The sequence below is a fragment of the Schistocerca americana genome, chromosome 5 (assembly GCF_021461395.2).
Source record: "Schistocerca americana isolate TAMUIC-IGC-003095 chromosome 5, iqSchAmer2.1, whole genome shotgun sequence".
Classification (NCBI taxonomy): domain Eukaryota; kingdom Metazoa; phylum Arthropoda; class Insecta; order Orthoptera; family Acrididae; genus Schistocerca; species Schistocerca americana.
Window position 1 is genome coordinate 352,939,352 of NC_060123.1, and position 144,179 is coordinate 353,083,530.

The 144,179-nt window shown below is 42.1% G+C and overlaps 1 protein-coding gene across 1 annotated transcript; it reads left to right on the forward strand.

Moving 5' to 3' along the window:
- Positions 1–2,852: 2,852 nt before the first annotated feature.
- LOC124616373 (cytochrome P450 4V2-like) lies at positions 2,853–116,321 on the forward strand. The gene is made up of 7 exons (XM_047144683.1): positions 2,853–3,133; positions 34,144–34,317; positions 87,657–87,918; positions 91,202–91,392; positions 102,538–102,688; positions 111,292–111,521; positions 114,913–116,321. Exons 1-7 carry the CDS (start codon positions 2,853–2,855, stop codon positions 115,151–115,153), a joined length of 1,530 nt encoding a protein of 509 aa, XP_047000639.1. The 3' UTR covers positions 115,154–116,321.
- The last annotated feature ends 27,858 nt before the right edge of the window (positions 116,322–144,179 follow it).

The window sequence follows — 144,179 nt, forward strand, 5'->3', positions numbered from 1 at the left end:
TTCAGGAGTATTAGTTTTCATACAGGTTTTTTATGTGACAAAAGTACACTCCTGGAAATTGAAATAAGAACACCGTGAATTCATTGTCCCAGGAAGGGGAAACTTTATTGACACATTCCTGGGGTCAGATACATCACATGATCACACTGACAGAACCACAGGCACATAGACACAGGCAACAGAGCATGCACAATGTCGGGACTAGTACAGTGTATATCCACCTTTCGCAGCAATGCAGGCTGCTATTCTCCCATGGAGACGATCGTAGAGATGCTGGATGTAGTCCTGTGGAACGGCTTGCCATGCCATTTCCACCTGGCGCCTCAGTTGGACCAGCGTTCGTGCTGGACGTGCAGACCGCGTGAGACGACGCTTCATCCAGTCCCAAACATGCTCAATGGGGGACAGATCCGGAGATCTTGCTGGCCAGGGTAGTTGACTTACACCTTCTAGAGCACGTTGGGTGGCACGGGATACATGCGGACGTGCGTTGTCCTGTTGGAACAGCAAGTTCCCTTGCCGGTCTAGGAATGGTAGAACGATGGGTTCGATGACGGTTTGGATGTACCGTGCACTATTCAGTGTCCCCTCGACGATCACCAGTGGTGTACGGCCAGTGTAGGAGATCGCTCCCCACACCATGATGCCGGGTGTTGGCCCTGTGTGCCTCGGTCGTATGCAGTCCTGATTGTGGCGCTCACCTGCACGGCGCCAAACACGCGTACGACCATCAGTGGCACCAAGGCAGAAGCGACTCTCATCGCTGAAGACGACACGTCTCCATTCGTCCCTCCATTCACGCCTGCCGCGACACCACTGGAGGCGGGCTGCACGATGTTGGGGCGTGAGCGGAAGACTGCCTAACGGTGTGCGGGACCGTAGCCCAGCTTCATGGAGACGATTGCGAATGGTCCTCGCCGATACCCCAGGAGCAACAGTGTCCCTAATTTGCTGGGAAGTGGCGGTGCGGTCCCCTACGGCACTGCGTAGGATCCTACGGTCTTGGCGTGCATCCGTGCGTCGCTGCGGTCCGGTCCCAGGTCGACGGGCACGTGCACCTTCCGCCGACCACTGGCGACAACATCGATGTACTGTGGAGACCTCACGCCCCACGTGTTGAGCAATTCGGCGGTATGTCCACCCGGCCTCCCGCATGCCCACTATACGCCCTCGCTCAAAGTCCGTCAACTGCACGTACGGTTCACGTCCACGCTGTCGCGGCATGCTACCAGTGTTAAAGACTGCGATGGAGCTCCGTATGCCACGGCAAACTGGCTGACACTGACGGCGGCGGTGCACAAATGCTGCGCAGCTAGCGCCATTCGACGGCCAACACCGCGGTTCCTGGTGTGTCCGCTGTGCCGTGCGTGTGATCATTGCTTGTACAGCCCTCTCGCAGTGTCCGGAGCAAGTATGGTGGGTCTGACACACCGGTGTCAATTTGTTCTTTTTCCCATTTCCAGGAGTGTATGTATTCCTTAGCTTTCAGTTAATTTTTCATTGTTGTGTCAGACAATGCACTGGGTCTGGTTTCTTTTTGTGATTTAATTCTCTGCAATTAATTCTTACGTTTTGTTAGTGTACTCTAGTTCGTCATTGAAAAACTCTATACTCCCTTTGTCTGCCTTGGTTCTGACTGTTTTTTCTCTGTACATTTTGCCTCTAAGGGATTCCAGAGTGTTACATTGTGTAGTAATCTCTCTTGTTATATTGTGTTCGTGTCTTGTATCTAAGAATTTTTTAATTTCTTTGCCTGCAGATTCCTTTGCTAGATCTATGTAAGTTTTGACTGTGTCCTTTCTCTTAAATATAGTATGTTTGCAGCTAGATCTACGTAAGTTGTGACTGTGTCCTTCCTCTAAGAGACCGAATGTTTTCAGCTTCTGTCGTCAAGTTTTCTACGTAACGTTCATTTACTTTTGTGTTTATATTATATTTTAAACATCTGTTAACAGTTGTGCTTCTTCATCACAAGTTCCATGTCTGTAAGATTTGTGAGATGATGGTAGAATGGATAGGTGTGTTTCTGCTTGTTTGTAGCATTCCAGTGTGTTCGTTCACCTGTGTTATTATTTCCTTTCTTGTCTTTATTTTAACTGTTCAATGACATTAGAAGTGTATTCATCGTGCTTGTCCAGCATATAAGAGAACAGGGTAACGTTTGTTGTTTATACATTTTTATTGTTTCAGCTAAGCGTATATGTGTTTCACACAGTGTACGTTTCATTTCTCATGTTCTTGTGTATAATGATTTACGTTCACTAGTGAGATGGCATCTTTGAGCTAGTGGCTTACCTTCTTGTGCCGGATGCAAGTTTTTCTTGATAGTAACGTTGACGTCCTTAGCTATCAGATTCGTAGATTTACGAAATGCATGTAACCTCATGCGATGAATTGTCTTTGAGGCTGAAGTGGATTGTTTATACTTTCGTACAACACATAAAACAGACTTTTATTACAATCGCAAAAGACGGAGTATAATCTTTGTTAGTTGTATAGCTGCTAATGTGGCACGGATGAGCTCTAAAAAGAAGAAAAAGAAAAAAAAAGCAGAAGCTCGAGTATTAATGTTGTGCGATAAACTTTACCGGATTGGTGGAGAATCCATTGCAGGTATCGTGTCGTTTACTAGAGAAACTGTGCTACTGACCAGTTCGATTAATAAACTTGACTGTGAATCGACAGGCGAAGCACGTTGCTACACGGTACATGTGCGCTTGTATGGAGTGCTTTATGCGAGACAGTGTGGTAACCAGTGTCACACAGCGCTGCCAAGTCCCCACTGCGCACGGAAAGTAGGGCCTGGCGGCCGGCAACTCGCTGTTCTGAATTGATCGCCAGTCTGCGCCGGGATGGAGCCGTGGCTGTTTCGACTGGTGAGCGGGAGCGGGCCCATGGCGTCGGCGAGCCTGGTGGCGGGCGCCGCGGCGGCCGCCGTCGCTCTGATGTTGGCGCTGAGGGCGCTGCTGTCGGTGGGCCGACAGGCGTCAGCGTGGCTGCGCATGCGCCGTTTGGCGGCACAGATTCCCGGCCCGCGGGACACACACCCGCTTATGGGCGACGGCCGCCTCCTCCGCGGCGAGCCACTGGTCGACCTAACGCGCATCTACCTAAAGCATGGAGCACCGTGCAGGTACACAACTAATGAAAACCTACCATTTCCTTAAAAATGTTTGGTCCTCGTTGTTTGTTACAGCGTAATCTGCGTGCTTCAAGTAGCTCATTACACATGGCTGCTTGAAAGCTTGTTTCTTTATCCAGACTTTACGTGTGCTGCTTAGTGACGACTGAGCCCCATCTTCACTGGTCATCACTAAATGCCTCCTCCGCTTGTCGAATGTAGCTGTCGTGGCGTATACTGCTTGTCGTAGTATATTGTCAACCAGTTGCTGGTGCCTGGTATACTCAGTATATGAAAGGGCAATATATGCCACCATCTAAATGAGGACATGGTGGCAGACAAGAATTAGTGCCAATCAGGGGATAATTTTGATTCTGTGAGTAAGTTTAAATATTTCTTTCTAAAAAGACTTGATAGCCATTAAATATGTCATTTAAATTTGTTGGTTCAAATAGCTCTGAGCACTATGGGACTCAACTGCTGAGGTCATTAGTCCCCTAGAACTTGGAACTAGTTAAACCTAACTAACCTAAGGACATCACAAACATCCATGCCCGAGGCAGGATTCGAACCTGCGACCGTAGCGTTAATTTTGTTGACCATCGATAATTTTACCAATGATCTCACATAATCTTACGTTTTGTTTTTTTAGGGTACGTCAGCATTTGCAATTATCGTAAGATCTTTAATCGTGCAAATCCTAACGAACAAGTATTTGGCGCATACATAATGTACTCGAACCCTTGAATTACTCGGGCCAGTAACCCCACCGTTACAGATAGACATCCGTTTGAATATCTTAGTTGGTACCGTTATCACAGCGCTCTGCAGTTAGTAACTACTTGAGGTTCTTTTGTGAGACTCTTCATAGCATAAGAGAAGTTTAAAGTACACTACGAGTTATTTCATAGCAGAAGATTATTAAAATCGCCCCTTTAGCGCCTAGACTCTTGTTCGAACCACAGTATTGTGTTCGGAATCTGGAAGTATTTCGTGACACATTAAAGCACTTTCCTTTTCTCGTCTTTCACACAACGAGTCATAGCGACAGACCACCGAGCCTGACATCCCCACACAGTGGGTGGGGCCACCAATAATGAAAGTCGCTATTGAACGCGCCACTGAGGATGGATTTAAGATTTTGAAAGAAAAATGAAATGTTGAAATGTGTGTGAAATCTTATGGGACTTAACTGCTAAGGTCATCAGTCCCTAAGCTTCACCTAAATTATCCTAAGGACAAACACACACACCCATGCTCGAGGGAGGATTCGAACCTCCGAAGGGACCAGCCGCACAGTCCATGACTGCAGCGCCTTAGACCTCTGGGATAATCCTGCGCGGCATTTAATATTTTAACTCCGGTGGTCCCAGATTCAGTTTATCAGGAAACAATCGCCTACCCCGTTCCTCTTCCCCTCTTCTAGGCAGTCACATACTGATTGACATATTGTCAGCTAGTTGTTGGTGCCTGGTGTACTAATAGTATATCAAAGACTCATTCTGATGTGTTGGCAGAAGAGCCAACACCGTGTTGCTAGAGGAGGCCGAAATGCACGCGTTTAAGCTCACGCAAACTGGCGTGAGGTCTGGAACAGGACAAGTATTTGAGAACTTAGAAAAACGGATACATTTGGTGTAATACTTAACTTTAATCCATAATTGGAGAGCATCGCTCTTGATGATACAGGATTTACAATCTCAATATAAACTGGTAATGGCGCCTTGCTAGGTCGTAGCAAATGACGTAGCTGAAGGCTATGCTAACTATCGTCTCGGCAAATGAGAGCGTATTTGTCAGTGTAGCATCGCTAGCAAAGTCGGCTGTACAACTGGGGCGAGTGCTAGGAAGTCTCTTTAGACCTGCCGTGTGGTGGCGCTCGGTCTGCAATCACTGACACTGGCGACACGCGGGTCCGACGTATACTACTAGACCGCGGCCGATTTAAAGGCTACCACCTAGCAAGTGTCGTGTCTGGCGGTGACACCACACATTCGTTCTAAGTTGACCGCAACACTGGGCATTATATGACACTATCTACCCGACGACATGGTCACAAATAAGAATACGTGCTAATCAGGGGATAATTCTTTGTACCGTCAGGATTCCATCTGACTCCTTTTTGATGGAGAGCTCCCATACATGAGTCCACCAACAATTCATGACAGAAGTCTGCAGCTTTTAAAAAAGATGTACACATACTATTATAATCATTTAAAATGAAAATGGGAGTAATGGATAATTTAACTGTATATGAGAGTTATATTGAAGAAACCTCCGTCGATGATAGACGAGATGGAACTATAAACTTAGTTCAGAAAACCTGCTATCAAATACTTGAACTGCTGAGCTACTGCACCAAACACAGCTAGGAAAACATCTCTCCCAAATGAAGGCTGAGGCGCGCCTGGGTCAAGAATTCGAGACCCCACTGAAAGCTCTGGGGAATCATCCAAACTCATGATCGCTTAAACGCAGCTCACTCTTCCCAGGAATTGATCGTAGATGTGTCCAGAATGCACACATCTCCCTCGATGGTGTCCCAGACGTGATCAGTAAGAACAACGGGTGGATGATCGCTATGTTCACACAATCTCTACCATGTCTATGGGGTATTCCTCTTAACCTTCTGACAAAAATCTGTTTCCCAGAGCTGATTCATTTTCTTTCCGATGGTCCTGATCGCTTATGGTGTAGTTCAGCATAAGAAAACGGACAACGTTTGATAGCACTTGGTTCCAATATAACTTGCTGTAGAGATATGGTGGCAGGCGTGTCTGAATACATCTGGGTGAGAGATCCACCTTTCATCCCATGTAACGTCCGCTGCAGGAGAATGCCTCCCCCAGCTACCTGATACGTGCACCATAGGTAAGTGGGATGCAATGTCTGCGTGTGTTTCAAGGAATTACTAGTACTCTGCATCAACATGTAGCGCGGCTCACTTGGTCGGGCGCCATGTCTAGTGACGTCTGTGCCTTGGACTTGTGGCGAGCAGAGGTATGTGGGTGATTGTTTCGAACCTCAATACAAGAAAATAGTGCTGGATCGTAATAAACCTAACTAATTTTTATCTGCACGGAATGTGCCTGTAACTGCTGATCTGTGTCCCATCCATCCGTGTTACAGTTGACGATGGTCACCCTTTACCACATGATCACATTTCCCGTGGCGATTTTCTCGAAGCGAGGTAAACATGCTGCAACACTAACACAATGGTAAGTGACAAACTCGGTGCCCTATTCGTCCGGAATCTTGATCTTTCAACTATCGTGCAGTAACCACGGAATTTATTCGTTCTCAAATGTCACATAAACTACTGCATGTGTAACAATTCCTATCCATGGGACGCATCGAACTGTTCCATTCACTGTGAAAACAGCAGCGCTTTCACTCCACCACAGCGATCTCTAAGTCAGTTGTATTTTAGTATATTGCTGGTGTTATACTTGAAGACTCCGTTTCGCAAACTGTATCACCATAGCTCTTCCGTACAAGTTTTTTTTCTGCACTGTCATATGAGGAAACATTGCACCAATTTTCGAATGGAGTTCGGGCTCCATGTTACAACGTTCAGCAACAGCACGCTGTAAAATATTTTAAAGGACATAGTTCTTATTATAGGAAACAGTGATCTATAATTAATATAAATAAACTGAAAGCAGTCTTGATTGCATAAATGTTTTAATGTAGTGACCGGTTTCGATCGTATTATGAGATCATCTTCAGACCATAGATGTCTGCCGAGGGTGGTAAAGCATGACAACCCTCTTGCTTGTGGCTGGTGGTAAAAGAAAATTTATACATTGCAACATTATTGCCTTCCTGCTAATGTACCTTAATAGGGATGCCAGAAAAACCTAAATAATCGCATCGGGACACAACTCTTCAACAAACTTACGCGTTCTAACTGCCTGCTTACCTAATTGTCCAGTGGACAAGAAAATTATTGAAACTTTGATACATATCTCCACAGATATTCTAGCTAATATTGCAACCAGGAGCGGAGCTGTGGTGGTTTCCCTGATTTTGATAAATCTAGCGCAGAAGAATAGGACACATGACTTCTAATATAGTGCGGTGTGGGGAAAATGGGTTTTCTGTCTGAGACAAAAGGAGTTCACCACAGAAGAAAGATTAGCGTTTAACAGCCCTCCTTCCGCGAGGTAATTAGAGACGAAACCAAGCTCATACAGAGGGATGGGAGGGGGGAGGGGGAGGGGAATGAGGGATGGAGAAGGAAACCGCCGTGTCCCATTCACAGTAAACTTCATGAAATTTTTCTCAAGAGATTTAGGGAAACTACAGAAATCTTAGATCTACTTGGGGAACGGAAATTTGAATCGCTATCCTCTCGAGTGCAAATCCAGTATCTTAATTATTGCGTCACAGAACTCGGCCGAGTGTGTGCAAGGTGTAAGGAGTAATCTTGAGAGATATAGACAGTAAGATTTTCGATGCCACGCTGATTTCCGCTGTCGTAGTGGAAATGTTGTAGTCAGTCATCACGAAAATTGAGGACATTGATATATGGGGATTGTGGTACACCTCACAGTTGCGGCAGGAAATTACGTACTATACAACAGAAATAGCTGCAATGCCTTCTGTGCTTGGTACACTTATTCCGTTCACACCTCCTCAGTTTTTCTCACGAAACTGAGTGGAACCTGATCCAGAGCATCCGATCACAGGAATGTTGTGGATGTTCATCGGAATGTGAGCTCATTAGCGACTATAATCCTGAGGCTGCCACTCAGGCTGCAGTAAACCGATATGAGCCTAGGCTACCAAATGACAATGTATGATTACACAGAAGTTAACAGTGGGGAATAAAAGCAATTTTTAATCCTCACATGAAGCTTTTCCAGGTGGCAATTATTGCTGAAGTCGAAGAAGAAAAATATAACTTAGTGCAGCCTATAAACGTCAACACATTGGCAGTGAAATGCAATTTAGCGCTGGAGTTACAGCTCGCAGGCGGCTGCTACGTCATATCTTTGGCTGCCAAGTCTACAGTTTCCCACAGACTCCCTGTGTTGGTTTTTCAGAGCTCTTGACGAATGTTACTACCTGTAAGTTGTTTCTCTCAACTTTCGTAGGGCAGTTGTCTTTCAGCACGGTACCATACACATCGATTTGGTATCCAGGACAATTGTCCGTGTGTACTGCAGATAACATGGAGTAATTCCTAAGGAGACAGTGAAGCACCAGTGCTATGGACATAATACTAACTTGAAGAGAGTACGTTAGGTGATGGGGAGTATGGGGCAGACGGGGTTATGGGGAAACATTACATTAAGTAGCAAAGACTTGTTCCTGTATTTCTAGGTAGGAGGTCAGGTTTTCTCCTGTTCCTCTAGCGTTCGGCTAACTAACTGTTTCTGGATCCCGTAGTAGCTATTTCACTAATGTTTCCCATTTTCAGTATTTCTTTTAATAGTTTTTCATTTTACTTTACCTGCCCACTTAACTTTTAAGTGTTCCAGTTTCCTCGGCTCCATATTTACGGCGTATGGTCTGTGTTTCATTTCAGTTACGCGTTATATTCCAGACAAACACCTGGGGGAACTTGTTCCTCAGCTATGCGTGAATATGCATTAACCGTGCATTATAGAAGAAAGGTAACTTCAACCATGACCAATCAGTTTTTAATACCTTCCCTAATACACACATTCTGTGTAGGTTTGCTTTCTAGATACATGCATTCCTTCGTTTATTGCACTTCTGCGTCGTCCACTATTTTTATATTAAGCTAGTCGTTGTTCTTCTTTCCCTTACTCTTCGTCATCATCGTCTTTTGTTTGTTCAGCCTCAAGCCGTATCCCGTGTTAGGTACACTATATGACCAAAAGTCCTATGTAAAGAGGAAATGACTAGTAGTTGCTACGAAAGACCGGCACGCTCTTATTTGTGGTGGCAGGGAGTGCTTTGTCGTCAGAAAAGAAGCAGTAACAGTAGAACCAGTTGATCAGCAGAGCTGAATGACATCGAATGTGGAGTTGTCCCTGTCACCTAAGCAACTGAGTTACCAGAAACACTTCAAACATCCTGCAGTTACCCAGGTCGATTCCTCATTATATGATTGTGAAGCAGAAACCCGGAGAAACCTCCACAGTTAAACCAAATCCTGGAAGACCTCATGTACTGACGGCCGGAGACCGTCGCCTGTTGCAAAGAGCGGTTTTAAAAAATCGTCTGAAATCAGTGGAAGGAATCGCTCTTCAGTTCTAAAGTCCTATCAGCAATCCATCTAGCGCAATGATTATGCAGTAGTTTCGGCCACTACCAGTCTGGAAACCCGTATTCTTTTGTCAAGATGCAGACCGAGTACCTGTGTGGCATCGCTACATACAATAAAACATTACTCAAGATTATTCCATTTATTACAAGTCTCTGCAGTGTCTTTTGCGACGGATGGTGTCTACGTAATCCGGAAAGGAATCTGCTGAATCCGACAGCGGACTATCAACTGCGAGAGCGCTGCAACAGATCGGAGTGGAAGTGTAGCAGACGGTGGTGGGAGAGCTTGCCGCTCACTCTCGGGGTAGGCATACCGCGTCGGTAGCCCTGGTTGGAGATGGCGGTGACCGCGAAGATGTGTTTCATTTAGGTCGGAATGGTGTGTACTCAGTTCCTCCCAGATCAGTGACCCTCAGGAGTACGGCGACGTTGGATGCCGTTTTATGCTGAATGGTGTATCTGGCTACCCAGTACAACAGGCTGTCAGACTCGTGCGTCGTTGGCGTTTTACAGCAGCTTCTACCGTCATCCAGAGCCGTATTGGTAGGCCCCCGGACTACCCATCAACGATGGACCAGTGTGTGATTTCAGTAATGGGTGATGGTCGTCATTAGCCGCAGCTCTCTCGACTTTTCTTACTAGTTTCTCGTTTGACAGTGTGCAGGGATTTAAAATGAATGGGATGCATTGGGCATCAGGTTCTCGTATGCCATATCTATCTCTAATCAGTGCTAAGCTACGCTTGAGATGGTTTAAAGAGCAAGGCCACTGGACACTGGATAGCTGAAAACGAGTAATTTGGAGTGTTGACTCACACTGTACCCTGTGGCAATCCGATGAAAGGATTTCAGTTTAGCGAATGACAGTAGAACGCTACCAGCCAGCACATGTAAACTCCAGAGGTGAAGTATGGCTGACTTGAAGTTACAACAGTAAGATTGTTTTTGTAGTTGCTCTTAAGAAAACTTTAAATGTGAAAGTGTAAGATCACATTTTGCATCACAGTATATGCATATTGAGAAAGAGTTCGAAGTCGACGGCTGTATCAGCATGACATTGCACCCGTCATACAGCAGCATAGGTCAGGGTGTCGCTTGTGGGCAGTAACATTTTGAAATATACTGGCCTGCTCAGGGTTCTAGCCAGAACCCTATGAAACACCTTGGGAAGTGAACTAGAAAGTCGACTTCGCACCAGACTCGAAAGTCCACCATCGCTACCTACTCTGATAACAGCCCTTGAGGAATAATGGTGTACCAACCATGCACGGGGGTTCATACGCTTCATTGAAAATGTCCCCAACAGAGTTCAAGCTGTCAGAAAGGCGAAAGACGTTTACAACCAATATTAATGTCCCGTAATACGTGCGCGGATGCGTTTGATCAGATAGTTTATGTTGCCTATTCCTTCCAAATTGTTCCAAGTCTACGTTTCATCCGGCCACGAGGGCTATGTCACCTGTGTACTTTACCACTGGTATCTTTTTCCTTGGAATCATTATTACTCCTCCAGGACTTCCTTTCACATCCTTTATTGCATCTATGACTAACACAATCCAGATAAATTGTGAAAAGCTAGTACCCTGCTTTACATTGTTCTTAAAATGAACTTGCATTTCTTGGCATTCAACTTTTATTACCTTCTTGCGGTTTCTTAGATCTACATTTACATTTATACTTAACAGGCCACTTCATGGTTTTTGGGGGAGTGTGCTTTCGATATCACTATCGTTTCATCCCATTTCAGTTCCATCCGAGAATGGAGAGTGAGCTCCGTATGAGCTCTAAGTTCTCTGATTTTCTCTTCTTTGACCACGCCGCGCTCCTACTAATACTATGTGGAAAGGGTTCTAGACCGACAAAGAACGCTGAAGGTCAGGACTATCATCGTTTTGTTAGCCACTACTTTCGTTGATCTTACAATGTCTCAGCCTCGAATCAGCTCACCCTACAACTGTTTATATGTGGAGATTTCATTTTCCGTCGTTTGGGAGAGTTACATACTCCTAGGTAAAATAACGTCGCTACTGTTTCAGTGACTTTTAAAATAAAGTAACTAAAGAGTGCTCGACCACTTCGCCTTGCAGTCACTTAATCAACTTCGTCCGTCTGCAGACATCACTTACTTTCGCTAGTGCACTGGAGTTGTACCCTTCCCACTGAAAACAGTATCGTCCGCTAATAGCGTTACAGATATTTCGACGTTATTGACTAGCATACGATGCTGAGATCTATACATATATTTTCAGAAATTTCTTTCTCAAATGAAAACCTGTATTTGGTACTAAACAACTTCTTTAGGACAGGAACGTCTTCTTTGCCTGTACTAGTCTGCATTTTATGTCCTGCTTGCTTCGACCGTCTTGGATTATTTTGCTTCCAAGGTAGTACAATTCCTTAACTTCGTCTACATCGTCATCACCACTTTTTATGTTAAGCCTCTCGCTATTATCACTTCGACGGACTATCATTGCTTTCATCTTTCGTCAGTTTATTCTCAGTCCGTAATCTATATTCTACTGCCTCAGTTTATAGAATCGTGTAAGTCTATGTGATAAATTATTGACTAAAATTTTATATTGTATTTTAGATTAAATTGTGGGAAAATTTGTTTCATAAACCCAGACGTCTTTGCATTTACTTAGTTCGGAGCTTTTGTATAAATTATCATCACAACGTTACCTTTATAAACTTCTTCACCTTTAGGATAGACTAACCATATTTTTCGACGTAACTAATCGAAATAAATAGAAAGTGTGCTACTGTGTACCTCAAATTTAGCACAGGTAATGAGCGCCAATATTTTCTCCGAGTTAGAACTATCCTTTCATTAGCTACGGAATGAAAGTTCACCTTTTGGTTCGACTACTGGAAAACTGACTCTTCTCCTCAAATGTCCGATACTTCCAGTATGGGAGAGTGAGAAAACCTGTTCTTAACGTTATGTGCCTGCCCTTGAGTGTGTTCTGGCGGTGTGACGAAGAAAGAGAAAGCCGGTGCCAGCGGAACGCCGCTTTGATGTCGTATACAAGATTGTAAATGGAGAACCAGTTCCCCTCTACTCCGCCCGTCAGCAGTCAATCTTGAAATTACGCAATCAGTTAGTTTCGCTAGATTATTGGGCAGTTAGAGACATTTCGATACAAACTTCATATGTCGGTAGCAACGCACGTAAGAAGCAGGGAAACTAGTAGAACAGATATTCGTGATATTAATCTGCTACAAATTAGTTATTTAAAGTATACAGCATGTGGCACATTTAATGCTCTTCGGACGTGACTGACTCGAACTACACTGATTTACAAGAAAAATGAAGTATCCGGAAGGGGAGAGGGGGATGGAATGGAACTTCACGGATTGAGATGATATGTGATGTTATTTCCCAGATTACAAAATCGGGTGAAATTTACCAATGTGCCCACTTATCACTCTGACATCGCACATCCTCTGATCCGAATTCATGCGCTGGTCCGATTGAAAAGGGTGTCATAAAACCACTGTATCCTCTTCTGAGGTAAGATACTGCAATTGTTCTTTGGTATCCTAGATACTCTTACTGTGTTAGAGTTGACGTCCGAGCTGGTACAAGTGTTTTATTGGGGTCAGGTCTTTGGATCTTGCTGGCCACGGGAGAACCCTAACATTATGCAGACAGTTGATAGAGACATGCGCTATACGTCTACGAGCATTGGCCTTCTGAGAGATAGCCTCCACGATACAGCCGCATGCGAAGTTACACATCAGGACGTACCGCTGGTCGTCAGAGTCCCCTCAGTCAGTACCATCCGTGACCTGGAACCTCTCCACACGTCACCACCTTAATCGCCGACGATAATCATCTGGTGTAGTAAGGCATCGCAACACTCTGCTGAAGACTAGGCGATGTCATTCAAGAGCAGTCAATGCTTCTCAGATACTGGACCACTCCAGACGCAGCCGTCTATGTCGTGGTGTTAATGGTAGCCTATTCATATAGCCCAGTCACCACTGGAATCCGAACAGTAGTGGATGATGACACAGAATGTTGCAGGGAAATCCATTACTTGTTTTTGGATGGCAGGAGCAGACATGAAGAGGTTGTAATTTGTCTGGAGTACAGTGCTGCGATCCACCCTTCGATGGTCAGAGATAGTGGACCAGAGACTTGACGACGAGTATTCCTGCCTTACTCCGCCCGGTTAGCCGTGCGGTCTGATGCTCTACTTTCCGGACGGGAAGGCATGCCGGTCCCCGGCACGAATCCGCCCGACGTATTTGTGTCGAAGTCCGGTTTGCCGACCAGTCCGTGGATGGTTTTTAAGGCGGTTTTCCGTCTGCCTCAGCGAATGCGGGCTGGGTCACCTTATTCTGCCTCAGTTACATTATGTTGGCGATTGCTGCACGAGCACTTTATCCACCTACGCCTACACCATAATTACTCTACCACGCAAACATTGGGGCTACACTCGTCTGATGTGAGACGTTCCCAGGGAGGTGCACTGGGGGCCGAACCGCACTATAACCCTGGGTTCGGTGTGGGGCTGCAGTGTGGTGAGTGGACTGCTGTAGCCTGTTGTTGGGTTGTTAAACACTGAGGACTACGGCGGGGACGAAGCCTCTCCGTCGTTTATAGGTCCCCAGCTCCATTCCGTACATTACAGTCCCTGCCCTCGCGTTGCCAGGCAATCTAACGTCAGGCCAGTGTCACTTCCGAACGCCACAGATTCGACGAGCCACTTTACGGTGCTGATAAGGCTGTCTCACAGGTGTGCCTGGTATTTCCATGTCCTTCACAATTATCACTCAAAATATGACGCTGTACGTGCCCCTTATTTGTCGTGGAGGGCCTGGAAACAAAAGAGGAAGTATGTAAACTAATGCATTCTGGTGACCGTTGTACGTGTCACAGAGATTCAGAACTCTAATCGTTAACATATCCGTTGATAGCATATACGTAAACGAAGTTACACTGAATCCGACTGTGTCTTCTGGGCACTTTCATTTCAAGAACTGTCATACTACTGTATATTAAAAATACTGACAAAATACGATTCATAACTGGAATTAAAGTATACAGCACAAAGACATTTTTGTGTTTCGTAAAAGCGGTGAAAAATTTCAGAAACTTTTCAGAATAACTGTCTAGTCATCACAGAAAATGTGTTGTGACAAGCCAAAGAAATATGAAGATATTAAGGAGCAGCGGAAATGAGATTAGCGACAAAACCTTACATCAGATTTCGGGACTACGAAGTTGACGATCTGGAGGAATTCTTATATCTTCTAAGGACATTAACACATGACGGCCGGACCAATGAGAACAAAAAAGGAACCGACTAGCATTGGCAATAGCGTCCGTCTAGATACAACCTCATTGTACTGAACAGAGCTCTTAATCTGAGAAATAAGTCTTACAAAAGTATCTGGACAGCAATAGTTGGATATTAATTCGTGGTTTGTCGGCCCATCCTCTTTAGGGTGACTTGAATTCTGCTGGGGACACTTTCAATGTAATGTCTGAATGTCTGCGGAGGAATGGTAGCACGTTTTCCCTCTAGAGCCGAAACCAGAGAAGAGAGTGATGTTGGACGTTGAGCTGTGGAATGAAGTCGACGCCTAACTCATCCCAAAGGTGCTCTATAGAGCTCATTTTAGGCCTCACGGCAGGCAGGCAGTTACCAAATGTTGATCTCCCAATACTATTGCCTCACAGATAATGCTGAATGAAAGGATGCATTGTCATGCTGATAAAGACAAGCAACGTCCTCGCATCGTTTCTCTACTTCATGCAGTACACTACGTTGTAAATCGTATTCATAACCTTATGCATTTAGCGTTATCGTAAGCAAAATGAGATGACCAAACCCTAACCTGGGCAAACACCCCTTACCGTAACACCACGTCCTTCGTATGTCAATGTTGGCACTACCATGATGGCAGTTATTGTTCTGCATTCATTTGTCAAACCCAGGCCCTTCCATAGAATTTACACAGGGTGAAGGGAGATTCACTATCCCAAATTACTCGTTTCCAGTCATCCACTGCCCAGTGCCGTTATTCTTTCCATCATTTAATATCTCCCTTAGCTTTGACTATAGATATGAGTGCGGTATGTGAAACCGCTTGACGATTGTACTCCGTCATTTTATGTCCCTACGCGCTGTCAGTGTCATAGCTGGACTACAGGTACCACTTTCGAACATACGAGTTCTTCGTTATGCTGATATCATGAGATTTTTTTACAGCCCTGCTACACAGTGCTTAGTATTCCCTGTCTGTTATTACGTGATGTCTGCGTGGTCTTGATTTAGTTGTGTTTGTTCCTTTGCATTTCCACTTCGCAATGACACCACCGACAGTCGACAGGACCACTTTAGAACAGTTGAAATGTCGCTGGTGAAATGACTAGTCCAGGTCTGAAGTCAGTGTGCTCTCCTGGTAGAGCCATTCTCCTATTACTGTTTTCCTGCTGAAAACGCCTCCATATATACTAGTGCGTCTGCCTATCGTGACATATGATCAACACCGCATTACATGGGGGTGTACGGATGCTTTTGATCGGATACTTTATATCCAGAGTGCAGCACTACATAAAAACAAATCCTGAACGGCAGAGAATGATAAAAGAAGAGAACAAAGCGTTGGCCATGTGGAGCTACTGAATAGTACTGAGAATTAAGAAGATTTATAAGTTAACAAATTTATCAGCCCTATGGTGAATATACAGCAAAGACTAAAGAAAGAAAGGAAGAATGATATGGCCTGTTTAAATGAATGTGGGAGTAACTTCCATGGAACGAGACAGAGATTTAAGGCAAAATTTTGTAGAGATATAATGTTACTGGATTATGTCGAACAAGTAATTAAGGCCGTTGGATGTTACATCTAGTCTGAGATTGATAGAAGTGGCTGCTTTCCTGTAAGCAGCTGACGTCGAGTGCAGGACTATCGTCCCAAAACCAATGGTGTTCCTCTGGTCTGGAGTGCAGTAGTTGGCTCAAGAAAGAGACATGAGACTAACACGATTCGGTAACAATTGTAGGAAGCCGGTTACTAGGTGAAGCGTGCATCGTCCTTCTTACCCTCCGTGGCTCAGTATTCATTTGCCGGGTATGAGCTTGGTGACCTCCGGTTCCTGAGTCTCGGAGTGATAAGTGCTGCCAGTCCTCTTCTACCGTAAATTCTGGACGTGCTTTAGCAACCATCATGTGGGTCCCATGGAATGGGGATCTCGGTTTAACCGCCCAGATCCTGAGAATCGTAAGTACACTCCTTGAAATGGAAAAAAGAACACATTGACACCGGTGTGTCAGACCCACCATACTTGCTCCGGACACTGCGAGAGGGCTGTACAAGCAATGATCACACGCACGGCACAGCGGACACACCAGGAACCGCTGTGTTGGCCGTCGAATGGCGCTAGCTGCGCAGCATTTGTGCACCGCCGCCGTCAGTGTCAGCCAGTTTGCCGTGGCATACGGAGCTCCATCGCAGTCTTTAACACTGGTAGCATGCCGCGACAGCGTGGACGTGAACCGTATGTGCAGTTGACGGACTTTGAGCGAGGGCGTATAGTGGGCATGCGGGAGGCCGGGTGGACGTACCGCCGAATTGCTCAACACGTGGGGCGTGAGGTCTCCACAGTACATCGATGTTGTCGCCAGTGGTCGGCGGAAGGTGCACGTGCCCGTCGACCTGGGACCGGACCGCAGCGACGCACGGATGCACGCCAAGACCGTAGGATCCTACGCAGTGCCGTAGGGGAACGCACCGCCACTTCCCAGCAAATTAGGGACACTGTTGCTCCTGGGGTATCGGCGAGGACCATTCGCAACCGTCTCCATGAAGCTGGGCTACGGTCCCGCACACCGTTAGGCAGTCTTCCGCTCACGCCCCAACATCGTGCAGCCCGCCTCCAGTGGTGTCGCGACAGGCGTGAATGGAGGGACGAATGGAGACGTGTCGTCTTCAGCGATGAGAGTCGCTTCTGCCTTGGTGCCAATGATGGTCGTATGCGTGTTTGGCGCCGTGCAGGTGAGCGCCACAATCAGGACTGCATACGACCGAGGCACACAGGGCCAACACCCGGCATCATGGTGTGGGGAGCGATCTCCAACTCTGGCCGTACACCACTGGTGATCGTCGAGGGGACACTGAATAGTGCACGGTACATCCAAACCGTCATCGAACCCATCGTTCTACCATTCCTAGACCGGCAAGGGAACTTGCTGTTCCAACAGGACAATGCACGTCCGCATGTATCCCGTGCCACCCAACGTGCTCTAGAAGGTGTAAGTCAACTACCCTGGCCAGCAAGATCTCCGGATCTGTCCCCCATTGAGCATGTTTTGGACTGGATGAAGCGTCGTCTCACGCAGTCTGCACGTCCAGCACGAACGCTGGTCCAACTGAGGCGCCAGGTGGAAATGGCATGGCAAGCCGTTCCACAGGACTACATCCAGCATCTCTACGATCGTCTCCATGGGAGAATAGCAGCCTGCATTGCTGCGAAAGGTGGATATACACTGTACTAGTGCCGACATTGTGCATGCTCTGTTGCCTGTGTCTATGTGCCTTTGGTTCTGTCAGTGTGATCATGTGATGTATCTAACCCCAGGAATGTGTCAATAAAGTGTCCCCTTCCTGGGACAATGAATTCACACGGTGTTCTTATTTCAATTCCTTCCTATTGCAGAACTACTGTTAGCGGGGGGGGGGGGGGGGGGGGGGGGGGGAAGCCGCAACTCATTTGTATAAGACTGGCTGAGGCATATGTGGCTCTGTCTAAATTGCCCCTTATTTTGCCAGCTGCTCTTAATACCAAGATGGACCCCTTGAAATTTCCTCTCCCAGCGAAATGGATGGACCGCTGGTAGGTACTAACATCCAGTCGCTCAAGAGGACTCATTTGACGGGTCCTCCCGGTTGTGGGTTTGTTCTGGTTAGTTCAACAAATAGAGACAGGACGCATGTGAAAGCCAGACTGTGTTATTTGTGAAAGAATGGAGGGAATCTCTGTGAAAGTTTCGGCCATTTACATTCAGAAGGGTTTAGTGAGCTTAGCAGATGCGTTAAAATCTGTCAAGCAGCTGTGTGATGGGACGCATTTGGTCGAAACGTCTCGCTCCCAACAAGGGAGAAACCTGCAAAAAGCTAAAGCCATTGAAACTGAACTACACAATACAGCAAATGTATTCTGATTTGCAGCGATCTGGTGGACATTCCCAAAGACGAGGTGAAAGATGAGTAGGGTCAAGGAGGTATACTCGACATGCAAAATAGCAGGAATGGGGTGAATGCGGATCTGCTAAAATTCGACTACTCTATCCTTACTCTCAAGAGCTGAAATTTCCCAGAGCACGTGGAGGTGGGTTTGGTTGGTTGGCTGATTCGAGGGAGGGGACCAAACAGCGATGTCATCGATCGCATCGGATTGGGGAGGATGGGGAAGGAAGTTTGCAATAGCCTTTCAAAGGAAACATTCTGGCATTTGCCTGAATCGATTTAGGGAAATCACAGGAAACCTAAATCAGTATGGCCGACATGCGTTTGAACCGTTGTTCAGTATGCAACCACTGCGCCTCCGCTCTCTGTAAGGAAGGTTTTCTTCGTTAAAGTATGCGGTAGTATGTCCCCAAACCAATATGCTCCTTTAAATGCCAGCGCTGGGAACACCACTTTAAGAGGTAAGGGAGGAGCCACTTGTGGCTTATATGTTTATGGTACCTAAGAAGGCGTCGATTATTCAACTCCCATGAAGTGCGTTCAATGCTACTGGGACCACCCTCTCCCGAGTAGAGGCTGCAGCATATATCTTGAAGGGCAGAAGATGCCAGAGTTTAAAACTATGGAGCGCATCTCGTATGTTAAGGCTAAGAAAATGTATAAGACCATGGTGCCCCGATGATCGCTACATTTGTATCATCTCTTAAAAAGCCTGTTTATGAAATCGAAGCTACTACACAAACGGATGTTGCTAGTGTCAGCACAGTATGTGTGTTTGTGAATGCACTTCTGCTGCTGCAGTTATTTTGAACACCGTAACTCTCTCCAGAAGATAATAAAAGGCCGTGATTGCTCTCAAGATTCAGCCTGGTCCACTGTCTAGCACTGCCACTGCTCTGCCGGCCTAAAATTCAAAAGCAATGCGCCACTCGCTGACAGAGACGGGAAGCAATCAGTCCAATGATGTCGACCTCATTTTACTCGACGCCATTCAAAGATCGAATTCTGAACTGACGGACCTTAATATTGGTGGTGGGGGAGGGGGGGGGGGCACTCATCTCAAAAATGAGTCTCCTCCCATTGTGGCCTCTCATTCCTGTCGCAAAGAGAGGGTGAGAAAGTGACCGCCGGCCGGTGTGGCCGTGCGGTTCTAAGCGCGTCAGTTTGGAACCACGTGACCGCTACTGTCGCCGGTTCGAATCCTGCCTCGGGCATGGATATGAGTGATGTCCTTAGGTTAGTTAGTTTTAAGTAGTTCTAAGTTCTAGGGGACTCATGACCTCAGTAGTTAAGTCCCATAGTGCTCAGAGCCATTTGAACCATTTGAGAAAGTGACCGCCATGATAAGATTTTCATACTACAGAGGAGAATTAATGGGTTCAGGACACATGTAGAGGAACTGAAACTCCTAGCAAAGGAATGCCTTCGCTGCTTGTGTTGACAGGAACTGCATTTTAAAGCGTCTTATGCCCCTGTACTATGAAACTGTACCCTCCATCCCAAGGATGAGCTGATTAGGAGTATCGCTGATGGAGGTTGTGCTGTTTGTTAATAACATGCGCCACTCTTCTGCTCTCCCCTTGGCTACTGAGCTGCAAGTAGTTTCAGTTTAATTTCACGTGTATTAGATGTTCATTGTTTGATGTGATAGATTCTGAGGCTCTCTCAGATATTAAAGAACAACATCCCAGGCCATTTATCCAACTGGGTAACTTCAGTGCACGTCATGTATTGTGGTACTCGACATCTACTTGCCCTCGTTGTCGGGTTTTACAGATCCTCATGACGTCTCATGAGCTGTGTACTGTCAACACTCTCACTCATTTCTATATTGCTACTGGGCTACCCTCAGCTATCAAACTCTCTTTCTGCTTTGAAGCCTGCGCGGATTCTGCACACTGGGAAATTACGGTGATCTTCATTCCAGTAGCCAGGAAGTCACTGATGATCATTCCAGTGACCGCATCTCACTCTGGATTCACCTCCTTGACAGAGACCTCCATAAAACGGCGCAGCCACGATGGATGGTCAGTAAAGCCAACTGGATGTTATTCAGAAACCTGGGTGTGTTTGAACGTCCTGACAGCATCCTGGAGTGGATTGAACGTGAGTGACCCACCATGTCACTGAAGTCTCCAATCATCTTCAGAAGCAACCTATCCACTGGTGGACTGATGATTGCCGTTGAGCACTACGGGTCAAGCGTGCGGCTCTGCAATGGTTTAAATGCCGCACTTCAGTGGAAAACATAGCAGCCTTTCAAATCGTAAGAGCTAAGTTTCAACGTGTAATCAAGGAATGGAGGAAAAGGTCGTGGCAATCGTTCCTGGACTCGATCAACCTTTCCATTTGTTCTTCTACAGAAGAATCGGAAGCCATCACGATCTTTCCAGTTAATAGGGTCGTTACCAATCGCAACAGTCCTGTAGTGACTGCGTCATCAAAGAGCGACATCGCTCAGACGATGCCGAAGTATTCTTTAATGACAACTGCTAAAACCAGCTGGGACCCGGCGTTCCTCCCCTACCATGCGGCTTCAGAGAGGAGCAAGGTGGACTCCAGGTCCAACATTTCTGAGTCTCATAACTGCCCCTTAGCCACATGAGATCTGAATTCCACACAATCTGAGGCTCTTGTAACTACACCCAGTCACGGCCAGATCCAGTGCAGCATGCTTAGCGGATTCAGGACAGCTGCGTCAAAGAAAATCCTCCTCGAATGTTTCAATTTGATATAGAATAAGGCTACTTTTTTACCTCGTGGATATCGGCCATTTTGGTACCTCTCCTCAAACCAGGTAAGGCACCTCAATACTTTACCTACTCGTCCACCATATTAAAGTAATCCCACCACTTTCTTTGTTTTCAGCTCTCATCGTCTTCAGCATCTTCCATGTCATGCTTGCTCTTTCGTCAGTAAAGTTTTCTTCTATATCCGCTTTAACTTTATCACGTGCATAATTTGTTGATTTAGTCCTTTGTTTCGTATGTATTACGTTGTTTTTTCAAGCCGAGTTCTCAGCCATCTGCTATACGCTTCCTTTATCATCTTCATCGATTTGTCTACTTACTCACTCCCCCGTCAATTCCTCATATAATATCCCAAACTTGTTATCTCTCCCAGAGATTAAAATTTTATCTCAAGTATCATTGGCTTAACTAATAAATACCTGTTCTCTACAGTGTCATCCTCGATATATGATGCCATGACAGCCAGTCTAAGCTGATGGGGTAAGTATATTGAATATTAGTGAAAACTTAACATATTATATTGGACCTCCGAAGACCCTTCATCTACTACTTCTTTCCGTTCAAAGGAAAAGTAAATTCTTGAAATTAGTAGTTAATGGTCTGATACACATTCGAGACCCCATTAAATCTCTCACGCCATTTACAACAAACTTGTCTTCTGCCCTATTATCACATAGTCAATTATTAATCTTAGCTTACTTTGAGCAGAGGATCAAGTATATGAAAAGACGAGGGCTAATACAAATCGTTGGGTAATGTAGGATATTTAACTTAATCGATAAAAGGAGAAAATATATAAAGGCAAACTGAGACTGTCGGTAAGTGCCAAGTGGCTAATCAAGAATGCCTAGAGGACAAATGTAACGATGTAGAAGCTTATATCACTTGGGGTAAGGTAGATACTGCCTTCAGCAAACGTAAAGAGATCTTTGGAGAAAAAAGAACCACCTGTATGAATATCAACAGCTGAGATGGAAAACCAGTCCTATGCAAAGAAGGGAGAGCAGAAAGGTTCAAGGAGTATATAGAGGGTCTATACAATGGAGGAGAGTGCATTATGCAGGGAAGATAATCTGCAGTGGCATTCTGTTGCCTTCCGCAGTTCTGGAGGCCGCCCCTAACATGAGGGTACCGACACCATTTGCAGCCGCACGCTCCGGGTCAGACGCTGCATGAGAAATATAGCTTGGAAAATGAAAGACCCCCAGCCCTCGAAACCTAATAGCTTCAGCGTCGGAAAAGAACAAGAGTTGGCCGAGGGTGGCCAGGTAGGAAAGATAAAAGTGAGGAGCCTGGCATAAGTAAGTGGAACCAATGCCAGGACCCAGCTCGGGACACCATGGTCGCCAGCCACGTATCATTAGGTGTGACTCCCTGAGGACAATGTGACAATGTGGTTTGGGACAAGCTGGTGACTATAATGAGGGAAAAGAGAGAGGACTGGCAATACCAGAAGACTTGTAAACTCATTATATCTTAATCAAAAAGTCTCAGTTAAAGTGAGAGGAGAAAGTACAAACTGAATCGGACTAGAAACAGGAGTACGACAAGGATGCTGTCAATCACCTACTCTTTTCAACCTCTACTTGGAAAATATGATTGACCAATGCTCATTAGATGAAAAAGGCGTAGAAATTGGAGGAAGAAGAGTAGGGTGTTTGAGGTTTGCTGATTACATGGTCCTACTAGCCACAGGGGAAAAAGAACTACCGAATTTGGTGGACACCATTGAAAATAACGGAAGAAATATAGACTGAAAGTTAACACAAATAAAACAAAAGTATTGGCACTAGGAGGAAATAAGGAAATAAAAATAATGCTGAATGGAGAAATACTAGAACAGGTGCAAAATTTTAAATATCTTGGAAGCGGGATAGACACCGACTGGAAGTGCACCACAGAAATTAAAACAAAGATAGCAATGGGAAAAGAGGCGTTTTATAAGAAAAGGAGAATTTTCTGCAGCGGTCTGGATAGAGAATTCAGGAAGAGACTCATAGAATGTCTTGTATCGAGTTTTCTTCTATATGGCGCTGAAACATGCACTATAAGAAAGAAAGACAGAGAAAGGCTGGAGGCTTGTGAGATCTGGACATGGCGGAGGATGGAAAGAATAAGTTGGATGGACAAAGTAAAAAATGAAGAGCTACTGAGAAGAGTGGGAGAGAAAAGACAGTTACTAGATGTAATAAAAAGAAGAAAAAGAAATTGGATTGGGCATTTATTAAGAAAGAAAGAAAAACAGTTTCAGAAGGTTGTGTAGAAGGGAAAAGGAAGCGATGAAGGAAGAGATTCCAGATACAGGATGACATGATGGGCGGTACAACATACAGCAGCCTTAAGAAGGAAGCAATGGATCGCAGAAAATGGAGAGACAAAGGACCTGCTAATACAGAAGATAACTGATGATGATGATGATATAAGGGAGACGCACTGGAGGGCAATATTATGGAAATGGAAGAGAACGTAGAGGAAAATGAGAAGGGAGATGTAGTACTGGGTGAAGAATTTGACCTAAGTCGAAACAAGTCCCCGAGAGTAGATTACATTCCATTAGAGTTATTGATAGCCTTGGGAGAGCCAGCGATGACAAAACTCTTCCATCTGGGGAGCACGTTGTAAGAAACAGACGAAAAACCCTCACAATTCAAGAAGAATATAACAATTCCAACCCCAAAAAGAGCAGGTGATGACAGGTAAGAAAATTTAAGAAGTCACGGCTGCAAAATACTAACACAATTCATTTACAGAAGAATGGAAAAATTCGTAGAATCCGACCACGGAGAAGATCAGTTTGGATTCTGGAGAAATGTGGGAGCATGTGAGGCAATACTGACCCTACGACTTATCTTAGATGATAGGTTAAGAAAAGACAAACCTACGTTTACAGCATCTGTAGACTCAGAGAAAGCTTTTGACAATGTTGACAGGAATACTCTCTTTAAAATTCTAAGGGTCGCGGAGGTAAAATACAGGAATCAAAGGGCTATTTACAATTTGTACAGAAACCGGAGGGCAGTTATAAGAGTCGAGGGGCACGAAAGGCCACCAGTATTTGAGAAGGGAGTGAGACAGGGCTTTAGCCCATCCCCAATGTTATTTGATCTGTATGTTGACCAAGCAGTAATGGAAACAAAAGACAAATTTGAAACAGCGATTAAAGTTCAAGGAGAAGAAATAAAAACATTGAGGTTTGCTGATGATATTTTAATTCTATCAGAGACAGCAAAGGATCTGGAAGAGCAGTTAACGGTAGGGACAGTTTCTTCAAAGGAGGATATGAGATGAAAATCAACAAAAGCAAAACGACGACAATGGAATGTAGCCGAATTAAATCAGGTGATGCTGAGGGAGTCAGATGAGACAAAGTTGAGGGTGAGTTTTGTTATTTGGGGAGCAAAATAACTGATGATGGTCGAAGTAGAGAGGATATAAAATGAAGACTGGCTCTGGCAAGGAAAGCTTTTCTGAAGAAGAGAAATTTGTTAACATCAAGTACAGGAAGTCTTTTCTGAAAGTATTTATATGGAGTGTAGCCATGTACGGAAGTGCGATAAATAGTTCAGACAAGAAGAGAATAGAGGCCTTTGAAATGTGGTGCTACAGAATAATGCTGAAGATCAGATGGGTAGATCACGTAACTAATGAGGAGATACTGAATAGAATTGGGAAGAAGAGAAATTTCTGGTACATCCTGACCAAAAGAAGGGATGCGTTGGTAGGACACATTCTGGGACATCAATAGATCACCAATTTAGTACTGGAGGGAAGCGTGTGGGACAAAATTCGTAGAAGGAGACCAAGAGAGTAATACAGTAAGCAGATTCAGAGGAATGTAGGTTGCAGTAGTAATTCAGAGATGAAGAGGCCTTCATATGAAAGAGTAGCATGGGGAGCTGCATCAAACCTGTCTTCGGACCGAGGACCACGACAACAACTTACTATTTAGTGGCCCTCACGTATATTAATGTACTGAATTAAGTTTGAAGCATCCATTAATTAATTCAAAGTATTATGATCGTACCAATCTATTCCAATTGGCACATTGTCGCCATACTGACCACCAGTGAGGCCATTAGTTCTCGACCCAGTCCGTGCATTCACATGCCCATTATTTAAAACATCTCTTACAATACGTATCTCCTCTAGCATTCCCGTCAGTCACACATAACCGTTTTTTCCCTTTTCCTCCATCTTGGCGTCGTCAGTCAGCGCCCAGAAGTTATGAGAACGACTGAGTGGCTTGAATACGTCATTTGTACCCACAGAGTCGTTTCACCAGTCTGACTCCGGATTTCTATACACGCCTCTTAATACTATAATTCGTTATATCTTTGTTTCATAAACATATCGTTGCCGGCCGCGGTGGCCGTGCGGTTCTAGGTGCTGCAGTCCGGAACCGCAGGACTGCTACGGTGGCAGGTTCGAATCCTGCCTCGGGCATGGATGTGTGTGATGTCCTTAGGTTAATTAGGTTTAAGTAGTTCTAGGTTCTAGGGGACTGATGACCTAAGATGTTAAGTCCCATAGTGCTAAGAGCCATTTTTTTAAACATATCGTTAGAAATTACATTACCTTCTTCTATCACCTCATGCACTTATCAAGAGTGAAAACGTAACGACCAAGAAAAATACGTGGGACTGAGATATCCATACAGTATGAGATTAAATACGAGGGCTATTCCCATGTTATTGTCTGATCGGTCACAAAATGTAAACCACAGTGAAATTGAAAAGTGTTTTATTTAAAAGAGTTAGCTGCATGTTAGTTTCTATTATTCGTTTCTATTCCACATAGTATCCGTTCCGACTCCACTTCAATGTGATTTGACGTAGCGTTGTGCCAACTTTCCGATATCCTCGTCATTGAAGGCAGCGACCTGTAAGTTCCACCAAATCCTTACGTTGGTCAGCAGGCCTTTCTCTGTGCCAAAATGTTGTCATTATAGACAGCGATACATGTGAGCAGAAACGTAACAGTGATGGAACCAGGCTCAGGTTCGATGGTGATCAGAAACGTGACATCCAAACCGCTGCAGGAGCATCTTCACTGACACTGCAGTGTGCGCCCGAGAATTGTCATGAAGAAGGAAATTATGACAGTTACGTTATGTGGGGTAGCATGGAATCAAGCGAAATCTCTCAGCAAGCACTCATACTTGACGGGAGACACTGTCTTCCAGGTGCCCTCATGTGCTCACTTTGCGCTCAGAACTGAAAACAAAGATATGATGCAATCTACGGGTATAGGCCTACAAGAGACACTGTACAACTCACCTGTGGAAAACTTCATCTGATTATCATTGTGGTTTCCATTCTGTGACCGCTCGTGCTGTAGTAAGGTAATAGCCGTCGGTAACATATACATTATTATCAATAAAGGACAGTTGATAATCTGTTTGAAAATTCGTTAAGGTGTGAAAACATCACATGCGCCAGTTGTGACACAGGATCAAACGCAGTCTGGACATGTTTTCAGGTAAGCTCATTCAGTGGAACTAAATAAAGGTGCTATTCTAGTCAGACAGGCTTGTGGTAATTATATCCTTCTTTAAATTTACGGAGGCCGTAGTTCCTAGCGATCAAAAACCTGTAGTACAAGAAACATCGTTAGTGCCTGGTGAATTATTTGTCGACCGACTATATCAGTGGTCTACATTTTGAGCAAAAGTGTTAGAAAACGAAGTAGTTGTGACAATCATGTGTCAAAGAAAAGATACACATTCTCCGCCACATAGGGCTGTAAATTGTCCTGCTAGAGTTGTTTAATACTGTTAGGCTCTGAATATATATTAGGAGATCTGGTTGAGAATTGTATAAATACGGCTTCAGAAGGCAGATGTAAGACTTTCTAAAGTCCTGCTGTAGGCAAGTCAGCACGTCGTCTTGTATAGCTCCATATCTGCTGCAGCACTTGGCGGTGCGGAATAGCTGACTGACTTCCTGGACATAAGTTAAATTCTACATCTAATAAGCCGTTACACGTGGCAATTTGTCATATGCTACTCACAAGTGCACGATAACAGATTGCTGTCGCCACGGTAGAACATAATCCGTCTTTTCTTACAACTGTAGGATACACTCGAGAATATTCAGCCAAATAAAAACAATTTGCCATTCAGCACGTAAACAATGCTGTCTACTTGTCCATTTCAGTCATGGGTGTATGTGGTGTTTCCACAACGGATGTCTGGTCAGAGACATACTTATCTCCTGGATAGTACACGGTACTCTGAGGAATTGTTGGCTCATCCAAGTCCACTCTCATTGACTCCATCCAACACAGTCCATATTGTTACCTACCCTCTTAATTTCACTGGAATTTGCATGTGCCTGAGTTCAGCTTTACAAATTCATTTATACATGTGGAAACTAGGGGCACAATATCCTTAGCTTTGTCCTTGATGATCTCTTAGAGGTGGAAAACGAGTAGACAGCGTCTCCAGATTCGTAGTACCAACTCGGCTGATATTTTAGATAATGGATTTTTCTAAACAAATCAAGGTAAATTAAGGAAAGGCCGTTAGTTTAAGTAATATTCATGGTTTATTGTTGCTTCTGAGCCCACTTACTTATTATACACATTAAAACTCAAAAGTAGGTGCTAACATTGAGCAATACTTCGGCAAACGTTGAATTTACAAAGTGACTATTTCCCGTATAAGATTTGATATGCAAGTGCAGCTCAGTTTTTCGTTGCCAAACATGTCGCAGCATTACAAAGTCAGTACAGTTTTAACACATGAACTGTTTTATGAGAGTCACTGATAATCGTTTAAGTGTACAGTAAATAAAAAAAAGATGTTGGTAGCTTTAAGCTAATATCACTACTTCTGTGTATTATCTAGATACTTTTCCAACAGCCAAAATAGTTTAATCAGGGTGGATTTTGTTGATACTCAAACAACATTACAATGCGGTATTGCATTTTTTCTGAACATGATTTTTGAATTTTATAATATAATTTTAGTGTTTTGGAAATCCAATCGCAATGTTAGTATTAGATTTATGTGAATTAAATGTGTTTCTAAGTCGGATCTGGGACACAGTTTACTCAATTAATACTTGAGCTTTATCACAGCTCAAAAGTTTTCACATTATCCAAATGGCATTTTGTTTACTCGGTGCTTTACGATTTTCACTGACATGAATTATCGAATGGTATTAACGTTTCGTAAGTACATTCACTTTACATCTAATCATATATCAGATTATGTGTCAGTTCAACTGACTAATTAAAATGGGTGCCTTTTTATACACTAAGTGATCATTCCCCAAGAAAATCAAGTATTAGCCAGAAGTAAATTAATTCTGAAGATAATTTCATTTGGTTCATGGTGTGGGTTCCTGTAGTCATGTCCTAGTTCATGAACCACGGGCAACGTATGAGTGACCAAGTAAGTGGTCCCGACAGTCGGGATACCAGTTACTTTGGAATAAGGCTGGGCATCTCGGACATATTCTGAGTCGTGGTCACCTTTGTGCTCATACGGCAAAGACTACCAAATCTACCGGTTAGTCCCTCAGCCGTTAGGGGAAAACCCAATGGGACTCGGGGCAAGTATGGCTAGCAACCTGCTTCCCTGGTACTATAAATATGATGCTGGCAACAATCAGAGCAAAATGCCTCGGACCTTTGGAGGAGACGGAGTCCCACCTCTAACTGACAAACCAGGGACTCCTAAGATACGACTTGGCAAACAAATGGTAATGAGATGGGGATCTATTAATATCAATGGGGTCTGCTCTTGGAAGAAGGTAGAGCTGGCAGAGGCTGCAAGTAAGATGGGGCTGGACGTTTTAGCTGTTAGTGACATTAGGGGAAGGGGTGAGAAAGAAGAGGAACTGGGAGAATACAAGGTCTACTTGTCAGGAGTCAAAGCAGGAATAGCACAATGGGGTGTAGGGCTTTACATCAGGAAAGAAATGGAACCCAGCGTAGTTGCAATAAGGTATGTAAACGAACGACTGATGTGGATAGATTTGACTGTGTCTAGCAAGAAAATTAGGATTGTGTCAGTATATTCGCATTGTGAAGGGACTGATCCAGATAAGATGGATAGTTTGTATGAGGCACTCAGTGATGTAGTTGTTAGAGTAAAGGACAAGTACAGTGTTCTGCACATGGGTGATTTTAACGCCAGGATTGGAAATCGAACAGAAGGGTATGAAAAGGTTATGGGTAAATTTGGAGAGGATATGGAGGCCAACAGGAATGGGCAGCAGCTCTTGGATTTCTGTGCCAGTATGGGCTTAGTAATCACAAACTCCTTTTTTAAACATAAGAACATTCACCGGTATACTTGGGAAAGCAGGGGAATCAGATCTGTCATTGACTATACAATAACAGATCAGGAATTCAGGAAGGCTGTGAGGGACACACGTGTATTCAGGAGATTCTTTGATGACACTGATCATTATTTAATCTGCAGGGAAATTGGGATTGCGAGGCCGAAAGTGCAGGAGGTCAGGTCCATATGTAGGAGGATAAGAGTGGAGAAACTTCAGGATAAGGAAATCAGGCACAAGTACATAAAAGCGATCTCAGAAAGGTACCAGCTAGTTGAATGTAGTCAATTACAGTCATTTGAAAAGGAATGGACAAGGTACAGGGACACAGTACTAGAAGTGGCTAAAGAATGTCTTGGAACAGTAGTGTGTAAAAGTAGGAGGAAGCAAACAGCTTGGTGGAATGACACAGTCAAGGCAGCCTGTAAAAGGAAAAAGAAGGCGTATAAAAAATGGCTACAAACTAGAACTCAGGTAGACAGAGAAAGATATGTTGAAGAAAGAAACAAAGCCAAACAGATAATTGCAGCATCCAAGAAGAAATCTTGGGAAGACTTTGGAAACAGGTTGGAGACATTGGGCCAAGCTGCTGGAAAACCATTCTGGAGTGTAATTAGCAGTCTTCGAAAGGGAGGTGAGAAGGAAATGGCAAGTATTTTGGACAGGTCAGGAAAACTGCTGGTGAATCCTGTCGATGCCTTGGGCAGATGGAGGGAATATTTTGAAGAGTTGCTCAATGTAGGTGAAAATACGATCAGTAATGTTTCAGATTTCGAGGAAGAATGGGATAGGAATGATGATGGAAATAGGATCACGTTTGAGGAAGTGGAGAAAATGGTCAATAGATTGCAGTGCAATAAAGCAGCTGGGGTGGATGAAATTAAGTCGGAACTCATCAAGTACAGTGGAATATCAGGTCTTAAATGGCTACACAGGATAAATGAAATGGCCTGGGAGTCGGGACAGGTTCCATGAGACTGGACAAAAGCAGTAATCACATCAATCTTTATACATGGAAACAGAAAAGATTGTAACAACTACAGAGGTATCTCTTCAATCAGCGTTGTGGGTAAAATCTTCTCAGGTATTGTTGAAAGGAAAGTGCGAGTATTAGTTGAGGAGCAATTGGATGAAAATCAGTGTGGGTTTAGGCCTCATAGAGGTTGTCAGGACCAGATCTTTAGCTTACCACAAATAATGGAGAAGTGTTATGAGTGGAACAGGGAATTGTATCTATGCTTTATAGATCTAGAAAAGGCATATGACCGGGTTCCTAGGAGGAAGTTATTGTCTGTTCTACGAGATTATGGAATAGGAGGCAAACTTTTGCAAGCAATTAAAGGTCTTTACATGGATAGTCAGGCAGCAGTTAGAGTTGACGCTAAACTGAGTTCATGGTTCAGAGTAGTTTCAGGGGTAAGACAAGGCTGCAACCTGTCTCCACTGTTGTTCATATTATTTATGGATCATATGTTGAAAACAATAGACTGGCTGGGTGAGATTAAGATATGTGAACACAAAATAAGCAGTCTTGCATATGCGGATGACTTAGTTGTGATGGCAGATTCGATTGAAAATTTGCAGAGTAATATTTCAGAGCTAGATCAGAAATGTAAGGACTATGGTATGAAGATTAGCATCTCCAAAACGAAAGTAATGTCAGTGAGAAAGAAATATAAACGGATAGAGTGCCAAATAGGAGGAACAAAGTTAGAACAGGTGGACGGTTTCAAGTACTTAGGATGCATATTCTCACAGGATGGCAACATAGTGAAAGAACTGGAAGCGAGGTGTAGCAAGGCTTATGCAGTGAGCGCTCAGCTACGATCTACTCTTCTCTGCAAGAAGGAAGTCAGTACCAAGACTAAGTTATCTGTGCACCATTCAATCTTTCGACCAACTTTGTTGTATGGGAGCGAAAGCTGGGTGGATTCAGGCTACCTTATCAATAACGTTGAGTTTACGGATATGAAAGTAGCTAGGATGATTGCAGGCACTAGTAGATGGGAACAATGGCAGGAGGGTGTCCACAATGAGGAAATCAAAGTAAAACTGGGAATGAACTCTATAGATGTAGCAGTCAGGGCGAACAGGCTTAGATGGTGCGGTCATGTTACACGCATGGGAGAAGCAAGGTTACCCAAGAGACTCATGGGTTCAGCAGTTGAGGGTATGAGGAGTCGGGGCAGACCAAGGAGAAGGTACCTGGATTAGGTTAAGAATGATTTTGAAGTAATAGGTTTAACATCAGAAGAGGCACCAATGTTAGCACTGAATAGGGGATCATGGAGGAATTTTATAAGGGTGGCTATGCTCCAGACTGAACGCTGAAAGGCATAATCAGTCTTAAATGATGATGATGATGATGAAAATTTCTTTAGGTGTGTAGTTAGTAGCAAGCATGGTTGTAAAATCCATGTTCCATAAACCTTTTTTTTTCTAGCGATTCTGGAGAACATGATGTAATTAGTGATCAGAAATGTCGAAGATAGTAATTTACTGTGTATTTCTGAGCCTAAAGTTTTCATTTGCAGACATATGAGTTCAAAAAACAGTATTCTAATATACGATATAGGGCCTGTTTCGTTATATTACATTGCAGTCACGGTGTGGAGATGGCGGTCATTATGAAGCTGTAACCACATCCTGAGGTTCAGTACTTCTTCTTCTCGATGGTTCCACACGAACATCAACGGTTTCGACGCCCCCAGGGGTCCAGAAACTTCTAGCAGACCAATTTGTTGCTGTTACACTTTTCAACACGTCAATCTAGTCTGATTTCTCTCAGGACAATCTTTCTTCGTGAGATGTTTACAGGTTTCATTTGCTGTTTCTTAGTCCGTGCAGCTAAAAGCCTATTTCTCTTCTCCAATACCTAGAAATAAAACCAGTTTGGAGATCTCTTATCATATTTGTCGTGAAGACATCGAAACTCAGTTAGTTTGAGAAATAACACTGTCTCCGGTGAACAAGTCAGCTGTTTGATCATCCATATGAAAATTTTGCTACTTTAAATCAGTGTGAACACTTTCAAATTTTGTTGTGTGAGTAACATTCATTTCTTGGGTATTCTAATATATCTTTTCCTAGCACTTATGACTGAACATTTTAATCACGATTGATTCCTTTCATGTATCCTGACAGAGACGGCACGCATAGAAACAATGCTTCGTGTATTGGAATAATAACCACTGTTTATCGCCGAAAGCAATTTGTTTCCTATTTTATTAGTGTTAGTATTGCGAAACTAATACAGACACAAAATAAACACTGATAGCAATGGAGAGTATTTGTGGTTTGTGCGTATGCAGCAGGGACCTGTTATACATGAATCTCTATTTCTCCTTTTCCCCGAGCCACATCTAGCCCATCATTTCATACATTCATAGTGCATTAATCTACTTGCGTTCTCAGTGTTTCTTTGATCTTTCTCGATTTCGTGATTCCTCAGATATGATTTCGTTTGGTTTTGAAAATAATCGTCACACATTATTTGTCAAAGTGTGTTCAATCTCTTCGTTACGTATGAGCGCAGCTGTCTTTGAGAAAACTTTATGTATTTGCCATATTACTTATTCTTTACGGACGCGTTCATTAACCCCTGTGGCATGTTACCAGATTACGTGGTTGAATGATGTTTACTTAAATTCACTGTCCGTCAGTACTACGACTAAGTGAGTCATCGATGCTGTACTCAGTTATTCCTGCAGAGCATCAGCTCAGTGCCTGCCGTCCCTGTCCCGCCACATGACAGAGTCCAGGATTGCATTCCAATACATCAATCGTCACTGAAACGGTTATTTATATAAGAGATACACTAAAAATATTTTGTAAAGGCAAGGCGAAGACAACAATATTTGAAACTATTAACACTGAATTTAAGTAGTAAACCACTGAAACAGAGGCACCTGATGGATATAAATATCGCTGGCACTCACTGAGTAAACTCAAGAAGAAGAATGTATTATAGTTCAGCAAACAGTAGATACGATTTCCGCGATTACTTGGGTTATATATCACGATACGTATAATGAGCAGATGAAATGATTAGTCACCTGTAGTCAGAACTTACATATCGACAGAAATAAGAAAGGCAAATCGAGCAAAGAGTGTAATACTACTGTCGTAACCCGAAAATAACACACAGATTATTTACATCATGTTGGCTATGTCGTACTTGCCAGTTCGTGGAGAAGGTTTCCTAGTTGCCCTAACTTAATGAGCTAGAAAACAAATATTTGAGGAACAGCAAGAGACACGCTCTTTAATCTAGGTATGGGGATCTATGAAGTAAACGTTATTACTGTACAAGTACCAGTGAGATGGTGGCTCAGGGCTGTACATGGCTTCTGTAAATTTTTATACAACTTTTATTTCCTGAACGCAGAAAGTTGTCATATGCTACTGTTTCCGATGTCGTCAATCAAGCTGAGCCATAGTGTCGCCTATGATGAGATCGCTGCTGACTTCTCGTTAAACCAAGAGCTCTGTACCGTTGACGCGGTGTTGCCTGGGGACGGCCGCCGGCCCTCCTGTTGCAGGCTGTGGGTGGGTCCGCGCCTCTGCGTGCTGCTGGCCGACCCGGAGCACGCGCGCGCCGTGCTGAGCGGCGGGCCGCACGTCAACCGCGACGACTACATGATGGACGTGCTGCGGCCCTTCACCGGCGAGGGACTGCTCGTCTCCCGTGGAGACCTCTGGAGGCAGCGCCGCAGGTCAGCACCGGTACCGCTCTACAAGTGGCTAATATTGGCCAGTGACGTAGCAACAAGCCTAGCACTGGTGTCCAGTAATCTATATATTTATCCATAGTCTATGTCTTCACGAAATTCTTTCCACCGTTGTATCGCCTGATAGCTTGCCGCTCGGAGCAGCCACGCGGTCTACGGCGCCTTGTCACGGTTCACGCAGCTCCCCCAAGTCGGACGTTGGCGTCCCCCCTCGGCCATGGGTGTGTGTGTTGTCCTCAGCGTAAGTTAGCGTAAGTTAGATCAAGTAGTGGGTAAGCCTAGGGACCGATGACCTCAGCAGTTTTGTCCCACAGGAACTTATCACCAATTTCCAATTTACCAGGTAGCAAGTGAAAGGTGAGCGAGTCAAGATAAGGATGTTGGGGAAAAAGTTCAGCTAATATGCTAAAATCCTCTGCTTGGATCTACCTTCTAATTTCTCTATCTACTTCTACACCCACATCCACACTGTTACTTCCTGTAGGACTATCATTTCCGCTCTTTACTGTTCCATTAGAAAGATGTCAGGCAGGAGTAGCCGACCGAGACAGACACAGCAACAGGGAAGTAACCACTTTTGTAACATTTACGAGTCCTAACCAGGAGCTAATCTTATTATACCATGTGTGTGCTTTGATGGTTCAAATGGCTCTGAGCACTATGGGACTTAACTTCTGAGGTCATCAGTTCCCTAGAACTTAGAACTACTTAAACATAACTAACCTAAGGACACCACACACATCCATGCCCCAGGCAGGATTCGAACTTGCGACTGTAGCGGTCGCGCGGTTCCAGACTGTAGTGACTAGAACCGCTCGGCCACTTCGGCCGGCTGTGCTTTAATAATGTAGTTTCTACAGTTTCTGCGTGTAAATTTAATATCTAATAGCCACTGTTCTCGCGTTTTCGTTTGCTTCGGAAAGTAAACAGATTTTGTGACATATTACAAGTTCCTAATCAGGGGTGAATTATTTAATTTCGCCTGAGTGCTGCGGTAGTTAGGTTTTTGAATATCTGCGTATTATTAGACATAGTTCCTGCGTTTTAGTCAGGATCTAAAGCACGTGCCGATAGTCCATTTATCTGCATTGTTTAGTTTTCCAAGGTCTTTAGTATGGACAGGGACTGCGATTGTTGTGTGCGGGTGCGAGCCATGTTGGTGACACTTCGCTCTCAGGTTCACGTTGTGATGGCTTCGGTTACACAGCTTGAGGCTGCAGTGGATGGGCACACCTGTTGTTGGCCGGCCTTGGAGATCCAACGGACGTCCACCACGACCGAGTCCTCCGATCGGACCTCAGCGGTGGCCAACCCAGTTACTACTCGCACTGAGACTGACCCCCTCACCTGTGCTCGAGTGGGAGGTCGTCCCGGGGCGAACCAGGTGGCGAAAGACTTCCCAGGCGGGCGCACGTAAGACCTCCCCGGTTTGTCTGTCAAACAGGTTCCAGGTGCTGTCTGTGGCTGACACTGTCGTTGAGCCAGATGCTGTCGCCTGTCCTGTTTCAGAGTAAACCACTCAGCCTGCAAGATCCGGGCAATCACAGAGGGTGGGATTATTGGTAGTTTGAAGCTCCAACGCTAAGCGCGTTATGGGACCCCTTAGGTAATTGGCTGACAAGAAGGGTAAGAAAACCAATGTGCACTCGGTGTGCATACCGGGTGGAATCATTGCAGATGTGGAAAGGGTTCTCCCGGATGCCACGAAGAGCACAGGGTGCAGCCAACAGCAGGTGGTTGCTCGCGTCGGTACCAATGATGTTTGTCACTTTGGATCACAAGAGATTTTCTGTGGTTTCGAGCGGCTAACAGAAGTGGTAAAAACTGCCAGTATTGCTTCCAAGATGAAAGCAGAGTTGACCATTTGCAGCATAGTCGACAGGACCGATTGCAGACCTCTGGTACAGAGCCGAGTGGAGGGTCTAAAAAAGAGGCTCAGACGGTTCTGCAGCCATGTAGGCTGCAGATTCCTCGAGTTGCGCCAAAGGGTGGTTGGGTTTCGGGTTCCACTGAATAGGTCAGTTGTCCACTATACGCAGGAGGCGGCTACACGGGTAGCAGGGGCTGCGTGGCGTGCACTGGGCGGTTTTTTAGGTTACAGGGTCTCGGGAGTCACAAAGAGTGCAGGCTGAACACAGGAAGAACGTAGATACAGGAACCATTGGTATAATAGTTGTAAAAGAGTTGGGAACGTACCAGAGCTCCAAGCGCTAACAGAAAGCGCGGATGCTCAAATCGTTAAGGGCACTGAAAGATGGCAAAAGTCGAATATAAGCTCAGCCGAAATTTTTGCGAAGAACCCAATTTTGTTCCGAAAGGGTAGGCTAAACACGGTTGGCGGTGGCCTGTTTGTTGATGTTACATGTAGTTTAACTTGTCGCGATATTGAAGTAGGTAGTTCCTTTGAGTGGGCAGAGGTCATTGTTGGCAACCGGAATACCGAGCTCCCAATTCAGATGATACAGTTGCTGAAAGCTTCAAAGAAAACTAGAATTTGATTTCAAACACGTACCCGACTCATACGATAATAGTTTGTGGTGACTTTAATTTACTCTCGATATGTTGGTGAAAATACACGTTTAATTCCGGAGGTACGCATAAAATATCATCCGAAATTGTGCTAAACGCATTCTCTGAAACTTGTTTCGAGCAGTTAGTTCATGAGCCCACGCGAATAGTAAACGGTTGTGAAAATAATCCTCAGTTAATAACTAGCATCAAAACTGATTCAGGGATTAGTGAACACAGGGTTCTCGTAGCGAGATTTAATACTGTAATCCCCAAATCCTCGAAAAATGAGTGATATATATATATCTATTCATAAAAGCAGATAAAAATTCACTTGACGCTTTCCTGAGAGGCAATTTCCACTGATTCCAAATTAGTAATGTAAGTGTATACCAGATGTGGCTTAAATTCAAAGAAATAGTATAGGCAAAAATTGAGAGGTTTTTACCAAAGAAACTAACAAACGACGGAGCTGATCCTCGTTGGTACACAAAACGGGTTAAAACACTGTTGCGGAAACAACGAAACAAACATGCCAAATTCAAACAGACGCAGAATCCCCAAGATTGGCGATCTTTTACAGAAGCTCGAAATTTAGCGCGGACTTCAATGAGAGATGCTTATAATAGTTTCCACAACGAAACATTGTCTCAAAACCTGGGAGAAGATCCAAAGAGATTCTGGTCGTATGTGAAGTATGTTAGCGGCAAGAAACAATCAATGCCTTCTCTGCGCCATAGCAATGGAGATAATATCGAAGACAGTGCTGTCAAAGCAGAGTTACTAAACACAGCCTTCCGAAATACCTTCACAAAAGAAGACGAAGTAAGTATTCCAGAATTCCAATCGAGAACAGCTGCCAACATGAGTATCGTAGAAGTAAATATCCTAGGAGTAGTGAAGCAACTTAAATCATTTAATAAAATCAAGTCTTCTAGTCTAGACTATATACCAGTTAGGTTCCTTTCGCAGTATGCTAATGCATTAGCTCCATGCTAAACAATCATATACAACCGTTCACTCGATGAAAGATCCGTACCAAAAGACCGGAGGGTTGCACAGATCACACCAATATACAAGAAAGGTATTAGGAGTAATCCACTAAATTACAGGCCCATATCGTTAACGTTGATATGCAGCAAGATTTTGGAACATATATGGTGTTCGAACAGTATGAATTACCTCGAAGGAAATGGTCTATTGACACACAGTCAACATGGGTTTAGAAAACATTGTTCCTGTGAAACACAACCAACTCTTTATTCACATGAAGTGTTAAGTGCTATTGACAAGGGATTTCGAATCGATTCCGTATTTCCGGATTTCCGGAAGGCTTTTGACACTCTACCACACAAGCGGCTCGTAGTGAAATTGCGTGCTTATGAAATATGGTCTCAGTTATGTGACTGGATTTGTGATTTCCTGTCAGAGAGGTCAGAGTTCATAGTAACTGACGGAAAATCATTGAGTAAAACAGAAGTGATTTCAGGCGTTCCGCAAGGTAGTGTTATAGGCCCTTAGCTGTTCCTTACGTATATAAACGGTTTGGGAGACAATCTGAGCAGCCGTCTTCGGTTGTATGCAGATGACGGTGTCGTTTATCGACTAATATGGTCATCAGAAGATCAAAACCAACTGCAAAACGATTTAGAAAAGATATCTGAATGTTGCGAAAAGTGGCAGTTGACCCTAAATAACGAAATGTGTGAAGTCATCCACATGAGTGCTAAAATTAACTCGTTAAACTTCGGTTACACGAAAAATCAGTCAAATATAAAAGCCGTAACTTCAACTAAATACCTATGTATTCCAATTACGAATAACTCAAATTGGAAAGAGGACATAGAAAATGTTGTGTGGAAGGCTAACCAAAGACTGCCTTTTATTGGCAGGACACTTAGAAAGTGTTACAGACCTACTAAGGAGACTGTCTAAACTAAATTTATCCGTCCTCTTTTACAATACTGCTGCGCAGTGTGGGATCCTTACCAGATAGGAATGACGGAGTATATCGCAAAAGTTCAAAGAAAGTCAGCACGTTTTGTATTATCGCGAAATATGGGAGAAAGTGTTACAGAAATGATACAGGATTTGGGCTGGACACCATTAAAGAAAGGCGTTTTTCGTTGCGACGGAACTTCTCACGAATTTCCACTCACCAACTTTCTCCTCCGAAAGTGAAGACATTTTGTTGACACCAACTTACATAGGGAGGAAGAATCACCACGATAAAATAAGGGACATCAGAAATCGTATGGAGAGATACAGTTGTTCATTCTTTCTTCGCGCTACACGAGACTGGAATGATAGAGAACTCTGAAGGTGATTCGATAAACCCTCTGCCAGACACTTAAATGTTATCTGCAGAGTACTCTTGCAGATGTAGATGTAGATGTAGATGTAGATGTAGATGTAGATGTAGAGGTACATGAAAATTTCGGCTATCGGTAGGGCTCCGTACGAGCAGTAATTTCTCTGATTTTCCTGTCGTGGTCATTTCGCCACAAATATGTGATGGGATGGTGCATGAATCGTGTAACAATATCGCAAGGGTATCTTTGGTGTGCTAAGGGTAACACGGTTCCTGAACGCAGGCAGCAGCCTTTTCAGTACCTACAGAGGTAACAGTCCCGACGATTGACTGATGTGTCCCTGAAAAGTTATCCACTGTAAAGTTATCCAACAAGGCGATTTCATGCTCGCACACTACAGGAACTTCCGTATCGGCCAGTCTGCTTCCACTGCATACTCACGTGCAGTTCCTGCATCGCCTCGCACACTAAACTCATTGAGGGAAACACGATCATCTCTGATTAATAGGCCACAAACCGTTCCTACGAAGGAATCCACCCACGTCCATTCACAAATATCAGGCAATAGTTCCACCCAGGCGATGCTTTAACTAACAAGCTATCCATAATTCTCACAAGTAGGAACAAGTTCGCGTCCAAGTGGACACGGCATCTCCAAACTTATTCACCCCTATGTCAGTCTCCTATGATTTTGTAGAGTATCATATACACCTCCGGGGTCAGTTCATATTCACTGCGGCATACGAGAAGATTACACAACTGATAAAGCTGCTGGATAACGTTTGTGTCCCAGCAGGAAAAAGTTTCGACATAAGCCCCTTCTCGTTCTTTCAATTCTCCATCAGCGACGGAGTGCCAGCCCCCTTTCTTATTCCAGGAAATCGACGACCTACTTGCAACAGTCGCAACTACATTCGAGCCAGGTCTGGGGCGTGCCACATTCTTCAAGCTCATATCTCCTTGCGACCGGTCACTGTGCCTCGTTTCTGCCGAGCACGACACATTCCGGTCTCCTTACGGGGAACCGTAAAACAACAGTTCTACCGATTCCAAAGGCTCATGTAACCGAACCGTTTAGAATACGTATTTGGGTCACACCACCAAAAACCCATACGGATCCCTCCGACTGTACTGAAAATCTAAATCAACAGTAAGTGCACAGACACAATTAGGAAAACCTACATTATACCACACCCAGGAGAAATCCTTATAAAACTGCACGAAGGAGAATGTGTTTCTAAAATAGACCTGGGACGCACACACACACACACACACACACACACACACACACACACACACACACCAACTACATATAATTAATTTTAATTTTTCTCTATGACAGTTTCTGACATTGTGGCAGAAATAAATTACAGTAGACCCAGACCTCCTATTCCGTCCAAAACTGTTGGCAAGTAAAGTATTCCTGCAAAGGTTCCCTCGCAAATTCGTGGTCACTCTGCCCCATTCCCAGCCTGCTGGAATGTTTGGCTGAAAGGATTCGCACCTCTTTAACATGCTTGATCTTAGTAACCATCTGAGATACCTTCCGACTATACGATCTTCTAGACGTACCTCTCGTAGCACAATCTCTTTAGACGACGTAATTGTCATGGGAGCTACGTGCCAGTACAGCTGTGAAACTTTGGCACGCATTATACTACATTATATGATGCAAGGCTAACGTGTCCCTTAGACAAGCACCAGTTTTTCCAAGAGGAAGTCGAGTCTCTGACGCACTTGCAACAAAAAGAATGGATCTATCCTAGGAATCTAAGTGTAATAACAAGCGACTCCCTACATCGGCCCTGGAATCGCCACACCTGCAATCTTTTTTGGGAAAGTGAATTATTATTAAAAGTTTCTGTCACAAGTGTTCCATAGAGTACAGTCACTCAGTCACCTGCAAATGAAATATTTCCAGAACCATAATGTGAGCTCGCATTCAGGCAGTTAAAGACTATACTTCGCTCAGCATCGTGCCTCTCAGTGTCACGTCCACTGTCTCTGAGCATAAATGTCTCGACTTGGAGCGTCGATGTGGTATTGACGCAAAGAAATGATTTAGTGATCAACACTTTCACCTTTTCATCAAAAACGTTGACGTCTTACCTCAGTCAAGAAGAAACGAATTAGCAATTATATTCGGAATCATAAATTTCCATGCGTAGCTATTCAAGAGGAAGTTCACTTTCATCACAAACCACAAGTCGCTGGTAGTGCTACTGGGCCGCCCTCCAGTCTACAAGAAGCGGACGGCAAAACATCTCCAAAGCTACTAAGATCATAAAATTATACGACTAAATACAACCTAACACGGAAAGGTGCCAATGCGGATACACTGTCTCACCTTCATGCAGGGCCGGAGCTAGGTGTTTCTCCAGCAGAAAACCTTATGTTTCCACGAACACGCAGAAAGCCGCAGACCTGAGAAAGATTTCACTTAAAAGCAGTTCGAATAATTGAGACGCCGACGGGACCCGGCCCTATGAAAAGTGATGCTCTATCGGTGGTCTAAATTCACTTCTACAAACAGATATCCAGAGTTTAAAATGAACAACCATTACCTTAAAGCGTCACTAACCCATAAATAATACGCATTTAAAGAATGAAAAGCGTGTAGTGGATCAAATTATATTACTATTTCGCAAAAGGCACAGAAAGGTAGGCTGTTCTAGGCGCTGCAGTCTGGAACCGCAAGACCGCTACGGTCGCAGGTTCGAATCCTGCCTCGGGCATGGATGTGTGTGATGTCCTTAGGTTACTTAGGTTTAACTAGTTCTAAGTTCTAGAGGACTAATGAACTCAGAAGTTGAGTCCACCAGTGCTCAGAGCCATTTTTGAACAGAAAGGTAGAAATGCGAAACTCATAGAAGAGTTGGAAAAGATTCCAGATTATGACAAATAACGAAATTTCATCTAAAAGGAACAAATAGATCTGAAAAACAAAAAGTATTTGTTGAAATTGTTCGACATATGTTGTTACAAGGGCCAACTGATTGGGACTACGGCTATGGCAATTGAAGGTTAGCGACGGTTTACTCTGACGGTTGCTCATGATTATTTACCGTTTCATTTTACATGCCCTTGGAGGTTTATCTATGGCTGGCACTCTTACATCTAATTCGTCATGATTAACCAACATTCGTGAGTATTATACACGGTGGGGCAAATAATAGTGGCCCGGAGAACAGAATAATAGGGTACAAAGAGACACAGCAGAGAAAAGGAAATTCTGAGTACAGCAGACGTTGATAGTGATCACCATTGATCTCTTGGGCCCCGGCCAGCAACTTGCTGAAGGCGAATCGAAGCTGGACTGCTGGAACTGCTGCAGTCTCATACGAAATATTCTGCTGCAGTTTCTTGAAGACTAGGAGGGTTGTTGCGATGTACCTTAGACTTGAGGGGTCCCCTCAGAATGTAATCGCACACTGACAGATCAGGTGATATATATATATATATATATATATATATATATATATATATATATATATATATATGTGTGTGTGTGTGTGTGTGTGTGTGTGTGTGTGTGTGTGTGTGCAATTCTTGCTTTTAAACTGTAAGTAATGCTGGTACATTTTCTACAATTTTGAAATATTCTAGCTACCTGAAATTTTCTCCTATCTATGACATTTGACAACAGGTAATAGCCTTTGTCCGAAAACAGTCGCTTATCATAAACCAAGTTAAACACGGATTACAGATCACATACATTGTTTCTGCACTCTGCCCAGCGTCACTAGCAGCACCATCACCCTCATCGTGCTGCGAGCTACGAGAAGTCTTCGCATGTGCTCTTTCTTTATCAAGTGCATGCTTCATAGCATTCCTAAATGCCTGACCCGTGTCGCCACGTAAGTTTCCTCCTATGTTCAGACATAATATTGTGTTTATTTAACAGGCTGTTCTCAGCCGCGCCAGATTTTTCAGAAGTCACTTCAAGTGATGGTAATGTTCAGCACAGCGATCAACAACAGTCGTTCCATGGTTCAAGGGGAAAGATCCTTTATAATCTTATTAATTCGATAAACAACGCAGTTTTTTGCCTCAGTGACGTGTAATAACGTTATTTACGACGACGCACTTGCGCAGCTTCCACACTCAGTAACAGAACACTATTTTGTGTGCTCACATACGCTACCCTTTTGATGTTTTTATTGTTTTGTATCCATTGAAGACAGATGGCGAGGTTATGCCAGTATCACAATGGATTACGACCCAACATATTTTTTTTAGCTCCACATCACATGTAATAACTGAAATAATCTGTTACTAACGTGCAGAGTGAATAATACATTCCAGCTTCTGATCCACATACCAGCAAATAAAAACAATAACATCATTTACTGTTTCGCATATTTGTTGCGTACTAGAAGACGACTGTATTATAACATATTGGACACCGACAACTATTAGCACAGAATGGAATATTTCTTACACTAATGGCAGAGAAATTTGGTACTTTGAAGCTTTTAATTTCGTCAACGAGAAACTCGGGAATTATACAGAAGCTAAATAATTAACTTTTTCCTACGAACGCACAAATGAGAAAAAGCCTATAATACAATTTACATTATTGCTTTATAATTTGTCAGTCATCTGCTAATTTGTATACATTGTGTCCTTCATGAAGAATTTTTGTTACTCCTATTAGCCCGTTTGCCAACGTTTGTGAATTTCGTTAGTGGTGTCCTTCTAAAATTCTCTGTTAGAGAAAATTTTTGTTTCTGTTTCGTTATCATCGAGAGTGACAGTCGTGGTATCCTGAGTTACTGTGCTGCATGACTGTTTGATGTACTGGGCTCCTCAATGAAGAGAGTTCGCACTCGTTCCACATTCGGCAGGTTTTCAGCTGAGGCTGGTCGTCCCACCTGGCCCTTCCTCGAGTCATATTAGGATTCGGTCTTTTCAGAACAGTCACACACACACACACACACACACACACACACACACACACACACACATATATATATATATATATATATATATATATATATATATACACACAAATGAAATTTGCCTTCATAACTGTACTTCCTTTCAATACCGCAATGTCACGGAGTGATGACCGGGTGGTTCTGCTCTTAGATCAAGTGTACTGTTGAATGTACGTCTCCTACAACACACTATGTCAAGAATTTGTGTACAATGTCTTCAAGATAAACCAAATAAAACGTGATTCCATTCTGCAAAGTGAACTGAGACATTTATGAGTTAGCTAAAGGATTTTCAGAGCTAGAGTACAATAATATCCCAAGGAGACTCAATTACTACATACGATTAATCCAAAATAGGAAAATTCTTTCTAACATCTGCTTTGCGCCACTCTATGAGTATATATCTATCAAGTGAAATATGGGGCCATTCACCGAACACCACCCAATATCAGAGGTTCGAGGGGGACGTTTGAGCCGCCATGGGTGGGGATGGCCCTACAACAGTTTCCATGACCACACAACCACACAACGCATCGCTGTCGAGGAGTTAATCGATCTAATTTCCTACTAGCTGAATGTCTCTGATTTAAATTTTCATGAGCGTACATTTTATTCATGCACAGCTCATGTAAGTAACTCTCATGTAAGCAAGTCGTGGTTTTTCATGCATACACGCTCACCCGATAGAAGGTCGTGCTTGCTACAATTGTCAAGAACTGTATGTATGAGTCTGAATGAGACGTAGTCATCGATCTTGTGTAATGTAGTAACCAGGAGTGAGAGACTTATCACTGATACTAGTGATAAGTGATTAAGGTAAATTACAGTCCCTTTTGCAAATACTGTCGAAGTTCATTTCATTCATTTATAATTGTACTCCGTCAGTTTTTATGCAGGAGCTACAGCTCATACGACGGATATTCATAATGATTTAATTACACGATCGAGAAAATAAAGTTGAGGAATTAATTTTTAATTTAATTTAATTTAATTTAATTTAATTTAATTTTTCACTCATATTTAGCAGCAGTACTGTTTCACACTGAGATCCACATATCACAGTTTCGCAGCGTGTAGCCAGAGAAGTCGTATCAAAATGGCGCAGCCCATTGATAAAGTGGAGAATCAGGTGGTTATTCGTTTTCTGCATTTCGAGGTGCACGAAGCTGCTTGCATCCACGCTTAGTTGGTAGAAGTCTACGGTGAGAATGCTCCATCATTTGACAGTGGTGAGGTTGCGTAGACCATTCCAGAAGGATCAGACATTTCTTAATGACGAAGAAAGAAGCTCCAGACCATCTGTCTGTGAAGAATATGGAATCACAACAGAATCTGTATTCGTAGTGTTCTATGACCGGTGTTCCGCAATCGAGGCGACAGTGGAAAACCTGAAAATCCAACGGGGAACGGGACTCAGTATCTTGCAAGACGGTTTGGATGTCCCCGCTGGATTTCTCAGCTGCTCAAGACAATGACATTAACCTTCCAAATGGCGACCAACACACAGAACTTCTTGTGCCTCCTAATCACTGTAAATGAGTGTTGAGTGTATGGCTACAAATTTGTCACAAAGGACGATGGTGCAAGCTATGGAAACATGTGTTTGCAGCACTGCCGTAAAAGGTGAAGACCCAGCCATTATCAGGCAATGTGGTGCACTTCCCTTAGGTCTTCCATGTGGCGATGCTTACAGACTATGCACATAAGGGCTGAAACCCAATGGTCTCACGGGATGCCGTAAAGACGAAGCTGCCGAGTGAATGGTTTTACTATTTGGCAACGCCTAGCTCGTTCTAAGTAGGACCCAGTAACACAGTCTGAATTTTTGGGCTATCAAATTTTGCTATACCACCGTTTTATTCTAACACAGCACCTAGTGACCCTTACCTGTATTCTCGTATGAGGATACCATTTCGTATCAAGCGTTTCGAGGAAAGAGATTTTCGAGGTATATCGTTACCTGCGAATCCAAAATGTAGGCTTCTCAACCAACCTCGTTGCCAAGTCATCCATTGTTGGGAAAACTGAAGGGTCAATGTGTATAGGAGGACCAACTCAATTACGAAGTTTCCTGGCTGTAGCGACTTCCCCTCACATCACAATGAGCATAGAAACTGAATGTTGGCTGTTTATTAAACTACCTTGAACCCTGTCACTAATAGGGCTTAGGACAGACCGTGATGTGATTATTACGTTAAGAAATGTTTTCCGAAAGATGGACCATGCCAGGAAATGTAAAATAGCACATGCGGAAATGACATTACGGTCAAAGCATTTTCCTCTGTGCCTGTCTCAGTTCCATATGTAAGGAAAACTACGATATGCTAGAAGAAAATCTACAGGTGGTTATCAGCTTTCTCTGTTTGTGTAACCGGGAGTGACACTTAAGCGTACGCTTCCCTTGACTAGGTTATTTAGAACGAATTGTCACATTTTTGTGGAATACGTAAACGTCGTAGAAAGATAGATTTTCATCAGGCGCTTTGACGAAGTGACTAGTTCGAACACATGGAAACCGTGATATGAACCCAACGTTCATCAAACCTACGACAGGCGAAAAAACACATGCTCCATCGTATGTTGAGAAGGAACTAATACGAAAGGTATACAGTGTGATGCACAGTTGCGAAAATATGTTAACAGTTTATCTCAAGTAGATCTGTTGTAAAGAGATGTATCTAGAGATTAAATTAATAAATTGTACTATGATTTGCATTATATTTCTTTAATTCCTGTAAGTTACACGTTGCAAAATGTAATACAGGTAATGCCAGTGCTCAAATAAAATTAAAAAAATGTTCAAATGTGTGTGAAATCTTATGCGACTTAACGGCTAAGGTCATCAGTCCCTAAGCTTACACACTACTTAACCGAAACTATCCTAAGGACTAACACTCACACCCATGCCCGAGGGAGGAATCGAACCTCCGCCGGGACCAGCCGCACAGTCCATGACTGCAGCGCCTGTGACCGCTCGGCTAATCCCGCGTGGCTAAAAATAATAATTCTGAGTAAAATAAAAGTTGCAGCAGAATATAGAGTATGTCTCAGGATTTTCTAATAAATGCATAACGAAAGAAAATATTGCAAATCTCGTTGAAAGACTATGCCTACAGAGAGACCAAGAAACGTTTGTGAGACATAATTTGAACATTTCTAATTCTTCTTGGCGGTTACGACAGAGACTGGGAACGAAATTGTGGAGTAAAAACGTCTTGTGTAGCTCCTGTTACAGTCGAGCAGAGTGAGGTGACTGGAGAGAGAACGGTCGCTTGACTCAAGGCAACAAGTCAGGTGTTCGAAGTTTGTGGTCCGTGGGCGAACACCTACATTGAGAAGGCCGAACAGCACTCCTACTCGAGCGGAGGTCAGCAGCCCCATTCTCTCTGCAGGAGTGGCTTGCTTTCGCTGCGTGCTGTGCTGTGCCGCAGCGGCATTCAGACAACCTTTAAGCTCGTTTCAGTGCGTACCACAAGACAAGTTCATTTAAGGATATGTAGTGTTACTGATTCACCTGCTTTCGAAATGACTTACAGCTTATCGTCTTGTTACTATTGATTCTAATTATGATTCTATGATTCTTGTGTTTGCAACAAATCATTTTATGTGTGGATGCGTGTGTGTGTGTGTGTGTGTGTGTGTGTGTGTGTGTGTGTGTATGTGTATCAAATACACGATCTCATTAATGGAATGAACAGTCTAATAAATACAGAATATGGACTGAGAATAAACAGAAAAGAAGCGAAAGTAATGAGAGGTGGCAGAAATGAGAGCGGCGAGAAACCTAACATCAAGGTTGGTGGTCACGAAGTATGAAATTAAGAAATTTTTCTGCGGAGGCAGCAAAATAACCCAGGACGAAAGGAGCAAGGAGTACATAAAAAGCAGACTAGCTCTGGCAAGAAGGGCATTCCTGGCCAAGAGAAGTCTATTAGTATTGTACATAGGCCTTAATATGAGGAAGAAACTTGAGAGTGTTCGTTTGGAGCACAGCATTCTATGATAGTGAAACAGATCATGGGAAAACCGGAATAGAAGATAATCGAAGCATTTAAGAAGTGGTGCTACAGAAGCATGTTGAACCTTAGGTGCATTTGTAATGCTAGGAATGAAGACGGTCTCCACAAAATCGGTGAGGAAAGGAATATACGGAAACCACTGAGAGGAAGAAGGGATGGGATGGTAGGACATCTGTTCAGAAATTAGAGTATAACTTCATTTGTACTGCAGGGAGCTGTAGACGCTATAAACTGTAAAGCAAGACTGAAATTGAAATATATTCAGGGAATATTGAGAGCATAGGTTGCAAGTGTTGGTCTGATATGAAGAAGTCCTCTCAGAAGAGGAATTCGTGGCGGCTCGCATCAAATCAGTCAGAAGACGGATGGCTCAAAATAGGTAAACAAATAGATAAATTTCATGCAGACTAGGTTTACTGCTTAAGTGAAATACAATGTCAGACTATGTTCTGTCTACATTTATAAACACGTGAGTATGTGAGATATCAATTCGTGAAACTGCAACCTGTATATGCGATTTAAAAGTTAGAAACTTGTCACTGTTAGCTAGCAAAAGGTACCCTTTAGTTCCAACAGTCAGATTGAAGATATGTTCGCATAGTGAGGAACACTGAACGCCTGTTCTGTTTGACGTGTTACAACGTAATGTGTGTAGAAGTTAGTAATTAATTAGCCCAGCCTCCATTTTAGTTAATTTTTAGACAAATCAGTTTATGAAGACTAGTTAAGACGGCGAAGCCTGTTGTAAAATTTGTGCTATCTGACCCTGAAAATACAAAGAAAATTAAAAAATGTTTTGTTATTGTTTTAATCTTAACGTCAAAAGACTATTAAAATGCACAGCAAAACGTACAAAAGTCTCACTCTGATATTAGTAACTCGAGCTGAGAAAGGGAAACGTAGTGAACATATTTCATTGTGATATGTACAGCGTGACTGTGCGTTGTTTCTGTTCTTTTTAATATGATCCCTCGGATGAGAGCTGTAGCGCTGAGAGCAACTCCGAAATTATGTGCAGATTGAGGTTGTTGTTCGGTCTGCTGCCAACTAGGTCTTATCTGAAAGAGATAGCATTAGGAGCAAATGTATAAATAGATCGATCAGTGTGTATGACCTTTCAGTTGTCTGTGTACAGCAACTGATATGGGACACTGGGAATAAGAGATTCCGTTTGTGAATACAGGGTCTATCAAAATGGTAGGCGCAAACTTACACGGCTGAAAGTACACGCCGGCCCGGGTGGCCGAGCGGTTCAAAGCGCTACAGTCTGGAACCTCGCGACCGCTACGGTCGCAGGTTTGAATCCTGCCTCGGGCATGGATGTGTGTGATGTCCTTAGGTTAGTTAGGTTTAAGTAGTTCTAAGTTATAGGGGACTGATGACCTCGGAATTTAAGTCCCATAGTGCTCAGAACAATTTTTTTGAAAGTGCACGACAATAGAAGCACAAACGTCCCAGTAAACACGGGTCCGCAAACGAGCCGCTTGCGAGATAAACACGACTGTATGGTTCCAAGTCGCCACTTACGTCATTGTAAACATCGTTCTAGTTAGTACACATTTATTTGAAGCTTAGACTTTACTAGTGAGTTGTACATCGCAACTAGTTCACATTTTGCGTATGGGGTACCTGTTAAAGGAGGTGTTCGAAGTGTCTTACTTGCATCTGTATGCAATGAATTTCGAATCCTTTCGAAAGCCCCTGGATCATTCCGGAATTCTTGACAAGCATGTACAACTCTCTGCTCCAGATCCTCAACTGTGTTAACGGTGTACTATACACTTTGCTTCTGAGGTGATCCCTGACACAAATATCGAAAGGATTTATATCTGGTGATCTTGGTGACCCAGGTACAGTTCCATCTATATCTATTCATCTTTGACCGATCTTCGCGTTAGATGCCGTCTCACACCGGCAACAAAATGTGCCAGAGCTGCATCATGGATGTATGGATGTACCACATACTATGACGTTGCAGAAGGGGAAAATCATCTAGCAATCCTGGAAGATGACGCCGCGGAAAGCTATGGTACCTCCGTCCATTAAGTTCTAGTGGAAGAATGTGTGGCCCAGTGAGTTGATCGCCTAGTACCCCTCACCACACATTCAGTAAGAAACGTTACTGATGTGATGACTCATGAACAGCATGTGGGTTTATTCCACACCACAAATGTGTATTATGATAATTAAACACACCATCACTCGTGAATCCTGCTTTGCCTGTAAATAAAATGTTACATGCGAAAGAAGTGTTGACTACAGCCTGCTGTTGCAGGCAATGACAAAACACCACTCTAGGAACAAAGTCCGCATCATTTAGACACTGAACGCGTTAGAGGTGGTAAGAGTGCAGTGAAATGCGATGCAAAATTCTGCATACACTACTGTGGCTTAGTACAGACACTTCTGTGGAAAGCGCTGTACTGCTTCCAACACCATATCCTCAACCTCAGGTGCAATGCGAGCAGGCCTACCTCCTGCTCTGCCATGTGTAAAACCCCCCGTGTTCTCTCAGGTGCTGATGGACCCTTGTAAATGTACGACTTTCGGGATATCTTCGTTCAAGATATGTTTCTTGGTACAAGCACGCAGCCTCCCGTGCATTGCCATTAGCCCTACCGCACATGAAATGCGTATCCGCATACTCTTCGTTACTGTACGGTTCCATTGTAACTGCAACACATCACACGTGGCACTCCTCAGACGCTATTGATACAATTTGACACTGTGTACTGCATCCGTCCTGTACGCTCTGCGTGTATGGTGTGATTACAACTCCACCTCTCGGAAACGTTCTGTTGTGTAAACAGTGAACATAGGACGGCCTCAAGTGAGCAGGGGGAAACGAGACGATGTTACAAACAATACCGTCAGTGGCGGCGTGGAACCATACATCCGTAATTGTCTCGCAAGTGGCTTGTTCGCGGCCCCGTGTTTACTGGCACGTTTGTGCTTCTACTATCTTGTACTTCCAGCCGTGTAAGTGCGCGCCACCCTTTTTTGATACACCCTGTATGTCTCCTGCCTTATAACGGAACACGTCAACTGGTTAAATTGCACTGAAATAAACCACAATTAAATATACAACACATATGACAGACTAAATTTCCTCAGTCTAAAAGAATGAAGGTATTGTAAATTGACTGTGCTGGTCCAGAGAAAGTCTCTTTTGTGTTACTAAATTGTATCACTCCCCTACCCTCCAGCTGTGCATCATTGAACTGTGTGAAATCTGTTTTGCACAATGAACTGAACGCGCGTCTTGAGTCGTTGCATTATTGCATTATGACGACGAATTACACATATTTGTAGTCCCTGACCACGTTTGCACAATATTACGCGAATTTAATGATTATAAAATCCATGAATGCAAAATTTTTATGTCACCACAGCCTTTTGTAACTCCCGAAGGGCAATATATTTCTCGTGAGCGGACACTGTAACCAGGGTTTAAGCTTCTGGCATCGCTTGGGCGCCCCTACTGGTTGATTCGTTCGCTGTGAAGCTCTCCTCTGCCGAATATACACTACTGGCCATTAAAAGTGCTACAACACGACGATGACGTGCTCCAGACGCGAAATTTAACCGACGGGAAGAAGATGCTGTGATATGCAAATGATCAGCTTTTCAGAGAATTCACACAAGGTTGGGGCCGATGGCGACACCTATAACGTGCTGACGTGACGAAAGTTTCCAACCGATTTCTCATTCACAAAAGCAGTTGATCGGCGTTGCCTGGTGAAACGTTGTTGTGATGCCTCGTGTAAGGATGAGAAATGCGTACCATCACGTTTCAGACATTAATAAAGGTCTGATTGTAGCCTATAGCGATTGTGGTTTATCTTATGGCGACATTGCTGCTCGCGTTGGTTGAGATCCAATGACTGCTAGCAGAATATGGAAACGGTGGGTTCAGGAGGGTAATATGCAGCGCCGTGCTGGATCCCAACGGCCTCGTATCACTAGCAGTCGAGATGACAGGCATCTTATCCGCATGGCTGTAACGGATGGTGTAGCCACGTCTCGATCACTCAGTCAACAGATGGGGACATTTTCAAGACAACAACCACCTGCACGAACAGTTCGATGACGTTTGCAGCAGCATGGACTATCTGCTCGGAGACCATGGCTGCGGTTACCCTTGACGCTGCATCAGACAGGAGCGTCTGCGATGGTGTACTCAACGACGAACCTGGGTGCACGAATGGCAAAACGTCATTTATTCGGATGAATCCAGGTTCTGTTTACAGCATCGTGATGGTCGCATCCGTGTTTGGCGACATCGCGGTGAACGCACATTGGAAGCGTGTATTTGTCATCGCCATACTGGCGTATCACCCGGCGTGATGGTATGGGGTGCTATTGGTTACACGCCTCAGTCACCTCTTGTTCGCATTTACGGCACTTTGAATAGCGGACGTTACATTGCAGATGTGTTACGACCCGTGGCTCTACCCTTCATTCGATCCCTGCGAAACCCTACATTTCAGCTGGATAACGCACGAACGCATGTTGTAGGTCCTGTACGGGCCTTTCTGGATACAGAAGATGTTTGACTGCTGCCCTAACCAGCACATTCTCCAGTTCTCTCACCGATTGAAAACGTCTGGTCAGTGGTGGTCGAGCAACTGGCTCGTGACAATACGCTAGTCACTTCTCTTGATGAACCGTGGTATTTGTTGAAGCTGCATGGGCAGCTGTACCTGTACAGGCCATCCAAGCTGTGTTTGAATCAATGCCCTGGCATACATAGGCCGTTATTACGGCCAGAGGTGGTTTTTCTGGGTAGTCATTTCTCAGGATCTGTGCAGCCAAATTGCACGAAAATGTAATTACATGTCATTTCTAGTATAATATATTTGTCCAATGAATACCCGTTTATCATCTGCATTTCTTCTTGGTGTAGAAATTTTAATGGCCAGTAGTGTATAACGGATTGTTGAAAGCGTTGAGTCCCCTCAAATCTCAGAACTGTGCTTAATTACACTTACATTGTGATATACCATCCTATACACTAATATAATGACGACGAACTACGTATATCTGTAGTTCCTAACCACGTTTGCATAATATTACGCAATTTTAGTGATTATAAAATCCATGAATAGTGGATTTTTATTATGACCTGAATATGTGTTCTCAGTTTCCGAATAATACTTTATGCATGTAAGAAGTAGACTGGTCTCCTGATTTCTGAATATAGCGAATTAGTTCCTTTCCACGTCCTTTGGTAGCTGCTGTGACTGTAACCAACCCATTTTACACTTCCGACAAGACGCCTGCTGATCTCGTATTCAATAAACAACAGTTTTAGAGAGATCCCCGAGTGGATATCACAGTACTACTTGTCATTGGTGGCTCTAGATTACTTCCAGTTTTCCTTCTAATGTCCTTGTGCACTCTTTCTCAACTACAGTTCAGTGATTAGACTTTCAACGGTTTTACGTTGCCAAATTCGTAAAATTGATTAATCGTTAGCTAAATGGTCAACGTCTTCATTTCAGTGGTAATCCACGGAAAGATCGGCGTTATTTCTCTGTAACTTCTGTGTACCGTCTGAGTCATAATGTCAGCAGTGTAATAGCTCAATTTACTAATCTGCTTCGGATTTCCTATTTGAATCAGCTTTGATGGATGTCTGCCGGAGTTATACAAGTTTTTAGCTGTAGACTACACTGTACAGACAGAAGAAACTGACAACTCTAGCTTCGTTTCGGACAAAGAATGGGTCAGTTAACGATGTCATGAAAAGCATTCGAGTTTCACTAAACTTATACAGTGTATCAAAATATAGTTTCAATTGTTTCCAAATTTCAATTGCAATAAAGAACAACATGTTCTTTGATAAACGCATGACAATTCAAAAGAATTCTCAAAAGTATATCAGACGACCTGGAATCTGTGTAAACTTGCTAGTTCTTTTGTTGTTACAAGATGTGAATATGCTAAAACTCGATACTTATTTGGTAGATAGATAGGTACATAGGTAGGTATGTACGGGGAATGTAATTGTTGCAGTTTACAAATATTTTGCACCCCAGTAGATCCCTTGCAGTAGAAAGAACTTCTTAGCAAATAACTCTCATCATATTATTGTAGGACTTCCAGTGTTAGTCGGGTGTGGAGTCCCTCAGGGAAATAGCGAGGTCGGGAAGGAAGGCTAGTGCATTACACGTATAAGGCAGCTAATGGGACAGCAGAGTATGTGCGTATGTGTTTAAGATAGGAAATTCCTTTCACCATCCCGGTAAGTTATATTATGGTCAGAGAAAGAGGAGAATATAAGCTCTGTTAACTACAGTGAGTAGCATTCGTCATGTCAGGTAGGAGAAGGAAAATATTTTAACACAGTACCACACACCTGTAGCACTTGAAATTGGAAACAGTTGAAAGAGGAGTTGTAATGAAAATATTGGGACCTATAATTAATAGTATTGTTGAATACAAGTTAAATAAGATGGAGAGCTCATTTGAAAATTTGAAAGCTAACAGATATAATGATAAATGAAGACTACAGTTTTATGGACACGTATACCAAATGTATAGTAACAAACTAACCTAGCCGATCTTCAACTTATTAAACAGCTACAAATTCAAACCCTCGTAATTTACTGAAATTGATAAAGATATGAAAATCATTGGAACTTTGCTGGGCATACTAGATGACGGAAGACATTTCAGAAAAGGAACATAAACGGCTGGATTTCAGGAAAGAAGGAGGTCTGCATAAGGAAAAAAAAGGATCGAATTTCTCAAAGGGAAAGGACTTCCTAGAGCAACGGAAATTAAACATAAAGAGGCAAAACTGTAGATGATTTATAGTACCCTTCAAAACTTATATTCGAATAAATAAATAATTAAATAAATAAGAACTTTAGCATTACTTAACTGCAGGAACGTTAGTTGAAAGACTCCAGAACCTGTCTCGCATATAATAGGTCATAATGCCCATGTAATGCTAAGGAGAGGAAGACGAGTGGAACCAAATGTTATTTAATCGAATTGGAATGTTTATCAAGAAAACAGACTAGACGCTGTGGTGTGTTTATATCCGAAATAATACGATAACATCTAGTGTGGTTAATACATATCCCAAACTCGAAAAATGGGATGAAAATGAGTGCACTGTTATAGATCATTTGTCTCGGGAGCAATAATGGTGGACTAACTTGATGAACGTTCTCTATTAAGCTGCTGGTTAAATTACAGAAATGCGGAGGACTTTCAACCTACTAAGTACTTGTTGGTAGATTCATTAGATTAGCGTGCATTGTAGGAATATAAAAATTGTGGAATTTTTGTCAATATTTCATCCAACAACCGCTCCGTGTATTTAATCAGAAAACAGTTTTCTGAGAGTAAAAGAACGCCTTATTCACTCAGTTAATGCTGAGCAAGGAATCAGTTATATTAACATCTTTACAGCATCACTGACTACGAGGGTCAACAGAAATCTAAAGGAAGACAGAACGACACATACGTGATGCAAGCATGACAAGAAAAAGTTTCTGATTGCTTAAACAATCAACGCCAAACACTCATCTCTAGGATTGAAAATATTGGTTGGAAATGGACGAAGATCGAGAATATGGTACAATAAGCTTAGGCAAATATGTGCATATCAAATTTGTTAGGGATGAGAATGAGTCTCTGCAGTTAGACCGTCATATACGAAAGCTGCTCCAAAACCAAATTTAAACATAGCCAGTGATACTGCAGGGGGTCATTTTTATTGAACTGTATAAACCGTGGTTTGAGACTCCAGGTTAGTGAACAGATTGGTCTCCAGCTTTCAATGTTTTCTGGGGATGCGCCCAGCTTATTACATTTGAAGTACAATGGCACCTTGTGCTAAAAAAGGGCGATCCTCCTCACTCCATTTCCAAGTCATAAAACTTTTGGCAAAAATTTCGTTGCATGGTAGATACTATCTGTGATTCTATACAAAACCTCACGTCCTGCAGCTTTGTTCCAAGGCTTAGCCATTGACAACTGGGCCACTTTCTCAGCCCTCCCCCTGTGGTCTTCCAAGAACTGATTCTAAGGTGCAGCTAACTTTGCTGCTTCAGGTTATCAAGTGCCTTTTTACTTTTCGTTTGCTTTCAACATTTTACCTCTTTTATAGGTCAGGGAAAAACGTTCGACAATGTCAAATGCTGCAAGATGTTCAAAACTTTGAGAAAAATAGGGGTAAGCCATAAGGAGAGATGGGTAACATACAATATGTACAAGAGCCAAGAGAGAATAATCAGAGTGGGCGAACAAGAACGAAGTGCTCGGATGAAATATGGTGTAAGACAGTGATGTAGACTTTCGCCCCTACTGTTCAATGTGTAGATCGAAGAAGCAATGATAGAAATGAAAGAAATATTCAGCAGTTGAATTAAAATCCAAGGTTAACGGATATCAATGATACGATTCGCTGATGACATTGCTATTCTCAGTGAAGGTGAAGAAGAATCACATGATTGCTGAATGGAATGAACAGTCTATTCAGTACTCAATATCTACTGATAGGAAATCGAAGAAAGACGAAAGAAATGAGAAACGGCAGAAATGAATCAGCGAGAAACTTAACATCTTTACTGCTGGTCACGAAGCAGATAAAGTTAAGAAATTATGGAAACCAGGTAGCAAAACACCCAATGACGCACAGAGCAAGGAGGACATCAAAACCACATGAGCATTGAAAAAAGGGTATTCCTGGCGAAGAGAAGTCTCCTGGTATCAAACATGGGCCTGAATATGAGGAAGAAATTTCTGTGATTGTTCGTTTAGAGCATAGCATTGTATGGTAGTGAAACATGCACTGTGGGAAAATCGGAGCAGAAGAGAATCTAAGCATTTGGGGCGTGGTGCTACAGACGAATGTAGAAAATTTGGTGGACTGACACAGTATTGAATGAGGAGGTTCTGTGCAAAATCGAAGAGGAAAGGAGAACGTGGAAATCACTGACAAGGAGAAGGAATAAGATGATAGGACATCTGTTAAGACATCAGGGAATGACTTCCATGGTACTAGAGGGAGCTGTAGAGGGCAACAACTGTAGAGGAAAACTGAGATTGGAATACATCAAGCAATTAATTGAGGACGTAGGTTGCAAGTGCTACTCTGTGATGAGGAGGTTGGCACAGGAGAGAAGTTGGTGGCAGGTCGCATCAAAGCAGTTAGAAGACTGATGCACCAAAACAGAAAAATAAAAATCCCAGGTCATACAAATACTGATTAACAGTAAAAGATAGGCGTTGCATTGTTTCCATCCTGATATTCACTGGTATTGGTGTTAACCATTTTATGCAGTCTCAATTAAACATTAGGTTGAAATTCTATTCACGCTCTGAATGTGCATTCATTATCAGACTGTCTCTGGAAAATGGTCCCATAACCCATCTTATATAAACAAACCCAGGATGTAGTTAAAGGTATCGTGCGGTGAGTCAAACATGTATCGTTGAGTGGGTTAGAAAGCAAAATATCATCTACTTTAGTAGCTGTAAATTGTATGAAGTTTTGGTCTTTGTTTACTCACGAAAAGGTCAAAGACCATAAGGTTGTCATAATGAAAGATGCCAGAGACAAGTACAGCATACTAAATTCTTTTATCCAAAATTGCGAAAGGGAGATCATATATCGGCTCCTTCTTTCATTCGTCGCACCAATGACAAATCGGCAGATTAGAAGTAACTATCAGCAGGATAGAAAATCGATTAAATTGTTGAGCCAATGAAATGTGTCTGATAATGATGGTACAGGCATAAGACTATAGATAGAGTAAGCGAAAGCTCTTACTCTTCATATAACGGTAGTATACTGCAGGTCGAAGAAGACGGAAGATCCTTGTGGCTGGAAAAATGGTCAGATTATTCTCATTTTGAAGATCGGTCATCAGACAGACGCAAGCAGCTATATACCTCTCTGACATCATTGGCATGTAGTTGGGCACGCTGTTTATGCTCCGCTATTATGACTTTTGTGAGGTCGAAACTTTTCTCTAGGAATGAAAATCGGTTGTACAAACAATGATCATGTGTATCATAACACCCTAGTCCTCCACGATATTCGGAAGGCATACCGGGAAAGTGGCTGGTGACGTGTGCAGGTTTCCCTGACATTAGGATAAACTGCGACAAGTTCTGCACTGTCACCTAACGACAAAATGTGAGAAAAGAGAATAGCGACAATCGTATTAACGTAAAATTTTTTTATCCAAATGAAAGGACATGTTCCAAATTACAGCATGGTCATTTACCTAAGAACAAATATTCATAGCAATTTAAACGCGTTCGTAATTAATGGTATATGTTACATTACTGCACTACTAAACAGAATAGTCAGTAAGAACAATCAAATTTAGCAGAAGCATTATCAAAGACCAATTACAAGTTAATACAATCTGAAATATTAGGTGTGGGAAGGTAACACAAATTTCCATTTTCATGAGGTGAAAAATTGCTAATCAATTAAAGAAACTAAGTTCATTGTAGGTATCGCATGTTGCGTGATAAAAGTCATTGTTCTGTTTTAAGGTACAAGATGGTGCCGACCTACGAAATGTATCTGAACTGTTCACATATAGTTTGAAAGATATACAACATTTCACTCATACATAATTCTATACCCAAGTAAGTAATAATTCATTATATTTAGAGTTAATATATTATACAGTATTTAAATGTGTAGAACGCAGAACATTTACTTACAAATTCAGAGCAAAAAACCATCTCCTGTTTCATATCAAGTTCATGGTGGTCTCCAGTGAGCAATCCTTCATGTGTTTCAGTCACTAGACTATGGTGCCAATCAAAACACATCGTGTGTTCCTAGGTCCACTATCATCTAGTTATAACGCTCGCCGCTGATTAATATAGTTTCTTTGTATTGGGTAGATTAAGACCTCCTGCATTGCTACTGGTCTGCAACCATGTTGTTTGAACTACCATGTGGGAATGCCTTACTGGAGCGGTAGCCCAAATTTTTTCGGTACTGACACAGCAGCCGGAGCCACAGTTACGCTACCGCTTCTCCATATTTTTTATTTTTTATTCTCGAACAATCTATTTTGAGAAACTTTTTATATTACTTACGTAATAAGTGGCATGGTAAACAACATTCTGGATCACTTTGGCCGACCTTGAACCGAGGGGCCTTCAGCCCACGCATGACTCAGTACAGTAAGCATGGCATCACAAGTACAGGTTGCTTTTGTGGAAGTGGCGAGGTGCTTTTCCACCAGAGTGTTGATACCCACTTTTGATAGAAAAATTTGTACATTATCAATAAATTAATCTCTCTCTCTCTCTCTCTTCCGCTCTCTATCTCTCTCTTTCTCTCTCTCTCTCTCTCTCTCTCTCTCTCTCTCTCTCTCTCACACACACACACACACACACAGACACAGACACACACACAAACACTAACACAAATTATGTTTTTCACTTCACTAAAACTATTTATTTCAAATACTCGAGAGCCTCATCAATAAATTTCATCTCTCTCTCTCTGTTTTATACATCAATCATTTTTACAGAACACTAGAACTGTTTATGTCAAGCACTGTAGCGCCTCATCAGTAATTTTCATTCCTCTCTGATCTATATCACTAAAAACTGTTGTGTTAAATACTCTGCTGCATTCCGTAAATTTCATTGTTTTGTCATCATTTATGCTTTACTCCTTCATTACATTCAATACCGTAATACGCACTGACGGAAAATAAAATCACAACTCCACGAAGTTTTTAAAGAACAAAAACGAAACTTTATCAGCGTGTTATTCCATCTCAAGGTTGATGTCAAATCACAATTTTCGCCTGTAGCATTAGAGTGGCTCTAGTAGTGCCACTACCAAGATGCAAACCTGGTTGCTGTAAACTCACGCTTTAATGGTCGTGAGCATTACCTACAATTGAGATGGAACGTGGTGTGTTGACGCTAATCAAGAATGTCTTTAAGGAGACAAAGACGCCATTATCAACAACTCAATGAGTTTGAAAGATGTCTTGTAAAAGAGTAATGATGACCTGCATTTTCCTTCATTGATACTGAAAAAGGACTTCACAGGAATGTAGCCCATGCAGATAAGTGCTGGCAGCAGTGGTGACGAGAGTGTATGATCGCTAGATTACCTGGCTCTGAAAGCCCATGTGGCATTACTGTACAGGAGGCCCGTCGTGTTAAGCACAAGGCTCTGGGGCATTGTACTGCATCTGCAGCACCAATTGGAGTACCAGCCGGTGCCGCATTCACATAACCAGAAGTCACAAACCGATTTCTTCAAGGACAGCTCCGAGCCAGATGCTGTGTAGTGTGCATTCTGCTGACCCCAAACCACCGCCGCTTGAGAGTTCACTGGTGTTAAGCGAGAGCTCATCGTAGGGCGGGTTGGAGCCCTGTGTGTTTTCGGAGAAAAGCTGGTTCACAATCAGCCGATTCCCCTTATTTTACACTCTATACATTGTGTCTGCCTAGCTCTCAGTTCTCATGCAGTCACATTCTACTCACATTTACATATTTCATGGAATGCACTATAGTCATATCATGGTCAACATAACTGATAAGTATATAGCGTATTGTAGCAAGTGTAGATTACTTCAACTGCAGGTCGAGCAGGTGCTGCTACAAAAACACAAATTATTAGTAATTTATTAAGACTTGAGCATGGCATGTAACTTGGAATGAAATTTTTGTTCTCACATTTAACATTTATTTGATACTGTCGCTGATAATTATTAGGTTTTTCACTTCTTGTACTGGAGAATGGTAGTTTCACATCAGAGTACTATTGTGTATAGCTTCATGCATACTTCTGAATATCTGTTCTATTACAATACGATCGGATCTGCGCCAAAACAATGCTGTTGTCGTTAGCGTTTATTACTAGTGGCCAATGATTAATTAGGGGCTGGACTGAGTAAGACTGCACTTGGACATAAGTAACTTTCTAGAAATGGTTTCGAAGGAATCTCACGAGGATTGATCTATGTCACCGTCTCTGATTAGTTGGTGCATCTGGCAGTGACTGTCTTTACGCGAGGTGCCATTGTAAGGCACCAACTTTTGAATAAGACCTCATGCAGTGATCAACGTCACAGATTGTCCCGGACGAAAGATTTAGGAGTTTTGCTACATGTCTGATGCAGATTTTATATATATATAAATGACCATTTTCAAGAAGAATAAGATTAATAATCATATTAATGTGAAATAAATAATAAAAATAATTGCCTCTGGAAGTAGATGGCTATTTTTGCAATTTAGTGGCTGTAATCCAATTTCTTTACTAATAGGAGTAATGGGAAGTCGAAGTGATACTTTATGAGTCATATATTAAATGCAATAACAATTATAGAAGTGTTCTGCGTGGCAGCAACTAATGTATATTGTATATTCCAATACTTCACTTATGGTGTAAACCTTTAGCGATTGACAAGGGGGAGAAGCTAGTTGGATCTAGTTTTCATCAGGTTATTGACAAGTTACTCACAAAACTTCATATACCAGGCTGTTCATAATGTCTCCCAGAAATAAAGTTGATGGAGTAATAAATGAATCCTGAGATTGGAATCACTCCATTAGATGAGGCATACAATGAATGTAATATATTTTCTAAAATACACGTATGCAGTCTGTCGGACCGGCATCGAGCAGACTGGATTCTAGGTGGAAAATCGATGTGAATAATGAAAGGAAGAGACGTTGAAGTCAGTGGAAAACGAACTGCTGTAGCAGTGATTGGTGCAATGAGAGCTAAAGAGTGTCATTGCACCTGTATAAGCTGCTAGTAAAATAGCTTCACAAGTTGCTCCGAAAACAAAATTCTTTGACAGAGATCATATACTACATATCCCAAAACATTTGGAATCTTAGTTTTATTCTAGTATTTGCTGCTTTATTGGCACTTGAAGGATTAGCCGGAGGTTTTGTTGGGCTTCTTAAGGCTGTTAATGGTGCAAAAGCTGCTTCTAAACAGGTAACTGACACGAAAAAACTCTGGATGAAATGGTACTTCATACCTGAAGAATGATAAATGTAATTAAGGGGATACAGGAAAATTAAGTTTTGTCTACATATGACAGATAAAAGTACTACTTAACCAAACTGGAGTACCTCTTACTAATATTTAATTCGAATCTGATGCTAAAAACTGAAAATACGTCAGTCTGATGGTTGTTTATGAGAGATACTTTACCCAAAACTTCTTTAAAAGAAACGAGAGCGTGACTGTTCACATTCAAATTGAAAGTGAAGCTCGTTCTTATTGGATATCTTACAAGATGAAGAGTAATTCTGTTAATTGCTTTGAAAGCTAGGGCATTCTACCATCTCCGAAAGAGGTGCTGTGTTTCAAAACTTGTATAGTAATGTATAACTACAAGACAATACAATCCTCTAAATGTTACAGACATTGTCACCTTTGTATCAAGATCCTGAACGATCTTCATAAAATCCCGAAGATCTTTCTGAGTGCGGAGGTCCGCAATATCAGAACGATCCTATTTAAAATATTATCTCAACACACGACAAAACTGTTTCCGGTTGCCTGCCTGCTTAGACTTAAACAGTAGCCTGTCACTGAAATATTCCGATTTCCCCACTTGGCACCCCATTTTATAGCGTCCACATCTCCATTCATTATCTCCAATCAATGAAATGCAATATATAAAGTGAAATAACAGCAGTCAACTACAAATGAAAAACGGCACTCGATAAATAACTCCCTAGCAACCGCAATACAAACGTTTCCATGATGTGCACCAACCCAATTTTAAAATTCTTTTTGCACATACTGGCAGTATCAAAATGGATGCTTTCAAATACAATGTAACGTTCAATCCATTTGGTAGAAACTCAATTATAGCGGCCGCCTTAAACTCGACGCTAAATTTGTCTTAGCGCATGTACTAAATCGCTTTATGCGGAATGTAGTGGAACGTTTAGCCTATTAGGTAAAAACTCAATTTAACTGCTGCCTTGAGCTCCAAGCTAAATTGGTCTTACCACAGGTACTAAACTGCCTTATGCGAGTTATTCGGCTACAGTACTCCATACAGAGTATTGCGTCGATAAATATAACAGAGACTAAATTAACGGGACATCACATCTGCAATGCGATTTTGCTGCGGTCTTTAGTTACGGATCGTGATTATTGGTGGTTGGTTGACTTATTTGGGGCAAGGGACCAAACAGCAAGGTAACCGGTTCCATCGGATTAGGGAAGGATTGGGAAGGAAATCGGCCGTGCCCTTTCAAAGGAACTATTCCGGCATTTGCCTGGAGCGATTTAGCGATATCCCGGAAAATCTACGTCAGAATGGCCGGTCGCGGGTTTGAACCATCGTCCTGCCACATGCGAGTGCAGTGTGCTGACCACTGCCGCACCTCGCGCGCTGATTATCTGTGTTCTTGAGATAAATGTTTGATATGATAAGAGCCGTTTGGCTTTATTCAGTGTAATTTATCAGCATGTGATGTAACGTGTGAGTACTCTTAACTTACAGATTTTAGTCTACCGTTGCTACTTCTTTGTTTAGTTTACAACATTGTCGTAACTAATAATGTAATTTTTAAGTCCATTACAGCTCCTGTGAAAGTGCATCCGCGTTAGCATGTTGAGCTTTCCGACGCTACACAATCTCGTACTGGTATTGAGCCAACAACAAAGCCCATCTTTGCAATTTTTGGGGAGTTCGTACAGGAAACAAGTACTACAAAGGCTTGTGATCAGTTATGCAAAGGTTTGTGATCCGTTACTAAGTAGAATTTTCTGCCATACAAATAGTGGTAAAATTTGGTGTTGCCATATGCAATTGCGAAAGACTGTTCTTCAATTTGTGAATCGTTACACTGAACTTCGTTCAACACTTTTGATGCGAAAGCAATAGGCCTGTCTTTGTCACAAATTTTGTACGAAAGTAATGCATTGATTCCCTAAGAGGAACCGTCAACTTGCAACACAACTGGTTTGTCAGGATGAAAGTGAAGTAAGAATCGATCACTGAGCAATGAATTTTTATGTTTTTGAAACGCTACTTGGCAATAATATGTCCAAACAAAGGGCACATTCTTGCGACGCAAGCGATGCAATGGAGCTGAATATATGTGGGGGAGTTGCAAAACAAATTTCCCCTGTCGACTGTGGTCAGATTTGTGTGTGAAAGGATATAAAAAGGAGAATGAGACATTGAAGATAAGATGTATCTTTATTTTTCTACGTAATTTCTAAGTACATTCAGACATTTGTCATACCGCTTTATAAGCTTCAAAAATCCTTCCAGGAAAAAATCAGGTCGTTGCATACGGAAGAAGCGTTGAACGGCTTATGTGACGGGCAGCATTGCTGCCAAAGAGTCTTTCGCCGAGAGTCTCCTTGGTGCGAGAGCGGGACTGTAAAACGGATGGTGTAGGCGCTCCCAAACAAAAGTTGCAATATGGTTTTGCGTAGCCGTCACCGTGTGTCGTCTCGCCTTGTCATTCAAAAGCAGAACGCCAGATCTGAGAAGGCCAGGTCGCTGTTTCCGAATCACCTCCTTCAATTTCGACAGAGTGGCACAGTACGACGTAGCATTGATGGTTGCTTCCTCCAGAACGTCCAGCAGCAAAGCTCCTTTGGCGTCCCAGAAAATTGTGAGGAGCACTTTAGCTGCAGACAAAGTGCTTTTGAACTCCTTCCGGACAGGTGATGAAGGATTTTCCCCTCCATGGATGCGGCCTTCGATTCGGGCGTGTAATGGTGGACCCGCGTTTCATCCCCTGTCACAATCCGAAAACCGAAGGTCATTGCCAGATTCATGGTAACGCACGAGCTGTTCCAACCTGAACACCATGCGCTGTTCCATGTGTGTCGGGGTCAGTTGGCGGGGCACCCTGACACCTTCTACATCTACATCTACATCTACATCTACATGACTACTCTGCAATTCACATTTAAGTGCTTGGCAGAGGGTTCATCGAACCACAATCATACTATCACTCTACCATTCCACCCCCGAACAGCGCGCGGGAAAAACGAACACCTAAACCTTTCTGTTCGAGCTCTGATTTCTCTTATTTTATTTTGATGATCATTCCTACCTATGTAGGTTGGACTGAACAAAATATTTTCGCATTCGGAAGAGAAAGTTGGTGACTGAAATCTCGTAAATAAATCTCCCCGCGACGAAAAACGTCTTTGCTGTAATGACTTCCATCCCAACTCGCGAATCATATCTGCCACACTCTCTCCCCTATTACGTTATAATACAAAACGAGCTGCCCTTTTTTGCACGCTTTCGATGTCCTCCGTCAGTCCCACCGGGTAAGGATCTCACACCGTGCAGCAATATTCTAACAGAGGACGAACGAGTGTAGTGTAAGGTCTCTTTAGTGGACTTGTTGCATCTTCTAAGTGTCCTGCCAATGAAACACAACCTTAGGCTCGCCTTCCCCACAATATTATGTATGTGGTCTTTCCAACTGAAGTTGTTCGTGATTATGACACCCAGGTACTTAGCTGAATTGACAGCCTTGAGAATTGTACTATTTATCGAGTAATCGAATTCCAACGGATTTCTTTTGGAACTCATGTAGATCACCTCACACTTTTCGTTATTTAGCGTCAACTGCCACCTGCCACACCATACAGCAATCTTTTCTATATCGCTTTGCAACTGATACTGGTCTTCGGATGACCTTACTAGACGGTAAATTACAGCATCATCTGCGAACAACCTAAGAGAACTGCTCAGATTGTCACCCAGGTCATTTATATGGATCAGGAACAGCAGAGGTCCCTGAACGCTTCCCTGGTGAACACCTGATATCACTTCAGTTTTACTCGATGGTTTGCCGTCTATTACTACGAACTGCGACCTTCCTGACAGGAAATCACGAATCCAGTCGCACAACTGAGACGATACCCCATAGGCCCGCAGCTTGATTAGAAGTCGCTTGTGAGGAACGGTGTCAAAAGCTTTCCGGAAATCCAGAAATACGGAATCAACCTGAGATCCCCTGTCGATAGCGGCCATTACTTCGTGCGAATAAAGAGCTAGCTGCGTTGCACAAGAACGATGTTTTCTGAAACCATGCTGAGTACGTATCAATAGACCGTTCCATTCGAGGTGATTCATAATGTGTGAATACAGTATACGCTCCACAACCCTACTGCAAACCGACGTCAAAGATATAGGTCTATAGTTCGATGGATTACTCCTACTACCCTTCTTAAACACTGGTGCGACCTGCGCAATTTTCCAATCTGCAGGTACAGATCTATCGGTGGGCGGGCGCTAGTATATAATTGCTAAGTAGGGAGTTATTGTATCAATGTAATATGAAAGGAACTTAATCGGTATACAATCTGGACCTGAAGACTTGCCCGTATCAAGCTATTTGAGTTGCTTCGCAACTCCTAAGGTATCTACTTCTAAGAAACTCATGCTAGCAGCTGTTCGTGTTTCAAATTCTGGAATATTCCACTCGTCTTCCCTGGTGAAGGAATTTCGGAAAACTGCGTTCAATAACTCCGCTTTAGCGGCACAGTCGTCAGTAACAGTACCATCGGCACTGCGCAGCGAAGGTAGTGACTGCGTCTTGCCGCTTGTGTACTTCACATACTATCAGAATTTCTTCGGATTTTCTACCAAATTTCGAGACAACGTTTCGTTGTGGAACCTATTAAATGTTTTCAACAAGTATTTTTGCCAACATATCGAGGGAAGGTTGAAGTCCCCACCAACTATCCAACTATAACCGTATGAGTGGGGTATTTATTTGTTACGAGACTCAAATTTTCTCTGAACTGTTCAGCAACTATATCATCGGAGTCTGTGGGTCGGTAGAAGGAGCCAATTATTAACTTAGTTCGGCTGTTAAGTATAACCGCCACCCATAGCAATTGGCACGGAGTATCTACTTCGACTTCACTACAAGATAAACCACTACTGACAGACACAAACACTCCACCACCAATTCTGCCTAATCTATCTTTCCTGTACACCGTCTGAGACTTCGTAAAAATTTCTGCAGAACTTGTTTCAGGCTTTAGACAGCTTTCTGTACCTACAACGATTTCAGCTTCTGTGCTTTCTATTAGCGATTGTAGCTCAGGGACTTTCTCAGCACAACTACAACAATTTGCAACAACAATTCCGACTGTTCCTTGATCCAAGCACGTCCTGTATTTGCCATGCAACCTTTGAGATTGCAGCCCACCCCGTACTTTCCCGAGGCCTTCTAACCTAAAAAACAGCCCAGTCCACGCCACACAGCCTCCGCTACCCGTGTAACCGCCAGCTGAGTATAGTGAACTCCGGACCTATTCAGCGGAACCCGAAACCCCACCACCGTATGGCGCAAGTCAAGGAATCTGCAACCAACACGGTCGCAAAACCGTCTAGGCCTCTGATTCAGACCCTCCACCGGGCTCTGCACCGAAGGTCCGCAGTCGGTTCTGTCAACGTTGCTGCAGATGGTGAGCTGTACCTTCATCTCGTAAGCAAGACCGGCAGCCTTCACCAAATCAGATAGCCGCTGGAATCCAGTTAGAATTTCCTCACATCCAAAGCGACACACGTCATTAGTGCCGACATGTGCCACCACCTGCAGCTGGCTGCACCCTGTGCTCTTCATGAAATCCGGAAGGACCCTTTCCACATTAGGAATGGCTCCACCCGGAATGCACACGGAGTGCACACTGGATTTCTTACCCTTCTTAGCTTCCATATCCCTAAGGGGCCCCATTACGCGCCTAACATTGGAGCTCCCAACTACCAATAAGCCCACCCTCTGCGATTGCCCGGACCTTGAAGGCCGAGAATCATCCTCTGAAACAGGGCAGGTTCCTGTATGTGGCTCAGCCAGAGACAGTGCCTGAAACCCGTTTGACAGACGCACCGGGGAGGCTTTCTGATCAGCCTCCGGGGACGTCTTTCTCTTCCTGCAACGCCTTGGAACGACCTCCCAATCAACCACAGGCGAGGGCTCAGGCCCACTGCGGGCAGCAACCGGGGCAACCACAGCGGCAGATCGATCTGGGGACAGACGGGACGAGGTTGACATCCCCGTGATACCCAAGTCCGGCTCCCCGCAGTGGTGCCCATTGGCAACAGCCTCAAGCTGCGCGACCGAAGTCAGCGCCGCTTGCAGCTGTGAGCGAAGGGATGCAAACTCCGCCCTCATCCGAACACAGCAATCACAGTCCCTGTTCATTCAAAATCGATGTTGAACAAAAATTACTGAAACACGAGTCCGTGTCGAGATAATGCAAGGGAAACACGCAAAGAATGTATGAACTAACCTGTGCAAATGCCTAATGACTGCGCTACAATCTGCCTGAATTTACGATTACAGTAACTAAAACTCGAAATTACACCTCCTATACGAAACTCACACGCAATTTAAGTAAGAATCTACGAAGTGAACACTAAAGCGCGATGCTACAACTCTCAAATACTATAATACGCCCGAAATTTAAGAATTACACAATGCAAGTACCCAAAAACTCACAAAGGAATTAAGAATTAAACTGTGTAACAAATAAGTAAGCTAAGAGTGTACGACTTGCTGCTGGCAGCTGCTTATCCAACGGTGGCAGGGAGCACTTCCTATATCGAAGAATGTCGTGGATGATCTTGTGAGCCCGCCCATGTGCGATTCCAAGTTCTGCCGCTACTCCATAGATGGGGATACGCCGGTTCGCTTTAATCATGTCATTCACCTTTCTGACGTTTTTATCTGTAGTGGCCGTGCACGTCCGTCCAGGTCTCGGTATGTCCTGCACTGAATTGCTGACGCCATCTCTGCACCATTTTGCTTCGACGTCACACATGACTCATACACCTCAACAAGGAGGTTATGAATTTCTGCGCCTGATACACCACGTGCCCATTCATAGCTGATAACAGCTCTCACTTCCGCCTTTGACCACGACTCCCAAACGCACCTTCTCTCCACAGCTCCGGGAAAAGACTGAGCGGCTGGGCTCCGCTTTGCGCAGCCACTGCGACAGCGCCATCTGCTTGATCACGATCGACCTCTACCCAATGGTGTATCGGTGTCTTGCACGTGCGCATTCACCTGCCATGTCGTCTTTCGCCCTATCACACAACTCTGCCCACATTCGACAGAGGAAAGTTATTTTCAATTCCCCCTCGCAGTAGTTCATTTTCCCTAAAACTTGCAGCAATTCTGTGATATTGCGAGGAACTGCCAAGTCTCATATGGCTAACAGATGCGACTGACGAGGATGTACACCTTGATTGTTTATGACATGACCAGGATACAACAACTCAGTCTTTAAAAGAAATCACACTTGTACAGTCTACACTTTATTCCAGCATCAGATATCACACGAAACAAAGCGTGCAATATGTTTTTGATGTACTAACCGCGACGACAATATCCTTCAAGTAGTTTGAACAGTTTGGTACCTGCGCTGTTAGCTGTTCCAAATACAATTGGAAAATGGCGGGTGCGGAAGTAGTGCCAAAAGGCAAACACAAACATTTAAACAAGCCCACATGAATATTTACTACACACACTTTTTGAGTTGCTTCATCGAGCGGCATTTGAAGATCCCCGTCTCGCAAATCAATTTTTGAAAAATAGCGTCCAGCGCCTAATTTGTCCATGAGATCCTCTGGGCATACCAATGGATAACTATCAATTACAGTTTGTGGGTTGACTGTAAACTTAAAGTCAACATAGAGGCGAATGCTACCTGAAGGGTCGGGGAGCAAAACCAGTGGATTTGCCCACTTGCTCCCCTATCTTGCAGTTCTTTACGTTCAACAGCGACTTAGTCCCGTAACGCAATGGAAACAGTTGCGGTCCGGCAAAATTTTGGTTCAGCATTGTCTTTCAGCGTAATATGTGCAACAAAATTGTTGGCCTTGCCTAAACCTTCAGAAAAGAATTCTGGGAGTTCTTTTAGCAAACTAGCCACATTGTCTTTTGCATGGAATGCAGACACTGACAACACATTGTCCTGAATGTTAAAGCCAAACAAATGAAATGAATTCACACCAAATGTGTTTTCACACTCGCGAGATTGTAGCACTGTAAAAGTCACTGTTCGCTTATGCGAACGATATATGTAAGGCAAAGTACACGATCTGAGACCAGGGATGTCTTATCCATTATAAGCCGACAGTGGCGTCCTAGTTGTAGACAGGCTTGGGGAACCTAACGGTTCATAATTGTGACGATTTAGTAATGCGACAGAGGCACCTGTGTCCAACTGAAATTTCCCACATTTTCTACAAAGATGTAAATGAGCAACATGTTTGTTGTCCTGTCATATCACTGAATAAACTGCTTACATGCCATTTTTGCTAATGCCTGTTGCTTCTTGGGAGGGGCAGTTGTGACGCTTGTGCCATGAATAACACCAAGGACAAGACGTAATTCTTTTCGCCTGTATAGCCACCTTTCTAGCGAACTGATTGCGCGGCGTGCAGCGTCGTTTACTTGGCGTGACCAGCGTAAGCCGCCATTCCGGAATGGGGCAATGATAAGCAAGGAACTCAACGTGACAAATAGCTGGTTGCTCTAATTTAACGGCTGACAGGGCACCTGAATAGTAGTGATTTAGTATTTGCACTACCTGCTGAAATGATAGATTGGACTGTCGCAAAATCTGCGTGAACACGGTCACATCACGCAACATAACATCTGAATACAAAGCACTGCAAGCACATTAGAATTAGCATTCCTTGTCATAACTTGAAAATCTGTAACCCACTCGCCATAAGTTTGTGCTGACCCATTTTAGCAATTAAAGAATTGATACGTAGCTGCTGCCACATTAACTTGTTGGTCATAATACACTCCTGGAAATGGAAAAAAGAACACATTGACACCGGTGTGTCAGACCCACCATACTTGTTCCGGACACTGCGAGAGGGCTGTACAAGCAATGATCACACGCACGGCACAGCGGACACACCAGGAACCGCGGTGTTGGCCGTCGAATGGCTCTAGCTGCGCAGCATTTGTGCACCGCCGCCGTCAGTGTCAGCCAGTTTGCCGTGGCATACGGAGCTCCATCGCAGTCTTTAACACTGGTAGCATGCCGCGACAGCGTGGACGTGAACCGTATGTGCAGTTGACTGACTTTAAGCGAGGGCGTATAGTGGGCATGCGGGAGGCCGGGTGGACGTACCGCCGAATTGCTCAACACGTGGGGCGTGAGGTCTCCACAGTACATCGATGTTGTCGCCAGTGGTCGGCGGAAGGTGCACGTGCCCGTCGACCTGGGACCGGACCGCAGCGACGCACGGATGCACGCCAAAACCGTAGGATCCTACGCAGTGCCGTAGGGGACCACACCGCCACTTCCCAGCAAATTAGGGACACTGTTGCTCCTGGGGTATCGGCGAGGACCATTCGCAACCGTCTCCATGAAGCTGGGCTACGGTCCCGCACACCGTTAGGCCGTCTTCCGCTCACGCCCCAACATCGTGCAGCCCGCCTCCAGTGGTGTCGCGACAGGCGTGAATGGAGGGACGAATGGAGACGTGTCGTCTTCAGCGATGAGAGTCGCTTCTGCCTTGGTGCCAATGATGGTCGTATGTGTGTTTGGCGCCGTGCAGGTGAGCGCCACAATCAGGACCGCATACGACCGAGGCACACAGGGCCAACACCCGGCATCATGGTGTGGGGAGCGATCTCCTACACTGGCCGTACACCACTGGTGATCGTCGAGGGGACACTGAATAGTGCACGGTACATCCAAACCGTCATCGAACCCATCGTTCTACCATTCCTAGACCGGCTAGGGAACTTGCTGTTCCAACAGGACAATGCACGTCCGCATGTATCCCGTGCCACCCAACGTGCTCTAGAAGGTGTAAGTCAACTACCCTGGCCAGCAAGATCTCCGGATCTGTCCCCCATTGAGCATGTTTGGGACTGGATGAAGCGTCGTCTCACGCGGTCTGCACGTCCAGCACGAACGCTGGTCCAACTGAGGCGCCAGGTGGAAATGGCATGGCAAGCCGTTCCACAGGACTACATCCAGCATCTCTACGATCGTCTCCATGGGAGAATAGCAGCCTGCATTGCTGCGAAAGGTGGATATACACTGTACTAGTGCCGACATTGTGCATGCTCTGTTGCCTGTGTCTATGTGCCTGTGGTTCTGTCAGTGTGATCATGTGATGTATCTGACCCCAGGAATGTGTCAATAAAGTTTCCCCTTCCTGGGACAATGAATTCACGGTGTTCTTATTTCAATTTCCAGGAGTGTAGTTAATCAGCGAAGAGATAACATTGTTATATCCAAGTTCACTCTGAGTGACGTTCGGAAAAAGTTTTTGAATTAATCTGAACACTGCGCTGCCTACTGTGGATAATAGATATGGATGTTTCACAGTACCTGGTACATTGTGAGCTAGGAGGTGGGCCTCAACTGGGACAACCACTCGAGCCATTCCTCTTGTTGGTCACGAAACTGTCGAACAGGTGGTACAGCAGCTGTAGTAGGCGGTGCTTATTCCTTTGGGTTCCTGTCATTAGCCGGTAGCTGCTGCAGCGTGTTGTGTAACATGGAGGTCTGTTGCATTTGGAACTGAAACATCTGCATTAGCTGTGTGGCATCTAACGTTTGCGGTCTGTGGTGTCTGAGCAGGGGGCAGGAAAAGAGGTGGAGTGGGCATTTTGGAAGACACAAGTGTAATAGGCAAAACAAGTAAGCAACGATTTTTTCCGCAACTCCCACCTGAAAACACTGATTAGGAAGAACGACAAGAAATTGTTAAACCAAATGAGCCCCCTGCAAAGTAGAGACAAGAGAGAATTACGGCGCCAGCAACACACAAGAAAACCAAGGTTATCTGGCACCGGTTTTGGCGGATACTCGTCGCCAAAAGTGAGGTCCTGCCCACACTTCTCGTATAGGGTGCCTTGAGAATGCTACGTTCTATACAACAATTCAAGCAATTCACATTATAAGTTTTTATCACAATAAAGAAGATAGACAACACTTAGATTTGAATTTACAATCGTGTCGCAGGCGATGGGCAACATGCAAACCGGTATTGTTCTTTGCTATCGGCAATGTCCATGTAATCAAACGGTATGGATCACTGATAAATCGTATCGTAGCACTCTCTGCTAAGCACGGTCTAGTATTGTCCTAATAGTGTTCGGCCAGACTAGCAGGAGCGGCGCTTATATTTTCTTCGGATAGAGGGCGCTTCTGTCGTGTTGCAGTCCTTTTCAGCGAACTATTGGCTGATTCCGTCTCACCGCCTTCTTTGCTCTTGCCATCTTCGTCTTCGTGCCGGTGCTTGTCGATATGCTGGAGCACAAAGTTCGTTCTCAACTTAGACAGATGGTTAGAGCGTTCAGATTTATCGTGAAACACTTATTGAGTAAGTTCTATTTTATAAATATCCTATGGCGTAACCCGACTAGTTTACGATATTTACGTTTATAGACAAAAATATATCGTCTTCACCTTCTTGCGTACATGTTCTGCAAACTTGTATGATCAAGTCACCTACTGAATGAGATCGGAATGACTGAAATGACTCCATCTCTCGCCGGTTTCCACTGTTGCTAAAGTGATCACAAAAAAAAAAAAAATTGAAACCACTGGCGTAGGTAGACTCTAGATTTCCTAACTCCTTTGTGCACAAGCCAGCAGTCTTTCGCTTCTAGAATAAGTGTATGCCTAACAGAGATAGATATTTTCAAATCAAGTAGATATTCTTGTCAAAACAAGGTGCCAGTCTGTCAAAGTGAATTGAGTACATAACTTAGTACTGATGCAAGATCGTAACCCATTTGTGCTCATACAGACATTCTTACAAGTCTCGACGGGCAAACGACGATATTAATACTAAAATTGAGTACAGTTGTCTCCTTAAAACCCTGTGGTGGGAATCCAAGTGACGACACGAGTGATGGAATTGTAGATATTATGAGATACGGAAGCTTGGATAGGGCCTGGAAGCATGCTCGTTGGCCGAAGTTCTTTCCCGTAACAAGCAGGAAATCTTGGTTCGCGTCTCGGTCTGTCACAGATTTTCATGTGTAATTTTTCTCCACTTCCATGGTGAAGAAAATGCTCGGATGGAAGGAATTACGATGTTCCATAAACGCAGAAAGCGTTTCTGCCTCGTGTGACAATACTGAACATGTCGTTCACATATCTCCAAAAACATTTAGGTTTCGAACCTGTCGACTGAATTGAACTGCTTTTTCCCTGAAGTCTTCCGTAAAAAGATTAGCTACTATGAGAGACAAACACTATCAGTTTGTTCAAAATATTGTTGATTAAATGAAAAGTAATTAGACGTAAGCACATGACTGAATAGATGTAAGATATCTTCTTCTAGCTTAGCTCCTATAAGTTGTCGTGATTCCTCCAGAGGTAGTCCGGCGAACAAAGAGACCATGTCGAAAATCACTAATACATCAGCTGATTCTAGACACCAATACATCAGTCTCTGAACTAAATTTCTCAGTTTCGAATGTGTTGCTCACATTTTCCTGTCACACGGCTCCGAAGACAAGCCATATCTTTCGGTAGGTACTATGTTGGGAGTCCCGTATTTGCTGACAATGGTGCAAAGCGGAAACCCTTCCTTCTGTGTCTTAGGCAGCCCACAGAGCCGTTGTGGAACTGTCACTTGTAATCTTAAGCTCTCTTTAAGATTTTCAGGAATCTGACTTGATTTGAGGAGGGCAGATGTCTTCCGTTGTATTGAATCCGTTTGACCCTTCTGGAGACGATGATACACTGAGTCCTGCAGTAAATCCGCCATCTTACCAAAGTAAGATAATGCAGTCAGAAGAACTGTAGCGGTTCCCATGCCAGCAGGTAAAATTACTACATCTCTGTCTTCTCGTAAGGAATGGAGCGATTTTCTTTCTACATTGTTGATGTTCTGTTGTGTGCGTGATCCTACTTATGGCCCTGCAAGTCTCTCACATTATTTATTTAGCAGTCTCACTGGGAAGTTCCCAGGCAGCTTTCTCAACGGCATTGATATAATTCATAGTGGACAAGTTCTTTGGAGCAGACGCAAAATTTAGTCCTTTTTTTTCCAACACCGATATTGCAACGTCACTCAGCTGTTTATCTGTGAAGATAAACAGAGTGCGTCTGTATAGTTTATGTCCTTGCAATGAGTGACGTGTAGCGATCGAACTTGGAAGTTTGGCCTGCCACGGCCTGCTGCGTAAGCACATGACACTCCGAAAACGACCATAGCACTCTCCAATGTCTCCGGCAGGGGACAGTGGGTGTCATCATACTCTGTGATCTGTCTACGATGACGTCATATCCCCACTCCTTGGCACCTGCCCCTATGTAGCGAGCCAGCACATACACTGGCGAGCCACTCTAGTAACGCGTTAGTAAGCACCTGAAGATAACGAACAGCGGTCGTATTGAAATACTGTGCAGCTTTCACAACATTATCACGCGTGACACCAGGAAACCATTGAAGCAGTTATTACGTCGGGAAAGTCTCAAGCCGGCGTAGGTGACCGAGCGGTTCTAGGCTCTACAGTCTGGAACCGCGCGACCACTACGGCCGCCGGTTCGAATCCTGCCTCGGGCATGGATGTGTGTGATGTCCTAAGGTTAGTTAGGTTTAAGTAGTTCTAAGTTCTAGAGGACTGATGACCTCAGAAGTGAAGTCCCATAGTGCTCAGAGCCATTCTTTTTTAAAGTCTCAAATAGCACAACTTCTTTCTTGTTTTGGTGTATGGACCCCTACTCAAAGTTTGTAAAAGTGTTTTTGAAACATCATGTATATATATGAACGAGAACAAAGGTATGTATAATGTTTTGTACTTGAAATTGATGACTCGATTGCAATATATCTGAACAGAAACAAAAAAAAAAAAAAAAAAAAAAAAAAACAGTACATATTTTAGATAATAGTCAATCTGACCTGACTTAAAATCTACAACTACGTGATTATTCTGCTATTCACAATTAAGTGCCTGGCAGAGGGTTCAATGAACCACCTTCAAGCTGTCTCTCTACCGTTCCACTCCCTAAAGGCGCGCTTAAATTTTTCTGTGCGAGCCCAGATTTCTCTTATTTTATTGTGATGATCATTTCTCCCTAAGTAGGTGGGTGCCAACAGAATATTTTCGCAGTCGGAGGAGAAAACTGGTGATTGACATTTGATGAGAAGATCCCATCGCAACGAAGTATGCCTTTATTTTAATGATTGGCACTCCATTTCACCTATTCGCCTAAAGTTAAATAAAGATACCAGAGAATTAATTCTGGCAGAGCAATTGCTAAGTGAAAGAAATTATAAGAAGTATGACAAAATAAAAATGATTTTTTGCTCGCAGTAGTATGTTTAGAATCCCGAAGTAACTGAGGATGAGATGCAAGCAGACGGGTTCAGGCAAATGCTGAGATGGTTTCTTCGAATGGGCACGGCCGACTTCCTTCCACATCCTTCACTAATATTATGGGACCGATGACCTCGTTGTTTGCTCCCATCCCTTTTAATGGGGCAACCAACCAATTCGTATTTTGGTGTTTAGTTGCTGCAAGAGGTATCAGTGACAGGCCGAAGAAGACAATGCTGTATTGAGATATGCATACAGTGGAGTTAAAATAATTAAAACAGTAATCTACCTTTCAGACATCCCAAACCAAGTTCTCATAGCTAATATATTTTTCCAGCCTTAGTCAAAGATGCTCGTAACATTAGAACAACCAGGAAGATGTAAAGGAAGTTGCTACAATGAACACTACATGGGAGCCGTCAATGACTATGAACTATAAACTGTTTATGAAGTGCGTTACTTGTCGTTATATCGGCGACATTTCAAATGCGTAGAAAACGGAAAACAAAATTAACGATTCCGCAATAAATTATGACAACGAAGTTAGAAGCATCTCGCAGACTTATGAGTGTGGTCAAAGCAAGTCGTGAATTTGAAATCCATTCCATACCAACTGCTCTCAGAATTTGATGGGACACTGTAAGGAAAATTGCACATGTTTTCTCATCACGCTTAGTTCAGAAAGTAGATCAATGCTAAAAATTTGTAGGCACAAAACAAGTGCCTGTAGTCGAAAGCGTATGGCCAAGTCATCCTTGAGACTGACCATTTGGAAAGCGGCTGGCCTTCCTTCTGAAGGCCGACGCACGGCCCTTATACGCCGTAGTCGAGCAACAGCTAGGGCAACGGGTATGATACAGAGTACTCAAATCATTCCCCACTTCTGAATCTGTAAATGCGAATACGAAATAACGATGATCTTTCGTTTGTCGATTCCGATGCAATGTGAAGATAAGGTTCTTTTTCACGAATCTTATTTTACCAGTATTACCATGTATTGACAGCTTTGTCCACCTTTAATTCTTTTATTAGTGTCAGGTTATGAATTATACCAGTTGCATTTAGGCTGCTGATGTAGTGGTTGAAAAGGAACGGACTGTACACAACTGCCGTTGTACAGAATGGCCTTTTGTGCTACACTAGTCACGACTGGCCATGGAAACGAGTGATTAAGCATGAAATCTTTCCTTGAGAGGCACATTACTATTCTCTGTGGCAGCTACAGCTGCGTAGTACAGCTGAGATTAAGGAGAAGCTTTGTGAAACGTCATGCGAAGAAAGATACTTGTGGAGTCGAAGCCGGATGTGCGCCGAAGCGTCTCCAACGTCACCTGCTGTGCCGTGTGCTGCACAACAAGTGAATGTAGCCTCCTAAGGCAAGCGACAGCTACCCGAAACTTGTTACGGCTTGGATACAGTAAGGAAAGTCATGTACTTAAGTTCGTGTCATGTTCTGTCAAGCGTAACCATGTCACAAGTGTATGACAGTCGTATTGTACATGAAGTGTTACTGAGGGAAAGAAACTACCTAAGACGTGATTTTAAGGCAGTAAATTTTCAGTTTTTATACAAGGAATTTATTTAGAAAGAACAGACATTTTAAAGCATTTAACTCAGTCACCAGCAACAGAGGTAATACCAAAAACAACAGCTGTCACCATAGTCCCCGTTCTCGCATGCAAGTTATAAGAGCAGCTGCACCTCACTAGTGATCTACCTCATAACCGCCGAACGAGGTAGCACCGTTCCTACAACATCGTCTCTTTCACGACAGAGCTCTTATAAACTGTGTAACGAACTTCCCCATAGTGTCTGCATGAACACTACTTATCAGTCTTAAGCTGACGTAAGTCCCCATTGGGCTGGCAGATGTTGTGAAACTTTCTCAAGTGAGACAGATTCTTCCAGTCTTCGTCTGCCAACCCTTGGGTTCTCTTAAATTCTCTTGTTAATTAATCGTTCCTCATTGGTTGTGATCCTCTGAGGATAGCTGATAACATTTCTTTATAAACGAAAGGGACTGCTGCTCACGTAGCGCTTTCTGAAGTGAGAGACGTGTCCTCTATTTTACTCATTTATTAATCCATTGTCGTATCATCTGCGAGGTCTTTCATGATGTTTTCAGAGACAGATTCAATTTTTCTTTCAATAGATTCGCACAAAATGTACTGTTATTTATGTGCACCTCTGCGACTCTGTATATCTCTGCAACTATGTATATATTCAGTATGTTTTTTTGTGAGCGAAGTGGTGCAGTTGTTAGCACACTGAACTCGCATTCGAGAGGACGTCGGTTCAAACCCGCATCCAGCCATCCTGATTTAGGTTCTCCGTGATCGCTTCAGGCAAATGCTGGGATGGCTCCTTCGAATGGGCACGGCCGACTTCCTTCCACATCTTTCACTAATCTTATGGGACCGATGACCTCGCTGTTTGCTCCCATCCCTTTTAATGAAGCAACCAACCAATTCGTATTTTGGTGTTTAGCAGCCACGCTGACTTCTCCGATACTGGAGGCTTTATGTACCATGATTATGTAGGTTACCTTATACGAAGAGTAACATTATATGCATCCATGAACTTATATTCTTACTGTGCCATACTCTATGTAATTGACATACCTGCAGTATGATGTTCAATTTGTGTTAAGTCGAATTGATCTCTTTTGTATTTTATACTGAAGTTTCTGAGAAAATAGATTAACGAAAGGCAAAACTACGTTTCTAACGTTTGTAGACTTAGCTTTTGACAATGTTGACTGGAATACTCTCTTCAAATTCTGAAGATGGCAGGGGTAAATTACAAGGATCGAAAGGCTGTTTACAATTTGTACAGACACCAGATGGCAGTTGCAAGAGTTTAGGGACATGAAAAGGAAGCAGTGGTTCGGAAAGGAGTGAGACAGGGTTGTAGCCTCTCTCCGATGTTATTCAATCTGTATATTGAGCAAGCAGTGAAGGAAACAAAAGAAAAATTAGGAGTAGTTGTTAAAATCCATAGGGAAGAAATAAAAACTTTGAGGTTCGCCGATGACATTGTAATTCTGTCAGAGACAGCAACGGACTTGGAAGAGCTGTTGAACGGAATGGATGTAAGATGAACATCAACAAAAGCAAATGGAGGATAATGGAATGTAGTCGAATTAAGTCGGGTGATGCTGAGGGAATTAGATTAGGAAATGAGACACTTAAAGTAGTAAAGGAGTTTCGCTATTTGGGGAGCAAAATAACTGATGATTGTCGAAGTGGAGGGTATATAAAATGTAGACTGGCAATGGCAAGGAAAGCGTTTCTGCAGAAGAGAAATTTGTTAACATCGAGTATAGATTTAAGTGTGGGGAAGTCGTTTCTGAAAGTATTTGTATGGAGTGTAGCCATGTATGGAAGTGAAACGTGAACGATAAATAGTTTACACAGGAGGAAAATACAAGCTTTCGAAATGTGGCGCTGCAGAAGAATGCTGAAGATTAGATGGGTAGATCACATAAGTAATGAGGAGGTATTGAATAGAATTGGGGAGAAGAGGAGTTCGTGGCACAACTTGACTAGAAGAAGGCATCGGTTGGTAGGACATGTTCTGAGGCATCAAGGGAACACCAATTTAGTAGTGGAGGGCAGCGTGGAGGGTAAAAATCGCAGAGGGAGACCAAGAGAAGAATACACTAGGCAGATTCAGAAGCTTTTAGGTTGCAGTAGGTACTGGGAGATGAAGAAGCTTGCACAGGATTGAGTAGCATGGAGAGCTGCATCAAACCAGTTTCAGGACTGAAGACCACACAACAACGACAACTGAAGTTTCATTACTTTTATTTGTTGACTTATGAGTTGTACATAACGTGTTCTGTTTTTATTGCTTGCACTGTACCAGGTCTGTCTTTGTTTATAGCATTCATACAGAAATATGGTATTACTGCTATCAGCAGCCGTTGGCGTTTGGGAGAAAACTTGGTGGTTTTACCCTGTTGTTCGCGAGAGTTTCTTGGTTCTACCCCCCGCTTACGGCATTACTTCTGGCGGCGGCCACTCTCCGACGTGTATCTTTACTGAGGTGCCTCATGGCAGTTCGTCGGCAGTCTGTTGACCAGTCTCGCTATTCGTCCACGACATGAGCAGTCTGGGCACTTACATGATAAGCTACATTTGAAATCCAAAATTGGATTTCTATGGCGTTTACGTCTTCGTTTTACTTTCTTAACCCTGTCTACATGTCTGGCCGTTCGAAGTTGTTTCCTAGGTTACATTTGTCATAGAATGAGGGAGTATTTGGTGATCCATTCATGTTTTCTTCGGTTAGGCACTGTTTACCAAGTGTGGTACTGGTTGATCTAAGGATCTTTCCATGGCTTACCAGTGAGGGATCTTGCATGTTCGTTGGTAAATTTGCGGGGGCCGGCCGCGGTGGCCGTGTGGATCTGGTGCTGCAGTCCGGAACCGCGGGACTGCTACGGTCGCAGGTTCGAATCCTGCCTCGGGCATGGGTGTGTGTGATGTCCTTAGTTTAGTTAGGTTTAAGTAGTTCTAGGTTCTAGGGGACTTATGACCTAAGATGTTGAGTCCCATAGTGCTCAGAGCCATTTGAACCATTTGAAATTTGCGGGATCTTTTACATGACTGGTACGATTTTCTCTGTAGGCAGTCAAGTCAGGACCTGATGTTCAATTTTGTGTTGTACTTTTCAATTTTAATTTATTTCCTATAGTATCTGTCTTAATTTCACTTGTTTTTGTAACGCCTTCTGATGGGTCAAGTATATGATTTGATCGAAGTAAAGAATCTGTGAATTACGACTGGTGCGATCTGTTAATCATGAGCAATTTTATGAACAGTCGTGGATGACCCACAAAGAGTATTTCCTCGAAAGGGTTGCATCATCTCGCACCCATCGGATAAACATCGTAGAGGCAGCAGAGCTTCACTACGCTAGCCATCGTGTGAGGTGCAGATATATGCTATCAGTTCGTTAATGCCACGTGCCCAACCACCACGTCGAACTGCTTCCATCTAGCATGAATAATATCAGCACTTTCTATAAGCATTCGTATGGCCTATTGATGTACTGCGTGTGTGTTAACAAAATATCAGTGCCATGTTTTATTACTCCTTAGTAGTTGTGACGCAATGTAACTTTCCACAAATCTTCATGAGTTGGGAGTCTGCCCTGGTAAATATCTAGAAGAAACTTCGACTTAGTGACTTGAGGTGATCGTAAGCAGCGTCATTTATTTCGTATACAGTTTGCGTCACAGCGATTTCATTACAACTCCGTTGACTTATAATTGCTTGTGAACACAGTTATAAACTTAACTTAGAATACAGGGAGAAGTAGACCAAGCTGAGTGGTACATCGTGACGTTAGCAACTACAGGACACATATGACACAGAGCATGCACTCCACTCGCTTATTCACCAATATTACCGGATTGCGGTAGGCTGTCAAGTGATATGAGTGTGTTTTGTAGTTATAAGCACCAAGCAGATGTATGAGACAGGCGAAATACACTTAGACATCAAGGAGAATGTAGCAGTTCAAATACTAAACATGGCGTACTCTGACAGGTGTGAATATTGTGGAACTATTTCTTTAATAAATCATGGCTCCTACATACTAACGTATATTATCTACATAAGAGTGGGAAAACTCTTAGAAGCTGAAATCGGGGAAGATCGGTATTGTTTCCAGAAGAAATGAAAAGGCAGTACTTACCGAACGACTTATCTTACATGGTACACTGAAAATAGGGAACCTATAGTTACTGATTTACGGAAAGCGTTTCACAATCTCGATCTAGATACACACCGAGGTACTGAAGGCGACAGGGATGAAATACAGGGAGCGAAACATTGTCTACAATTAGCATAGAAACCGGAACTAGATATAAGAGTCGAGGGACATGAAACAGACGCAGAATCAGGCCTCCGTAATCGAGGTCGCTAAAGCATGCCTGCACGGTGGGTCTCGACTCGCCGGTTCGAATCGCGTTAATTACGGAAATTTTCAATGTCAATATTTGGCTAGCGATTGGAGATGAGGAGGTGGGGCATAGTTCATTATCACCAAACGTTACGCCGATGTCCTAGTTCTAAACCACTCTTCAGCGTCTCATGAAATGAGGTCAAGTGATAATTTTTGATCCATCCATCGGATGGGGACGTTAAGCTTGGCGGCCCACTTGGTACAGAAGTTCTATCGCAATTGCAAATATTTTTGACATTAACTGAATTAAGCATGGAAATTATATCTATTGGTCATACATGGGAACAAGTGCCAGGCCTCAGTTTCCCATCTATCGCAAACGGTTTCATTAACCATTTCTCTTTCTATGCACTTTTCCACCACCGATCCAACCTCCAAATACCACAGAGCCTTGGTGCTATTCGAGAGGAGACAGCTGTGTTCCGTCAGCGGATTCACTCCCTCGCCGCTCTTATCATCATACAATGCAAACACGATACAGCCTTCCATTACTAACCTCCAAAAATACACATACAACACATCTACATATCTGAAGTAAAGGATCCAATGTGTGCCGATGATCACCCTTTCAGACTAAGTGGCAGAAACTACCCCGTGGGATTTTCTAGCCAACAATGCTATACTGCATTTAATTTTTTAAAGCTGTGCAGAAACATTGAATTTAAGTTGAAATGTTAAGATGTATTTTTTAAGTCATACAGGGTGCTTCAGCCGTCCATACTGAAGTCATTTTATGCAGCACGCTATGCTATATCTGAGTTTATAAACCACGGGTGAGATTTTCGCATTGTATCAATTGCTTCACGCAAACAATTAGGCCTACAGGAGAAATGAATGGGAACTGTATCTAAAAAAATGAATACAGTTAAATTTTCTAGCGAGATACGTTTTCGCTGCAGGCCACGGTTTCCGCGATGCTGAAGAATAACGTACTAATGTAACCTTCCAACGCATCTCCACGCTCACAGTCATCTTTCATCAGATAGGATTTCTAGTATGTTGTTCGTAGCACGCCCTCCTACCAGTGTACCAAAATTTCATACTACTCGAACTATTCCCGATATTCCACCGGTCTTGGTCTCCATTGATAGGGCTGTTACGCCACCAGCACATTCCGCTAGTTTGTTAGCATTATTAATTTAAACGTGTCTTTGAGAGTAATGAAATCAAAACGACTTCTGTGAACGTTACGCTAAAACAAATTCGACCCAAGATTAACCCTTAAAAGTGCAATATTTCTGTAGTCAGAATGCCTGACAAATACAACTGTATAATTGTTTATTATAAGTTGATAACATTCACAAAATTGTTAGGTAAAATATTCACAACTGTCAATTTTACAATTTCAAGTCCTCTATTAAGCCGGTGGTGTAACAAAACCAGTCAATGAAGACAAAAATAGTCGAATATGGGAAATAATTCTTGTAATCGCAAGTGTTTGCAGTGCCGTTAGCAGCAAGAGCACACCCGTTGTTAAGGGTAGCGTCTTTGACTAGTAATCGAAACGTCCTCGGTCCCCCAGTTCGAAACCTGTCGCATCTTACATTCTGATTTATAATCAGCGTTGGGGGCCGAAGATTTCCGGAATAAGAAGACAACCTCACTCTGGAAACGGCGTTGTCAAAGAGGACGGAAGAGCGCGCATGTGTTCAGGGCACTCTCTTGTTCTTGACTGGGAAACTGCCCCTGAGGGCGGAAGAAACAGCAATGATCAGCGGCATTAGGATGCAGAAGGCCATGTACACCACAGCATTAAAGACACATAACGTGTATCTACTGGTCATTTGGAGTGAAAAAGTGTCATGATGATCTCTCTATTGGTAAAGGATTCCAGAACGGTCTCCCATTCGGACCTCCGGGAGGGGACTAAGTGGGAGGTGACCATGAGAAAAAGCGTGAATAACCAACGAAAGGACAACGTTATACGAATCGCCGCATGGAATGTCAAAAGTCTGAACGTTATAGGCAACCTAGAAAATCTGAATAGGAAAATTCAAAGAGTCAGCATAGATATAGTAGAGGACAGTGAAGTGAAATGGGAAGAAAACAAGGTTTACTTATTAGATGAGTATAGGATAAAATTAACAGCAACAGAATATGATACAACGGTAGTAGGATTCCTTATGGAGAGGAAGGGAGGGTAGAGAGTGAATTACTGTGAGCAGTTCAGTGACAGGGTTGTTCGTATCAGAATCGGCAGAAAATCCACACCGACGCCGATAGTTCAGGTATACATACTGACATCGCAAGGTGAAGTTGAAGAGATAGAGAAATTAGATGACGATATTGAAAGGGGAATACAATACGTAATGGGAGATGAAAATCCCATAATCATGAGGGATTAGAATGCAGTTGTAGGAGAAAGAGAGGAAGAAAAGTTTACAGGAGAATGTGGGCTTGAGACAAGGAAAGAGAGAAGAGAAAGAATCACAAGAAGAGGAGGTTTCTTGGTTAAGGGCGGGTGATACGGGAAGATTTCAGTTAGATAACGTCATGGTCAGACAGAGATAATGAAATCAGATACTGGATTGTAAGGCGTAGCCAGTAGCATATATAGACCCAGACCACAATGTTACAGTGACTAAGAGTAGGCAGAAGTTTAAGAGATTAGTCAGGAAGAATCAATATGCAAAAAAGTGTGATACGGAAGTGCTAAGGAATGACGGGACACGCCTGAAGTTCTCTGAGGCTACAGTTACAGCACAAAGGAATATCTCAGTAGGCGATACAGTTGAAGAGGAATAGAGATCGCTAAAAAGGGCAATCACATAAGTTGGAATGAGAAATAGAGGTACAAAGATGGTAACTGTGAAGAAACCATGGTTAACAGATGTACTTCAGTCGATCGATGCAACAAGGAAGTGTAAAAATGTTTAGGGAAATTCAGGAACACAGAAATACAAGTCGCTGAGGAATGAAACAGATAGGAAGTACAGGGATCCTAAGACGAAATGGCGCGATGAAAAATGCAAAGAAATCGAAATGACTATCGGAAAGACTAACTCAGCATATAGGAAAGTTAAAACAATCTTCGCTGAAATTAAAACTGCAACAGGAATTCCACTGTTAATTGCGCAGTAGAGAGCGAATAGGTGGAAAGGGTACATTGAAGGCCCGTATGAGAGGAAGATTTGTTGGATGTGATAGAAAAAGAAATTGAAGTGGATCTGAAGAGATAGGGGATCCGATAATAGAATCATATTTTAAGCGAGCTTTGGAGGAGTTAAGGTCAAATAAGGCAGAAGGGATAGACAACATTCCACCAGAATTTGTAAAATCATGGAGGGAAGTGGCAACAAAACTACTATTGACGTTGGAGTGTAGAATGTATGAGTCTGGAGACTTAGCACATGATTATCGGAAAAATATCATCCACCCAATTCTGAAGACTGGAAGAGCTGTCAAGTGTGAGAATTACCACACAGTCAGTTTAACAGCTCATGCATCCAAGTTGCTGACAGGAATAATATACAGAAAAAGGGAAAATAAAATTGATCGAAATTCTGAGAGAAATAATGGTATTTCTTAGAGAGACAGGGGTAATATACAATATGTACAAGAGCCAACAGAGAATAATAAGAATGACCGACCAAGAATGAAGTTCCCGGATTAAAAAGGGGTGTAAGACTGGGGTGTCTTGCATCCCTTCTGTTCAATCTGTACATCGGAGAAGCTATGATGGAAATAAAAAAAAATGTCCAGGAGTGGAATTAAAATTCAAGGTGAAAGAATATCAATGATACGATTCGCTAATGATATTGCTATCCTGGCTGAAATTATATGATCTGCTGGGTGGAAAGAACATTCTACTGAGTACAGGATATAGACTGAGAGTAAATCGAAGAAAGACGAAAGAAACGAGAAACTGCAGAAATGATACAGCGAGAAACTTAACATCTGGACTCATGATCACGAAGTAGATGAAGTTAAGGCATTCTGCCAAGTAGGCAGCAAAATAACCAGTGACAGACGAAGCATGGAGGACATCAAAACCACACGAGCACTGGCAAAACTGGCATTCCTGCCGAAGAGGAGTCTCCTGGCATCAAACATGGGCCTTAATTTGAAGAAGAGATTTCTGTGATAGTACGTTTGGAGCATATCATAGTATGGCAGTGAAACACCGATTGTGGGACAATCGGAACATAAGAGAATCGAACCATTTGGGATGTGGTGCTACAGACGAATGTTCAAAATTAGGTGGACTGATACAGTAAGGAATGAGGAGGTTCTATGCTATATCGAAGAGCAAAGGAGTATGTGGAAAACACTGACAAGGAGAAGGAACAGGATGACAGGACATCTGTTAAGACATCAGGGAATGACTTCCACGGTACTAGAGGGAGCTGTAGAGGGCAGAACTGCAGAGATTGGGATAAGTCCAGCAAATGACTGAGGACGTAGGTTGCAAGTGCTACTCTGACATGAAGAGGTTGGCACAGGAGAGGAATTCGTAGCGGGCCGCATCAAACCAGTCAGAAGACTGATGACTCAAAAAAAAAAAAAAAAAGAAAAAGAGAGAAAAAGGAGTCCGTACCATGAACAACATGCTAGAAATCCTAACCGGTGTGGTCTAAGTGTGTACGTGGAGCACTTTTCAAGGTCACTATTCCACGTTCTACTTGAAAAACTCGAAAACTACGGTCTAGAGCGGAAACGTTTCCAATTTAAAATTTTTAACTACATTAAATATCCTAGAATAAGTTCTTGTTAATTTATTCTGTAGGTTTCATAGCTTAAGCCTAGCGAGTGACTGAAATTAGAAATCTCGCTCACGGTTCATGAAGCCGAGATATAACTTTGTGTGCTGCACAAAACGGCAGTGGTTGGGGCAGCTGAATCATGCTGTATGTCTAGGATGTATACTTACATATGATCTGTAACGTGTACAATAAGCATTTCGAGCAAGATGGAGGTGGAAGTTTTTGAAATGTGATGTTTCAGAAACCTGGTGAAGGGTAGATGGGTAAGTCACGTAACTAATGAAAAGGTATTTCATGGAAATGTAAGAAAAAATGTTTATATTGAAAAAGTTCATGTACATTCACGCTGAAACAGATGAACAGACTTTCCGGGTTAGTCTAACGAGTGGAGCTGCAACTAAGAGGTCTTCAGATTGAGGTCAGCTACAGCAACAACAGGGAAGTGTTATGTTGCCATGGGAGGTCGCTCGTATTCCTCAGTCGCTGTTGATATTTGTGGACGCTGAGTGGTGTAACGCAGCCTGCAACGGTGTGCCTTGATCTACGGTCCCTGTCTTGTCTGCGCAGGTTGATGAGCCGCGTGTACAACGCGCCGTGGTTGCAGCAGCAGTACGCTTCAATGCAGCGCGCCGCCGACAAGCTGGTGGGTGGGCTACGCCAACTGTGGGCGGAAGGTGTGGCTAGCCACAAGGAGAGCATGCGCCGGCTGGCCGTCTGCACGCTGGACATGACCGCCGGCTCCGTCTTCGGCCTCCAAATCGCCGGCACGGAGGAGGGTGACAAGTTTTTCCGGGACTACACGAAGGTCATCCACTCGCTGCACTCCAGAGTGAGTTCAAACACGGTATCAACGATCTGATACCTGAAACCAGTGACATATCTTTGTTTCCTGCTATTACTCTTACCACAAGAGGATAATATCAAGTAAAAGTAAACGCTCTGAAAACAACCGTCTATTTAAAGAAAATTAGGTAATGCGGTAGTAACATGTCTTCGAAGGTGGTTTGTTTAGCAGTTGCATGTGTAAAGACGTGTAAACATACCATGCCAACACTGCTACTGATATTAAATTACATATGCCGATCACCGACCATTTATTAAGATCGGTATGCATGCGACCTAATATATTCCACAACGCCGCATGGAAAAATAAATAAGGCGGGAGGGGGGGGGGGGGGAAGTTCCTGGGCACGTTCCACGGGGAGTAGCCCTTGGGCTAGCGTGCACATCCATACCCAACAGAAGGGTAGGTGTCTTGCTAACTACCCTACAGTATAAGGTCGAAGTTTGAATATTACATACTTCCATACCTCCTCCAGCTTACGTTAATGGAGCAAATCGGTTGGTCCATTTTGCATTACATGGGGTCTACGGTGCGCCTTAGGGGAATGTTAGGCACCATTTAGTTCACGGGTGGTTCCTTACAAAACGCGAAAATATTTGTTTTGAGTACCAAGATCGAGCCAAGGATTCCAAGAGGGCTTTGAGCAGCAAATAGCTGAAGTTTCTAAGATATATTCCTAAGATTCCGATATCAAATAACGCTGGTAATTTTCTTGATATCTTTATCCGTTCAGAGGTATAGATTTTCAAAGTTATCCTGCTTCTACACGTAAAATACGCATTTCACAGCCGATGTGAGGTGAAACATAGTTTATGAAGTGACGTATCACACAGAAATATGCTCTGAAGTGCCTCCATATCGTCTGAAGAGTTTTGGGAAACTCATTTTGTTATGGCATTGAAGCAAAATTTTTATGCTTGTAATTTAAAATTAGGTTGTTATGCGTTATTTCAGTTTCAGATTAGTAAACTATCAAAATTTTAGTGACCCATTAACTTATTTTCATATGAGTGACATGACTGCCACAGGAGGCCGAAGAAAGGAACGAGTGGGTTGGAGCACAAAAAGGGGAATATGCATCTGTTTATTAAAAGACTGACTTAAAAATGTTGTACCAGATGGCTCATTCTACCTTCCTCAAAACCTTTAAAAATTTTCCCAATTATTTTGGCACTCTCTGATGCTCAGAGAGAAGGAGACAGTGGCAATGAATAAGAGACAGAAAGGTATTTATCACTTTAAGGTAGTAGACAGTGGCTGTGGTGTTGAAAGAGCGAAGTAGACAGTGCAGTGTGAGAGAAGGAGAGGCACACAGTGGCAGTTGGACATAGCTGATAGTGACTGAAGAGTTCTAGGAAAAAAGAGACAATGTCAGTGAGACAGGAATAAAGAGTGGAAGAAAGTGGTATTGAGTGAGATTCAGAGTTATTAAGAGAGAGACAGCGAGGGAGACAGAAATATTGACAGTGAGAAAAGACAGCAGCAGTGGGGTTGGTAGCAGTAAGGGAGAGCAAAATGGAGGCAGTGAGAGTGAAAGGAGACAGTATTATTAGCGCAGAGTGAAGGAGACTGTGGCTGTGAGACTGGGGCAGTGTTAGAGGGACACAAAGAGATAACGACAATGAATTGGTTTGAATTAGTGAGTGATATTCGACAAGTGAGAGTGGATGGGTGCACGTAACACATTTAGATGAGCCTGTGGGTGTGAGAGGTGTGTGGCTAGTTAAAAGGACCGTGAATACCTTCGCATTGCAAAATGTTTGGGAAAATTTTTAACCGTGAATGAAGCAGCTGGCATCCTACTTTTCTGTCAGAGTCTTTTAATAAACAGGAATATAATCGCCTTCTTTGTGCTCTGACTGGAGCAATTTTCCGCTTGTTTCGTAATGACACATAACAAGCGTTCTCCATCTCTAAGTGCACTCCAGGAAATGTTGCAATGATAAACCAGAATCATTCGGACTATAGAAATTGTAGTAATGGGAGAACAGAATCATAGTCTCTATTGTGACCAGAAGTATACCTAAATGATTTCTGTCACAAGTTCTTAGTTTGTCCAAGAGGAAATGCTAATGAGACGATTCTTCAGCAACTCATCATGGACGTCTGGGAAAAAAAAAGGCACCTGACTCACTTTCGCAAGGAGCTAAGCACATATCATCGTCCAGCCACACGTAAGGGTTTTCCTCAGTCTCATGGATCGACAAATTTGAATGATGTTACTGTTGCGTTGGGAACAACGAGGTCGTCTTCTTTTGCTATTGTTGTCCGTTTTGAAATTCCACTTCGTCCCGAATGACTTGATGGGCGACGGGTTCCGCGTCCTAATATTTCTTCTTTCTTCCTTATGAAATCATTATCAACAATCTAGCAATTTATGCAGTGTTATGATAATAGACTCTCCAATATTGCCAAGTATGCATTGAAATAGGGTTAAGACACTCTGAACATATATTGTGAGTCACGACGAGATATTAAAAATTTTACTACCGAATCGTCACCGTTTTGCACATACAACGTAAAATCTTGAGTACATGCAGCTTAGAAACATTTCACAAACCATTCGTTCCAAGACTTATATTTAAAAATGATTTTCTTCTTTTTCACATAGAGACAACCTATTGTCAAAAAATTTAGATCAATTTTAGACGCACACCGCTTTATTCGGAGTTACAAATCTGGGATAATGTGAGGTGATTTACTCTCGGAAACCACTGAAGATAGCTCAAATGAAGTTCATGAATGTCCGTAAGTCGTTTACCTGGTTGTCACACTTAGATCCACATACCTAGCTTCTTTATATTTTTGTACACTTTTTTTATTTCATTACACTGTTACAACAGATTGTAAAGATCCTTCATCTGTCTAATTTGCCGCGTGGAGTGGCCGCGTGTCATAGATTGCACGACCCCTCCCACCGGAGGTTCGAGTCCTCCCTCGGACATGAGTGTGTGTGCTGTTCTTAGGATAAGTTAGTTTAAGTAGTGTGTAAATCCAGGGACCGATGACCTCAGCAGTTTGGTCCCTTAGGAATTTACACATCCTCTGTTTAATAATCAGTGCTCTTATTTATTTATTTTATAACGAAGTGTAAAGTTCATAAGCATTTACACGTTTGGGCAGTATGAGTAAGAACATTTTCCTCGATGAAATGAGTTTGTTCAACTAATCTCTTATGAAATAACTGAAACATGGAGGAACAAATTACCGTTTTTAGAAACACTTTAAAGATTCGTCTTCGGACTAGATTGTGCGTTTAATTTTGCAGGTGTTGCAGCCGGCGCTGCTGTTCAACCCACTATTCAAGCTGTCCAAACTGGGCAGAGAGCAGGCCAAGGTGCTCAAGACTGTGCATCTCTTCATAGACGGCGCTATTAAATCCGCTGCTGAAAAAATGCTGCAACGGCGAATATGCCAAAAGGAAGCTGACAATGTGTCTGGCATCAAGGATAAGGATAGGTTTGTACTCCACATAAACAATTATCGTGTCATCTTGATTGTGGTATATGTAAAGTACCAAAACACATTGTTAGGCTTCACATCAATCTTAAATATAATTACATAGTCATTCGTCGATTAGGATGCTATTTACCAAATTCTGTATCGTATTGAAAGCAAATAATTTGACAGACACAACAGCGTATATGCTACTAATGAAAATAGCATTGAGGGAGTATAGTGAAATAAACAGTGGAAAAAAGGGCAGGTACTTGGAGTTGAAGCAGTTTCAATATACAGGGTGAGTCAGGAGTAAGGGTACATGCTTTGAGGGATGATAGTATTAATGATTGTGAACAAAAATCCTCATATGGACGTATGCCCTATTCTGAATGATTTCCGGGATAGAACACATTTAATACCACTTTTGTACCATTTTCTCGAATAACTCGAAAACCGCACCCTCCAGCGAAAACATGTCGCAGCACATAATTAAAATATATTAGATATCCTACAAAAAAGGTCCTATTCATTTATTTCTCTAGAACAAATGGTTTGTGTGAAGAGAGCGCGAGAATGCAGAAAAACTCGCTCGACGCACATTAGATAGTTTCTGTAGGTCAATTTGAGATAATTTCCCGACTTGATAGACCACAAGACCGGTATCAAACGGTTCATCTCAGCTTACTATGTCAATGTGCTACCCCAAATTGGCCTACAAAACTACGTAAATTACAGCGCATGCGCGTCGAGCGAGGTTTTCAACATTCTCGCGCTCTCTTCGCACAAACCATTAGTTCTAGAGAAAAAAATGAATAGGACCTATTTTGTAGGAATTTTAATATAGTTTAATTTTGTACTGCGACACGTTTTCGCTAGAGGCTGCTCTCATGAAACAGTTTGATGATAAGCTTCAAAAACAGGATCAGAGTCTGGATGAAGTGGCAGAGGAACTGAAGAAAGAGATCCGGAAGCTGGAAGAAGGTTACAAAAAGTAGATGTAAGTAGTTGAGTTACTTATTAAACAGCAACGGCCAAAATACGGCCGAAGCTGTAAAGAGGCAACAAAACACACAAATGCTGAAGGTGAATTGCTACGATCTTCAGATGTCATGCTCCATCTTCCGTCAGTAGTGGGGAGGTGATGCTCTTTCGGCTTGATGTGAGATCTTCTGTGGCCTCATAGTATCAATCGTTGTCAAAGGCTCCGATCGTCACTTGTTCTTCTGGTATGATGGGAGACTGGTACAGTCCTATTGCCACTTCCTTGACCACAAGTTCCTTGCATACGCTCAACCTGCTATTGTTTCAACTGGAATTACTGGACTCTTCGAGCTATATGTCAGTCACACACACAAACACGCACTAATTTTGATGTCACAATCACCTGAGTCAAATTTTGCAGTCGCTGCAATCGGTACCTCTGATCCAATAATATTAAGTCCTGTCAAAGTCGCCATGTAAGTGAACATACCTGCTGTTTGTGTGACATTGTGCGGTTTGTGTGTGTGTGGTTCAAATGGCTCTGAGCACTATGGGACTCAACTGCTGAGGTCATTAGTCCCCTAGAACTTAGAACTAGTTAAACCTAATTAACCTAAGGACATCACAAACATCCATGCCCGAGGCAGGATTCGAACCTGTGACTGTAGCGGTCTTGCGTTTCCAGACTGCAGCGCCTTTAACCGCACGGCCACTTCGGCCGGTGTGTGTGTGTGTGTGTGTGTGTGTGTGTGTGATAGAGAGAGAGAGAGAGAGAGAGAGAGAGAGAGAGAGAGAGAGAGATATGTTTAACCAATGTATGCCTGTTTAATCGTTTAATCCGCACCCACCTCGCCCTGTTCAGACCACGTCGCTTCTTCCCTCGTAGTACTGCACCGCAAAGATGCTGAAACGTTTCTTTAATGTTCAAATAAGTACGGATGGAAATGGGGGGGGGGGGGTGGGGTGGAGAGGGTGCTTCTCTAAAAAGTAATGTCACTCTAGTCTATAGTCTAGTAGAACTTTGATTATTATTAACATTTGTGCACTTTACTGGGCTCAATGCCAATGCTCACACTCTAGATATGTTATTCTTGAGGTCACATTCAAATCCATTCACTGCAATCCACCAAGGTGACGTTCATGGCAATGTAGTTAACACAATTACGACGTGGCGTGGCACGGGAGATGCGAAGGAGCATCAAATAGTATTTCTCTCGTTTTGACTCAATTCACTAACTTCGCGAAGGGTTGCTACCTTTGCCTGATGTGCACGGACGATGGCACATTGATGAATATATTTTTGTTACAGTTTTACAACATTTTTGCGACCCAAGATTTCATTGGTTCCTTCACGTTAGATAGCCACAGACACACCACTGATCACTTGGAGACAATCGTAAACAAAATGCGAGAAACAAATGTGACATCAATAGCACCACCGGACTAGCGATAGCAGCAATGCAATTGGATATATGGTTATATGTTGGTAATGAATTTTACGGGTGTATCTATCTTGCACAATCACATTCCGTTAAAATCTTTCATTTCCTGCGTTATTTGAAACCAGTACGCCAATACCTTACATTATCGAGATATCCAATAAAAAGATTCCTCACATACACATTGATGAAGTTTTCAAGATACAATTATAATAAAGTCTCAAACAAATGGTACCACTTCAGAGGCGTTATTAAAAGGGGACGTACAGTTATTTTCATTTGCAATTAGAGCTATTGTAAATGCTGATTATTTTCACTTGAAATGAAATTGGTTAGCGGCACGCTTGTAGTGAAATGATCGTGTACGTGGTTAATGTTAACAGAGGAAATTATTTTATAAAATGTTAATATGAGTATGAATTAAGATGCAGTTCAACTTTTTAGTAGTAAAACAACTAACGATAAAGCACTTATGGCGTTCGATCGTTGCGAACCCAAGTGATTCGCTCTCAACTTAATTTAAGCGGCCAGAAATATTATATAATGAAAACAGGAAAACTGACTTTAAAAAGGCTGAAATATATTGGCGCCAATTATTATTGGCAAAACGATTCAGTGACTACTCTTACATCCGTATCTAGCCGCTGCCAGAACAAGAAGACTAAAACAATGTAGTGATGCTTATTTGCACAGATAAAACAGCTAACGGAGGTTTACATAACATACTGTAGGGACCTTACGGATATTAACTGTTCCAAGATTACCTTTATGTAAGTACAACCGAGAAAATGACTTTATTGCTGCACATTAAATGCAGTTACAATGCTTCGAGAAACATTTTTACTGGAGTAACATTAGGAATCGTTACGTAGCATTCCATTAACAGTAATATCACTTGATGTTACTTATTGTTATTATTGTTATTATTAGTGCCAACATGTTTCTCCAGGACTGAGTAATCAGGCCCAAGATTACACCTATGTGGTTTTATCAAAATATATGTATTATTATTATTAGTGCCAACATGTTTCTTCAGGACTGATTAATCAGGCCCAATATTTCACCTATATGGTTTTATCAAAATACATGTTATACCACACTGGCGCAAAATTTTAATTACTGAATTTTGTTCCCCTTTCTAATCTCACATGCGGTAGTTAAGCGATAAAAATGGTGGCGCAGTAATTTTCTGCCTCCCAGGCAAAGGAAAGTTATTTAAGTTACTAAATATGGACTGGAAAACTAAAGACTCTTTCTACAAAAAATAACGTATGGAATAGAAGGATCTTAAACTTACAGGTAGTGTTCATAAATTACCCAAGGGTAAATGCCGCTGCCTCGAGTGCGGAGGGACGTGGTTTGATTCCCGATACGTCCTCCGATCTCTTCTGATCTATGGATGTCTACTCAGCCTCGCAACGCTACTTAAGCAGCTACCTGAATAAAGAAACAGCAGTATAATGAGGATTCACCTAACGGCAATAAGTGCTGGAGGGATCGCTCCTCGTGCTCCCTCGTAGGCAGCAGTCGACAAGTCCGAAGAGGGCTAAGCCATAACCAGTGATTGGTGTTTGTATTTAAGTTTACAAAAATATGTCACCCATACCATAACATCCCACACCCTTCGGTGCAACCTAGTACTCATACAATAACTTGATTCCAGAGGTACTGAACTCCACAAAAGGAAAGCTGATGTTTATGAGAGCACGTAGTACACTGAATTGAAGTGCAGTTAACTAAACGTTCGATAGTGACTGAAGTAGAAAATAATCCACTAATCTCAATGGTGACAATACTTCGTGATTTGTAGGCACGACTTTAGGCAGTCCAAAATAGACCACTCCGGAAATTAGCCCTTTGTTCAACGGCAAATATCTCTAATTTGGAATTTCAGTACGAAGTTCTTCTAAACATATCAACAGCATCTCGGAGAGCGAGAAATGTTGTCTTCAGTTTTAATAACATCATTCGACTCAGAAAAAGATTAACAAGAAATTAAGTTACCATTGAGAAAGTCAGTTTGATAAGCATTTGAAGTTTTCATAAAGATAAGTACTTGTTGCCTCATCAGGGAGTAAAAGTGAAGGAGGAAACAAGGTTTTGTGTTTATGGACGTAAAGTGTTTGAAGCTACACATCAAATGTAGCTGCACCATTGATAATAATATATGAACTATACAGGACTAAAATGATTGCAATCGAAATGTATTCTTTAAGTTTCTATGACATTTCATGAGGTTCTCGTTAAAGCTATGAACAGTTTCAAAAATTATTCGTCCCTCTATCTGAAATATCAGTTCAACTGAACATCTTGATTTTGTTTCTTTTCATTTCCGACGTACAGGTTATTAAAATTCAAAATGTTCTGCAGCATTCCTTTATAGTATCGATTGTAGAAAATTATGTAGCTACGTGCCTCACATGAATAGACATCGTAGCTTAGAGCCTAAGCACGAACTTCCATAACGTAACACTCCCACACACATCCTTTGCTACTGACCAATATGCAAATATCAGTGTTACTTAATAAGTACAGAGACTCGTTCTACGAAGCAAAATTATTTGGATCCCTTTCCATTAAATTGTTGCTACATGAGCAGTTAACATAATTCACTGATGGGCGGACGAAGAAGGGGGAATTGAAACACTGTCTGGTTAACTTGCTACTTCTGGGTGGTGAAAAGAGACGTACCTGCTACACAGCACCAAAACTGGCTAAAAAGAGACGTTATGTTGTTATTTGATGTTGGTTCATCTCTTATTGTGAGATACCTACACGTAATACCATTCTATAAAATTAAAGAACAATTCAATTAACATAAGTTTCATCTTAATCTCTTCAGGCAAAAAAATCTAATGAGATGACATTTTTGTGTGAAAACTAATCAATATTTCAAAATTTTTGGGTCTGATTACAGGACATTTTGACAAAATCATTGTTTCTGTAACTTGACATGGTATCTCAACTGATAGCCATAGTTCCTATATTCTATGGCTGCTAAATACCATCGCGTTGATGTACCAGTTACTCAGAGAAGTGGCATTATGCTATATCCTGATTTCTAACTTAAGCAAAAGGGGTCTGGTAGGCTAGTATGAACCGCTTAATGCTGATTGTGAGGTAGAACATACTGATTAGTCTGTTCCACATTTAGTTCTCTGACATGCTTATGGCTCACGAGCCTTGCCTACCGTAAGTGAGCGTCAAATATTCGTAAAATGTCTCTGTAATTTAGCGTTTCGTTGGAAAGTAAGCACACTGGCAAAACATTAGACACCCTTAGGGAGACATGACGCTAATATTTTATAACATGGGTTCTAGTCCGGCTAATGACTTCAATTTAGCTAAGAAAAGACTTGCACATTTCTTCCTATCTGCTACTCAACAGCATTCGAATGCACCCGTGGAGGATTAAAACACGTAGTGATATTGTCTGTACTCTGAACGTTACTCTTCACACGATTTTCCAAATATTGTAAGGCGTACACTTGTGGACTAAGTTCTCATGATTTAGCGGGGCAGTCGAGGTGCGAAAGAGTGCCTTATTGTTTGTCAACGAAGAGTGTATGAGTGCAGCTTTCTAGACACGGCTGTTCTGATGTTGGACGATGGGAGTGTCCGCAGCATACTCATGACGAATATGTAGAATAACAGTTACCAGGAGAAAACGGGAAATATAACCAGAGTTCCCAGAAACTTTACTCAATGGAAGAGGGGTCAAGATGAGCGAACGTGTGACTCAGCTTACCCGCAGATAGCCGACTGTTTCTGAGGAAAAGACGCTAAAAATTTTCGAGGTACTTCATGCACCTTTTAGCGAGGAGGTAATTGAAGTTCAGTAGTGGCACAGTGGGTAATGTAGCAGCTTCACATTTTTGTATTACAGGGTGGGGCAAATAAAAGTGGTCTTGAGGACAGAGTTCCAGGGTGCAAAGAAACATCTGTTGGCACGTTTGGGTCCTGGTCAGCAAGCTGCTGAAGGCAAGTCGAAGCTGGACTGCTGGAATTAGTGTAGTGTAATCCGAAATATTCTGTTGCAATTCTTGGAGTCTATGGGGGTTATGCGATACACCTTAGACTTGACGGTTAGCATACAAATAGTCGCACACTGACAGATCAGGTGACCTGGGTGGTCAGCTAGGGCCACGACCAGACTGACCTCTGCTGACAACTCTGTCAGGCATGAAGACTGTGTAAATGTGCTTCATGATTTGGCCGGCTGTATGGATAGTTGCTCCCGCCTTTTGGGAGTAACCGTAGGTCTCTTCTTCCTCTGTTACTGCTGCCACAAATGCACAAATGGCTTCAAAACGTTTGCAATCTAACGTCAAGGAAGATGGGACCAATAATACGGCGTACGGCCGCTGCACTACTTTTGATCATGCACTGGTGTTTTGTGGAAGTTATGCGGATTCTTCGTTACCAAGAATCTGTGAATCTGTTAGGTGATGTAACCACTCAGATGAAACCAGGCTTCATCAGGCACAAAGAACAGATCCATATCAAAGTCATTCACTTTCATCTCAGTGAAGAGCCACCTACAAAACTATAGGTACTGAGGAGCATCTGTGGTTTTAATGCATGAACAACAGACGTTCGGTAGGGATGGATGTGCGGGTATAATCGGTATGGTGCGCCGGTCTCTTGCGACAGGCGTCGGGTTGATCTGGTGGGCCTGTGAAGGATTTTTGGTGAAGTATAGCCACATTTTCTGGCATGCTGGTATGTTTGGGAATGTTTTTTAAATTATTGCTGGCACGTTTTCACGAATTTGCTCTCACATAACTTTCCACGAAGAATACCCGCTGTTTCACTGTGAGTACCATCGCCCCTTTGCACTGCTCCACTCACAGTGACAGAGCCCGCACTACGCTCCAAACGGTGTGAATCACGTGGCTATCGTACACGTGGTGGGCGCGTGGGGGGCGGCCCCGCCCTGCAGTTGTTAGCATCGTGGCCTTCCACTTTCTCCTCTGTGGTGTTAGAAAAGCGATTATTGCGTTTATTTACTGTATTTTATATTACAATATTTATTTATCTACCCATGTCCCTAAAAGGTTATTACACGAATGTTTCTTGTCATGTCCGTAGGAGATAGCTAAACTAATGTTTCCGTTGTATACTGAAATATTGTGGAAAATATTCTTCTACTAACTATACGTCTGGTGAATGATATAAAAAAATTACTTGAAATTTTTGCGGTGAAATTCCCGTAGTGTATCACGATTCATAATAAAACAGCATGTGCCTGTTTTTGGGATAGTTATCTGTTATGAGTGTTTTGCTGACAATTAACTGCCATTACATGAAATCTTCAGCAATGTTAAAGACGTTTCTTTGCCGAGTGAGATTCACACAAAGATGTGTGACACACGCTTTCGCGTCATGCTCGTACCGTTCTGAATTTGTGTGTTTCTAATGTTTCTATGATCGGTATCATCAAAGTGAACGCACCAAACCTTCCTCAAGGATAAACGTAACATAAATATAAGAATTAAGAAGTGACGCAGGAATCAAATATAAGAAAATGAGAATTGAAAAACATTGTAACCATTGAACACACCATACACTCATATATAACGCAATAAACGTAAGACATTTATTGTCGCACCTACTCGGAATTTCACTTACGAATATAATGCCCTTGAATCCCCGAACGTAACAAGCAGCATTCGTGTAGTAAACTTCAGCGGATGTGGATAGTAATGTAAACAAAATCAATAATCGGATTTCGAACACGAGACACAAAAGTGAAAGGCCACGACGCTAACAAGTAGGCCAACAGTTTAACTGAGCTTATCGCGAGCAAAGTGACCTCTAAGTTATGACGGAAAACTTAACTGTCGTATCCTCAGACACCGTCGAGCATCTACAAATCAGCTAAGATGCATGTTCGCTTATTTTCGCTCTCCTCCCATTGAGCGAATTTTCTGGGAAATCAGATTATGACACATGTGAAGTCCTTTTCGTTAGTCACCAAAAACGTCGAAACGAACACTTACTTTCTGTTCACGGTAATCTAAATGGGTGGGGACAATTCCTCGTACGTACGGTACCTGAAAAACATCACAGAAGCATCTCTCGCTTCCCATTCGCCTCACCTTGCCCTCTCTCTCTCTCTCTCTCTCTCTCTCTCTCTCTCTCTCTCTCACACACACACACACACACACACACACACACAGAAACATACACTACCGCACTACCGATTAAATGCCGAATTTGACTTATGGTAGTCCCGACGTCTTGCATCAGTTAAAAATGAAGCAAAAGTCACGAGTCTTAGGACCAGATGACAAACCTACCGTCAGCTAAAACCCAGAACCCAGTTTCTTTGTTGTTCGCCCCTCAGAGACGCGCGGCTCCATATTCCACCGTGAGCAATGTCCTTATGCAAGTCGGCGCCAAATCTCCGTTGCGTGCATTTTCTTTTGCAATGTTTTCTCGGAAACTGCTAGAGATGAATCAGCCTTCAGTGACGGCAACGGTTGCTATCGGGTTTGAAAACTATTGTCACTGACAAGGCGTGAAAAGTGCCTCGTGTCGCTGTCCATTAGGATACACTTACGACGTTAGTTCGAGTACCATATTATATGGATGCGAGTGGGAGGCGTACTTCATTGCCTCTGGTTAAGCGCCAGTCACGGCGTCCCAAACTTCACGCGAGCAGCGTGTGCGGACCAAGGCCCGGCCTGTTATTCGGCTATGCTCGGTCCTTCTCTGAGCTACCCGGAACAGAGCAACTTTACAGTTAGCACTGATATGCAGCATTTTATGGTAGGCAACAATTTTTGAGTTCGGCATAATTGTGATGTCAGCGCTGTTTACACTTCGCTGTTTGTTCTCGATATGAAGGACTTTCTTAGGTCCAGTGGCTGTTTGGACAAAAAGAGGCAGTCTAGCAATCTGTCGTCACAATCCCTTAAAATGAATGAGACTGACAGAAGAGAGGGATGAGAATTCTCAGTTCGCCTAAGCGATGCGAACTGCTTATTTACTACGAAATGATAATTGCAGTTCCAAGCAGAAGGAATTTAAACTTTAAAATGAAAATGAAAGAGCACACAATTAGACTGATGGACAGGCTGTTTAAGACGAAAATGAAAGAGCAAAAAACAAAAATGATCGACAGGCTGAAACCATTGTTCTGTGTGTCAGAAAGCTAAACTTGCAAGCATGGAGCACTTGAAGAAATTCGTGGTATGAATCCTAAAATTTCTGAAGTCACACTCATTATTCCATTTTCAGTTGCAACAGTTTTCAGTGGAAATGAACGGAGGGTATGCCGACTTCACATATCATTGAAAAGTACATTGGTTAAGTCAAGGGGCATGTCTGGGACAATATTCCATTTATATCTCGCTATTGTTGAATTTAGGAAAGTAAAAGGAGTGCGGGAATGACAAATTTGAGAATGTGAGAAGAATTGCAGACTTCGCATTTTATGTGGACTTGACCGCACACTGTCCACAATAACACACTGCAAGGTCACTTCTTTCTGATTTGATAAGGATGCACTTAAAAAGAAAACTGCACTGCCGAAGGCACACATTCTCACAAATACAATGCAGTTCCGTAAGCTCACGCGTGTTAAAGAAAGGGCGAGCTTTGAAGAATTCATTATGGCGTTGCGATATTTACAATGATACTTTTACAGATGTTCTGAGGACACTTTCAATCTTACATCTGTGTTTCAGCTGTTTTCCTGACCGTCTGTAGTTTCAGTTGAAATCTCCCCTGCTCATTTGCAGATTTAAATGACTAATTTCCAGGGTAATTGAACTTTTCATTAAAAATCTTTTTACGTTAACACCGTACAGGATGTCGAAATTGCTTTTCTCACGTAGATTTCCCAAGTCTCCATAATGAGACTGCAAAAGTGCTGCAATATTTTGATTGAAACCATTGTGTGAAAAACCTACTATTACGAAACTGAATAAATCACGGTTACGTGGCAACGTGATTGCGAAACTGTGTGGAATTGTCTGCGTCTGTCTGCAGCATATAAAAGTATCGTCGTCAGCGCACCAAAATAATTGACACTGGAAATTTATTTTCTTATCTATGTTGTTGAGATATGTGAAATATAAAACTAATTCGTATCCAGTACGACTGTATCGCCATTTAAATGCGGTACGTGCTCTGCCTCCCCCTTTTTCCCATCTCGCGCTCAGACAGTGTGGCGTGGAGCTGGGGGAAAAGTGAAGTGAGGCTGAGCGTTTTAGCACAGGGGCCTGGGCACGGCCAGCCAGCCGAAAACTTGCATACACCTTCTCTAGATACTGTTGACAGTTCGTCTTGATGCAGAAACAAATGGGCAACTTCATTCACGAAGGTGTGATCGCGGACACGTGCAGGATTAAAGCTGATTTCTGTAAAATTTCCCTGCCAATCAGTGTCAGGGCACTGATTACGAATAACCATGTGGTGCACATACACAACACTTCATTGTTGCGATTCATGTCGGCTGTGGACTGTCACACCTTTTTCGGGTATCATTTCCGCACAATCTACTGTCCTCCTAAACGATGAGTATGATATTGTTAGGTATAACTTAATGTTTTGTCCTTCGAGTATATGTGTGTGTGTTTGATGTGTGTGTGTGTGTGTGTGTGTGTGTGTGTGTGTGTGTGTGTGTTTGTGGGTGGGTGGGTGGGTGGGGGTGTGTCTGTGATCATTTTCTGGAGAGTATATGTACTTGACTCGCCACAAGCTGTAGACGTGACAAGGTGCCTGGCTGCCACAGGCGAACGCAGTCGGTGCTGGAGACGCTCGTGGGACTTACGGGGGACCGGCGGCTGCTGCGCGAGGAACTGGCCACGCTGCTGCTGGCCGGCCAGGACACGACCGCCACGGCGCTCTGCTTCGCCCTCCAGTTGCTCGCGCTGCATCCTCAGGTGAGCCTTCAGTACTGCGCCTTCTGCAGCAGCGTCACGCCGTTACTGGAAAACCGGCAGCTTAACGAAATCTACAGTACCATTAACTCTCAAACGTAACTGGTTGTTTAGTCGGTACGTGTGGGACAATAATAATAAGTGCAAACATAATATACAAAACCGTTTTTTGTATGTGACTTCTTAAAGTTAAAGAAATGACTGGTCTCTTATCCGTTGGACATGTGCAACAGAAGTTACACCATTCGCGATGAAGCATCTGGGACATATACACTGAAGAGTCAATGAAATTGCTACACCTGCCCAATATCGTGTAGCACCCCTGCGAACATGCAGAAGTGCCGCAGCACGACGTGGCATGGACTCCACTAACATCTGAAGTAGTGCTGCAGGGAACTGACACCATGAATCCTGCAGGGCTGTCCATACATCCGTAAGAGTCCGAGGGGTTGGAGGGCTCTTCTAAACAGCACGTTGTAAAGCAACCAAGATTTGCTCCATGATGTTCATTTCTGGGGAGTCTGGTGGCCAGTGGAAGTGTTTAAACTGAGGAGAGTTCTCCTGGAGCCACTCTGTAGCTATTCTGGACGTGTGGTCTGCCGCATTGTTCTACTAGAATTGCCCAAGTCCGTCGGAATGCACAATAGACATGATTGGATGCAGGTGATCAGACAGGATGGTTACGTATGTGTCACCTGTCAGAGTCGTTTCTAGACGTATCAGGGGCCTCATATAATTCCAACTGCACACGCTTTACACCATTACAGAGCCTCTACCAGTCTGACTTTAACAGTCCCCGTAGACATGCAGGGTCCATGGGTTCATGCGGATGTCTCCACACCTGTACTCGTCCATCCGCTCGATACAATATGAAACGAGACTAGTCCAACAAGGCAGCATGTTTCCAGTCACCAACAGTTCAATGTCGGTGTAGCCGAGTCCAGGCGAGGCGTAAAGCATTGTGTCGTGCAGTCATCAGGGGTACACGAGTGGGCCTTCGGCTCCGAAAGCCCATTTCGATGACGTTTCGTTGAATGTTTCGCATGCTGACACTTGTTGATGTTCCAGTACTGAAATGTGCAGCAATTTACAGAATGGATGCACTTCTGTCACGTTCAACGATTCTTTTCAGTCATCGTTGGCCCCGTTCTTGCAGGATATTTTTCTGACCGCAGCGATATCGGAGATTTGATGTTTTACCGGATTCCTGACATTCCTGGTACACTCGTGAAATGATTGCACGGGGAAGTCCCCACTTCATCGCTACCTTGGAGATGCTGTGTCCCATCGCTCGTACGCCGACTATAACACCACGTTCAAACTCACTTAAATCTTGATAACCTGCCACTGTAGAAGCTTCTGACACTTGTTGTCTTATGTAGGGGTTGCCTATCGCAGCGCCGTATTCTGCCGGTTTCCATACCTCTGCATTTGAATACGCATGCCTATTCCAGTTTCTTTGGCGCTTCAATGTATATGAATAGCTGAGGTCAAAGGAATGGAAAAGAAATAGGATGTGAAATAGATTGCGACAGTACAACAGACCCCACCCTTATCTATAATTCTATGGATGCAGCTGCTGTCTGATGGAAAAGTTTCAGTGCCGATGCACAACCAACGATCCAACTTATACGGGAAAGAGAAATGTGCACGGTGAGGGGTTAATGGACTGGCGTTGTCGCGGTGTTTAGAGCAGGAAGTTTGGAATCTGGGTCTAACGGGCAACCTGCTTGGATGGCCGTGGCAATTAAGGCAACCCATATAGAGAAGCAGAGCATCCAGGTTCGAGTCCTTGTCCTGCATCAATTTCCAACTCCACCTGTTGCGTTGCCGCATTACCCTGTACGGCTCGAAGTCATTATTTCCTTCGTACATCTGCCCTATTGCATTCCCATTCCATTTTTTCATCCAAATATTCAACTATTTAAAGTATCCGTCTGATGTGTCTTTCTTCCGAACGATGGCGTTGGAACATCTTCAGTACTAAGCAAGGAGATGGGAGGAGTACGATGCCTGGTCACAGAAACTTAACACTGAACCATAAAGACCATTTCATTCTTGAAAATGTTACTCCTAATAGTTTCCTACGTAAAGGTTGCCGATCGTCAATGAACGCAAATAAATGTACAATACAATTTGTAATCAGAGATTCAGCTTCAGATGTCATCCCCTCTAGAGGTTCTGTTTAGACATAGATTAAATGAGACAAAAGATGAGCTAAAAGAGAGAGGAAAACATATCAATTGCGAAATGTTTCATAATAATAAATGCAACGTAAATAGACATTTAGTTACCGCACCAGAACAGGCAATACTGTGAAACATATGGCTAACGATGGAAAACGTATAAATAAAATCTGAACAACAACGCTCAACTGGCTGCACCAACAAGTAGTGAAGTTAATTTTGAATACTAAAGCCAGCACAAGTAGTACTGATAAATTACGAATAGGGCTCGAACCCGATAGACAGGAGAATCTGTATCATAGACAGACAGAAATCTTTAGCAATGTACATAACTTGATTTTAAATTGAGATTATCAAGGTACTAACCCAATAGACACAGGTATATGAATAATAAACAGTCAGAAACCCTTAGAAATGTGCATAGCATGATTTTAAATTGAAATTTTTGAGGTTAATGCCATAAACGAGCGTATAAATAAATGTGGACGAGAGCGCCCACATAGCTTCAACTAATACAAGAAAATTGAACTTGCATTTATGCCTAGTAAAAATAGATTACTGAAGCAACTCGTAATTCATAAATTAAAAACACAGCTCGAAGCCCATAGACAATAGTAGCAATGATATAAAAGATTTAGCAATGGTAGCCTGTAATACACAGAATGAAGAACCCTATAGCACAACGGGCAGCTCCGAATATGAGCTTGTACATTCTATACCTAAGGTACTCAGCATACTAGTCCATACTGCTCAGCCATTCTACTTTGCCCGTCATTTCTGCAGATAACAAACAACAAATGCAATACAAGGGCTGTCCTTTACCAAATCCGAGCGACGCGTTTCTCAGGAACGTAAACTGACAGATCAGCAGAACATTCTGGATCAAAGTATTGTTCAGTTCTGGCAGTTGCTTGTAACGTCCATGTCGTACATCATTGCGGGCACTTGTCTTTGAATAGCCGTCGTCCAGCTATCGGTGGTCAACCACGGAACCCCAGCTTTATCCGGTGCACTGTGAAGTCAGTGCGACTGAGAAAGCCTGCCACGAGTGTGAACGCAAAAGAGGCGGTTGCCTAGGTACGGCCAAACGGGATATATCACGCTTTCGATTGCATATCAAAAAAGCGCACTGATCCAAGTCGTACTTTACTAATTTTCTTTCTTTATACATTGTATCGCCATTTTGTAATTCTTGTACAAGTTGAGAAGACATAATGAAATTCGTCAGTGCTTCTCATGCAGAGAGTGCAACTGTAGGTAAAAGCGAAAGTGCTACTGCGCCATATTTTGCTCGAGGAATTAAGTTTGAGAAACGTACGTGCGAGTGTTAGTTGGCTGTTAACGAAATTTAAATATGATATTAAAAATTAGAGCAGTTATTATCTCGTTTTAAAAAGAATAGTCTCATTCGTGTTTACATATGTTATTTTTCATGAAATACTTTGCAATGTATCGTACTCGGAGCTAACGAGCTATCAAATGATAGCTGTCATCACCTTACACCCGGTCGTTGTAATTAAACTATCTCTTTTTAACACATTATAACACGGGAACTAACTGCCGAGCGAGTACCGATGTCAAGGACATGGGGAAGAGGTAAGGCAGAATCAGTTCAATTGAAAAACTTTTAATGTGCTGGTACGGTACATCATACAATTACATACCAGTTCCATTCCTGCTACAAAAGGGGCTCAACATGGCGCCCATCAGCGTCCAGAAGCATCTGAAAACCCAGGATTGCATTCTCTACAGCAGAACGAAGCTCGGCCCTAGGTATACTGTCTACCTTTCTTGATATGTTGCGCTTCAGATCAGCATATATGCGAATGTTCCCCTGATAAACACAGTCCTAGGACAGGGAGCCTAAATATGGCTCAAATGACTCCGAACACTATGGGACTTAACATCTGAGGTCATCAGTCCCCTAGAACTTAGAACTACTTAAACCTAACTAACCTAAGGACATCACACACATCCATGTCGGAGGCAGCATTCGAACCTGCGACCGTAGCGGTCGCATGGATCCAGACTGAAGCGCCTAGAACCGCTCGGTCACACCGGCCGGCTCAGGTAGCCCACAACCAGAAATCACAGGGAGTGAGATGAGGTGATCGTGCCCGCAGAGCATTTGGAAACGATCATCTGATAATTCAACCGTTTACAAATGCGTTTCGGAGAATCAGGTGAACCTCACGAGCGATGTGTGGTGGGGCCCGATCTTGCATGAAAATTGTGGAGTCTAGTGCGTCTGTCTCCGGCAGAGCGGGTATGACATGCGGGCGAAGCATATCGTAGTAACGCTGCACGTCTTTGGTGCTTGAGCGCCAACCTGTTCAAAAAATAATAGGCAACGATGAACGTATCCGTGAAGCCACATCATACGATGAAACGTTCACCACACAGAGGAACTTCATGCACAGTGAGTGGAGACGAAGATCCCCACACTTGGCTATTCTGTGTGTTCACCTCACCCGATAGAGAAAAATGAGCTTCGCCTGTTCGTAGGATGGTCCAGGGCCAGCGCTCATCTACTTCAATCCTTACAGTAAAGTGGAGAGGGAAGTCAGCACGTCGTTGTGCATCCTGTGGAACAAACTGCTGTACGATATGGATCTTGTACGGATACCATTTGAAAATTGTTCGATGCACCTTCCGGTCATGGACCACGGGATGTTCCTCTGTCGTGACCCTTCCGTAATCATTTCAGCCTCTGATATTCTCGAAGTGAAGCTGCTCCATTACTGTTGTGTTGATAATAGAGCTTCACCAATAATGCTCTGCTCATTTTGTCAAAGCTCATGTTGACACATCAAAAAGAGCAGTGAGACTGGTTAGGTGTATGAGACTATGAATCACGATGACTGATCACTGCACCTGGTGGTCAGGGCCTGAACTAGACGTTGACGCTGTGACACATGGAAAACATGCTCCCCACACTCAAGATACTCGTACGGTAACTAGTCACCGTATTGTAGTGTGTTAAATAGGAATAGTTTAACTATAACCACCCGGTACATTAAACATATGAGTGGTTGTCAGATTAATTGTTTTGCTCTTTGTACGAAATTTGACCCTTGAAGAATATTTATAGCAAATACACATAAATTTAAATAAAAATTAAATTACCAAAATCTGCGCAATAACTATACTCGGTTTTATTATGAAGCAAATTGAAATACACTGTTGGACCATTACCACTCAATTCTAAATCGGAAACAATGTCCTTGTACAGCCATGCGACCATGATGAATTTCATTATTGGAGAAAGACTGTGTAGATCTTTAAAAATAGTCAATGATTATCTCTGAATTTGTTTATTAACTGATGTGACGCATTTATGGTTTAACCGATCATCTGATGACCAATTATAAGCAAAATTAAATAACGGATATCGGGGTCCAAATTACATAGACACGAAAATGTTTTACAAAAATCAGTTGTAAGCGAAAAATATTCAAGACCAAAACGCTTTCTGATACAGAAATAGTACCATTGTCTATGTAAATACATGACACTTTGATTCAGATGCAAATTCTTCCATTACGGCAATACAAGTATCACCATTACTTACACATTTTGACCCCAGCTGTTGAAATACTATAGTAGCAATAGCCCGCGCCACTATGTGCACTGGGAGGAAGACTCGGTCAAACTAGGTGGCGTAACCGTATCGATGCACGTTAAAAGAGCGGCACACAGATTCGTGGACAATGTAAGTATCATATTTCAATTTTTAAACAACAACTGCCGAAAATGTGCGTCAATATATATAAAATTAAAAAATTGCTTACCCACACACAGGCAAAAATCCTCCGTTACTTACAAAAATTTGATTAACGCGTTACTTAGATTGAATTTGCTCATTACAAGGGCATTGATGGGCGATTTTTTAAATTATTAAACAGCATTCTAAACCAAAATTGCACAAAATATTTTTATTCAAAACAACAGGTTTCAACACTCTTAGCTGTCATGTTCTGGTGTTAAACGATTGATTGTTGTTCTAAAACATGGCCATTTCACGCTGACCCTCATGCATAAGATGTCAAATGGATAAAACTCTTCGCATTATAAACGTATGCCATAACTACAATATGTAAAATATTTTAAATATCTTAGCGATGACAGACGTTAATAATGTATTGGGTTTTACCCATCCGACATCTTGTGCACGAGCCGCTTGGGGTAGCCACCCGGTCACGGGCGTCCTGTCACGGCTCGTGTGGCACACCCCATCGGAGGTTCGAGTCCTACCTCGGGCATGAGTGTGTCTTGTCCTTAGCCTAAGTTAGTTTAAGTCAGATTAAGTAACGTGTAAGCTTAGGGACCGATGACCTCAGCTGTTTGGTGTCATAAAATCTTACCACAAATTTCCAAATATTTTTCTTGTGCATGAAGTCCAAGTTAAAATGATCACGACTTACTACAAGAAAGTGTTAGACCTGACGATGACAGCTAAGACTATTGAAACTGGATGTCTTGAATAAAAATGGTATTGTGCAATGTTGGCTTTTCAACGGTTTGTAATAACGTGTTACTTATAAACAGCGTATAATAATCTTTACAAGGCTTTTTGTTTGTATACATAATGTAAAATTGACAAGATACGATCCACTGCAATCTGTTGGAGTGCAAATATGTAAATTCGCGCAAAAAAATTAAATTTTATTACAAAGAAAAAGTTCTTGGGACGCTGCTCATCCGATCAAGTGAAATTATGTACAGCATTACAGAAGTTAAGACTTTAGTAATGAATTTCCTATATGTTTCACAACATAACAAACATTCATGGGTCGTCATTCACCCGACCTAGTGTGAAATATGTGTAACATTAGATGAAGTTAAAATTTTAAAAACTATGCTGGAAGATTGTTAATGCAGGCGAGGAAGATGTCCAAATGCGTAATGAAAGTGTCTCATCCCATCCATCTCAAATAGCTGTTAAATATTGTTGCACTACTGCATGAGAATGGAAAAATATCAGAGTACTTAAAAGAAGAAAGACAGTGGCGAATTTATGGCGTGTTATACTTCATCTAAATGATTAGTCATATTTATCAGGTGCAAAACAGAAAGATCTGTTCACGATGTATCCATTCCTTCTTGAACATAAGATGGTGGTTTACTGTAAACTCTGCAACATCTGATCCCAAGAATGGAATAAAATAATAAACAGAAGTCAGCGTTGAGTTTATTTCATCAGTGTAACTTTGTTACACTCTTGTAAAGAATGTAAAAGGAAATGAGAAATGGTTTTTGTTGACTACAGTTCACCTAGTTCAGTTATTCCATTGCTCTAAAGACCATTATAATCTATTCAGGAATCAGGCGTTGTGGATGCAGCTCATCATTTGCAGAGGGAAAATGTGTAATGTGACACATCAAACAGATAGGGATTTACATTTCTTTTAAGTATTCTGTTTATCAAAAAAAATGGTTCAAATGGCTCTGAGCACTATGGGACTTAACAGCTGTGGTCATCAGTCCCTATTCAGTTTATCCATCAGAGTTTGCCATAAGATCATTTCATTTCAACTTTTATTTACAGAGAGGTTTCACAGTGTGAACCACCCTACGCTTACTTTTGTCTGAACTGGCTTACAGATTATTACGTTAGTACCCTCATACGTGGTACGTTGACTGCCATTAGTGAATCATAAATCCAGATACATTCTAAACCGAAGTTCTCTGGCATAATACCCGCACGTCACAAAAGTGTTGGATTAAACTTCAGTCATCGAACAGTACATTTGAAGGGGTTACTTCTTTTATCTAGATGATTCCCGATTGAACAACCTGCACTGAGTTGCGGCACATCATGCATGACAACTATAAACAACAGATTGTGTATTAAGTGCACGGATTCAACTTAAACGCACGGTGGTAAGAGCTGCTACCAGCTTAGTTAATAATTCACTGGCTGAATGTCTCGCAAGGTTATAAAACATGAACAGCTTTCAGTTTCTATTAGCTAACCAGCCCCTGTTTGTTGATACCAATTGAAAGCTGTTCACACGCTCTAACGTTGAAAGACATGCGGCAAGGGAATTATTACTTAAGTTGTTAGCAGTGTGTACCACCTTGTGTTTTAATTAAATCTGTGCACTCAGTACACAGCCTGTCAATTCAAGCTCCTCACGAATGATGTGCTGCAAAACGTAATTTTCTCTTTCTAACAGCTTTATTATACTCTTGATGTTTACCATTTACTGCGATTACTGGTTTCTGAAAAACAATCGTGCCACTTAATTGACGTCCATAAGAAAGAATGCGGAGGAGGAGCTTTGTACACCTGTTGAACAACTTGAGTTAGACGATTATCCTGTCGCAATGAATGGCGCCACCTGAGGGGGCCCAGCGAGAGTGACGCAATGGCGTGGCGCCGGGGCAGCTGTCGATCCCCTGGGTCGCCTGCTGCAGGTGCAGGAGGCGGCGAGGCACGACGAGGCGCTGCAGGAGCGCGTCATCAAGGAGGCGCTGCGCCTCTTCCCGCCGGGCCCGCTGCTGTCCCGCGAGCTGGCCGCCGACGTGGCGCTGGCCGGGGAGCAGCCCACCGTCCTGCCCGCGGGCTGCACCGCCGTCGTCTTCGTCTTCTTCCTGCACCGCGACCCGCGCGTCTGGGACGACCCGCTCTCCTTCCGTCCGGACAGGTACCAGCTGCTCCTGCTGTAATTTATCTTTAAACTCTTACTGGCGTCACTTTCGTTGTACTTCAAGTTATACACGAATGACAAAATTTAACGTACTTCGCAGTTTCTTTGTATAATGTCATACAGGAGTTTTCTTTCTGTAACCATCAATGTAAACCAAGCTGAAGTTTCCTGAGCCTAAAAGTATGTACTCAAGAACATCATGCAGAGACCTGTACAGGGAACTGTATTCCGTAACAGATTCTATTCATGTATTTTTTATTAACACTGCCGAATAATTAATAAGTGTTGTAAACTGACGTTTTGTATTAAGGATCTTGGCTACAATAGCGTAACAATAATCATACGCATCTCACAAGGAAACTGTGGCGTGCGATTAGGATTGCAGTATTTTACAAATCTTGGGCAGGACTACAACGAAACCAATTACTTATTGTTAGCGTAACATGAGGTTTAATTTAATCGCTGCCTCTCCCGGCTACAGATAGTTATCCTATTAAAGAAATCTCCAACTCGGAACGTGCACCAATTTTGTCTGTCAAGCACTGTAAATGGCACTAAAATTTTTCACAAGAGTTATCTCACACAGTTCAGCGAGCTATTACTCAAGGTGGCAACATGTTTCCTTAAACAATACCACACGCGCAACACTAATGTATTCTTTCCTGTAAAAAAAAAAAAAAAAAAAAAAAAAATCCTGCGAGTTCTTGCGAAATAATCAGCGTTCATCTATTAGCAAAGAACAATTTCATCATGTAAGATTCTGTTGGGACCATATTTAAAGATTATTCATAATCTAAGTCCAATTTATGATTTCTGTGTGGGTTCTGGGCCACGAATACACAAATATCATCGCGAAAACTGACCATCAAGAGTCATGTGTCCTTAGTAGTTTGATTTGAAACAGCCGCTGCAGTATTTAACTAAGATGGCGGATAACATAAGACAATAACTTATCGAATTTGGTTCATGCGTTGTTTTACTCTCAACAAATAATATAAATTACATATTTTCTGTACCTTAACTACATTCATTAACGTTTAAAAGTATTTCTCGGTGTTAATCACTTATTATTCAGCAGTTCACACGATTTTAATTTAAAATGACTCTATCCGTCACTTCTGCACGTAAGTCACTCCTTCCATCGAAATATTTATTTAGACTCTTGGAGTCTGTTTCACCCGACACGGTTTGAAAACAACTGCATTCACTAATACTTGTTTCTATCAGTCCTCACGACATCAGTGTTTTGAAACTCTCCATCACCTTCCTCTTGAAATACAAGCACTTACACCTTTTTCTGCCTTCTTATTTATAACTCTACATCTCAGTTCTTCCTCGAACCAGATATCAGATGGAATTTAAAAGATGCCACTGAATGGGCTAAAAAAGTACACTTTACACTGTCTCTTTACCAAAATAATCATTTAAAAATCTGAGAGTTTCAAATTTCCTATTGCACCGGTTACAATAGATTGAATGTTAAGATCTCATGTTTCTTAGTACTGTTTTCATTTATCATTGCATGTATGAGTAATTTTACCTAGGTACCACTTGATACTAACTGCTTCGCAATTTCACTTCACGTAGACTTCACTTTCACAGGCGTAAGGTACACTGACGAAACAAATTGCAACAACAAAAAATAGTGAATGTAGAATAATGAAATTTCGAGAATACATCTGTCTACGTAACATATTTAAATGAGTACCTTTGCAAGATCACAGGTTAAAGTATGCGCGAGATAAGCCATTCCAAATGTGAGATGCTCGTACATTAACATACGGTGTAGCGACAGAATGTTGAGCACAGGCATGCAAACTTCAATGCGTTGTTTTTTTTTGTTTAGGCATGTCAGTTTGTCGGATGGAGTTCTGTGTCTGTTGCAGTTTGCCTGCCAATAAAGAGACTGTTAATGGTTTTTACTAATGTGGTAGAGTAACGTACGCACATGTCCCATATGAGCTCGACAGATCTAGTAATCGAACAGGCCAAAGCAACACGTCAATGCCGTGTAGAGTATGTAGGGTTACAGCAGCGGTGTCTTGACGACAGTTAACCTGTTGGAAAATAGCTCTGCAGGGCTGTTCAAGAATGGCAGCACAACAGTATAATCACCAAACTGACGTACAATTTGGCAGTTAGGTTGCGTAGGACACCCACAAGAGGGCTCCTACTGTCGTACGAAACCGTGTCCCAGACCACAACTTCAGGTATAGGTCCCTCGTGTTGGCACGCAGACAGCTGGGTTGCAGGCCTTCATCTGGCCTCCTCCTAACCAACACGCGGCCATCACAGGCACCGAGGCAGAACCAGCTTACATCAGAAGACATAACAGGCCTCTATCCTGCCCTGCAATGAGCTCTCACTTGACACCACTGAAGTCACAAACGACGGTGGCACACAGTCATTGGTATGCACGCTACAGGGCGGCTGGCTAGGAACTATCCTTGAAATAATACATTTATAACAGTTCATTTTGTCACTGTGGTGCTCATATTGTTGCCGCAGATTGAGTACGAATCGCCAGAGCCATACGCCAAACACGACGGTCTTTGCTCTCGGTGGGGGAAAATGGCCGTCCAGAGCCCGGTCTTCCTGCAGCCGGACATTTTCACGGCCACCGCCGCCAGCAACCATTCCTGCCAAGTATTGATGTAGTATCGCAGATAGAAGATCTATCTACTCATAGACCTATTACACGACCTCGTTGGAGCTCAGTGAGTTGCCGATAATGGTATCTTTGTCACCTGAATGGCATTGTCGACTAACATCAACTCACCGCGTCTAATTTCACAAGTAACTACACACGCGACTGTTAAAGAGTGCATATAAAGCAAACCTGATTTCAATCCTCATAGTAATGCCACTTGCGCCATTCTTATACGACTGGCAGGAAATCTCAACAGACATCGTCTTTCAGATGTAGAAACACACCTACCAACTTTCGTTTACGTTGCACAACTCCTCCTTCATCTTGCGATTTTTTTTCTTTGGGTCAGTGTATAATGTCAGAAAATGTCGTATTGTGCGAAGCATATTCCTCCCGTAGCTGTTTCATTAACTCACTTTTGTGCGGATGGTTTTTGTTACGTTCCTTATTATTCACCAGGTTCCGTAATCAAGCAAGGGGAATTTATGTATTGCTCATAAAAGCTTAACAAAACCATCGAAGCTGAAAAATTTAGCATCAGTTTCCCACATAGTTAACTTACAACCAGCATGAGAAAGTAAGGCTTCCAGATGACAGCGTTCGTGAAGATTTTTGGCGGTGTTTGCATAAAGAAGATGAGCAGATATTATTATGTGCGCCTTACCTGTCGCTATTATATTTACACTATACATCGCTAACACTTTAAGTTCGGTTCTGAGTGTCGACGCTTCGCCGCAGGTTCCTGCCTGAGGAGAGCAAGGAGCGGCACCCGTTCGCCTTCCTGCCGTTCGGCGGCGGGCCGCGCTCCTGCCTGGGCAGCAAGTACGCGCAGCTGCAGATGCGCGCCGCCCTCTCCAGGCTGCTGCCGGCGTTCCGCGTGACCACGACGGCCACGCGCGAGGAGCTCGAGGACTTCCAAATGGGAATGGTCATCAGCCCACGGAAGGGTTTCAAGTTGCACTTTGAACCGCTGGACTGATACGGGGTACCCAAAGACACAGCTTTGAGCGTCATGGACTCAAAAGAAGTGCTTTCCTCGATAACCGACGATTAAATTGCTGCAGTAAATAAAAATTTCACGGACGAATACTTCAGATTCAAGTCGCTGATATCTTCACATAATGTGGATAAGGAATTCGTGGCATCACTCATTCTCTCTCTATTAGATACTGCCACGCTTCCGACTGATTTAGTGCTGGCTCATCGACGTTAGAGGACCAGTAGACAGTGTTATGACGTTTTCTATGCATACGCTGTAAACGCAAAATGATGTCATCTTAATGTAACAGAAATAGGCAAAAGTTTCTATTTCTAGTCAGACTATGTAAAATTAGTCTTTAAGTGTAAGACTTAGTTTTAGCACCACATATAGCTTGTATTTATGACTGGGATGGAGTACGAGATGTTAAAATACATTAGAATCATACATGCTATAACGGAGAGATTATATGGCTTTTGATCATACAGTAGCTATTTGAGGACTTACATACCATTCATCATAATTCAACACCGCTGATTGTTTTAACAGTTCCTTCCTGAGACTTATTCTGTAATTTCGTTTTCGTGTCAAAACGGTGCTATTTTTATGAACGTACAAATATTAGTGAGCTGTTATACTAACTATGTTCTCCTGAACACATACTCCTAACTACAAAGAGCTGAGCCTTAAATACATTGTAATAATAGCAGACATTCAAGGTACAGTACTGGGTTTATCCTTCATGTATCATTTTTCGAAACGTGTATTGGATGATGTACCTCTTCTTACATATTATATATTACTGTGCTTGTTAAGAAACACTCAAGATAATTTCCACCTTGTGCAAGATACAATTCATTTACTTTTACGAGTATGCGTTTAAGCACTTAATGTACAGTCTTTAGTGGTCTTTATTTTTGGCGTAATTTTATCCATGTTTCTACAATATGCTGTAGTATAGAACGAAAGTTCCAAGTAAATAGCTGCAACACTGAGACCCCTAGAATGTCCATTGCCTTTTAGAATAGTCACGGTACCATCTGTTACACTAATAAGGAATGTACTTATTTTACTGTCTCTGTCACTTTAGATTTTGCTGCGTTGTATACTAAGATTGAGCTAAGCTATACATAGTGCTGTTCACATTAAAACCACGATCAGCCACTGACTGCCCTGTATTTACTCAAACCAGTGATGTATCATTTAACCTGCTAATACAACAAGATTAAAATCCTCGTAGGAAATAAATTTTCAGTTCATAATTTGGTTGACATTTATGGAAAAGTTATACCACAGAAACTGGCACCTGAAAAACCGAAATTTTGCAGTTGAAACAGCACACCATCATTTGAAATGACAAATTTCACTTTTATATTCCAATCAATAGTACAGATACATAAAAATTACACTAGTTAACAAATTCAAACTTTTTTCTACATCTTGCTTGCATATGGATGGATTTACCTAATTTTAGTGTGCTGAATACACTGGTGAAATCAGTTTTTCTCCATGACGTCACATTTCCTAGATACACAGCAAAATAGAAAGTGGTAATTTAGTCAAACAACAATACACATTCACAACGTTTGAAATCAATACTATTTTGTATGTATATATGGGCATGATTCCAGCAAAAGGTCCAAATAAGTTCAGAAGATACTTTCACCTTTAATCGTCTTTTGATTTTGAAAAATGCGACGACGGAGCTCTTCTGTTTGCCGTTTCATCACTGTCCCTAACAAGACCCCAGCAGTAGTCACCCATCATCGAAGGGTTACAATGGCCTTGGTAACGGTGTTCCATGGTATGAATATCTTGGTGAAAGCGTTCACCATGCTCATCGCTTACAGCTCCCTAATTTTCCCTTAAGAAATCAAGGTGAGAATGTAAAAAGTGAATTTTAAGCGACATTCTACAGCCCATTTTCTTATAGTTGTCCAACAGATCATTCACAATGGTAACAAAGTTTTTGTCTTTTCTGTTATCCAAAAAGCCCTTCACAACTGCTTTAAAAGTAGACCAAGCAGCTAACTGGATATCTGTGGGTTTGGTATCAAAAGTTGGATCTTTCAGGAAGTTTACTATTTGTGGTCAACACATATACCCTCTTTCAGCTTTGCCTCCTTAATTTGGGAAACTTTTCTTTGAAGTGATTGATGGCCTCACCTTCTTTATCAACAGCTTTTACAAAGTATTGTTCACATTTACGTTTACATGAATATATGACTTCCTTATATGCCATTCCTTGACTGTGTATTATTTCTTGGTGTCACGGCTGTCCCAAAGGCACAAAAAGCAGCAGTATTTCGTGAATCCAGCCTGTAAACCTGTAAGGAGTGCACCAACATTTAAATCGCAGTAAAGCTATCATTCATGATCCTTATATTTGATTGCCTCTAGCAGCAATGGGATGGATTCATAAGTTTCTTTAATGTCTTCTGCTTAAGCCAAAGGTACCGATGAAAATGCATTGCCATTATGCAATAGTACTACTTTCAAGCTGATTTTACTGGAGTCAATAAATTGTCGCCACTCCTGAGGATTATGTTGTACACCTAGCTGCATCATCAGACCATTGACATCTCTACACACACACATTGAATTCTGTATATCGAAATATTGAGCAAAGGAAGCGTCTATTGATCTGAAACGTGAAATTCTTGTCTCTGGAGCTAGAAGGTTCCTTTGTAGCAGTCTCGACCCCAAGAGTTCAGCTTGTTGTTTCCAAAGGTTTAGATCGCGAACCAAATCGCTGAATTCCTTTCGATTAAAGAACTGATGCGAAGTGTACTCTTCTATCTGTGCAATACTTTCTGATTCACTTCACATGGTGTCTGGTTCCATGGATTTCAAGTTACAGACAGGAACAGGTCATCCCTCATCATGGGGCATAGGTTAAATGCACTGAAGATACATTTGGATACTTTATTTTATGTCTAGTTTTGCTTCAATGTACCAAAATATTTGTAAGGCAGAACTAACAGTCTAAATAATGATCATTCAGCTCACACCACACCAATCGGAACAGCGAATGGCATGGCTCGGCGTTTTTCTTTCAACCACTCGGTTTAGATTGTAGTGCAAGTTATGCTGGCAATATGAGGTGATCACCAACAGGACAATCAAAATACAATTTATATGCATTCTTATCAAAATCAGTCATTGGTTTCCTTTGGGCTTTTGGAGTGAATTTCCCACACACTTAACAAAAGTTGTCGGGGCGGTATAGACAGCAACGAGATTTACTAGTTGCCATATTTCTTCGTGTAAGTTTTTAAACTCAAAAAGTTAGCCCAATTTTTCACGGGAAACACTCACTGAGGATCTCTTTCACACCACTGGATTACCACACCAACCATTTACTGACGATTTGTAGATCTTCTAGCTCTCCTCTGCAAATCAAAAACAAACAAATAAACATTAAAACAGAAGAACAGCAAAAACCGAAATACTGAAAACGAGATATAAAAATACCTTTGAAAACTCAAAAATGGTACTTGCTAGAACATTGTGAAAGGTATATTCGCATTCCACACATGAAAATATATACTATTTCATGTATCACATCAAATATACAAAATGTCTGTTGACTAGTGTTATCAACACGGCATGATTTGCGTATTTACCACTAGTTTCATATGTCTGTAGAGAACTACTGTGTCATTTTCGTGAATGTTTATGCGTTCAGAATCCTACATGACGATTATATCAGTGCGGATGGTATTTATAGCGACGCAATTATGAAAATTTCCTATGAAGGGATGTACATAAAATACGTGTTTAATTTTCGATACTTACGAAGAAACTGCTGCGTAAAGTTAACTGTAAAATGTTGGGAACGTTCACAACATTGGAACAAGAAACAAGAATAGCAATGTAAAAAAGAGTAACTTTAAAAATTTGACTTCACCACACATATTAGCTACATTAGCAACTGTGTGCATACTGTTGTCCTGACATTTATATTAAGTACGCTAGATATTAATTGCTGTCCTCTATAATTATGTTCCAATTTAAAAAGTATTCCCTTTTTTGTGTTTTCTGGGGAGATGTTCGAAAACCTTTATAACTTTCAGTTCATTGTAGATAATACGAGTACAGCGAAAGATTTATTCTGCGTTTATCTATTTCTGTTATTTGTCACCTATACTTATTTATGGGTTAGATGTCGCCACTTCTAAGTCATTGGTCTCACGCGAACCCAGTAAGTTCAGGCACTTTATTTTCAGACTAACTATTTTCGCAGAAATTCTTGAGCACGAGATTGCAGCGCAATTTTGAGGCCACATATACTCAGAGTAGTTTATATTTTTATGATATGTAAGTTGTCATGCTTGGCAACTACTAAACAATGGTTTATGTGAACATTCACGAATTTGCTACTTAGTCCTGGTATAACACAACACCGTTCACTGGTTGGAACTTTTAAGTGAGATTCACTGGTGCATTAATTTTCGTTTCTAGAAATATGGGCACTTGCTTGTTCCTTAGGTCCTAAGTTTAACTTGAGCAACGAACTTTTACTGTGTAGCGACTCATTTTACGTTAAGCAATCTTATTACTACGTGGAAATGCTAAAATGAATTTATTCCAGAGAATAGGACTGCTAATTCTAAAATGCAGAACAGACCAAAATTTTGTTGTTGCCTATTATGGAATCCGGTGACCTCTAAAAATCTTGCGAGATGGTTGGTATCGACACATCAACGAACTCTGTGTCTCGCACTGTAGTGGAAAGAGGCATCAAGGGAAATCATAATCTCGGAATAAGCCGTTCATGTGTATTCAGAAATAAAGTTACAGATTCCATACGACCCTCATGTTTACCGAGAATCTGAGCTTACCAGTAACACACTCTCCTGCACATGTCTTGATGTGTAATCGGAACACTACACTTACTGTTGCATGTTTCTTCTACCACGCCATCACACAGTTCCTCCCACTCACAGAGACCTTGAATATATTATTTCCATCCACCCTCACTCTCCACCCAGTTTAACAGCGAACTGTCCACTGCTATGTCAATTTTACTATCGCCCTCCCTTTAATATCATCGAAACTTGTTTTGACTTTATTTTCTTCTGAGTCAGTCCTACCGACGGCCATTTCTTTTACTACTTATTGATATCTTACCTCAAGCTCTTTCGGCTTGGTTGCTCGCACTTCTTATTCATTTGATTCTTAAATGCTTCATATTGCTGTTTTTCTACTGTTGGGCTCGTCTTGTCTCTCCCTGAACATCTTTATATTTCCTTCTTTCGTCGACCAGTTACAGTATTTCCCTTGTTATCCAAGGTTTATTCGCAGTTAGCATCCTTGTAACTGTATTTGTCTGTCCAACAGCTGTGCTTGCCCTCTTTAGCGATGTCCACTCATCCTCAGCCTAAGTGCCTACACTGGTATTCCTTATCGTAGTATCAGCATCCTTAGCGGATTTAAAAGGCGTCTCATCATTCCGCTTTACTCCACTATCCCACTTCCTCCTCACTGATTCTTTCGAAAGATGATCTTAACATAATCCTATTCTTCATCTAACGGTATAACTGCTCCTGGATACAATTTACATTCCGCTATCTGATTTCGGAATCTCTGTCTAACCGTGATGTAATCCAGCTGCCATCTACCCGTGTTCCAAGTCTTTTCAAAGCGTACCGTCCCCAATGCGATTCCTGAACAGAGTTTTCGCAATTGCCATCTTCAGTTTATTGCAGAACTCAATTAGACTTTCTCCTTACTCAAAAGCTTTCATTCTCGCAAACCTTTCTTCTGTTCCTTGTCGTACAACTACTTTCGGACCCCTATGCTTATGAGGTTTTCCACCCACTTCACACCCGTTCTATATCCTCATGTACTTTCTCCGTATCATATTTTACTTCCGATTTGTCATGTATATCCGGACTACCATATCGGCGTTTGCTTGCTGTCGAATCTGATGAGAACAGACCTATCACTAAACTGTCCACAGTATCATACTCTCTGCCCTACTTTCATATTCATAAAGAACCCTATTTCCTTTATACCATTTTCTGCTGCTGTTGACATTACCCTATATTATGTGGCTAGACATTCTTCTTTCAGTTTCACCTCGCTAACCGCCAAAAATCTGCTCTCAGTCTTTAATTTTCACTTTTCAGAATCTTTACCTCTCCTACTACTTTGAAACATCTGAAATTCTATGCTCCCACTCGTATGATGTAATCCTTAGTTGGTTATCATATCCTTTCCTCGTGGTCATCTCCCACTTCGCAGTCTCCTACCGGAGATCCGGATATACAGTCAAATGGCGGCAATATTATCATTTAAGAACTTACTCAGTACACGAAATGTGTTAAGTATATGTCCTGCGGTCCAGACGACGAGTAGGAGCACTTCTGAAGCGCTGTTCACGTTGACATGTTCATCGATAAAGCTTGCTGAGAAAAGTGACTGAACTCGGGAGGCGACCAGTTTACGTCATTCTATGGTCAACTTCGATATTCTCGTGCCGACACAACTTTAAAGAATTGAAAACCAAGGTAGAGGACGTTATTGTTTGCCGAGAGGGTGTGGAGAATAGATTTTATGTGACTCTGAAAAACATGTAACCACAGGGACGTAGAAGTTAAATAACAGGGATTATAAACTTGCATCATTTTCGTATAGAGTTAACATGGAAGAAGGAGTTGAATCGTACGCAAAAGTTGCATACAAAGCAAAAATTCTGAAACAAATAGTTTTTGTAATGATCAGTACCTTGAAGATTTGCTTGTGAATTGTTACTGCAGCATACTTCTCTGATAATTATAGCAGTCTGCAGATCTCCTCTAGGAAACCTTCAGCGATTTGTGGGAAATCTAAATGCATTATTGAGCTGCTGTCATATAATAAGGAACAGTTACCAGTTTGCAGAGCTATCGATGAAGATATCTTGACAGATAAGCACAGGAAAATTGAATTAGTGTCACTATTTGGTCGTTTCAGTCTAATTTCAGTAGTCATTTTTCCAAATCCTGTGCAGTAAAGTAGTAGGACACTGATTGACAACATCTTTATAGTCAGTGGTCAGGTTGAAACAATTAATGTACTCCCAATTGCTAATGGATTATCTGATCAGACGCTTAATTAACGGAAATAAACACTTTGACACCTTTCAACCATGAGCCAGATTCATATAGAGCAGAGAGCCTTACTAATGAAATACCTTATTTTAAGAGAAGATAAAAGGGGTGGTATTTGATGAGGTGTATGCAGAAAGATATGTTAATGTCAGATTCACAGTAATCTATAGGAAATTTGTGTCAATATTTGGAAGCTGCTTTCCTAAAAGTTGTACAGAAATGCATTATAAAAGTAGGCCACAAGTAACCAAAGGAATTAAAATCGCATATAAAAGGAAGAGGAAAATTTTTGTAAAGCCCAGAGGAAGTCAAGATCTGACGTTACTTTCCTACTACAAATAATATAATAGTATTATAAGGATAAAACGGTAGTAAAACTACATGCGACATTTGTGACTGGGAGACAGGACACTCAGTCAGTGTTCTACATTCCACAATTGAACTATATGACAATGTCGTGTTTCGTAATTTACAAGATGCAAGTACTTTGGATAATCATTTCCTAAGTGTGGCAACAAATATAGGAATAAATGCCTCGACTGAAAAAGCAAGAGAATATATGAAAAATGTCATTCCACAAAACTTTAAGCAATTAGAAATAGCACAAAAATCCCTCACTGAAATTAAGACAACCATAAAAATTATAAAAAAATAGCTCATATATGGTTTATGGAATTTCGAACATAATTCTGAAAAGTTGTTTCATCTTAATAAGTAATACCATTAGTAATATGTGTAATGCATCACTGGCACAGGGATTTTTTCTACACAGGTTAGAATGTACAGTCGTTAAACAACCTCGTAAGAAATATGGCAAGAAAGGCTTAACCAACTACCGTCCAATTTCGTTACTGACATATTTTTTCCAAAATATTCGAAAAGTAACGTACTCAAGTGGAAACAATTCGATTAGCATGTCACAGTCTGAACTCCTTAACGTTTGCACGACTGAGAATACTATTTACGCTTTCACTCATAGAATAGTAGTCTTATATAGTAATATATCGTCAGGTGGTATTTATTGTAATCTTCTCGAGGCGTTTGATTTTGAGACGATGTTAATCTCTCAGAGAAAACTCAAATTTTATGAGATTCGTGGATTTATACACATCTAGTATGAATCATACAAATAAACAGAATGCAATAGTTGTGCTGAATAATTAAAACGATGTCAGGAAGGCAGAAAATTTTAAATACCATGGAAAAACGAAAAAGGAAGTCCAAAAAGCTTTAATTTTGGATCCACTCGTATTCTTCATATAGGTGAATGATCTTCTACTTACCATCCAATAACCAAAATTTGCATTATTTGCACCTGATGCTAGTGTTGTAAAAAATCCTGTTATGCAGTAAGCAACAGAAAAGTTGGTAAATGATATTTTTGAAACAAATATTAAGTAGTTCTCTGAAAACAAACTCTTCCCAAATTTTTAAGAAAACACACTGAGTCATATTGACAATTGATGTAGCACATGAGTAGGACTTAGTAAACAGGGTAGAATGCTACAGATTTTTGGATGTACATGTTGATGAAAACTTGAGTTGGTAGATGTTCAGCTACTTCTGCTCTTCACGAAAATGCTGATAATGGAAACAAATGTATCAACCTCCTAATCTATTTCGCATATTTCCACTCAATATCTTACAGAGTAGTTTTCTGGGGTAACTCATCACTTAGAAAGATGGTATTGATTGCACAAAAGCGAGCAGTAAGAAAAATAGGCGGCGTTCACCTATGGACATCGTATAGATACCTCCTCAGGGAGCTAAGAATCTTAACTGCGCCGTCATTGCACATATATTCACTAATGAAAGTCGTCATTAACAATCCATAACAATTTGAGAAGAACAGCGGTGTACATTTCCACAACACTAGAGGGAAAATTATTTTATTAACCATGGTTAAAGTTATCAGTATCTCAGAATGGAGTTCAACATAGAACAACAAAAAATGTTATCTTTGACAAATACCATAAGATATCTGACAAGTAGCGAAGCAAGTTTTAAATCTAATTTAAAATCAGCTTTCCTGAAAAGTTCCTTTTGTTGCATGGATGAAATTCTACTTAAAAACTGGTAGCTGGTAAACAAATGGAGATGCGTGAGTGGGACTAAAAGTAATAACGTTAATCTTGTATATGTATCCTGTAAACTGATTCGTTTATTCCGATGAAAGAATTGTTTAAATGATCTACAGAACTTGTAAATAACTACCATAAGGCGTCAGTCGACCAGCATGTGCATATACACCAGTTGGCACCCGTGGAAGCACATCCATAAACCTAAGAAAAACCGTTAGCTCAGAACATTTTTCTACTAAGCAAAACTTTACTTTGATCGATTATCTTGCCCTGTAGTGCAGGAATACTTCTAAGGATTGCCCCGACAGATGTCTCAGAACTTCACGTCACCTTCCCCTGTATAACCAGAATTAGTATAATAGCAGGTTATCCGCGGGAGGGTAGCCGCATGGTATAAGGGGTCCCGCACGGTCCGCGTGGCTCCCCCCGTCGGAAGTTCGAGTCCTCCCTCGAGTATGGGTATGTGTGTTGTCCATTGCGTAAGTTAGTTTAAGTTAGATTAAATTGTGTTTAAGCTTAGGGGCCGATGACATAAGCAGCTTGGTTCCATAAGATCTTACCACAAAAACAGAAAATAGCAGGTTAAAATTTCTGGCACTCCATTTCACGATAAAATTAGCTGTGACCCTTTCTCAGTGCCGACCAAATGATTTTTCTTTACCTCCGTCATAAGTAGCACACATCTATAACTGCGTCACGTCTTCACCAGCCCTACAGCGCTAACCCCTCCCACACCATTAGCAGGACAGAGAGGTGATAAAAAATTGTACCTGTCAGCTTACGTACCACGATGCAGTATTCTTGATACAACTGGTTAATTGTAGTGTGAGGTGGAGCAAATTACGAAATTATATTACGAGTTTTTGGTATGTAGACCCTATATGGCTATGTCCGGGTGCCTCTACCCTATGTTTCCAGAACGAGATTTTCACTCTGCAGTGGAGTGTGCGCTGTTATGAAACTTCCTGGCAGATTAAAACTGTGTGCCCGACCGAGACTCGAACTTGGGACCTTTGCCTTTCGCGGGCAAGTGCTCTACCATCTGAGCTACCGAAGCACGACTCACGCCCGGTCCTCACAGCTTTACTTCTGACTGTATCTCGTCTCCTACCTTCCAAACTTTACAGAAGCTCTCCTGCGAGCCTTGCAGAACTAGCACTCTTGAAAGAAAGGATACTGCGGAGACATGGCTTAGCCACAGCCTGGGGGATGTTTTCAGAATGAAATTTTCACTCTGCAGCGGAGTGTGCGCTGATATGAAACTTCCTGGAAGATTAAAACTGTGTGCCCGACCGAGACTCGAACTTGGGACCTTTGCCTTTCGCGGGCGAGTGATTTACCATCTGAGCTACCGAAGCACGACTCACGCCCGGTAGGAGACGAGATACTGTCAGGAGTAAAGCTGTGAGGACCGGGCGTGAGTCGTGCTTCGGTAGCTCAGATGGTAGGGCATATGCCCGCGAAAGGCAAAGGTTCCACGTTCGAGTTTCGGTGGGGCACACAGTTTTAATCTGCCAGGAAGTTTCATATCAGCGCACACTCCGCTGCAGAGTGAAAGTCTCATTCTGGAAACATTCCTCAGGCTGTGGCTAAGCCATGTCTCCGCAGTATCCTTTCTTTCAGGAGTGCTAGTGCCCGCATCTCGTGGTCACGCGGTAGCGTTCTCGCTTCCCACGCCCGGGTTCCCGGGTTCGATTCCCGGCGGGGTCAGGGATTTTCTCTGCCTCGTGATGGCTGGGTGTTGTGTGCTGTCCTGAGGTTAGTTAGGTTTAAGTAGTTCTAAGTTCTAGGGGACTGATGACCATAGATGTTAAGTCCCATAGTGCTCAGAGCCATTTGAACCATTTTTTAAATAAAAAAGAAAAAAAAAGGAGTGCTAGTTCTGCAAGGTTCGTAGGACAGCTTCTGTAAAGTTTGGAAGAAAGGAGACGAGATACTGTCAGAAGTAAAGCTGTGAGGACCGGGCGTGAGTCGTGCTTCGGTAACTCAGATGGTAGAGCATTTGCCCGCGAAAGGCAAAGGTCCCAAGTTCGAGTCTCGGTTGGGCACACTGTTTTAATCTGCCACGATGTTTATCCCGTATGTCTTTTGACAAAATACAATTTTTCTTCATAATGTCAAACTTGTATGTGATTACTACTCCTTTTGGACGAGCTGCGTTTGCGAAAACATATGGATGATCCTTATTGTTCGGACTAATCCTAAAACTATGTATTCATGTAATAGCCAATCCCTGAAACTCTGGAAGGTAAGTACTTGACAGGATTAACCATTCTCTGTGCGGACTCTCTCTTCAAACACATGTGGACGAAGGTCTGTACGCCGGCCGGAGTGGCCGAGCGGTTAAAGGCGCTACAGTCTGGAACCGCATGACCGCTACGGTCGCAGGTTCGAATCCTGCCTCGGGCATGGATGTGTGTGATGTCCTTAGGTTAGTTAGGTTTACGTAGTTCTAAGTTCTAGGGGACTTATGACCACAGCAGTTGAGTCCCATTGTGCTCAGAGCCATTTGTACAATTTTTGAAGGTCTGTACACATAGCATGTGTGAAACACAGCCTTCCAAAAATTTCCGCGATACCATATAAGGAAACTTGCCTCTTGTTGGTACGGAATAAGTTTCTTAGCTTGTTCGTTATTCAGCGCCGTTTAAATGGGCGTCACTGCATATGTTGAAATACTGACATTCAGAAAAATATTTCAAATTTTCTTTCGAATGTCAAATTATGCCTTAAAAAAAAGAAGGGAATTGTTATGAATTAGTTATAAATAATTGGCATCAGCCTGAACAGTGCAGTAAGGAAAGAGGAAAATGGTGTATCACTGGCGTACCTATTGAGAAGGTCCTTGTGATACTTTCTTTAGACGATGTCGCTGAAACATTTTCGCACACATGAAATCGATTTGCAAGTGCAAGATACTTCTATACTGAGGACTTCAGCTTCTTACCTGACGGATACGTCACTGAGTGGTACTTCATTTACATGTCTCGTAGTTTTGATATATTGAATACCAAGCAAAAAATAATCATCCTACACTGAAAAGTCAAAGAAACTGGTACACCTGCCTAATATCGTCTAGGGCCCCTTTGAAAATGCAGAAGCGCCGAAACACGAAGTGGCATAGACTCGACTAATGTCTGAAGTAGTGCTAGATGGAACTGGCACACCATGAATACTGCAGGCTTTGTGTCCTGCAGTCATCGAGGGTACACGAGTGAGCCCATATCGATGATGTTTCGTTGAATGGTTCCCACGCTGACTCTTGTTAATGGCACGGTATTGAAATCGGCAGGAATTTGCGGAAAGATTGCACTTCTGCCACTTTGAAAGATCCTCTTCAGTTGTCATGGGTCCCATTCTTGCAGGATCTTTTTCCTGCCGCGGTGATGTTGGAGGTTTTATGTTTTACCGGATTCCTGATAATCACGGTGGACTCGTGAAATGGTTGAACGGGAAAATCCCCGATTCATCGCTACCTCGGTGATGCTGTGTCCCATCGCTCTCGCGCTGACTGTAGCACCACGTTCAAACTCACTTAAATCTTGATAAAGTGGCATTGTAGCAGCAGTAGCCCGTCTAACAACTGCACAAGACACTTGTTGTCTTATATAGGCGTTGCCGACAGCATTTCTGTGTTCTGCCTGTTTAATACAAATGCCTATACCAGTTTCTTTGGCGCTTCAGTGTATTTATGTCATGTTAATCGAAGGTGTGCTTTACTCGTGTTGGTCATGAGAGCGAGTAGCGGCACTTCCGTCTTAGAACATGTCGAAACTGAGACTGAACTGGCTAACTAGAGTTCGTGATTTTCAAAGCAATGTATTAATTTGTAGGGCAAATGAGCGAGTACTGTTGAGCTTTGTGGTGCGCTTCCGCAGCAAATGTACAGGAAGTGACCGTGTAAGAGGCGTGAGACGGACATTGGTTTCTATCCGTATTATCCTCTTCCACTGGAAAAAAATTATATTAAGTGCCTTTCCCTGTGAGCAAACTTGCGAAGAGAGTGCTCTACCTCTGTCACAGGAGGCCTCCCCACATTCGAACTCTCTTAAAGTAGCCACATGACTCGGTACCTATGAAGTCGCTCAAGGTAGCAACACAGAGTAGTAGATATCAGTTCAGTACTACATGTCTATAATAAATTCGTGACAGTGAAATCTATGTACGTCTTTTAAAGAATCGTACTTGTCTGTGATATGTGCAACAGTTCTAAGCTACTTCTGGACTCTTTAGTGCTGTAAAAGATCCTGCCACCAGGCGCCACATATAGCACTATACACAACAGAACAAATAGTCCTGTCATGGGGAAAGCCATGTATAACACTATTATACGGGAAACTGTGAATATACACGTCACAAACGAGTCTACTTTCCCCAACTGTCGTTTAATGTAGCCCCCTTTACAGTATTTGACTGTGATATATTGCTAAAGGATATGGAAATCAGACTATTCGTTCCTTTTCCTTAGAATTTTCATGTTGTTATTCGAAAGAAAAACAGCAAAAATGGAATAATACTTAATCTAGGACCTTTCTGTACCAAGTTCAAGAAGTGGTTTGTCTAATGGATTTACGGTTGCCAAACTATCTATGCAAAGGAATGGTTAAGTTTCAGAAAAGAAAAAGAGTTAAATTTGGTCCGCTTCCCTGGTATTCCCGAACATAATTTCACAAGTAAATATAACTTTCCAAGAGATGGTTCTGAGAAAACCACAGGAATCTTTTAGCAACAACACCAATATAGACATATAGTTTTGCTCTAGAAAGGCCAGGAATATTTAATCATCACTACGTTCTGAAAATATATGGCCAGATGGACTTCAATGGTTGCATTTTTATATAACTAACAAATTAAATATTTAGATATTCTAATAACATATTCCATAAATTTAAATTTATTAAGGCACTTTGTTTATGCCTTTCTCTTAAGGATACAGGGTACTTCAGTGGCTCAGTATTATGTAAAAATCAACACCTATTCTTTCAGGCACTGCCTATAATTTATATGTTTTATAGATTTTTTGTTGATATTAGGTAATGCAGCACACGTTCTAAACAAGTTATAAGAGTTTTGGATATTTTTGAACCTGCTTAGGTGTATTAAGAAATTACAAAGAAACTGATGCAATATTTTTCCAAAATGCTTTCTCAAATTGAGGTACCATTTAATCCAATGTTATAGATTTGAAGGAGACAAAATTTTTACCAGATACGCATGACATGATTTCTAAGGTACTAGGGTAAAAAGTATCACATCTTTCCCATATGCAGTGGGTGAAACATTCATATGTATTCCGAGTGCCCCCATGAAAACATTTACTAGGCAAAACAGGGTCACTCTGGTCTTTAAAAACTGTTTTTATTTCATTCGTAACAGGCTCAGGAAAACAATGCTTATGATGGTATATTTGACCACTCTCTTTTGCATTTTGGTAACCACATCTAGAATCTGCTACTTTAGGGCAAAGTCTGGGAACAGGGTGGTCATTTATGGATAACTTAACGAAAGTAGGTGGCCCATAACGCTTTTCTCATTGATGCAACATCATTCAGAGGTGCAGTTCCTCTAATGGACAGTCCATTATATCTCTGAAGAAGGTCTGTTTCACTTTCAGTCAATCTGTCTCCGCTAGACAGAGATTTTCCATCAGATAGCAACTTCACTTTCATATCTCTTCGTATCTTCCTCATTCTAGCAGCCATCTTCTTTTGCACATGTCAACAACACTCCAGTTTTGTTACCAAGGTATCACCACAAACATTGAACTTATTAAATTTATTCAAAGCTTTAGAGTCCCCATCGCCTAGGTTCTTCGTATATTTAACTTTATAAACGGGCACGGACCTGAAATATTCTTAGAGCTCCATGACACTCCATACCTTCACTGTAACCATCATAATTCTTAGAACACTGATGTTCAGTTTGTCCTTCAGTGTTACCATGGCTGGTGTGGCAGTACTTAGATAAGCACTCAACATCAACAACTTTTCCAGTCTGCAGATAAGTAGCATTTACAACACTATTCGAGAAACGATGTCCTTGACGTTGCCATGTCCCATCAAGTGCAACAGCTATGTCCCTGATTCAACTAGGATTTACAGTTTCTTCTACTGCACGTTTCATAGATGCTTTAGACACAACCGTCGAGGCACCTGAAAGAATTTTTATGTACTTTCTGAACCTACTGGGAGGAGGAGGAAAGTCCATCAAACCACAAAACGTTTGAGCAGCCTTTTTTCCTTTTCCTACGGCACGCATTGCATACACTAACTGCAATGTTCGAAGTCATTTTCGAGGTGGATGTATTGCAGGATCTACTCAGAACAACTAATTTTGACGCTAAACCCTTCCCGCTACTTTGTTTTTCAGTTGTTTCAAGACAATTTACAACATCACATTGTTTACATTTCACTACTTTCTTTATCAAAGAAGATAAGATGCCCACATCAACAATAACAAATCCACTACAAACAGCTTCATTGTTAATACAAAAACTCGAATCACTGGGAGGCGTGCCATGTGGGAGTTTCTTCCCTAAAGAACTAATATATAGGTTACTTTCAACAGTGTGGCTTGCTTTTTTTGAGAACTGGCTATGACGGAATTTCCTTTTATTGATTTTCTTGATGCGTGACATAGTTCGTATTTATTGAATACTAAAGGATATGTACTTCCACAATTATATGCAGCACTTGATGAACAAACATTCAGTAGCACGTGAACAAACAGCTTCAGCAAATCAAAAGTAAACGCCAGTAAAGGTAATCATTTACAGACAGTAGAAACCTGCACTGCTACCCACATATACTATGTATCATACGTATAATCGCTGTAAACAGAAGTTCACAGTTCTTTTCGAAATTATACTGATTTCAGTAACAGAAATAAAGGGGGAGTGGCGAGTGGCGGCATACATGACCGTAACCGTGAAATTTGGTATAATACGTAATTTTTCATTTGAAACCCTATCAGGAAAGATAACAGAATTTAATAAAGTCTTAACAAATTTCGATTTTACCATCATTTATAAGTACACTATATCCTTAACCAACGATATTTGAAATGCTAAACGTCACTCAGTACTGTCATTCAGTACTGTTATCTAACGCTACTTCAGTGTTACTGTGACAATAAGAAATTTTCTTCTCATAAGAGTTTTATCATTACTTTACTCAAAACTGAAACCTGCAAAATTTCAGTATTTATGCATGACAAGTTCGTCTTTTTAGCGAAACTCACTTTTACTTTACTTATTACGGTAAAGAGTTGTTGTTGTTGTTATGGTCTTCGGTCCTGAGACTGGTTTGATGCAGCTCTCTATGCTACTCTATCCTGTGCAAGCTTCTTCATCTCCCAGTACCTGCTGCAACCTAAATCCTTCAGAATCTGGTTAGTGTTATCATCTCTTGGTCTCCCTCTACGATTTTTACCCTCAACACTCCCCTCCCTTGATGGCTAAGAACATGTCCTACCAATCGATCTCTTCTTCTAGTCAAGTTGTGCCACAAACTTCTCTTCTCCCCAATACTGTTCAATACCTCCTCATTAGTTATGTGATCTACCCATCACATACCACAAAGAATAAGAATATTAAAACCGTTAAATTTGTCTGAAAACATCTACTTCAGTATTTAATCAAAATTTAAATTCAGCACTTGTACTATATAAATGATACAGTAACTTTAGTCCACAACAGACAACTTCAGAATTTTTTTCGGAGATGGAAATTAGTGTATGTAGATACTGATTAAAGCACTTCAAATGTTTTCATAAGAGGTTTACCCGGAATAAGCAAACACCAGAAAGGACCCAATATAGGTCGGTTTGTTGGTTAATTTGGGGGAGGGAACAAGAAACAGAGAGGTCATCGATCCCATCGGACTAGGGAAGGATGGAAAAGGAAATCACCGCGTCGTTTCAAAGGAACCATTCCTGCATTTGCCTGAAGTGAGTAAGGGAAATCATTCATCGAAAACCTAAATCAGGACTGCCAGACTCACCTCTGAACCGTCGTCCCCACGATAGTGAGTGCAGTGTACTAACCACTAGCCACGTCGCTCGTTCGTATACAGGTGAATGATAAGGAATAAAATAATTGGGTGAACAAAATTTCACGTTTAACACAATAATTATCCGAAAGAGTGAAATTTGAATTAATAGCCTACAATTCTATGTATACAGTTCGTAACCTGTTGGCTGTAGTCGTTTGGCGTGGCTGGTAACAATGCAGGCTACAGTACAAATGGTATGGCGTACAAGTTTCTTGATGTATGGACTAATTAATTCTTCTTGGTGTCATTTTAAAGTCCATCACATTGTCCAAAAACTTGAACAAATCCTGAAATAATTCCGCAGTCTTCATCCGAGGCTACTGTTCAACATTTTCCAGGCACTGCATCGCCTGCTCCGTCTGAGTGTTGCCTCTTTCATTACTGCCTACAGGCTGTGTCCCCTCCTTCGAACTCACTCTACAGCTAACGTGCCAAAAACCCAAGCCCACTTTTACGTTTCCCCCCAATAACTTTCGTAGAGTACAAAAGGACTCCATACATATGTAACACATATTCTACAAATTGTTCCTAGGTGTGTATTATTTTATACAAATGACAACTTATACAAATTTATAAAATTAATTGCCCGAATATCTTCATTTCATTAATGTATGACAAAATATTAATTTCCAAATCATACAGTTCTCATATTTCTTTACATAAGTTACATACATACACTCCAACATCACATACTTCACACTTTCCATATAGTCTTTGCATATCACAGATATATTACGACAGACTTCAGAGGCAAAAAAATTATAAATTAGTAGAGTGATTGAAGAATAGTGTTACAGTGAAGTATGGAGCACTAGAGTACTAACGCAGTTTTGGAGAGGCACACCCAACCTGACGCACATCCAACATGATGCACACCCAACCTGATGCACATCACAGCTATAGTCTGCCATTCCCACCTACTTCGACACAGGATGAGCAAAAGGCAGGTGTGCTGCCAGACCTACTCCCACCGACAGATAATCGTGGATGACCTGCATGCTGTCATATCCAAACGGTCAGTGGCGGCTCATGAGGAAACATTCTGAACGTTCACAAATTTTTAGATTTGGATAAATATGAGAGTGTGAAATCAAAAGCACTTGCTGTATAACAGTCACCCTTAAGAAATTTACACAACTTCTGCCACGAACAATAATTTAATTACAGTAATAATAATAATAATAATGATAATAACAATAATAGTATTACGGAGAAATTTTCTGAACAAAGAATGAATTGTTTTTGTGAAGCTTTGCCTTTTTGTACTAAGTAATACAATTTGGGGCAAGAACGAAATAACGTTTAAGCTTTCGCTACTCTCAGTTTTGCGTTTTGGTGCAAGTGGAAGTTTTCGTTCTTTTTTTATTTTTGCGAATGTACAAGTTCCATAACACATGTATTAGGTAAAGAATTAACTTCCAGGTTGAAAATCAGATATTCTTACGCTGTACCCAAGCAACACCTCACGCTTATTGTAAGCGTGTTTATTAAAGGTTCGCTTGTAGTCACGTTTTTATTTGTGTTACTTGGTCACTTTCCTTGTCAGAGACTCTACTCTGGGAGACCCTAGTTCCTTTGCGGCTAATTATTGCCGGTAATTTTCTTTTCTGTTAGCATTTAAAACAGATTCAACGGAGTTCATGCTGACACCACTCACGAATGCCGATTCCTGCAAAGTAAACAACCAACTCTAAACACTAACTGTCGTTTATGAAAATTATGAAATTCAAACAGTAAAATCTATCAACATGGTTACTTGACCAGAATACAAATTAGGTTATTGGACCACTAGTAAGAATCTTTGGGTATGACGTACAGGATGGAGTAAAAAATGTAGTTATGAATGAAGACAGGCAGGAATAAAGGAATTGTACCTACCAACAACTGAAATGAAAAAATGAAAACATTTGCTATACTACATTCAGGTAGCGAAATTAGTGGTGCCTGTAGTAATTTATATGAAGGAATAAAGAAGCATACAAATGTTACCGAGTTATCAGTACAAGCAGTTAGAGTAGTCATAGCGGTTTAGTCTAGAAGTAAAATGATAAAGAAGTAGATTTTAATGGAATTAAAACTGCCAAACAGAACATTTTCAGTGAATGCTATAATGGTTCCGGGTCTGTGCGTCAATTTGATTTGGAGGACAGATTGGTTAATTGTTAATAGGGGAATGCTAGATTTTACAGGGGGTGTAATGAGGATAAGAGATGAACAGGAGCAACAAGTAGTTAAATTTAGTAGAAGTGAGTCTACAAAAACTACAGGTGATGATGCGAGAGTAAAAATCACAAGGGATCATATGTACTTTAACTATGAACCACAAGAAAGCTTATGTTTGTATGTGGGGGTGGCCCAAGATGAAGAGGTAAGTATAGTGGATAGAATCAACGAAAAGTCGCAAGTATTGAGGGTTAAGTGAGGAAGATGCATACGATTTGAAAAAATCTACTACAGCATCAAAAAGCAATTTCAAAGAAACCTGGGTGACTGAAGGATTATGAATATAGTTGCCAGGTAATATTACATGTTCTGTTTAGGTTTAAGCCGTATTCCATTCCGTTGGCGAAAAGAGAAGCCGTAAATAAAGAATGAAGGTAATGATTGCATGGCGAATTATCGAGCGATCTCAGAGTGGTTTTTACAGTTACCCAACTGTGAGAAAGAAAGATAGCTCAGCACAATTAACTTTGGATGTTAGAGCTTTCAAGGAAGGCAATTTGCCACAGATGGATAGGTCTGAAGCACTGCAAGAGCTTGTACAAAAGTTCAGTGGCGTCAGGATATTAACAAGTATAGACTTGTCTGACAGCTTCTGGCAGGTCCCACAAGTTCAAAACTGTGGAAAGGTTACCGCATTAGTTCATCAGGGGATGGAGTTGTCAATTCAGAGTATTGTCAATTGGCTTGAAGATCTCAGCAACTGCTTTTTGTATGTATGTTCAAAAACGTGCTGGGGGAGCAGCTGTTGAACAAAATTACAGTGTATATTGACTATATTTTAATTGCTGCCAAATTCTATCTTGGAGAAGAATAGCATTATTGTACATATGGTAAACTCCGAATTCGGAAAAGGGGAAATAAAATTTCTAGGACATATTATATCGCCTTAAAGTATTAAGTCACACCAAGAAAACTGAAATTCTAGAAGAAACTTTCCAAGACCTGAGAACACATAGCAGACCAAAGCCTTCTTTGGTTTAACCGGATTGTATCGCAAATTTGTGAAAAATCAGGCATTTAATGCGAAAGCCCTACTTCAGTTAACGAAGAAGAACGCCACATGGATCTGGACCCAGGAGTGCGAACCAGAATTTCAAAAAATAAGATATGACTATGTAATAGTATTGTTTTGTCGCATCCAGACTTGAATGTAACTTATTCCATTTTTACTGACAGCACTGAATAGGGGTTTAGCGATCCTCTTTGTCAACTCATAGAAAACTGAGATACAGTGGATATAAAATCTTTTGCTCTTGCCAGTGAGATACTAAAAAGAATGGGACATATTATACTCAGTAACAGCAAAGGAAACGCTACCAGTGGTATGGGCGTTTAAGAAATTCAGATACTATATTATAGGATGGAAAGTAATAGTGTTTACAGACCACAAGGCACTGTCATTCCTGATGGATTGTATGCCGAGTCATAACGGATTAACGACATGGGCTTTAGTGCTTCAGGAATATGATTTCACAGTAGAACGCATGCTAGCGGAAACCAGTACTGTGGATGATGCATTATCCAGATTGCCAACAGGTATGGATAAAGTCGATGTTAATGAAGTCTCCATGTTATACGTAACTATGGTAAAACAAGAAGAAAAATGAGGTCATTAAAAAATGTTAGAATTTGAACATATTATGGACGACACTATTAAAATGATAAAAGCCGATTGAGAAGGAAAGTGAACGACAGGGTGAGGAAGCACTATGTCACACATAAAGGAGTGTCCTGTCATAGAAGAGACTCAGAAAAACACCAGTGGCAGGTCTATTGGCCAGAACATGAAACTGAGAGGCTTGTGTAATTCACACATTTCACATATGATCAGTTTGGGGCCAAGAAATATGTAAATAAAATTAAGGAGAGTTTGTATTTTAATAATTTAGAAAGGAAGGCACAGAAAATTCTAAAACCATGTGAAGTGTGTCGGAAAACAAAAGCTTTAAATTCAAGCAGTAAAGTGGAAATGCATACCATGATCCAAACAAAAATACTGGAAAGGGTGTGTGCTAAACTCCATGGTCCCCTTTTCACCTAACAAAGAGAGTACAACTATCCGTTCGTTGTGTTTGACATGTTCTCGAAACATGTAAAACTATAAGCACTAAGCAAGCCTACTGGTAAGTCGGTCTCAGATAAAATCAAGAATGGCTACATTATGAAGATAGTTAAGCCAGATAGGATCATCAGTGACAGTAGACCACAATTTACATCAAAGTATCGGAAAAATATGTTGAGGAATGTTGACATAATATACACCATCGTCAATTAAATACGGGTGAAAGAGTTACGTGAGAAATGAATATGTTTAAAGCATACTGCTCTAGAGAACATCATGAGTGGGTAAATTATGCAGAAGCATTTCAGGTAATTATGAACGAATTACTGCATTCTACCACGGAAATATCGCCACATGAGCCGTTCGCAGGAGATAAGATATGTGGTGTAATTCAGCAGATACTATGTTTCCCACAGAGTATATCAGTTAATGAAAAGAGGGACTTAGCCTTAGGTACAATGAAAAATAAACAGCTAAAGTGAAGGACAAATTCAACAAACATGATAAGAAAAGGACATATCAATGTGACGAATTGGCACTGATCATGTCGAGACATAGGTCTTCCAAACTAAACTCAGACATCAAAAAATTCTATGAAATGTACGGAGAACTATACAATATCATCAGGATAGGTAACCCCAATGCAGTGGAGGTCGCCAACATTAGAACATTAACAAGCAAAGGAATATACGACATCAAGCACTTAAAAAATATTATGAATAGTAAACCAGAGGGGGCAATAGCGTTCTTTGTAGTGCTAGGTAACTGAAGATTACCAGGTGCCCGAGCTAACTGAAAGCATTCTTAACTTTCTTTTCCAGCGGTTAGTTCTTGCCCTTCTGTCATTGAGAACTATAACTTTCTTCTTGAACATTCTTCTTTATCAAGGTTAAGACGAGCATATTTTCATACACGTATGTGACAACAAAGAAACAAGTTATGACACATACAAAGCAACCAAGCAGAATACCCATCTGTATTGGATAGGTTAATTACAGACATTTACTACAATGACGTGGGCAGGCCAGAATATACGATGTATAGGATTATAGGTACACCAGTAAGAGAACATAGTACACATTCAGAAACAGACGCCAGTAGAATGTTAATGCACAACAAATATGAAGTACCTAGAGGAACGATTTTTAATTATTTATAACAACCATAAACAAAGCTTTATCTTTGAAAATATTCCGAGATTAGGTAATCAAGACGAGGGCTATTATATATAACACAGATGAAATAGCGCAAAATAAATAAACTGTGGACTACAGAAGAAGAGGAAGACGCTAAACCAGATATGTAAATATGACAGTTTAAAATACAAGAAATTCTGGTGCCAAAATTGATGAAAATAACTAAAAGTTGTCTTGAGATGATGTAAGATTGTATCAATATCGACATATCATTACTCTTCAGCATGAACTGAAACGGCGAAGTGGTTTCCGCTATAAAGCATTACGACACACTTACAGGCTAGGAATAGTACTGTCAAAAACGTTTATGGTAAATGGAGATTTATGGTTACTAGACGATTAAAAGTTGGCCAATTTTTTATGAAGACAGGAAACAGGTAACTGGAGAGTTACAGATTAGACTACAGGAAACTCGGCCAATCATTTATGCAGAGTGAGGGAGGGAAGGCAAAAAGCGACTTGTAAGTCGGTCTTTAAGTAGTATTTATGGGAGAAGTGGTTCCCGCCAAATATTTTAGTAACTACGAGGGAGTAAACATATTGTCGACATATGACACACCACTGACACGGCAATCTCATTAAGGACATAAACGTACAGTAGTAAGTAATGTTTAAATAGAAGGCCACGTAATATGAAGGATAGAGAGCAACGCCACACACAGGTTTTAAATGTGAAGGGGATTTGGAATAAATGTCTAGCTAAGTACAAGAAAATTAGCACCTACCTACTACAAAACCATATAGTGTTCATATACGTAAGTCAGTAGGGAATACACGGGCATTACATGAACAGAGTTCCACTATTACTTTTTGTAACAGCAATGACATTCAGATTTGAAGGAATTATACTTCATACTGTGGAATGAAGCAATGATTTGATAAATGAATGTTTGTGCGTTATGCTCGAAGCAAAATACTGAAAGCTTCTCTCGATGTTTCTGTGAATCGCAATTGTAAGCTTCAGTAGGTAAGATTTAAAGAACGTGGTAGATGACGCTGGTTAGCGGCGTGAGTCATTAGTGAAGCAGGTCAATAGTAAAAGATTGTGTGAGCAAGTGCAAAGCTCTTAAAGAAGGCGAAGGGCAACTGTGACGAAAACACAAACATTCATGGATCACTGTTGTAGTAAGATGTATACAGTGGCATCGTTTATAAACTTCCAAAATCAAAACAAAACGTAATGTATTATGAAATTATATTGTGATAGTGTGAGGAAACATGTCTATTTAAAATTTGTTTAAAACTGTTACGAAACTAATTTGAAGCATTTTGTATTCTTTCATGAAATTTTACTGGAGCTGTAGTACGAAGATTGGAGATGGGAGAATGGAATGACAGTTGTTGTTCTCAACAACACGCTGGACAGTCTGGAGGTTCACAACACAAGACCACATCGTGGCCAATAGAATCTTTCATATTCCTTGCTGTTGTGGACTGCATGTGTATGTTCTTGTAAAAGGTGTGATGTTCTACCATCCCCACGTATTTGCGAAATGTATAGGTTTTGCGTTTGTTTTATTTGTAACTATTGGAAGTGGACGCCTTTGACACATTCAAATGTAAGTAAGATCTTCACTGTTGAAAGTATAATACAAATAATGTAATTAGTATTGGGATATATGGTTGTAAACAAATTTAATTTTCAAAACACGAAGTATGTAAGTCTATGATTATATAAGTAAATTGGTAATTTGAGAATGAAAAATTGTAAAGTAGATTTAACTTTCGAAAAACAATAACAAATTACAAATATAGTGAAATAGTATGGGTCTTGAGAGTTACAGCTGACAAATTCATAAAAATTCGAATAAACGTTAGTGTATTTTCAAAAATCGATTGTTGTCCCCGAATGCATCCCAATAATTGGAAATCTCAGAAGGCGGATGGATCTGCAATATTTATATCTTGACAGCCATTATGTTCAGGTTCTCTGATCAATTCAGAAGACAACATTGGCTAGAGGACGTAATGTTATGTGAGGTACAGTTGAGAGACTGTTTGTTCGATACAGATATGTGACAAAGACGGCCTAAATTTTGGTGCTCCGCGATTATCTGCTGCATTCCGTAGTTGCGCGCCAAAATGATAAATTTCTATCATTAATATTATATGCACTAAGTAGCATATTTACTTGCATTTCCAATTATAAAGCATCTCTCAATAGCGTGCTGTTATTCCATTATTTCACAACTATTAATAACCAGCAAAATAATAAACAGCTTCAAAGCGAAAGGTCAGACGAAGCACTTCGGTCATCTTGTATGGTGGGCGATGTGGTTCGGTTGAAAGATCAGAACCGGTTCAGCAGTGTCGGAGGACAGACATGTTGTCTGCCGCGGTCGGTACCGTGAAGCAAGGCTTTGCTGGCAGTTTATGGCTATTTGGACATGCAGTTAAGAAGAGTGTGATAGTAATTACAGAAATACTCAGTTAATTATAATGTCTAAGAACGGAAATTATTTGTGACTCTAAAGTAACTGGAAAGTTTTTCGTTTTCTGCTAATAAAAGGCGAGTGACAAACTAACTGGAAATTTAATTATTCCTAAAATATTTGTTCCTAGGTAATAGTTTATTATAGCCTCAAGATAACGGATTCTCGTGCTATTTTCTGCGCAGGGGAAAACAACGATAGAAGACTGCAGGTTGGTGAACGTTTATTAGCACTTATGCATTTCACAGAGGGCGATGGAAGTAAATAGACAACTCCCGTGTACTGCAATCTCGGTATGAATGGGGTCAGCGACACTTCATCTGTGATAACACAGAGGAGGTATGAAGGAGAGAAATTTTTGAGGGAAGGGGTTTATTATACGCACGCGTATATCTCAATCTCTCTCCCTTCTCTCTTTTTTTCAACGGCGTATCACACACAAACCACGAGAAACAGACACACCGTAATACCATGTCCTTGGCGTACAGATGATGGCAGGTAACGTTCTCTAGGCATTTGCTAAAACCCAAGCTCTTTCATCGGATGGCCTCAGGTATGGCTTGATTCATCACTCGAAATGACCGTTTCCAGTTATCCACTCCCCAGTGGCGTCGCTAATAACACTGTTTCACGTATCACTTAGCGTTGGTTACAGAGATGTGTAGCTTATGACGAGGTGCTCGACCATTTTACGCCATTCGGTTTAGCTCCCTACATTGTCTACCTGGACTGCTGGTGCACTTCACAATTCACAAGTGCCGGTCGGGGTGGCCGAGCGGTTCTAGGCGCTACAGTCAGGACCCGCGCGACCGCTACGGTTGCATGTTCGAATCTTGCCTCGGACATGGATGTGTGCGATGTCCTTAGATTAGTTTGGTTTAAGTAGTTCTAAGCTCTAGGGGACTGATGACCTCAGATGTTGAGTCCCATAGTGCTCAGAGCCATTTGAACCAATTCACAAGTGACTCATTCCATTCAGCTCATGTGGTTTTAGGGTTTTGTGCCTCAGTCGATATAAACGGGACCCTTATAGGACCACCTTTTTGTCTTTGTTGAGAGCCCTTGCTCTGAGGAATATATGAGGTATCAGTTTGAAACTTATGTAAAATACCGAGGTCTACGGTTGTTCGCTGACGTAGAAAATTTAAGCTTATCCGCCAATGAGATCGAAATATATGGTCATTTATGTCACATACTTTGATACTTACAAACTTACTCATCAAATCTTATAAATGAAAAATCTACACTCGTACATTCATAATGTAGTTTGTAGGGAGCTCTAAGAGTGCGAGTCCTACTTGTTCGGTTTTCTTACATCCACCTTTCGCAGTGCTCAACGGTCCCAGTTAATTAGCCCTTAAGATATTCCTGGGTTTGATGTAGCTGTGATGGTTATTCCACGTTTCCACCCTACATTCAGTTCACCTGTATTGACTTGTGCTGCTTCAGAAGGGTTGAAATGTCTCCGATAGGTTTGATACTCCAGTGTCATACAACGACTAGTCCACGTCGGTTGTAACTGAGCTTGCCGGACCGGTCCAGTCTTCTGTTACTGACAACACAACATTCCCGCCACTTTTTATACCGACAGGCTGGTCGCTAGTGACATATAGTTGTCAGTTATCCATTACGTAGCTGTGCCTGGATACTTTTAATCAGATAGTCTCTGTAGTATTGGCGAAGTTATCATGAAATAGCTCTCTGACTGGCACATGCCTGATTTCAGTTACAGCCACAATGATCAGAAGTCATAAATATGTAGTCATTTCCTCAGACTTGGCATTCTGCGATGTTGTGTCTTGATACTACCAATGTGCCTACCTTCTAAATAAGCACCTTTCCCGATCCCACCTAACATTCGTTAGTAGATTAAATAACCTCACGCTTTGTTAGGAGTAACAGTTACAGTACCTTGTGACGGCTCAATAGATGCAATCGTATTCGTCGTCACTGTAATATTGTCGTCCTAATTTTTTGGCTCAGCACCTGGGCTTACACTGTCATAGAAAAGGGTATTTATTAAAGTGTCTTTATAAATCTTACTTCTATGTTATTCAAATATTTGTTGCATATAAAAATAAAAGAGCACCGCTGCAAAATTGTATGTCGATTGTCTACAGCCCAATAGCATCTGAAACGCCAATGACATTACGGCACGAGACAGCTGGCCACCACAAGATGAATGGGCGGGCAGCTTTAATAATAATCTAACTTTCAAAAGTTACGATAGTACTGTACATTTGTTCGCTTAAATGGTTTCAAAATGTTTACCAAGAGTCTTGAGAACAGTGGGGGGAGTTACGTGTTTCAGTGTGTCGGAGTAGGTATTGACTGTATGCGAGTGTGTCAGTCCATATGTAGTCGGAAGATAGGAATAGTTTGCAGAGGGATGACGAACAATAGAGTGACTACCAGTAAGTTTTGTGGTTTCTCGAGTTCCTCTACCGATAAAATAGGGTTGAACAGGTTCCGATTATCACTGTTATAATTGTTTTTAAAGATATGACAGTACTGCTAATTCTGGGAGATCTTGTGAATTAACGGTCTAGAGAGCGGGAGCATATAAAATGTTGGATTATTACATCACTGCGCTGACAGAGTTCGATGTCCACATAGCAATCGTTATTTTAGAAGAGAGCTTGTTGAGACTGGGTTAGGGTCCGATGTATTCCGTATCTTGTGCATATTGGCCTTGTTCCGAAATCTCTAAGCTAACTGAACGCTTGCTATGTTTGTATTTCAGATTGGTTTGTTCGGCAGAGTCCAAGGTAACTGAGTACTGATTTATATGTATTGCAGACTGTTTTGGTGACCTTCATTGAAAGAGTTATTGACTTAATTGCGAGATATGTGCTTTAACATGCACTAGAGGCTTTGAAATGAGACTTTGCGTTAGCCATACAGCGTGTGTGTTGCCCGAAAGTTACCAAAGGATTTTTCCCCGCATTCTCTTCTCCTCTCTCAAGATATTTTCTGGAGTAAAATCAGTTGTTTCACCGGACTATCATTATTGACTCGACACAAAGGAATTAATTACATTTGGCGTCTAGAGGGTATTGACTGACATCAGTGGATGAAGTTTAAAATCTGTGATGGACTGGGATTCAAACTTGAGTTTCCTGCTCACAAGGAAGGTGCTCTGAACACTAAGCCACCCGGTCACGGTGATCAGCGCACCTGCACGGAGTACGCTAGTACTCCTTCCGTCTCACTTAAAGTCTCAACTTTATCCACACGCTACTGACGTAAAGCATCTGCCCATTATTCTTATCACTTGCGGCGTTTCGCCAATTCCTGTAATAGTTCGAGCGTGGTCGGCGTCGCTAGACTCGCCAACGATCTCTTCAGGGCAGATAAACATCCCGCTCGAACTCTTACGGTAATGAGCGAAAAGCTGCGAGTAAAGAGGATAATGGGCAGGAACAGAAAGTCAGTGATGTAAGGATAAATTTGAGCATTAGGTTCTGGCAGCAGGCGTTCCAAAGTAGTATATGCAGTTACAATTAGCGCTGTGTCCGGATAGCTTACTGGTCATAGCACTTTCCTACAAAGCAAGAGACGTGTGTTCGGATTCCAGTCTCGCTGACGTTCTCAACTATTCCCATTTATGGAAATCAACGTCCACTAGCAGCAAAATATAATAAATTCCTAACGATTTTAAAATGGCTGTCAATCAGCGACTGCTGTATAATAGAAAATTTTCGAAACACAGCCCTCAGTCGCGAACACAATTAATTTGTAACCTGGGTTTCGGTGTCACCACGGACACCTTCTTCGGACAAAATTAAAACTAAATGTTACAGCATAACGAACCAAAAAATACGAAAGCTGCGGTCATACCTGGCAGCGTCAGATAATCAGAGTAAAGGGGAGCTGGAGGTGGT

Bases quoted from the DNA above. Each gene is read 5' to 3' on its own strand.
- LOC124616373 (XM_047144683.1), top strand. From the start codon at position 2,853: ATGGAGCCGTGGCTGTTTCGACTGGTGAGCGGGAGCGGGCCCATGGCG. The intron at 3,134-34,143 runs GTACACAACTAA...CTCCTGTTGCAG, and splicing joins AAGCATGGAGCACCGTGCAG to GCTGTGGGTGGGTCCGCGCC. The intron at 87,919-91,201 runs GTGAGTTCAAAC...TTAATTTTGCAG, and splicing joins TCCACTCGCTGCACTCCAGA to GTGTTGCAGCCGGCGCTGCT.